Raw genomic sequence first — 131,328 nt, 5'->3', positions numbered from 1 at the left:
ACCATTATTATAAGGGTATGGCCTATAGTTATTACTAGAATTGTTCCGATAAGCATTGTTGTTGAAATTATTATTTTTAATGAAGTTTACATCAACATGTTCTTCTTGGGCAACCAATGAAGCTAATGGAACATTATTAGGATCAACATTAGTCCTATCATTCGCAAGCATAGACATAATAGCATCAACCTTATCATTCAAGGAAGAGGATTCTTCAACAGAATTTACCTTCTTACCTTGTGGAGCTCTTTCCGTGTGCCATTCAGAGTAATTAATCATCATATTATCAAGAAGCTTTGTTGCTTCACCAAGAGTGATGGACATAAAGGTACCTCCAAGCAGCTGAATCCAATAAATTCCGCGAAGAAAAATTTAGTCCCGCATAGAAGGTTTGGATGATCATCCAAGTAGTCACTCCATGGGTTGGGCAATTTTTAACCAGAGATTTCATTCTTTCCCAAGCTTGAGCAACATGTTCATTATCCAATTGTTTAAAATTCATTATGCTACTCCTCAAAGATATAATTTTAGCAGGGGGATAATATCTACCAATAAAAGCATCCTTGCATTTAGTCCATGAATCAATACTATTCTTAGGCAGAGATAGCAACCAATCTTTAGCTCTTCCTCTTAATGAGAAAGGAAACAATTTTAATTTTATAATGTCACCATCTACATCTTTATACTTTTGCATTTCACATAGTTCAACAAAATTATTGAGATGGGCAGCAAGCATCATCGTAACTAACACTGCAAAATTGCTCTCGCATAACAAGATTAAGTAAAGCAGATTTAATTTCAAAGAATTCTGATGTAGTAGCAGGTGGAGCAATAGGTGTGCATAAGAAATCATTATTATTTGTGCTAGTGAAGTCACACAACTTAGTATTTTCAGGGTTGGCCATTTTAGCAGTAGTAAATAAAGCAAACTAGATAAAGTAAATGCAAGTATACTAATTTTTTTGTGTTTTTGATATAGCAAACAAGACAGTAAATAAAGTAAAGCTAGCAACTAATTTTTTTGTGTTTTGATATAATGCAGCAAACAAAGTAGTAAATAAAATAAAGCAAGACAAAAACAAAGTAAAGAGATTGAGAAGTGGAGACTCCCTTGCAGCGTGTCTTGATCTCCCTGGCAACGGCGCCGGAAAATATGCTTGATGGCGTGTATTTCACACGTTCGTTGGGCAACCCCAAGAGGAAGGTATGATGCGCACAGCAGCAAGTTTTCTCTCAGAAAGAAACCAAGGTTTATCGAACCAGGAGGAGCCAAGAAGCACGTTGAAGGTTGATGGCTGATACGTCTCCGACGTATCGATAATTTCTTATGTTCTATGCCATATTATTGATGATACCTACATGTTTTATGCACACTTTATGTCATATTCGTGCATTTTCCGGAACTAACCTATTAACAAGATGCCGAAGTGCCGCTGCTCGTTTTCTCGCTGTTTTTGGTTTCAGTAAATCCTAGTAAGGAAATATTCTCGGAATTGGACGAAATCAAAGCCCGTGGGCCTATTTTTCCACGAAGCTTCCAGAAGTCCGAAGACGAGACGAAGAGGGGCCACGGGGTGGCCAAACCCTAGGGCGGCGCGGCCCCACCCCGGCCGCGCCGGCCTATGGTGTGGGCCCCCGTGCCGCCTCTTGACTCTGCCCTTCCGCCTACTTAAAGCCTCCGTGACGAAACCCCCGGCACCGAGAGCCACGATACGGAAAACCTCACCGAGACGCCGCCGCCGCCGATCCCATCTCGGGGATCCAGGAGATCGCTCTCCGGCACCCTCGCCGGAGAGGGGAATCATCTCCCGGAGGACTCTACACCGCCATGGTCGCCTCCGGAGTGATGAGTGAGTAGTTCACCCCCGGACTATGGGTCCATAGCAGTAGCTAGATGGTTGTCTTCTCCTCATTGTGCTTCATTGTTGGATCTTGTGAGCTGCCTAACATGATCAAGATCATCTATCCGTAATTCTATATGTTGTGTTTGTCGGGATCCGATGGATAGAGAATACTATGTCATGTTAATTATCAAGTTATTACACATGTGTTGTTTATGATCTTGCATGCTCTCCGTTTCTAGTAGAGGCTCGGCCAAGTTTTTACTTTTAACTCCAAGAGGGAGTATTTATGCTCGATAGTGGGTTCATGCCTGCATTGACACCTGGGACAGGTGACGTAAAGTTCTAAGGTTGTGTTGTGCTCGTTGCCACTAGGGATAAAACATTGGCGCTATGTCCGAGGATGTAGTTGTTGATTACATTACGCACCATACTTAATGCAATTGTCTCGTTGTTAGCAACTTAATACCGGAGGGGGTTCGGATGATAACCCGAAGGTGGACTTTTTAGGCATAGATGCAGCTTGGATGGCGGTCTATGTACTTTGTCGTAATGCCCAATTAAATCTCACTATACTTATCATGTCATGTATGTGCATTGTTATGCCCTCTCTATTTGTCAATTGCCCGATCGTAATTTGTTCACCCAACATGCTTTTATCTTATGGGAGAGACACCTCTAGTGAACTGTGGACCCCGGTCCATTCTTTAATACTGAAATACAAATCTGCTGCAATACTTGTTTTTACTATTTTTGTGGGGACCCCGGACTAGCTGTCCGAAATACCCTGTTATGTATACAGTTCACGTTCCCATGATCAGTGTGCCGTGAACACATAACCGAACTCATATCAAATTACATCATCCTTTACAAAACGAAAAAGAAAATTACAATAAGGTCACATGACCCATTTTTACAAGATAGCCTCGAAGGGCCTAATCTAATCATCGAAGTAGCGTAATCACTTCAGAGACAGTAGAGCCCAAGTCATCTCGCCTTAACCCTACGAGTAACCGACCGGGAAGACGTTCCTAGCTCGCATAGACGTCGTCAACTCCTTCTTCATCCGTCGAAGTCCTCCGTGTCCGGCCAAGTAAATAGCCAGGGACAAAGCCGTGAGTACATTTGAATTGTACTCGCAAACCATCAAGAAGGTGATAACAATTCTAACTAAAGAAGACAAGAGAGGAAGAATAGTTTCTCTGGTGGATATAGCATGTGGAAGAGAATCAGTTTCTCTTGTGGATATAGTATGTGAAAGAGAATCAGTTTCTCTTGTGGATATAGCATCCTACATCACAGTTGAAGGGGACACTAAGAAAGTCCTATGACATCTCTATATCTTTGTTAAAGAAGAGGTAGCATACCGCCATCTCAATTGATGGGGATACTAGGGAAGTCCTATGACATCTCTATGTCTTTGTTAAAGAAGAGTTCCTCTACATGAAACACTAGGAAGGGTCACCCACTTTTGTTTCATTTTCCTCGACCATCTCCACATGGTCGGCACAACATCTTTCCCGTACCCTTCCGGTACTTCCAACACACATTTCCTTTGGAAATCATTTTCAAAACCAAAACTCGACACAGCTATGTAACGGCCATCCCAACCGTCCATGACCGCGGACGCGGCTATTCGAATAGTTTTGACTCTGCAGAGTTTGCACACTTTCACCACAACTATCCGGATACCTATCGTGTGGGCATCATCCCCGCATAACGACGTATGCCACGACGGATACCCGGACATAACCTTTCGCCCATTCAACTTAACATGAGGTCCTACCCTATGGAGTATGTACCTCCCCGGCACCGTGGCAGCTCACCTCCTTTTGAGCGTGGCTCCACCGCCAAGCCAGGAGACCCATAGTGTCTTCCGGACGGGTCAGCCCCGAAGGCCTCCCGTTATACTATTGTCCCAACCATGACAACCCGGACTCGGGGGTAACACGTACCCTTGTATAGTTGTGCGGTGCCTCATGCTAAGGAGAACAAACGTCAAGTTAAGCCCCGTGCCCACGTTGGAGTAGCTATGGTTGCGCTGTGTAATTGTTCCGGGCGAATACAAAGAACCATGTGTCGTTTTTCTCAAAACCCAAGTCACACACACATTCTTTTTTTCAAACATCTTTGACAAGATCCTTTTTGCCTTCATAAACCATACACTTGGGTAAGGTTATCTTACCCAAGGTTTTCATAAACATTTACAACAAGGTAAACCTTGAGGGGTTCCCAACCTAAAGTTTTATGTAGGAGCTATGATGCATCAATGGCATGATGCTAGCCGTCATACCTCTAAGGAGAGGATAATTGAGGTGTCAAGGGGATTATACATGCTTAGGATAAGCACGCATGGGGACAACATAAGTAGGAGGATTCGACAAAGGGTCATGATGTTGATCATCATACCACTAAGAAGATGGTAAAATGGGTGGTCAAGGGGGCATACATGCTCAGGGTATGCATGCATAAGATCAACAAGGGGTTCAACATACTCGAGAGTAAGTATGCAGAACATCAACAAGGGGTTTAACATACTCGAGAGTAAGTATGCAGAACATCAACAAGGGGTTCAAGAAGGGTGTCAAGAGGTCGACACACACAAGATAAGTGGGCATACCCATCTCATTTAGAGGGTACACCAAGATCATGATGTTGACAACCACCATTCACAAAAAGGGGTTTGTCGGCGAGGTGCCAAAGAGAGTATGCTCACGGTAAGCATGCTCCGACAACAAAAGTAGAAATCACACAAGATAGATCGAGAAACAATAATAATAACAAAGTAACCACAATATGTGATTCAATATTCGGAGATCAAGAGATGGCTTGCCTTGGCTTATTTGTCCCTGGACTTCTTCAACTCCATCAATATAAGAATCCCATCAATATAAATAAAATCCTTGTCTGAACCACTTCTTCTTCTTCTTCCCCGGAATTGTTCGCATCTATCGCCGGAAAATATAAGAGGAACACAATCAACACATTGCACCAACAAAATAAACATGCAACAATAAACAATCAATAGCTAACCACTCCACTAAGGGATAACATACTAAGGACTTATAGTTATTTAAAAAAACAACTTTTAAAAAGGAAACCAATTTATTTTACTTAACAAAGGTATGAGAGTATCAAAAATAAGCAAATGCTTCTATGGGTATTACCAAGGCACAAGTTATATACCCCCTGGTAGATAACACCACCAAGGAGACAAGTGAATCGGTTTTGGCTCAAAAACATCCATCTTTTATTTTCAAACATTTTTGGAAAGACATAAATCATTTTTCCTATTTTATTTTGCTTGCACAAATACTACCCAATACTAGGAAGTAAACAATATGCCACACCATTTTGAAACCTCAAGTAAAAAAAAATGGAACTTGGTTTAATCTCGGAAGGTTTTGTTTGGCAAGAATAAAACATAGGTTGGCTATTTTTAAAACAAAGTGATGGCAAGGTTTTGAATAACTCAAAGGGATTTCAAAACATCATTGCATGTGACACACATACACTTGCAAACAGAGACAAAATTTCATTAAAAGAGACTAACAGTATTTTTCCTAGATGGCCAGTAACAAAACAAGGTCAACACAATTGGATTCATCCAAAAATATTAATCCTACAATTTTTAAAATTACAAACACTAAACAGAATGCAATGATCATGTTTAATGCACTAAAATTCGAACAAACATCCTAAAAATATGAGGCCAGTGACATTGGAAAGGTAATTGAATTTTTGAACTAATGCAATTGGTTTCATTCGATTTGGGTGTGTAGATCTCGAGTTATTTGCATTTGATCATCTCTGGTTTTTAAACAAATTAACAGGTATTCAAATAATTAAAACGGGCGGGAGAATTTTGGGCCGTGCACAGTGGAGTGATGGGCCGGCCCAGGGGGGGATTTCCGGCTGGCGTTTGAAAAAAATAAGAAGAAAAAGAAATAGAAGGGAGGGAGGGCCCCGTGCAGGGCCCATGTGCATGGGCCGACGTGGCCGGTTGGCCATGCACGCCCGATCGCATCGGGGCGTCGTCTCCTTCCTGCGGCACGCACGCACGCGCGGCTCGGGAAAGAAGAAGAGGGCAGCCAGGGGGCTTACCGGCGGTGGCGGCGGTCGTCGGCGGCGGCTGGGCGGGGTGGTGGCGACCTGGGCGGTGCAGGGGAGAGCTCGGCGCGGTCCAGGGGCGCGTCCAGCCCAGCAGCACCTCCTCCCGTCGGTTTTTCTTCCGCCGGCGCTCCCGGACAGACGACGAGGGTGGCGGTCTCCGGCGGACCTGGGCGGCGAAAAAAGGTGGGTGAGGTCGGGCAGAACGTGGGGAAGGAGTTGGAAGGGAAAGGGAGGGGAGAGGACGGCCGGCGGCGTCGTCATCCTTCCGGCCACCCGTGGTGACCGAGGCGGAGCGGCCTTCCTGGCAGGCAGCAGAGAAGGGGAGCGCCTTGGCGCCCCTTTGGTGGTTTCAGGGAGGAGGGGAGGAGTGGTGTGAGGAGGAGAAGTGGTGGGAGTGAGAGGGGAGGGCTGAGACGGAGGGGCTTTTATAGCCGGCGGGAGGTGCGTGGGCGGTGACTGTGGCCAACGGGAGGGCGAGCGGGCGGTGATGCCGGCCAATGGGGAGACGAGGGCTGACGTAGGGGTGGTGCATCGCTGCTGGCGTCAGCAGAGGAGGGTAGGCGCGCGGGAAGCGGGAGGAGATCGAGCGGGGGAAGCTTTCGGCACGATCGTGTCGTGCCTGTGGCTGTTTTTCTTTTTGGGCTCGGTGGCCTGGTGTGATTTTGGAGAGGGAGAGAGGGTCCAGGGTAGGTTTTAGAGAGTTAGGGGTCGGGCCAAGAGGGGTGCACGGGCTGGTGTACAAAGAGGATCATGGCTCGGCCATGTTGAAGAAAGAAGAAGAAGGGAAAGAGAGAGGGGATGGTATGTGCATGTGCAAAAAATTGGCATGGCCGGCCTCCTCTTTTTGTCAAGCTCATGAGGAGATCAAAAGAGCAAATCCAAACCTGCATGTTGACTAAGGATGAGTTCTGTGGATGTTTTGCTAGAATGGTGGCTTGATGATGTCCAAAGTTGAGGTAGGAAGATAGAGGTGAAGGTGGAGATTTATGATGCTATGGATCATGAGTACAAAGGACCACATTTTTATTTTTGGTAAGGACAAGAAAATGAGTGGTAGATGTGTGTTTGATACAAAGAAGATTTCATGCCAAAAGGAATTCATTTGGTAAAGTTTTGGATTACCTAAGAAAAGTATGTCCATAATTGAAGAAACTTTATTAGAACTTGTATTTGAAAATTTTGAAAATATCAAGAAGAAATTTTGAGTTAAGCAGGTTCTAATAGCTAAACTAGGCAGTGTACATTTTTCTCACACTTAAGATAAGACAAAGAAATAGTTTGCATAAGTGCCATAAATAAGCATTTTGTTAAAAGAAAAGGATAGTCAAGAAGATAGTTTTATAGAACCATTTTTGGGTTGAGAAGGGATGGTATGAAGTAAAACACCACCCACATTACACTTTTATAAAGATTTTGAAGAGCTTTGATAAAACTAAGATTAGTTTTGTAGTGAAAAAAAGAGAGGAATCCTAATAGGGTCTTTGGTAAATAAAATATTTTGGGAGAAGTGATCTCAAGGGTAGAGAGAATGGCTACATAATGTAGCTACCATCTTCACCCTTGGTTTTTGTGGAGATTGAAAATTGGAAAAAAAACAAGAGGTAAAACAAGAGGAAGTGATCTAGTGCCGAAATAGCGGATAGGGGAGAAGATCAAGTGAAAGTAAGAATTGTAGAAGTAGATTGGGACATGCAAGACGTGGAAGTTGTAAAGGGTGTTGCATAGATGAGATTCATGCATTGAGGTCACCAATAACAGTTGTGGGTTCTTAAATATCCACTGCCAAAGTTAGAACTTTTTAAGCCTGCCAAAACAGGTTTTTGACTAGGGTATAGGAGAAGGAAGTAATAAAGGGGTAGATGATCCCAAGACTTGAATCAAGGATGGGGTGAGTTGTATTATACCACAAGGAGAAATTTGAAGTGGGCACACTCATGTTGCCATGAGGAGAAAAGTTTGATGTGCTAAAAAAAGAGAACAACCTTTCCTAGGCCACACAAGAGTTTTATTAGGTGAGTTGTTTGTCGACCACTAGAGGTGTTGTGCTTTGGGGTAGCTCAAGACAAAACTCAACAAGCGAATCAAGACAATTTATCTACCAACAGATCAAGGCAATTCATCACAATTAGTCTATAGAAAAAGTTTTTGTTCCCCCTAATTTTTGCAACATGGACAATTAAACAAGGTTGTAAAATTTGGGGTGTGACAGATCTTCCACCCTTAAAATAATCTCGTCCCGAGATTACTAAGCGTAGGACTAGAGGGGTTGTAAAGTTTAACTAAGGTTAGACTCCATTCTTCTGTACACACAAAGTTGTCGAGGAGGTCGTTTCTTCATCTTCTGGGAGATATGATGAATTCCTGCCGGTGGCGAGCTTCATGAAGGGAGGTTGACTACGCCATGCAGGTGTTAGATCTTGTAGCTTCTTAACGATCCTAGAGGGGGTTCATGATTCTAGAAGAGTTAGTGTACTCTAACGATGCTTTAGCAGGGTTGAAAACTTCTTAGAGTTAGCTTTAAATTTTTGTGGAAGACGAAGTCTTCCACCCTTAAAATTGTTCATCGGGGAGGAGTTTTAAAAACTCTAAGCTTCGACCACGGGTCTTGGCGGGCGCTTTTTGGAGAAGTCATTGATCTTTTGTCTTGAGTTGGAAACACCTTCAGGGGGAGATTTGTAGTCCACGGCTTTAAGGGGAGTTAGTGCATCCCAAGTTCACAACGGTATTTTTGGAAAGGTTGAAAATGTTAGGGTTAGCTCCAACTTTTAGTGGAAGACGAAGTCTTCCACCCTTAATAGTTTTGATTGAGGGTTTCGGAAAAAAATAACTCTGAGCTTCTGCTTTCTCGGCGTAGTAGAGATGCTTCAGCTGATCTTGAGAGTAGTTAGCGTAATTGGGGGTTTGGGTTAGTTTTTCTGATGGTTGAAAATCAATTGTTAACGGGTTTAACATGTCAAAAACTATCAGTTAGCATTTTATCAGCGAGGTAGAAGAGAGTGAAAACTTCTAAAGAACGCTTCCTACGCTGGGTTAACACAGAAAGAGTGTTTTTCAGGCCGAAGGACCAAGACAATCATACACACAACAAACAGATAAAAACACTCAAGGCAACACACTTAGGGAACTACAAGCAATCATCAAACCAGACATGGTACTCTAAGTACCCAGAAATTCCTAATGCGCGGGGGTAGCTCAATCAAAGCGATTGAGTTTGTCCTATCCATCCTATAGGTTTGGAGCTGGTCGCATATGTTGACGTCTTCATATCGTCGGCATCGGCTTCAATAAGGACTTTCGAAGCTGTTGGTGGTGAAGTCGGACTGGTGTTGAGTCGCTGATGTCGAGGTGAAGACAAAAACTGCGTAGATCTTCAAGTCTCGATATCCCGGAAACATGAGGTCTTCAGAAAGGTAGCTGTCGAGGTGCTCCCGAAGTCGAGATCTTCTTGTGGCTGGCCTAAAAATTACTAGTCAAGAATTGAGGACTCGATCCCTGACGACTGCAAAAGTGCAAGTCCACGGAGGAACAAGGTCAGCTCCTTGACATACTTTGGTGTCAACCAAAGACATGATCTTATTATTCTTTTATGTGCACACTAGGTCGGCCTCCAATCTTCAATAGCTGTTGTTGAAGATACATGAGTCTTCCCGAGGGATTGATCCATCTGTGAGTTTGAGTCTCCGGCTGAGTTGGGACATCGTCCAGTACGTAGGTTTGAAGTGGATGAGTTAATAGAGTAAGAATTTTTAAGCATTTTTTTTATAAAGCGGAGAAATAAGAATTTAGAAGCTTTGAATAAATAAGGGGAGTAGAAGCTATGCTTCCGACTAAAGAGAGAATTGGTTTTGTAAATAATTTTTCCCAAGTACTTGTTTTCTAACTAACGTCCATGCTAACTAAGGTCTCCTACAGTCAGGATTGCTCTGATACCAGCTCTGTGGGGACCCCGGACTAGCTGTCCGAAATACCCTGTTATGTATACAGTTCACGTTCCCATGATCAGTGTGCCGTGAACACATAACCGAACTCATATCAAATTACATCATCCTTTACAAAACGAAAAAAGAAAATTACAATAAGGTCACATGACCCATTTTTACAAGATAGCCTCGAAGGGCCTAATCTAATCATCAGAGTAGCAGAATCACTTCAGCAGCGTAGAGCCCAAGTCATCTGCCTTAACCCTACAGGCAACTGACTGGGAAGACGTTCCTAGCTCGCATAGACGTCGTCAACTCCTTCTTCATCCGTCGAAGTCCTCCAGGTCTGGCCAAGTAAATAGCCAGGGACAAAGCCGTGAGTACATTTGAATTGTACTCGCAAACCATCAAGAAGGTGATAACAATTCTAACTAAAGAAGACAAGAGAGGAAGAATAGTTTCTCTGGTGGATATAGCATGTGGAAGAGAATCAGTTTCTCTTGTGGATATAGCATGTGGAAGAGAATCGGTTTCTCTTGTGGATATAGCATCCTACATCACAGCTTGAAGGGGACACTAAGAAAGTCCTATGACATCTCTATATCTTTGTTAAAGAAGAGGTAGCATACCGCCATCTCAATTGATGGGGATACTAGGGAAGTCCTATGACATCTCTATGTCTTTGTTAAAGAAGAGTTCCTCTACATGAAACACTAGGAAGGGTCACCCACTTTTGTTTCATTTTCCTCGACCATCTCCACATGGTCGGCACAACATCTTTCCCGTACCCTTCCGGTACTTCCAACACACATTTCCTTTGGAAATCATTTTCAAAACCAAAACTCGACACAGCTCTGTAACGGCCATCCCAACCGTCCATGACCGCGGACGCGGCTATTCGAATAGTTTTGACTCTGCAGAGTTTGCACACTTTCACCACAACTATCCGGATACCTATCGTGTGGGCATCATCCCCGCATAACGACGTATGCCACGACGGATACCCGGACATAACCTTTCGCCCATTCAACTTAACATGAGGTCCTACCCTATGGAGTATGTACCTCCCCGGCACCGTGGCAGCTCACCTCCTTTTGAGCGTGGCTCCACCGCCAAGCCAGGAGACCCATAGTGTCTTCCGGACGGGTCAGCCCCGAAGGCCTCCCGTTATACTATTGTCCCAACCATGACAACCCGGACTCGGGGGTAACCGTACCCTTGTATAGTTGTGCGGTGCCTCATGCTAAGGAGAACAAACGTCAAGTTAAGCCCCGTGCCCACGTTGGAGTAGCTATGGTTGCGCCGTGTAATTGTTCGGGCGAATACAAAGAACCATGTGTCGTTTTTCTCAAAACCCAAGTCACACACACATTCTTTTTTCAAACATCTTTGACAAGATCCTTTTTGCCTTCATAAACCATACACTTGGGTAAGGTTATCTTACCCAAGGTTTTCATAAACATTTACAACAAGGTAAACCTTGAGGGGTTCCCAACCTAAAGTTTTATGTAGGAGCTATGATGCATCAATGGCATGATGCTAGCCGTCATACCTCTAAGGAGAGGATAATTGAGGTGTCAAGGGGATTATACATGCTTAGGATAAGCACGCATGGGGACAACATAAGTAGGAGGATTCGACAAAAGGGTCATGATGTTGATCATCATACCACTAAGAAGATGGTAAAATGGGTGGTCAAGGGGGCATACATGCTCAGGGTATGCATGCATAAGATCAACAAGGGGTTCAACATACTCGAGAGTAAGTATGCAGAACATCAACAAGGGGTTTAACATACTCGAGAGTAAGTATGCAGAACATCAACAAGGGGTTCAAGAAGGGTGTCAAGAGGTCGACACACACAAGATAAGTGGGCATACCCATCTCATTTAGAGGGTACACCAAGATCATGATGTTGACAACCACCATTCACAAAAAGGGGTTTGTCGGCGAGGTGCCAAAGAGAGTATGCTCACGGTAAGCATGCTCCGACAACAAAAGTAGAAATCACACAAGATAGATCGAGAAACAATAATAATAACAAAGTAACCACAATATGTGATTCAATATTCGGAGATCAAGAGATGGCTTGCCTTGGCTTATTTGTCCCTGGACTTCTTCAACTCCATCAATATAAGAATCCCATCAATATAAATAAAATCCTTGTCTGAACCACTTCTTCTTCTTCTTCCCGAATTGTTCGCATCTATCGCCGGAAAATATAAGAGGAACACAATCAACACATTGCACCAACAAAATAAACATGCAACAATAAACAATCAATAGCTAACCACTCCACTAAGGGATAACATACTAAGGACTTATAGTTATTTAAAAAAACAACTTTTAAAAAGGAAACCAATTTATTTTACTTAACAAAGGTATGAGAGTATCAAAAATAAGCAAATGCTTCTATGGGTATTACCAAGGCACAAGTTATATACCCCTGGTAGATAACACCACCAAGGAGACAAGTGAATCGGTTTTGGCTCAAAAACATCCATCTTTTATTTTCAAACATTTTTGGAAAGACATAAATCATTTTTCCTATTTTATTTTGCTTGCACAAATACTACCCAATACTAGGAAGTAAACAATATGCCACACCATTTTGAAACCTCAAGTAAAAAAAAATGGAACTTGGTTTAATCTCGGAAGGTTTTGTTTGGCAAGAATAAAACATAGGTTGGCTATTTTTAAAACAAAGTGATGGCAAGGTTTTGAATAACTCAAAGGGATTTCAAAACATCATTGCATGTGACACACATACACTTGCAAACAGAGACAAAATTTCATTAAAAGAGACTAACAGTATTTTTCCTAGATGGCCAGTAACAAAACAAGGTCAACACAATTGGATTCATCCAAAAATATTAATCCTACAATTTTTAAAATTACAAACACTAAACAGAATGCAGTGATCATGTTTAATGCACTAAAATTCGAACAAACATCCTAAAAATATGAGGCCAGTGACATTGGAAAGGTAATTGAATTTTTGAACTAATGCAATTGGTTTCATTCGATTTGGGTGTGTAGATCTCGAGTTATTTGCATTTGATCATCTCTCGGTTTTTAAACAAATTAACAGTATTCAAATAATTAAAACGGGCGGGAGAATTTTGGGCCGTGCACGGTGGAGTGATGGGCCGGCCCAGGGGGGATTTCCGGGTCGGCGTTTGAAAAAAATAAGAAGAAAAAGAAATAGAAGGGAGGGAGGGCCCCGTGCGGGCCCATGTGCATGGGCCGACGTGGCCGGTTGGCCATGCACGCCCGGATCGCATCGGGGCGTCGTCTCCTTCTCGCGCACGCACGCACGCGCGGCTCGGGAAAGAAGAAGAGGGCAGCCGGGGGGCTCACCGGCGGTGGCGGCGGTCGTCCGCGGCGGCCGGGCGGGGTGGTGGCGACCTGGGCGGTGCGAGGGAGAGCTCGGCGCGGTCCGGGGCGCGTCCGGCCCAGCGAGCACCTCCTCCCGTCGGTTTTCTTCCGCCGGCGCTCCCGGACGGACGACGAGGGTGGCGGTCTCCGGCGGACCTCGGGCGGCGAAAAAGGTGGGTGAGGTCGGGCAGAACGTGGGGAAGGAGTTGGAAGGGAAAGGGAGGGAGAGGACGGCCGGCGGCGTCGTCATCCTTCCGGCCACCCGTGGTGACCGAGGCGGAGCGGCCTTCTGGCGAGGCAGCGAGAGAAGGGGAGCGCCTTGGCGCCCTTGCGTGGTTTCAGGGAGGAGGGGAGGAGTGGTGTGAGGAGGAGAAGTGGTGGGAGTGAGAGGGGAGGGCTGAGACGGAGGGGCTTTTATAGCCGGCGGGAGGTGCGTGGGCGGTGACTGTGGCCAACGGGAGGGCGAGCGGGCGGTGATGCCGGCCAATGGGGAGACGAGGGCTGACGTAGGGGTGGTGCATCGCTGCTGGCGTCAGCAGAGGAGGGTAGGTGCGCGGGAAGCGGGAGGAGATCGAGCGGGGAAGCTTTCGGCACGATCGTGTCGTGCTCTCGTGGCTGTTTTTCTTTTGGGGCTCGGTGTGGCTCGGTGTGATTTTGGAGAGGGAGAGAGGGTCCAGGGTAGGTTTTAGAGAGTTAGGGGTCGGGCCAAGAGGGGTGCACGGGCTGGTGTACAAAGAGGATCATGGCTCGGCCATGTTGAAGAAAGAAGAAGAAGGGAAAGAGAGAGGGGATGGTATGTGCATGTGCAAAAAATTGGCATGGCCGGCCTCCTCTTTTTGTCAAGCTCATGAGGAGATCAAAAGAGCAAATCCAAACCTGCATGTTGACTAAGGATGAGTTCTGTGGATGTTTTGCTAGAATGGTGGCTTGATGATGTCCAAAGTTGAGGTAGGAAGATAGAGGTGAAGGTGGAGATTTATGATGCTATGGATCATGAGTACAAAGGACCACATTTTTATTTTTGGTAAGGACAAGAAAATGAGTGGTAGATGTGTGTTTGATACAAAGAAGATTTCATGCCAAAAGGAATTCATTTGGTAAAGTTTTGGATTACCTAAGAAAAGTATGTCCATAATTGAAGAAACTTTATTAGAACTTGTATTTGAAAATTTTGAAAATATCAAGAAGAAATTTTGAGTTAAGCAGGTTCTAATAGCTAAACTAGTCAGTGTACATTTTTCTCACACTTAAGATAAGACAAAGAAATAGTTTGCATAAGTGCCATAAATAAGCATTTTGTTAAAAGAAAAGGATAGTCAAGAAGATAGTTTTATAGAACCATTTTTGGGTTGAGAAGGGATGGTATGAAGTAAAACACCACCCACATTACACTTTTATAAAGATTTTTGAAGAGCTTTGATAAAACTAAGATTAGTTTTGTAGTGAAAATAGAGAGGAATCCTAATAGGGTTTTTGGTAAATAAAATATTATGGGAGAAGTGATCTCAAGGGTAGAGAATGGCTACATAATGTAGCTACCATCTTCACTCTTGGTTTTTGTGAAGATTGAAAATTGGATTAAAATAAAAATAAGAGGTAAAACAAGAGGAAGTGATCTAGTGCCGAAATAGCGGATAGGGGAGAAGATCAAGTGAAAGTAAGAATTGTAGAAGTAGATTGGGACATGCAAGACGTGGAAGTTGTAAAGGGTGTTGCATAGATGAGGTTCATGCATTGAGGTCACCAATAACAGCTTGTGGGTTCTTAAATATCCACTGCCAAAGTTAGAACTTTTTAAGCCTCGCCAAAACAGGTTTTTGACTAGGGTATAGGAGAAGGAAGTAATAAAGGGGTAGATGATCCCAAGACTTGAATCAAGGATGGGGTGAGTTGTATTATACCACAAGGAGAAATTTGAAGTGGGCACACTCATGTTGCCATGAGGAGAAAAGTTTGATGTGCTAAAAAAAGAGAACAACCTTTCCTAGGCCACACAAGAGTTTTATTAGGTGAGTTGTTTGTCTGACCACTAGAGGTGTTGTGCTTTGGGGTAGCTCAAGACAAAACTCAACAAGCGAATCAAGACAATTTATCTACCAACAGATCAAGGCAATTCATCACAATTAGTCTATAGAAAAAGTTTTTGTTCCCCCTAATTTTTGCAACATGGACAATTAAACAAGGTTGTAAAATTTGGGGTGTGACAATTTTCTCTGCAAACAATCATCTTCCACACAATACGGTTAATCCTTTGTTACAGCAAGCCGGTGAGATTGACAACCTCACTGTTTCGTTGGGGCAAAGTACTTTGGTTGTGTTGTGCAGGTTCCACGTTGGCGCCGAATCTCCGGTGTTGCGCCGCACTACATCCCGCCGCCATCAACCTTCAACGTGCTTCTTGGCTCCTCCCGGTTCGATAAACCTTGGTTTCTTTCCGAGGGAAAACTTGCCGCCGTGCGCATCATACCTTCCTCTTGGGGTTGCCCAACGAACGTGTGAAATACACGCCATCAAGCATATTTTCCGGCGCCGTTGCCGGGGAGATCAAGACACGCCGCAAGGGGAGTCTCCACTTCTCAATCTCTTTACTTTGTTTTTGTCTTGCTTTATTTTATTTACTACTTTGTTTGCTGCACTTATATCAAAACACAAAAAAATTAGTTGCTAGTTTTACTTTATTTACTCGTCTTGTTTGCTATATCAAAAACACAAAAAAATTAGTTTACTTGCATTTACTTTATCTAGTTTGCTTTATTTACTATTGCTAAAATGGCCAACCCCGAAAATACTAAGTTGTGTGACTTCACTAGCACAAATAATAATGATTTCTTATGCACACCTATTGCTCCACCTCGCTACTACAGCAGAATTCTTTGAAATTAAACCTCGCTTTACTTAATCTTGTTATGCGAGAGCAATTTTCTCGGTGTTAGTTCCGATGATGCTCGCTGCCCATCTCAATAATTTTGTTGAACTATGTGAAATGCAAAAGTATAAAGATGTAGATGGTGACATTATAAAATTAAAATTGTTCCCTTTCTCATTAAGAGGAAGAGCTAAAGATTGGTTGCTATCTCTCGCCTAAGAATAGTATTGATTCATGGACTAAATGCAAGGATGCTTTTATTGGTAGATATTATCCCCCTGCTAAAATTATATCTTTGAGGAGTAGCATAATGAATTTTAAACAATTAGATAATGAACATGTTGCTCAAGCTTGGGAAAGAATGAAATCTCTCAGTTAAAAATTGCCCAACCCATGGACTCGACTACTTGGATGATCATCCAAACCTTCTATGCAGACTAAATTTTTCTTCGCGGAATTTATTGGATTCAGCTGCTGGAGGTACCTTTATGTCCATCACTCTTGGTGAAGCAACAAAGCTTCTTGATAATATGATGGTTAATTACTCTGAATGGCACACTGAAAGAGCTCCACAAGGTAAGAAGGTAAATTCCGTTGAAGAATCCTCTTCCTTGAATGATAAGGTTGATGCTATTATGTCTATGCTTGCGAATGATAGGACTAATGTTGATCCTAATAATGTTCCATTAGCTTCATTGGTTGCCCAAGAAGAACATGTTGATGTAAACTTCATTAAAAATAATAATTTCAACAACAATGCTTATCTAACAATTCTAGTAATAACTATAGGCCATATCCTTATAATAATGGTAACGGTTATGCTAATTCTTATGGGAATTCTTACAACAATAATAGGAATACACCCCCTGGACTTGAGGCCATGCTTAAAGAATTTATTAGTACACAAACCGCCTTTAACAAATCTGTTGAGGAAAAGCTCAATAAAATTGATATTCTTGTTTCTAGAGTTGATAGTCTTGCCTCCGATGTTGATCTTTTGAAATCGAAAGTTATGCCTAATAGGGATATTGAAAATAAAATTGTTACTACAGCAAATGCCATCCAAGTTAGAATTAATGAGAATATAAGATTAATGGCTGAACTGCGTGCTAGGTGGGATAGAGAAGAAAATGAAAAACTAGCTAAAAAGGAAAATGTAGCTAAAGTTTGGACTATTACCACCACTAGCAATGCTAATGATTCATATGTTGCTGCACCTCCTACTATCAATGGTAAAATAATTGGTGTTGGCAATGCTTCTACTCCTAGTGCAAAGCGCGCAAAATTACCCGAAACCGCTAAAACCGTCGAAACCGCTTGTGATAAAACCGCTGAAATTTTTTCCAACCTTGGGGATGATAATCCCATTGCTTTAGATTGTAATGATTTAGATTTTGATGATTGCCATATCTCTGAAGTTATAAAGTTCTTGCAAAAACTTGCTAAGAGTCCCAATGCTAGCGCTATAAATTTGGCTTTCACAAAACATATTACAAATGCTCTCATAAAAGCTAGAGAAGAGAAACTAAAACTTGAAACTTCTATTCCTAGAAAGCTAGAGGATGGTTGGGAGCCCATCATTAAAATGAGAGTCAAAGATTTTGATTGTAATGCTTTATGTGATCTTGGTGCAAGTATTTCCGTTATGCCTAAAAAAGTCTATGATATGCTTGACTTGCCACCATTGAAAAATTGTTATTTGGATGTTAATCTCGCCGATAATGCTAAAAAGAAACCTTTGGGGAAAGTTGATAATGTTCATATTATGGTTAACAATAACCTTGTCCCCGTTGATTTTGTTGTCTTGGATATTGAATGCAATGCATCTTGCCCCATTATATTGGGAAGACCTTTTCTTCGAACCGTTGGTGCTACTATTGATATGAAGGAAGGTAATATTAAATATCAATTTCCTCTCAAGAAAGGTATGGAACACTTCCCTAGAAAGAGAATGAAGGTACCTTATGATTCTATTATTAGAACAAATTATGATGTTGATGCTTCATCTCTCGATGTTACTTGAGTTACACTTTCGCGCCTAGCCGAAAGGCGTTAAAGAAAAGCGCTTATGGGAGACAACCCATGTTTTTACTCCAGTATTTTTGTTTTATATTTGTGTCTTGGAAGTTGTTTACTACTGTAGCAACCTCTCCTTATCTTAGTTTTATGTTTTGTTGTGCCAAGTAAAGTCTTTGATAGAAAAGTAAGTACTAGATTTGGATTACTCGCGCAGTTCCAGCATTTCTTTGCCGTCACGAATCTGGGTCTATCTCCCCGTAGGTAGCTCAGAAAATTACGCCAATTTACGAGCATGATCCTCAGATATGTACGCAACTTTCATTCAATTTGAGCATTTTCGTTTGAGCAAGTCTGGTGGCCTAATAAAATCCATCTTTACGGACTGTTCTGTTTTGACAGATTCTGTCTTTTATTTCGCATTGCCTCTTTTGCTATGTTGGATGAATTTCTTTGATCCATTAATGTCCAAGTAGCTTTATGCAATGTCCAGAAGTGTTAAGAATGATTGTGTCACCTCTGAACATGTGAATTTTTATTATGCACTAACCCTCTAATGAGTTGTTTCGAGTTTGGTGTGGAGGAAGTTTTCAAGGATCAAGAGAGGAGTATGATGCAATATGATCAAGGAGAGTGAAAGCTCTAAGCTTGGGGATGCCCCGGTGGTTCACCCCCGCATATATTAAGAAGACTCAAGCTGTCTAAGCTTGGGGATGCCCAAGGCATCCCCTTCTTCATCGACAACATTATCAGGTTCCTCCCCCGAAACTATATTTTTATTCGGCCACATCTTATGTACTTTGCTTGGAGCGTCGGTTTGTTTTTGTTTTTTGTTTTGTTTGAATAAAATGGATCCTAGCATTCACTTTATGGGAGAGAGACACGCTCCGCTGTTGCATATGGACAAATATGTCCTTAGGCTCTACTCATAGTATTCATGGCGAAGTTTCTTCTTCGTTAAATTGTTATATGGTTGGAATTGGAAAATGCTACATGTAGTAACTCTAAAATGTCTTGGATAATTTGATACTTGGCAATTGTTGTGCTCATGTTTAAGCTCTTGCATCATATACTTTGCACCCATTAATGAAGAAATACTTAGAGCTTGCTAATTTGGTTTGCATATTTGGTTTCTCTAGAGTCTAGATAACATCTAGTATTGAGTTTTGAACAACAAGGAAGACGGTATGGAGTCTTATAATGTTTACCATATGTCTTTTATGTGAGTTTTGTCTGTACTGTTCATCCTTGTGTTTGTTTCAAATAACCTTGCTAGCCTAAACCTTGTATCGAGAGGGAATACTTCTCATGCATCCAAAATACTTGAGCCAACCACTATGCCATTTGTGTCCACCATACCTACCTACTACATGGTATTTATCCGCCATTCCAAAGTAAATTGCTTGAGTGCTACCTTTTAAAATTCCATCATTCACCTTTGCAATATATAGCTCATGGGACAAATAGCTTAAAAACTATTGTGGTATTGAATATGTACTTATGCACTTTATCTCTTATTAAGTTGCTTGTTGAGCGATAACCATGTTTCTGGGGACGCCATCAACTATTCTTTGTTGGATATCATGTGAGTTGCTATGCATGTCCGTCTTGTCTGAAGCAAGAGAGATCTACCACCTTCATGGTTGGAGCATGCATATTGTTAGAGAAGAACTTTGGGCCGCTAACTAAAGCCATGATTCATGGTGGAAGTTTCAGCTTTGGACATATATCCTCAATCTCATATGAGAATAATAATTGTTGCCACATGCTTATGCATTAAAGAGGAGTCCATTATCTCGTTGTCCATGTTGTCCCTGTATGGATGTCTAAGTTGAGAATAATCAAAAGCGAGAAATCCAAAATGCGAGCTTTCTCCTTAGACCTTTGTACAAGCGGCATGGAGGTACCCCATTGTGACACTTGGTCAAAACATGTGCATTGCAAAGATCCGGTAGTCCAAGTTAATTAGGACAAGGTGCGGGCACTATTAGTATACTATGCATGAGACTTGCAACTTGTAAGATATAATGTACATAACTCATATGCTTTATTACTACCGTTGACAAAATTGTTTCATGTTTTCAAAATAAAAGCTCTAGCACAAATATAGCAATCGATGCTTTCCTCTTTGAAGGACCATTCTCTTTACTTTTATGTTGAGTCAGCTCACCTATCTCTCTCCACCTCAAGAAGCAAACACTTGTGTGAACCGTGCATTGATTCCTACATACTTGCATATTGTACTTGTTATATTACTCTATGTTGACTATTATCCATGAGATATACATGTTACAAGTTGAAAGCAACCGCTGAAACTTAATCTTCCTTTGTGTTGCTTCAATACCTTTACTTTGATTTATTGCTTTATGAGTTAACTCTTATGCAAGACTTATTAATACTTGTCTTGAAGTACTATTCATGAAAAGTCTTTGCTTTATGATTCACTTGTTTACTCATGTCATCACCATTGTTTTGATCGCCGCATCCACTACATATGTTTACAAATAGTATGATCAAGGTTATGATGGCATATCACTTCGTAAATTATCTTTGTTATCGTTTTACCTCGCTCGGGACGAGCAGTAACTAAGCTTGGGGATGCTTGATACGTCTCCGACGTATCGATAATTTCTTATGTTCTATGCCATATTATTGATGATACCTACATGTTTTATGCACACTTTATGTCATATTCGTGCATTTTCTCGGAACTAACCTATTAACAAGATGCCGAAGTGCCGCTGCTCGTTTTCTCGCTGTTTTTGGTTTCGTAAATCCTAGTAACGAAATATTCTCGGAATTGGACGAAATCAAAGACCCAGGGGCCTATTTTTCCACGAAGCTTCCGAAGACCGAAGAACAGACGAAGAGGGGCCACGAGGTGGCCACACCACTAGGCGGCGCGGCCCCGCGCGGGGCCGCGCCGCCCTGTGGTGTGGGCCCCCGTGCCGCCTCCGACTCTGCCCTTCCGCCTACTTAAAGCCTCCGTCGACGAAACCCCCGACGCGAAAACCACGATACGGAAAACCTCACCGAGACGCCGCCGCCGCCGATCCCATCTCGGGGATCTCAGAGATCTCCTCCCGCACCCCGCCGGAGAGGGGATTCATCTCCCGGAGGACTCTACACCGCCATGGTCGCCTCCGGAGTGATGAGTGAGTAGTTCACCCCCGGACTATGGGTCCATAGCAGTAGCTAGATGGTTGTCTTCTCCTCATTGTGCTTCATTGTTGGATCTTGTGAGCTGCCTAACATGATCAAGATCATCTATCCGTAATTCTATATGTTGTGTTTGTCGGGATCCGATGGATAGAGAATACTATGTCATGTTAATTATCAAGTTATTACACATGTGTTGTTTATGATCTTGCATGCTCTCCGTTTCTAGTAGAGGCTCTGGCCAAGTTTTTACTTTTAACTCCAAGAGGGAGTATTTATGCTCGATAGTGGGTTCATGCCTGCCATTGACACTCGGGACAAGTGACGTAAAGTTCTAAGGTTGTGTTGTGCCGTTGCCACTAGGGATAAAACATTGGCGCTATGTCCGAGGATGTAGTTGTTGATTACATTACGCACCATACTTAATGCAATTGTCTCGTTGCTTAGCAACTTAATACCGGAGGGGGTTCGGATGATAACCTCGAAGGTGGACTTTTTAGGCATAGATGCAGCTTGGATGGCGGTCTATGTACTTTGTCGTAATGCCCAATTAAATCTCACTATACTTATCATGTCATGTATGTGCATTGTTATGCCCTCTCTATTTGTCAATTGCCCGACCGTAATTTGTTCACCCAACATGCTTTTATCTTATGGGAGAGACACCTCTAGTGAACCGTGGACCCCGGTCCATTCTTTAATACCGAAATACAAATCTGCCGCAATACTTGTTTTTACTATTTTCTCTCGCAAACAATCATCTTCCACACAATACGGTTAATCCTTTGTTACAAGCAAGCCTGGTGAGATTGACAACCTCACCGTTTCGTTGGGGCAAAGTACTTTGGTTGTGTTGTGCAGGTTCCACGTTGGCGCCGGAATCTCCGGTGTTGCGCCGCACTACATCCCGCCGCCATCAACCTTCAACGTGCTTCTTGGCTCCTCCTGGTTCGATAAACCTTGGTTTCTTTCTGAGGGAAAACTTGCTGCTGTGCGCATCATACCTTCCTCTTGGGGTTGCCCAACGAACGTGTGAAATACACGCCATCAATGGCGGCGGGATGTAGTGCGGCGCAACACCAGGGATTCCGGCGCCAACGTGGAACCTGCACAACACAACCAAAGTACTTTGCCCCAACGAAACAGTGAGGTTGTCAATCTCACCGGCTTGCTGTAACAAAGGATTAACCGTATTGTGTGGAAGATGATTTGTATTTCAGTATTAAAAGAATGGACCGGGGTCCACAGTTCACTAGAGGTGTCTCTCCCATAAGATAAAAGCATGTTGGGTGAACAAATTACAGTCAGGCAATTGACAAATAGAGAGGGCATAACAATGCACATACATGTCATGATAAGTATAGTGAGATTTAATTGGGCATTACGACAAAGTACATAGACCGCCATCCAACTGCATCTATGCCTAAAAAGTCCACCTTCAGAGTTATCGTCCGAACCCCTCCAAGCATTAAGTTGCTAACAACATGTACAATTGCATTAAGTATGGTGCGTAATGTAATCAATAACTACATCCTCGGACATAGCATCAATGTTTTATCCCTAGTGGCAACAAAGACAACACAACCTTAGAACTTTCTCGTCACCGTCCTGGTGTCAATGCGGCATGAACCCACTATCGAGCATAAATACTCCCTCTTGGAGTTACTAGCATCAACTTGGCCAGAGCCTCTACTAATAACGGAGAGCATGCAAGATCATAAACAACACATATGCAATAACTTGATAATTAACATAACATGGTATTCTCTATCCATCGGATCCCGACAAACACAACATAGAGTATTACAGTATAGATGATCTTGATCATGTTAGGCAGCTCACAAGATCCAACAATGAAGCACAATGAGGAGAAGACAACCATCTAGCTACTGCTATGGACCCATAGTCCAGGGGTGAACTACTCACTCATCACTCCGGAGGCGACCATGGCGGCGTAGAGTCCTCCGGGAGATGAATCCTCTCTCCGGCAGGGTGCCGGAGGAGATCTCCCGAATCCCCCGAGATGGGATTGGCGGCGGCGGCGTCTCGCAAGGTTTTCCGTATCGTGGTTTTTCGCATCGTGGGTTTCGCGACGGAGGCTTTAAGTAGGCGGAAGGGCGAGTCGGAGGGCCGACGAGGGGCCCACACCACGGGCGGCGCGGGCCCCCCTTGGCCGCGCCGCCTTGTGGTTTGGCCACCTCGTGGCCCCACTTCGTATGCTCTTCGGTCTCTCGGAAGGTTCGTGGCGAAATAGGCCCCTGGGTCTTGATTTCGTCCAATTCCGAGAATATTTCGTTACTAGGATTTCTGAAACCAAAAACAGCAGAAAACAGCAACTGGCACTTCGGCATCTTGTTAATAGGTTAGTTCCAGAAAATGCACGAATATGATATAAAGTGTGCATAAAACATGTAGGTATCATCAATAATATGGCATGAATCATAAGAAATTATCGATACGTCGGAGACGTATCAAAGCACATAGGAGAGAGATGAACCACATAGCTACCGGTACAGCCCCGAGCCTCGATGGAGAACTACTCCCTCCTCATGGGAGCAGCAGCGGTGATGAAGATGGCGGTGGAGATGGCAGCGGTGTCGATGGAGAAGCCTTCCGGGGGCACTTCCCCGCTCCGGCAGGGTGCCGGAACGGAGACTCTTGTCCCCCAGATCTTGGCTTCGCGATGGCGGCGGCTCTGGAAGGTTTTCCGTATCGTGGTTCTTCGTATTAGGGTTTTCGCGACGGAGGCTTTAAATAGGCGGAAGGGCAGCCTCGGAGGGGGCCTGAGGGGCCCACACCATAGGGCGGCGCGGCCCCCCCTCTGGCCGCGCCAGGGTGTGGTGTGGGGCCCCCAGGGCTTCCCTCTGGCGGCTCTCGGGTGTTCTGGAAGGCTCCGGGAAAAATAGGGACCTGGGTCTTGATTTCGTCCAATTCGAGAATATTTCTTTACTAGGATTTCCGGAACCAAAAACAGCAGAAAACAGAGAACTGGCTCTTCGGCATCTTGTTAATAGGTTAGTTCCAGAAAATGCACGAATATGACATAAAGTGTGCATAAAACATGTAGGTATCATCAATAATATGGCATGGAACATAAGAAATTATCGATACGTCGGAGGCGTATCAGAGTGCACCAGCACGGACGTGATCCACCTCTGCGATCTCGGCCTTGTCGTCATCATCCTTGCCTGTCACCAGTTGCTTGTTCAAGGCACGTATCTCTGCCAAGTCAGTTTTTAGTTCAGCCTTGAGGCCTTCTGCTTCCCGTTGGGAGCGAGCAATGGAAGCTTCCTTGTCACAGATGAGCTCTTTGGTGACCCGCACCTTTTCTTCGAGATCCTTCAGCTCCTTTCGCAAGATCTCAAGCTCAGCCAAGGCTCGACGAGAGGTGTCAGTCTTGGCATCCAAAGCTGCCTTTTTCTCGTTAAGCCGTTGACATTTGTCTACAATATCGGCTTTCAGCGGGAGTTGGGTGTGGCGTAAGTCGATTCTCTGACGAGCCAACTGCACCCTGGACCTGAAGGCAGACAACGTCACGACTGGCCAGAGCTTCAATCAGCGCGCGTCACCGGGACGTGAGGTTGGATTTCTTCAAGAATGTTCTTCACCTCCTCAGAGTTTTCGACTAATGTCTCAATGGGTGAAGAAAGCAGAGCTTTGAGGCGTTGGAGTTGGTCAGCGATGACGCTGGGGCTCGGTCCATCACGTGCTGTGGAGTGGGCCGGCTCGATAGATTCAGGGTCGAACGACAGCAAGCCTGAGAGATCACAGCCCTGACAAACAACAAAAAGCAGCATAAGTCTGCAGATCAGGGTAAGGGCAAGCTCAATAAAGGGAGCATACCTCTCCTATGACCATGGGAACAGCCGATGACGAAGCAATCGTCTGTGGCGTCTCTGCCTGGGGTTTGGCCAAGGTGGCAACTTGGTCGATGTCACCTTTAGAGGTTGTTACCTCCAGAGTTGTGGAGGGCATCAGAACTTCCTCGACATCCCCACTGGAAGTTTTTTCAGTCTGCAGAAAAGATGGTGAGCCGATCTGGGCAGCAAAGCACAAGAACTAAGCTAGGAGGAGTTGGAGAGCCGTTACATTTGAAGCTTCTTGGTTCGAGGAAGGGGTTTGCTGATCCTTCCGAGCCCTCTTGGTGCATTGACTCTTTGTGCGTAAGCTTCCTTGCCCCTGTTTTGATGGGAGCTTGAAGGGCAGCAGGTTCAGGGGCTGACCTTTTCTTGGAAGCCGATGGTGGCACATCTGGCTGTTTTTGCGTGGTGGTGCCCTCAGAGGTGCCCGAGCTTGAGCCTCGTCGGCTGGACTGCGTCTCCTCGCTGGTATTGTCTTCGTAGAGGTCTCGCAAGAGCAGGATTAATGGACACCGACATGCTATAAAAGCCTAGAAGGATGAATGGAACAAGATGGGGTATAGAACAGCTTACATTTAAGCTTTCCGGAGTCGAGCGCAGGGTTTTGCCCTTCAAAGTTTTCCCCGGCAGCTACTTTTCTCACCGCCGTTCTCGCCACGACTAAGGCTCGGGGGCAGCTGGCCCCGAAGAGTCTTTACTCTTGGGAGCCGATTTTTTCGGAATCGGGCTGGCTCCGCATCACAACCTTTTTAAAAGGTGGTGAGTTCTTGCGTAAGAGGACCACTCGGAGCTGGTGGGAGGAATTTGAAGGGGGATCCATCATCATTGACAGGCTCTGGGCCATCTTGTTGCTGCAAAGAAACAGAGCATGATTATAAAGCATCACTGGAAACTATTGCAAGGAAATTTGCGAGCAAGTGGTACCTGTTCTGCAGAAGTATCATCTTCAGCGTCAAGTTGTTTCAGCAACGGTCCTAGGGCTCTCCTGAAGGCATGGGTTTTCCACATTGTCCACCAGATCTCAAAGTCATCAGTCGAAGAGATGAAGGATAGATTGTGAGGGATTGGGATGACTAGAGCATCAAAAAAGGACACTACTAGGAAAAGGCTTATAGCCGCACTTGTTACCACCGGCGAGTCCAGTTAAAAGATGCCGGCGGTAACCTGTTTTTAGGCCACCTCGTATTACCGCCGGCGGATTGGTCTAGGGTTGACAGGGGTAGTGTCGTTATCGCCGGCGGTTACGGAACGAATCCGCCTGGGGTAAGTAGAACTGGACCGGGCCTTTTTTGGACGAATTTAGCGCTGGCCTCCCTATTCCTTCTCGCCGGCGGTAGTTTCAGCTCTTTGGCCCACCATCCCCTTCCCCGTCCCCTTCGGTCCCCAACACACGCACCGTTCCCTTCCCCGTCCCCAACACAGCATCACTCCCATCCCCAACCAAATCCAATCGATCTAGGTTTTCGCCACCGCCGGACCTCCCCCCATCCACCACCTTCCTGTCCGGAGCACCCGCCATTGGTATGCCCTCGGGCTGCAGGAGCACCGGCTGCAACTAGAAGCAGCACCACCGCATGGCGTCCTCGTCCGGGAGGCGGACGGGCCCGGGCGGCGGCGGCGGGAGTGGGGACGCCTCGGCCTCCATGGCCCCCGGCGGCGGCAGGAGGATCCTTCGCACCCAGACCGCGGGGAACCTCGGCGAGTCCCTAGGCCTCGCGCGTTCACCGACGGCGGATCCAGATCACACAACCGCGGCGCCCCGTCGAGTTCGCCTGCCCGCGTCCGTCCGCGCGGAAGCCACGACCACGGTTGCCGGGATGTGGCGAGGACGCATGATGTGGCCGGAAGTCCAACCCTTCTCCTCCGTCGGTGACCTCAGCGACCACCTCCCCGAGCTGCTGGTCGCCGGCGACATCCCCGAGCTGCAGCTGCCCACCACGACTTGATCCTGCTACGGCCGACGACCACAACAACCTGCAACAGCCCGGTGATGCCCCTCTCCTCCTCTATCTATTCTTGCTAAGAAAATCTAGTGCTTGATTCTTGATGCTGTGTCCTTACCAAGTATATGAAATGCCATATTGTTTCAGAGATGGTTCCATGATATGTGGAGTCTTATTTTAGTGGATTTCTATGATATGGCTCTGTTGGTCGATGCCTAGCTATTTTAAATCGCATAACCTGGCAAGTTGGTGTCCCTTAGGGTACCATTTGGCACTCTTCAGGTCAATCAAATGACCTAAAATTTATAAGCCACATGTTTGGAGTAAACCTTAATTAGCCTATTCTTACTTGCGTTAATACCTATTTTGGCATGAAGGATGTTAGTTTAGATATGTGGATTCTTATTTTAGTGGATTTCTATGATTGCTCTTGGAAAGAGTAGGTTTCTTGTGGATCTACCACTCTGTACACATGCTTCGAATGGTTATTAATTCTTTTTTTATAAGTTGCATAATCAAATCGTCACTACTGTCCTTTATCAAATGATTCAGTTTGTTCACTCTGTGCTGCTTTTAAGTTGGAGTTCACTACTGTCCTTTTAAGTTGCATAAGCTAATCACCCTCTATCAGGACTAGCATCGTCTCTCATATACACAATGTTTCAGCTAGTTTTATTTGGTATCTAGCAGATTTACTTGATAACTCCTGTACTTCACTAGTACTACTTGGCATATTATTGTAGGAACACTAGGCAGATTTACCATGCTTACCTTGCATGAAGCCTACCACTAGGCAGATATACCATATGCTTCTTGCTGTAATTTGATGATATCATACACTGCAATCTGCAATCTGTAATCATGTTTCCATCCAATTAACTCTGTTGACAGGAATACTTTGATAAAAATAATTACCATATATATAGTGAGAAGTATAGCATATGAACTTATCTTTATGCAGCACTACGCTTTGTTATGTTGTTATAGGCAGCTGAAAATTATCCCTGCCGTTGATGGGAAAATCTTGGTAGCGTTGAAGACCGCTAGATGTTTATTTGGTGGCATGTAAAAGCATTTGTAGAATCAAGCGTTCCAATTCTTGATGTATATTGTCAGCCCGCATTGCCTAAGGTTCTTGTTACTGTGCCAATTCGTTTATGTATGTTAGTGGTTGGCCTCACTACTTCACCATCTTTATCATTATAGTGACCCCATTGAAATACTAGAGCATCCCGATAATGACTATATTTTACAATAAGATGAGGCTGAGTATCACCATGGAATAGCTACAAGATATAGATATGACAGTGCATCTTTCGCCGAATTTGGTTTACATTAAGTTCTCTTCAGAAGTAATCTTGCACCCTAAGCCTGATACCTACTTTGTATCCCTCCTGCATGCATGTGAGTTCATTGAACAAAATATGAATGTTCATGTACGGTTCGAGTTGTTAAATCACACCATTCCTGTTCCACTTTAAACAATATTATCTAAGCATGTTCCTGTTAAAAATTCTTGGCTATTTCGCTTAAAGAGTGGATTTGCAATGGATAAGTAGAATTGTTGGAAGGCTGACTGCATAATTCAGTAGGGTTTGTAGCCTCTTAAATTGTTTATCTTGAGTTAAGTTGTGTACTGAGTTCATTTGGTTCCATTTTGATTGAGTTTGTTTTGGGTATAGATGAAAGTATGCACAACAATAAGAAATAAAGCTATTTGTACATCTGCAATGTGATGACTGGTTATGCCTTTCTTGAGTAAACATGTACAACACGAAATATGACTGATAAGACAACAATTTGCTGCATTGGACTTTGTTCTCTTAATTACAGGTTATCTATTTCCGTAATCCTTACATACTGCAATAGTGTATCTAATTTGCACACAGCCTCATATTTAGCATCAATCATACTTGAAGCCTTGAAGGTGCATTTCGTTTTATATTCATATGATATTTTATTGCCTCTCCTCTACTGCCCTCCTGTAGATGGACGCCGCTGGGTTCCAGCCGGACCAGCTGCACTGCAACAATTTTCAACAGTACAATGGTTCGCCTACATGTTGATCTTTCCTTTTGGTGACCTCTGGTTTCGAATAGTGCACAGAACAATGTCTACGCGGACATGTTGATCATCGGAAGTGAAGAATCAAAAGATCATCATAAGTGAAGAATCAAGATGCAATCAATACGTGGATTATAGATATGCCTGTGTGTGCAATCAATAGTTAGAGCACTTTTATTTTGTGATTTTTTTTGTGAATTTTGCTGGATGTATTCACATGTGCCCTGATGTATAATTGCAAAGCTAATAAATAGTATATGGACTGGATGGATGGGTTACGTGAATTATCTCCTTTCTTTTTTTTAAATCCTATTTAACTTACCCCTGGCGAAATGGAAAGGTGCTGGTGGTAACACTTACTGCTGGCGAATTTGGGAAAACGCCAGGGGTAACGGCCAGTTACCACTGGCGAATCCGAGAATGCCGGCGGTAAGCACTTACCACCGGCGAGGTTATCGCTGGCGAATTCGAAAGTGCGGCGGTAAGCCTTTTCAGGTCGCCGGCGGTAAGCCTTTTTCTAGTAGTGGGAGTAACATCTTTGACTGGTGATAACATCAGGCAAGTCAGCCCTGCTCTCAGTTAGATGGTGGAGAAAGAGGTGAGGAGACACCTGCCCATGTCCGAATTGCCGTCCTACTACGACCGGCTGGTAAGATTCATAGCCAGGTTTTATGATCCTGTTTGAGGTGCTCATGCCAACTGGGAGGAAGCAGGGACGGATCATGATGGAATATAACTGCCGAGTGCTGTCGTCATCGGCAAAGCTGTCTAACCTGAAGGAGACTGGATTTTCAAAATTTTCAGACTCCTCATAAGGAAAGAAGAGAGGGTCGTCCAGGACGGCCCTGGTAAAAAGTTCTGAACCATCCTGATGCTTCCTTAGGGTTCAGTTTGCTGCCTGGAAGACTGTACAAGGCTTGGCCGTAGCTGGTACAGCGGATTGGCTTCCCGTTGGTGTTTGGAAAGGTGCATGTAGCCAAAGGTGGAAAGTTAGGGATGTGGTTCTGGAAGTACAGTTGAGCCCATAACTGAATAAACCACCAGGGGCCTCCCGTTTTAACTGTCTTTTGGGAGAATAGTTTGACGGACATCGGCTTGGAGGTATCGATAGACTTCTCCCGGAAACAGCCTTGCCAATGCCAAGTTGGGTGCCTTTGGCAAGTTCATAGGCCAAAGAGAGATAGTTCTTGGTGGGAGCAAGGGAAGGACCACGGAATATGAAATGCTCCAACAGAAGTTCAAGAAGGCCGTGTGTTCTTTCTCGGTTACAGGGCCCTTGGTTTTCATGTGGCGTCTAAGATAGGCACCCCAGTTAGTGCACTCTTCCTTAGAGGAGAGTTTGAATGGCACCTTTGGCAGCATGAAAGCAGAGGGGCTGGGGGATGAGATGTCTAGGCCAGTGATCATGGCCACGTCCAGCAAAGGTTGGCGTCATGGGGCCATGGCCAAACATGAAGCAGCTTTAGCGCGTCGACCAAAAGTAGCCGATGGTTTTCAGGAGATTTTCATGTTTCTCAAGGGGAGACAATGACAAAGACAGAGCATCGGCTATTCCTGTGGTTTCCCATTTGGCTTGGTGAGTTTTAGCTACTCTATTGTACCAAGAAACCCAGTCCTCAGAAGGGTTAGGCCAGGCTCGTAAGCAGTCGGCCCAGGAGGTTAGATCCAGGTTTTGGTTCACGAAGGGAATCCTATTGGCCTCGTGGGAAATCAAATTGGATGGATGTTCGGTGGAACGGGGACCAAGGCAAAGGGAATTTGGAAGAGAAGGATGCGGCAGTAGGATGTCTGAAACCTAAAATTAATGATGAGACCAGGCATTAATTCAGGAGTTTTGCCGGTAAATCTAACATTACGCTCAGGTGACTTGGGGCGGTTAAGGATTACCTTCGGTGCCGTAGACCGTGGCGTTGGCGCTCGGATGATTCCGCCATTGGGTTCGCCGTGGAGTTTGGATTTGTGTGTCCAAGATCTAGGGTTCGCGCGACCGCGGTCCGGACCTCGTTCGATTGGAAATTTGGGGATCTGAATTTGAGCAAGGTTTGCAGTGTTACCGTTTGAGGGGGTGACTAAATTGACCTATCTCGTAATTTATCGTGAGGGACCGATGCGTTGCCATCGGCTCATTGAGCATTGACCAAGTTGACAATCGGCAAAGTCAGTATGAGGGGAAATCGGCTAAATTAGCATAAAGGAAATCGGCAAAATCAAATTAAAGGAAATTCTTCATTGATAACGGGATTTCTTACATAAAGAGCTGGTTGCTCTCAAAAGAAAGTACCAGGGGATACATTGCCCCATTTACTACTACTGATCCTATGCTAAGGATCCTATCTATGGGCCGTCGCTGCCCTCGTCGTCGCCGTCGTCGCCGGCCGCCGGCCGCGCTACTCCCGGCCGGCTCATCGTTGCCGCTGCCGCGGCCGCCGGCGTGGCCCTCGTTGTCCTCGTCCTCCTCATCGCCGCCGTCGTCGCTCGTCGAAGTCGCCGAGGTTCCCCGGCCAGGGGCAGAAGCGCTTGGCCGGCGGCTCATCGGAGGAGGTGTCGTCCTCCTCCTTCTCCTCCTCCTCCTCCTCCTCGGAGGAGGTGAAGTCGTCCCAGGAGAAGCGATCGTCATCGCTCTCCTCCTCCGTTTCCCCGTCGGCAAGGAAGCGGAGGTCACTTTCCCCGTCGGTTGAGGACTTGTCGTCCTCAGACCAGACGGAGAAATCGTGACTGGACTCGTCCCCGTCTTCTATGGCGCGGCGAACGTGGGGCTCGTGGGCCTCCTCCGGGTCCCACTCCGGCGTCGGCTCGCGGGAGGGGGAGGACTGGGAAGAAAGACCCGACGAGGCAGAGGAGGAAGAAGACATGGTAGCAGAGGAGGGCTTTTGGAGTGCTAATGCGAAGGGGATGAAGAAGTGAACTGCAGGATGCGGTTAAAATAGAGGCGATATAGTGGAGATGATTCAATGCTGCAGCGGTTCCCGAGGATGTGGTGCCAAAACCGTCAAATCGTGCGGAGAAGTTGAGAAGGCAAGGTATCATGATGAAGGGATACCGTGGCGGTTCTGTTCTGCCCCGATTTGACACGACGAAGAAAAGGAAAAACAGAGTGGTTTTGGAATTACTATTGCCAAAACCAGGGGGGCATGTGTTATCGCCAGAATTTGACCGCATTGGAGTTGGGCCGAGATGAAGATGGGCTTGGAAGATTTATATCTAAGAGGAGTTTCTGAATCGGCCTTGGGGCTAGAATTTGGGCCAGCGTGCCCGTGTATCTGTAAATAATAGTAGTGTACGTGTCGGTTAGGATTAAGAAATAGAGTCTAGCTCGTACACGGTTGGGTTTATGCCACGTTAAACAGTCTACAGACTATAAATATGTATCAGGGTTATTGAGAAAGGAGGACAATCACGTTCACAACAAACACAAACCAGGCGCATCGCCACCCCTTATTTCGAGGGTTTCTTCCGGGTAAGCATCATGCTGCCTAGATCGCATCTTGCGATCTAGGCAGTATACGTTTATTCGTTACCTTGTGTTACTCGTGCTGAAGCGTTGTTGATGGCGAGTAGCACTATTTATCATAGATGTTTTGGGGCTTGCATTGATGCTTTTCTTATGCATATTTGCTTAGCAATGACGTGCTTTGACATCTAGCTGCCCTTACACCTATCTAGGTGTAAGGGCAGCACCTTGCTTGTCCGTTACTTAGTAGATCCGATCTGTTATAGTTGCTCCTTGTTCCAAGGATTAGTTTAATATCTGCATGATTAGGCCTTATGCTGGGGTTGGACGATCCGGTAGTGCGTGAGGTGTTGTTTCACCGTTCCTATAAGGGATGTTCCGGGAATTGACTTAACGTTGGTTTTTAGGCCTCTTTTAGGGATAGTTTTCATCATCTTTCGTATCTGCTAGGCCCAACTACGCGTAGGATGTTCCGATTATGCGGTGAAAACCTTAAACTGTCGTAGATTGGTTTAGCTTTGTTTTGATCAAGCAGTATCCCCATGTCAGCGTAAATCCAACGTGAACCATGGGGCGATCGGCTCTTTGAGCCGATCCACAGGGCAACCTGAGAGCCGATCGGGCTCGTATTTAATGTTTACGTGTCTACCATGCAGGAGACTAGTTGAAGCAATCCAACACCTTCCTGATCAGGTATAGGTCAGGTGGCACGCCCTTGCAACCGCCAGGACGTGTGCTGGAACTTTGCGGGACGACGCGAGGCACCAGGGCCCACTTAGCAGTCTTGGGAGTCTCCCGGCTCTTCGTGTTGCTTAACCACTCGCTCGCCGGTGGGTTTTGGCAGGCAACACTACCACATTTAGTTGATGGTGGCATCTCTATTTTACAATATGCTGATGATACAATATTGTTTATGGAGCCATCTCTATTTTTGTTTCGGTACGGCAAAAGACATTGAACACCAATATATGCAAATTTTTGGGTGTGAGGCTGGGGTGTTACCATTTAAGTACCTAGAAATACCTATTCACCATCGAATTTTGAGAAATGCTGAGTGGAATCCGGTTGAAAGTCGTTTTGCGTCATAGCTCGGTTGCATAAGATGCTTTCTTATGTGGATAGGCTAGTTCTCATTAATTCGGTTTTAACAAGCTTACCAATGTTTATGTTGTATTTTATGGAGATTCCGGTGGGGGTCCGAAAAAGAATAGATTATTATAGATCAAACTTTTTTTGGCAATCGGATGAAAACAAGAGAAAATATAGACTTTCTAAGTGGAACATGCCCGTGTCGACCAAAAGAGCAGGAGGGTCTTGGTATTGAGGTTTTAGAATTAAATAATAAATGTTTGCTTAGTAAATGGCTGTTCAAACTCCTTACTGAAGAGGGTATGTGGCAGGAAATTTTGCATAACAAATATCTTCATTCTAAAACTCTAGCTCAAGTACAAGCAAATCCTACGGATTCGCCCTTTTGGAAAGGTCTTATGAGAGTAAAATCTGAATTTTTCAGTAGGGGTTATTTCAAAGTTGGTGATGGTACCTCGGTACGTTTTTGGGAAGACATTTGGTTAGGGGATGTTCTTCTATCGCTCCGGTATTCCTCTTTGTACAACATTGTTCAACATAAGAATGTCCTGATTTCCACGGTTTTGGCTCAAACTCCGCTAAATATTACTTTTAGGCGAAGTTTAAATGATCACAAATATAACGCATGGTTGCATTTGTGTCAGAGATTTATTGCTGTTGATCTTCATACGGGGCCTGATAAATTTGTATGGAATCTTACTGACTCTGGTTTGTTTACTGTTAAATCTATGTATCTCGATTGTATGAATGGACATGCTAGATTCTTGCGTAAGTATTTGTGGAAACTCAAAATCCCTTTGAAGATTAAAATATTTATGTGGTTTTTTAATAACAAGGTTTTACTTGCTAAGGATAATCTAGCAAAGCGTAGGTGGCCGGGGTCTCAGAAGTGTTATTTTTGTGATGCAAATGAAACTGTCCACCATTTGTTCCTTGCATGTCCTTTTGTTAAGATAATTTGGAGGATGGTTTATTTTGCTTATAACATTACTCCACCTACAAGTATTAATAATATGTTTGGGAACTGGTTAAATAGAGTTCTAAAGAAAGATAAAAATAAAATTCGGATTGGGATCTCTGCCATATGCTGGACAATTTGGAGGACTAGAAATGATATAATTTTTAATAATAAAAAAGGTACTAACTTTTTGCAGGTTATTCATCGAGCTGTGCACTGGATCCAGTTATGGGCTTTCCTGCTCCCGGTGGATCAGCGCAAGGATATGGATACTGGATGCACCCGGCTGCTTGTGGTTACTCAGGACTTCTTTATCCGGGCTACTGGATGGCGACACAGTAATAGGATAGAGTATGGCTAGCCTAGTTTTGTGTCGTCTTTTCCGTTGGTTGATTCATGTTGCAACTATGTCAGATCCATGACTGTATTTTCGTTTTATCCCGCACTTGAACCTTAAATACTTTTGATATATGCAATAAAAATGCCGTGTGCATCAATTGATACGAGGCTGGGGCATTTTTGCTCCCTTGTCGAAAAAGAAGAAGCCAAATCTCCATGACCATCCATTGAAGCTCTTCCACCGCCATAACCACTCAATTCCTCTCCATCTCCATCTCCATAGCTATCTGCCCGTGCTATTGATTCCTCCACAATTGGAGATATTGTAAGAGTCATCTATCAAGGATTTTCAGTATGATGTTTATAACCGTTTATCTAATGGTGTGAGTAATCGTCAAGGACTGAGGGATGGGGCATAGCCTCGCAAAAATGTGCATCTAATTGATATGGGATTGTTTGTGTAATTAACTAATCTAGATCCATCTATTTGTTTCAAGTTTTTGTCTCAATCCTAGGACTTATCAGGTATCCAACACCCTGAAGATCCTGCGAGTGGATATGAACTTAACAGCTCTGCGCAAACTTCGATGATATTTGGGTAGTAGGCTAGCTAGGAAGTGACACTTTAGGGATCAAAGGTGATGTCATAGATCTTAATACTTTGATTTGTTTTCTCTTAATAACAAGTGGAGTCCCCCGCAAGTAGGTTGAGTCACGATCAAGCCATTGAATCCGTAGTGCATACGATTAGTAGACTATGGTGCTATTAAGAGGCATCTCTCAGCTGTATCATGAATTCCCATTTATTCTCTAACACATATAGGTGCTTCATTTTATCTTTTTTACTCCAATTTAAATGTGCACAACTACATGTGAATTATTGGCCCTGCCCTGTTTCTATCTATTTATAAAGTCATCAAAAGATTATTGTAAACAAGTGATTCTACAAAAAAAAATAGAAGTCTCGTTCACAGTGATCTTACACCAACCAACAACTTCCCAAGATTTGATAAAGTTATGTCTCTAGGAAAAAAATAAACTACATCTGTAATCTAGATCGAAGATATCAATCTTTTTTTGGTGTCATTGTTCGAAAGTAATTTTTGCTACCCTGGGAAGGTCATCAAAGATTTTGTTAATTAGTATAATTACTATCTAATTTAATTTATTATTATTGGTTTATATTTTCCTTACTTGGGAAAAAACCTTAGTTTATCTTTTGTTCTTATCTGAAAATCCAAAATTATTAATTTATCTTTTTCTTGTTAGTTTAGTTTATTTGTTCAAGTTTTAAGCAAACAAAACGTATGAAAGACCTCTACTGCATCATTTTCATTTTATATAAAACATATGTACAGAGAGTTTATGAAAACAAATGAAAAAATGTCCACTCATTGTGACATGCCTTCACTGGGGCTAGGTTTGGCTCTATGCCTAACAAGCTCAATCGACTCATTGATGAATCTTAACCAGGTTAATATGCTGTCCATCAATGAAAAAAATGTTCTCCATAAACTCCAGCATCAAACAAGAGCGCCTCGAACACATTGGGCTAGGCATATATTTGAAGCTCGGCATACACCGCGATTTCGGTACACAACGGTCAAAAACCTACGATCAACTATATTGTATACTCCCTCCTGCTCAAAATAGGTCACATATAAAGTTTGTTCAAAGTCAAACTTTGTAAAGTTTAACCATGTATATTGGTAAAAATATAAATATATACAATGAAAAATTAATATTTTTCGAATTTTCATGAATTATATTTTCATATTATATGTATTTAGTATAGTAGATCTTTATATTATTATCTATATTTTTAGTCACATTTTGCAAAATTTAACTTGCACGTAAAATTATGCCATCATAATACGGGCATGAGGGAGTATAAGTTTTTTTTTCTAAAATACCCATGGGAATCCATATTACCGGTTACCTGAAATATAGGAAATACCCTGAATGTACACCACTATTTTCAGTTCCGATGCGAAAACAGAATAAGAAGAACAAAAAAGGTTGTCTTATATGTTTGTGCAATGTACTTGTCGTCGACACCAGTGCATGCTTTGATCGCCGTCGTCGTCACGGCCGGCCGACGCCGGTTGTCATGTCGATCAGTGCCACGACTGTTACGGTCACCGGAGGAGTTTGAGCGCCTTCTCGAGGATGGGCCTGAACCTGGCGATGTCGAGGCGGACGTCCTGCTTGCCGAGGTAGATCTCATCGACGAGCGACCAGCTTTGCTTGTGTATGGGGCCCGGGTCCATGAACACCGGGTGGCTCCTTGGGTACAGCTCCGACAGCGTGCTCTCCTCCGCCGTGATGTTGTACTGCAGGTACCTCATGTTCATGTCCCTCGGCGGCACCCCATACTCGTCCATGGCCAACCCCTCCATCCGCCCCAGCGGTACCACCTGCATCACCACCGCGTTCATCGGCAGGAACACCAGGTTCGTCAGACCGGAACCGTGCACCGCCAGCATTGCGTCGAACGCGTTCACCGTCGCCGACGCCTCCGCCATCCGAGCCTGCCCGCTGTCGTCCTTCACTGTCTCGTCGCCTTGTTTCTTTGCCGGCGTCATCAGGTCCGACGCCGTCACCTCGAACCCGACGTCCTCGGCGGCGGCTATGATCTCCTCCAGGTTCATGAACCGTCGCCGCGACGGTCGCGTGACGACCAGCAGCCGCGGCTTCCTCCTCTCCTCGTCACCCTCCTCCGTCCGGATGGCGTGCTCCCGGGGTAGCCCGTACCGCCACATGAGGAACCGCTTGAAGTCCACCATGGACACGTTGTTGGGCGCGCGGCGCGGGTCAATGCTCAGGTCCTTGTGGCTCCTGAGCCCCACGGTCACGCTCCGGTAGCAGTGCACCCGCGCGTCGGCGTCGAGGTCCACCACCTCGTGCCGCGTCAGCCCGTCCACGATCTCGCCGTACTTGCCGAACCACCACGCCTGCTTGTAGGTCACCAGGAGCTGCACCTCGCGCCCCAGGTGCCGCGTGGTGATGAAGAGAGGGATGATGTTGTCGTTGAAGTCGTGGTAGTAGTTGCCGCAGTACCCGCCGTTGGAGTAGAGCACGGCGGGCACGTCCTCGTGCATCACGTCGCACGCCGGAGCCTCGCTGGCGGAGGCGAGCCGCAGCGTGAACTCGGTGATGCCGTTCATGATGCGTGACTCCCCCTTGCGCGTGTACGGCTTCATCTTCCAGCTCGTCGCGTCGGCGGCGATCCATGTGGCGTTCGCGCCCACGACGTCCCCCGCGGTGGTGCCGCGGCGAGGGGTCACGATGAAGACCTCCGACGTGCTTCCACGGACGCGGATAGCGCCGGCCAGCTCGCAGTAGTCGGACCTCGTGTCGTTGAACTCGCAGCTCACATGTGGCTCAGGGATGAACTCCTCTTCTGCATTGCACAAATTCACATCTCAAATCATGATTTTTTTCCTGGATTAAGGAACTAATCAATCACATTGTATAATGCATGTTGATGATATACACACCTGCCAAATTGAAGAAGCTCCTGCTATCCATCAAGAGTGATGGAAAAGGCTTGCCTGAAGATTAAAACCTCAGCGTCAAATCCACATTTCCATTACAAAAATTGATGAGTATTGGCATGGTACTGATGAGTTCAACCATGAATTAATCAAACATCGTAACCATTTCTCTGACAAACAATGCATTGCGAGAAAGAATTTGCTGATACATACCTATCACCAAGAACTGAACCCCTGCGATGAGCAGCAGCAGGGAAAGACTGCATGAAGGATGTCCCCTGCTTTTCTTTAAGCTCTTGCTCCTCAGAGGCAGAGGCACCTTCATCTCTGCAGCTTTACAACCTCACAAAGCAGACAGAGCTAGCTCCTATGCGACACTACTAATATCCACCATCGACGGAACGAACTCTTGAAGTACATTAGTGGTACGCACGGCAAGCCGATGATTAGTTAACTCGGAGAGGAATTAAAAACAGGTACGATAATGACGGATTATCCTTCTAGCTCCCGCAATGCTTCCCATAAGGTTGCACGATCTTTGTGACTGCTCGGCATTATCAGTGTAGCTAAGAATACTAATATTTTCAGATGGAAACGCTGCAAAAAAAAAACGGTGGAAAAACTTACCTTATCTAATAATAAATAACAGTTTTTGCTAATTAAGTTAGAACTCATTCAACTCAAAAACCATCTGATTTGCATCAGGATTCAGGATGATTTTTTGTTGCAAGTGGTATTAAACGTTGCAAGTGAGTTGCAACTTGCAACTAATATTTTTCAGTTGTAAGTAAAGTTTCAACTAATATTATTCATGTATTCACTAGTACATGTCTCTGATAAAATGTATCATATGGTTGACTACAAAGCCCTTAAAAATAGTATGTACCCTTTTGACTAGCATCTGCTGCCAGACTATCAGTGTGATCGTGATTCCATCGCCATTGGAGAGTTTATACTACTCCCCTCTGACTTTGCAACTTGCGTCGCTCTGGACACTGTGTATATGCATGATCGATTGGTTGATTGCAGGAAGGTAGTATTGCTGGTCACGTCGGTCTCAAGTAGAAAACGTGGGGAACTATTCCTTTGGTCCCTACAAGAAAACGAGAAATACAGTAATATATATCCTCGGTCGCTAGTATAATGCAGGTGTATAACAAAGAATGTTTAGCCAGGTGTATATTATTGGACGATCTGAATTTATTGGTAGGGAGATGTTGGGCTATGATCTAGCCACAGGCTGCAGGCACCGCTAGCTGATAGACAAATGGAAGTGAAGCCTTTTCAGCGAGAGAGGATCCATGATTGGGAATGTAATAGTTCAGTTAGCAACTCGAGAGCATTTGCCTATCTTACTTTTAGCAACTCCAGAGCATTTTAGTATGTAGGGTAAATTTAAACATGCACCTTATGAAGCGTTGTATACTAAGTTGAGTTTGTTTTTTGAATATCAAAATGTAAAGGAAGTCCAATATGTTGCCATTGTGAGTCTCAAACAATCTCTGAATTGAATATAGATGTACACTTGAATAAGGAGAACGAAATGAGTCAAGAGGTTCGCCTAACGTCCCTGGCTCATGACTATGATGCAACTCTCATGTATTACGGATTTCGGATGTTGAGTTATTGCCACACTTCTTGGAGTAGGTCATGATTAGACCATACCCTTCTACACATGTGAAAGACCGTCTACGTCACCTAGCTAGAGGGAGAGTCAATAGGCGATGATCAAAAACACATTCCTCTGCACTATACTCGGCAGTACTAACAGAAAGATAGTTATGTCAAAAACACATTCCTCTGCCAAGTCTCTCAAACATTCATGGATATTGTGAATGAATGCTCATTGGTCCGCATGCACTATACTCAGCAGTACTAACAGAAAGGTAGTTATGTCAAAAACACATTCCTCTGCAAAGTCTCTCAAACTCACATGGTGGGAGGTACCGAGTATGTGTAAAAATATGAGTTGGGGGTTATTTGAGTGGAAGTTGATCAGAAAATTTGTGAAAGTTATGTGGGGGTTCTCTTTTCCTCACGCATTCTCAATTACCCCTCTTCATAGTATGGCATACATGTGACTTGAGAAAACGAAAATACATTTAGTAATAGTTTCAAGGGTCATTAATATGATCCACTTTTGCAATTTCCATGATCACAAAAATGATAGCATGATTAAGTGATCATATCATGATCATTGAGAGCTTAAATTTAGCGAACTTTTACATATTATTACTTCCCACCAATTTCCTTGCCATGGATAATCCAAAACCCCATTTAAGGATATTTCGACGTACATCGACCATACTATAAGAAATCGCAAGGTCGGTGACATTTTTTGATAGCCACTAACATGCTGAATTTGTCATGAGTGGCTATTTGTGACATTTTATGCGATAAAAAAACTCACATCATGGCACATATTGGTATGTGTTGTTTTCTAGAAGCAAACGTCTATTTTCGTCACGAGTTGGGAAGTTTCTCACTGTTCCCTTGAGCACAAAGTCTACCGGCCCAACCTAGGGCCCAGGCTAAAAAAAATCCATGACAATTTTGTCATAAAAAGGGACATGCATGTGGCAATTATTTTTTGTCACGGTTAATAAAGTATAGTTGTGACACATGTGTGTGACATGTAACTTTTCTTACATGTTTGTGACATGGCCGCCATGTGTTATATGACATGCATAGCTACATATGTGACACCTATTTTCATTGGTGGGTTTTAAAGTGGCAGCGATGTGATCCCGTCGAGTCGGTTGGCGTGGCAGTTTTATTAAGGTATTCTTTTTTTTCCATTGTATTATTCATGACATGGATGGCACATGTACCCATCGTGAACCACATCATGGAATTTCCATGATGATTTTCTGCAAGATCTCTAGATAAAGATCGAGCTTATCAAAGGCCCATTTTGGCGCACTCTCGTTGCAATTGCAATTTGTGTTGTGTTCTCCTTCCGTGAGGTTCCTTTTAGGTGTCTCCCGCTCACCAATTGTCGAAAGAAGAAGCATAATCGGGATGAGCGTGCGAGAAAGAGGGTTAAGCGAGTATGGATGACTAACATTTTCCATTTATTTTGATAAATGAAAATTCAGAACAAAATTTCATTTGAGCCGAGCGTCCAAATTATAAGTGGTTTTCACCATTGTAGTCCTCCTATCGAGATCTTTGAAACAAGATCCTATATGAATTATAGTTTTCAGTATTTTTTGTACTTCAAAAGTTAGTATATGTGTATTCCTCTTTCAGCATACGCGTACGGCGCCACGCACCGCCAATTACCCTGCGATGTACTCTCCTTTTAGTGTATGTGTATTTTGCTTTCCAGCGTGGGTGCACTCTGTTTTGATGTATCCCTACTCCGTTTTTAGTGCATACTTGTACGGAAAATCAAATCTGATCCCGGGTGCATATGCACCCGGTATGTATAAAATATATTTCCAAATCGTAAAAAATTTAGGAAAAAAATTTAGCATGTAGAGGGACATGTTCTATGTGTGCACGTAAATTTTCACCTAAAACCAACATTTTTTGTACCCTGTGTAAAAAAGGCAAATAATGCCTCAAAAAATAGACTATTTTAGCACCTAAGATTTGTCTTTTTTGCACAAGGCATGAAACATATCGGTTTTTGCTGAAACAACTTTGTAAGCATGTAACATGTCAAGGTATACACAAAGAATTTTTATTTGTATTTTTCTAACATTTTTAAATATATTTAATATGCGTTTCAAATAAAGGGTGCATATGCACCCGGGTGTAGAAACACCCTGTCCATACTTGTATCGTTTATGACTAAGTGAGAAAAATTTAAATATCAGTATGAAATTTGAATTCATAAGGAAAGATTGTGTGGAGAACCCTGATCTAAATTAACAAGAAATTATGAAGAAATAAAAAAGGAAAAAATATACAGAAAAAGGATATTCACTAGTCAAAAAGAAGAAATTAGTTCTGACGTTGCATATCAGCATGCTCGTCAGTGTTACTAAATGGATCAGCTGGACCTACAAAGCTACAAGGCCTACCAGCCGGGGACAATCACATACCAAAAGGCCAACACTCTTTTGGGCCGAGATTCCCTGAGGAACTCGGAGACGGACTGGACTGGAACATCAGTTCCAACCCAGGGTTCACCTCCGCCTTCATAATATGGAGGCACAAGCAACTCCACCGGCACCTCCCCAAACAGAAGCTAGGGTTCCAAACCGGAAATCTCCCAAGTCTCGTGTCGAGGAGATCGGATCGAGCGACCGACGGTCTGTGTGAGGAGTGCTCTTCAAAGGAGGTATGGCGAGGACGGAGGTATCCATGACAGCCAAGTTGGTCCTGAAGGGAAATTTTGCCTCCTCAGACTGTTTTCCCATTTCTGATGGAGATGATCTTTCCCAACCAGCTCTTCGCATTTGTCTGAGTGATCGACCTTGGAACTCCTTGCCCAACCTCTCTTTCTCTAGAGTTGCTGAGATCTGCGTCATGTCAGAAAGGGGTAGAGGTCGAGGGAAGAACAGAGGGGGAAGAGGTGGTAGAGGAGGAAATTGGCAACAACAGCAAAACCCTCCTCAACAGATGCCGCCGCCAGCTCCTTACAGCATTGGGTTCCAACCTCAGATGGTTCCCCCCCAAGGTTTTGCTGGAAGCTTCCCCCCTTACCAATTCCCTCCTCAATGGCAGCAGTTCCCTGGTGTTTTTCCTCCTCAGCAGGTTTTCCCCAATCAATTCCCTGGTGCTTGGCAGCCCCCTGGCATGCCACCTGTACCTTGGCCTCAGCAGCAACAACAGCAGCAGGCCCCTCTGAAACAGAGCAAGGAAAACAAAGCTCAGAAAAATCAGCAAAAGGATAAAGAGGTAGTCAAAGCTGCAGGATTTGATGGAAAATCTCAAGATGGAGCCTCTGTTACTTCCAATGGTTCTGGTTCCACTGCTACTGGAAAACTGGATCAATATGCTGAAGTCATCTGCTATAATTGTGGAGAACCTGGACATCACAAAACTGCCTGTCTTGCTCCCAAATCTTGTTTCATCTGTGGATCTCTGGAGCATGAGGTGGATGTCTGTCCTGTGAAGAAACAACCTCAGCAACTGGCCAAGTTTGTGGGGAGTGCTGCCTCAGGCCTGGGATTCTACCACATTGAGTTGCCATTCCAGACCACAATCAGTCCTGCTCCTGTTCATCACAACATAGCTTTGGTTTATGATACGTCTCCGACGTATCGATAATTTCTTATGTTCTATGCCATATTATTGATGATACCTACATGTTTTATGCACACTTTATGTCATATTCGTGCATTTTCTGGAACTAACCTATTAACAAGATGCCGAAGTGCCGGCTCTCGTTTTCCGCTGTTTTTGGTTTCAGTAAATCCTAGTAACGAAATATTCTCGGAATTGGACGAAACGAAGACCCGGGGGCCTATTTTTCCACGGAGCTTCCAGAAGACCGAAGAGCATACGAAGTGGGGCCACGAGGTGGCGACACCACATGGCGGCGCGGCCAAGGGGGGCCCGCGCCGCCCTATGGTGTGGGCCCCTCGTCAGGCCCCCGACTCCGCCCTTCCGCCTACTTAAAGCCCCCGTCGCGAAACCCCTTATGCGAAAAACCACGATACGGAAAACCTTACTGAGACGCCGCCGCCGCCGATCCCATCTCGGGGGATTCTGGAGATCTCCTTCGGCACCCTGCTGGAGAGGGGATTCATCTCCCAGAGGACTCTACACCGCCATGGTCGCCTCCGGAGTGATGAGTGAGTAGTTCACCCCTGGACTATGGGTCCATAGCAGTAGCTAGATGGTTGTCTTCTCCTCATTGTGCTTCATTGTTGGATCTTGTGAGCTGCCTAACATGATCAAGATCATCTATCCGTAATACTCTATGTTGTGTTTGTCGGGATCCGATGGATAGAGAATACCATGTCATGTTAATTATCAAGTTATTACATATGTGTTGTTTATGATCTTGCATGCTCTCCGTTACTAGTAGAGGCTCTGGCCAAGTTTTTGCTTTTAACTCCAAGAGGGAGTATTTATGCTCGATAGTGGGTTCATGCCTCGCATTGACACATGGGACAAGGACTGAAAGTTCTAAGGTTGTGTTGTGCCGTTGCCACTAGGGATAAAACATTGGCGCTATGTCCGAGGATGTAGTTGTTGATTACATTACGCACCATACTTAATGCAATTGTCTCGTTGTTAGCAACTTAATACCGGAGGGGTTCGGATGATAACCTCGAAGGTGGACTTTTTAGGCATAGATGCAGCTTGGATGGCGGTCTATGTACTTTGTCGTAATGCCCAATTAAATCTCACTATACTTATCATGTCATGTATGTGCATTGTTATGCCCTCTCTATTTGTCAATTGCCCGACTGTAATTTGTTCACCCAACATGCTTTTATCTTATGGGAGAGACACCTCTAGTGAACTGTGGACCCCGGTCCATTCTTTTAATACCGAAATACAAATCTGCTCGCAATACTTGTTTTACTATTTTCTCTCGCAAACAATCATCTTCCACACAATACGGTTAATCCTTTGTTACAGCAAGCCGGTGAGATTGACAACCTCACTGTTTCGTTGGGGCAAAGTACTTTGGTTGTGTTGTGCGGGTTCCACGTTGGCGCCGGAATCTCCGGTGTTGCGCCGCACTACATCCCGCCGCCATCAACCTTCAACGTGCTTCTTGACTCCTACTGGTTTGATTAAACCTTGGTTTCTTACTGAGGGAAACTTGCCGCTGTGCGCATCACACCTTCCTCTTGGGGTTCCCAACGGACGTGTCAACTACACGCATCAGTTTACATTGACCAAGGAGAAGTGACCAAAGAGGAGCTTTACCAGGGGCTTGCAAAAATCTATAGGACAAATTGGCCTTGGCAGATCAGAATGCTTGATGAGTGGAACTACCTTGTGAAGTTTCCCCCACATCTCAATGTTGAAGAAATTGCTGGATACCCAAGTTTTGGTCTTCCCAAGGAAAATGTCTTTGTCAAGGTACATGTCTGGAGTGGGGTTATGGACTATTATGCTGACTTGGAAGAAGTTTGGCTCCAAATCAGAGGTCTTAACCAAGATTGGTGTAAATGGCCTACCCTCATGCAATTTGTAACTGCTTTTGGTATTATGGTTGATGTTGATTGGCTTGGCATGTTCAAAACCTTCTATGAAGTTGTCAGAGTTAAGATTAAATGCAGAGACCATAGCAAGATCCCTTCCTCCAGGATCTTTGAAGTGCAAGGAGTTCTTTTCCAGATAAGATTTGATGTGGAAGGGCCAACTAGTGTGGTGAACCTTGAGAAAGATGAAGATAACATCCACCCCCCTCACCCTGACCCTGATGAAGATAGGGATCAAGAGAATGAGGAGGGGCATCTGAAGGAGAATGATGTTATGGACACTGGGAATCATTCAACCCCTTCTGCAGGCCAACCTTCTACTGGAGGCTCACGTGCTAACCTTGGTGCTCCAGTTACTGATAAGCAGAAAAACACTGCTGCTCTGTCTGAGAAAGTTCGTGAGGTGGCTCACTTTTACTTGAAGCAAAAAGGAGATGCCTCACCCAATCTAAGCAAGCTCAGTCCTATTCCTGACATGGTTACTGTGGATGACAAAGTGGCAAATTGGATAAATCAAACAACTCAGATTGATAACACCTGTATTAATCTGCTTCAAGACATGGAGCTTGGACAAGAGGAAGATGACTTTTATGAAAGCCAAATTCATGATGTGACTCAGGAGGAGCTCTCTGCACATCTTGACCCTGTGCCTCTTTCCAAACAAAACAAGAGATGGGGGCCTGTAGCTGGTACAAGACAAAGTTCAAGGCTCTCTGGCAATGAAGGGAAGTCTATGTTGCAGCTAGCTCAAGATCTGGCTCAGAAGAAAAACCTGGAGAAGATAGTTCCAGCTAGCTCAAGAGTGACAGGTACTTCCTCCTCTAATCCTTTTGAAGTCATTTCACCATATAAATTCATAGACATTGCCAATACTGTTGGTGTTGACACCTCTATGGCCATTAAAAATTCTGCTTTACATGTTGATGATGATCTTATGTCTGCAAAAAGTTCTAGCCCTGATAACCTGAAGGGTTCTAGCTATGATGAAGATTTTCCTGATGCTCTAGGATGGTCTAGCATCAAGAAAAAAACTAGGCGGGGCAAGCACCCCATGACATATAGTTTTAAATGATTATTTGTTGTTGGAACTCTAGGGGGATTCAGGCCCCAGGAAGGAAAAGTTCTTTACTTGATCTCTTTCAAAAGTATAAACCTAGCATTGTAGGGTTCCAAGAAACAAAAAAAGAAATCATCTCTGACAATTATCTTAACTCCTTAGTGGGTAATAGAATGTTTTCTTGGAACTCGCTTCCAGCCATTGGCTCTGCAGGAGGCATTTGTGTTGGAGTAGATTCTGATTTATTTGATGTTATTAGCTGGGATGTTAGATGTTTTTCTGTAGCAGTTGTTCTCAAAAATAAAGCTTCTGGTATTATCTTTAGAGTTGTTACAGTTTATGGTTCCTCTTATGAGGACAAAAAAGAGGCTTTTATATCTGAATTACATAGCCTCTGTTTAGATTTTACTGGGCACTCTATCATTGGTGGTGACTTCAACCTGGTTAGATTCCAGGGAGATAAGAGCAATGGATTCATTGATCACAGATGGAGTGATAAGTTCAATGCTTGGGTAGAGATTTGGAGTTTGATGGAAGTTAAGTTAGGTAATAGAAAATTTACCTGGGCTAATAATCAGGAAAATCTGATCATGTCCAATATAGATAGAGTTTTTTGTAATCCTGAGCTTGATCAGATTTTCCCTTTAGCTTCCATTAGAGCCCTCCCAAGAATGGGGAGTGATCATACACCAATTCTATGGGAATCTGGTGATGGTAATGCCCCAAGACCCACCATTTACAGATTTGAGAAATGGTGGCTCATGAGGGATGAGTTTAAATCTCTTGCTAGACAAAATTGGACCCTTCCTGTTAAAGGTAAAACTGCTATTGAAATCTGGCAAGAAAAAGTTAGAAGGTTTAGGAAGTGGTCTAAGGGTTGGAGCAAGAATATAGAATCTGAGCTCAGAAACCTGAAAAAAGATCTGATGGAAGAATATGACTTCCTAGACATTAAATCTGAAACTGAGGAACTGTCTCCTGATGAGCTTTTTAGATTAAAAAGTATCTATACTGAAATGCATAACCTTTGGTTGAAAGAAGAAGTTAAAGCTAAACAAAGATCTAGAGATAGAGATATCAAAGAAGGAGATAGGAATACAACTTATTTTCATACTGTTGCCAACCAAAGGAGGAGGAAAATGTTAGTTCATTCCCTGGATGGTCCTGATGGGCCCATCACAGAGGAGGCAGAGATGCTTGAACTAGCTACTTCCTTTTACAAAGAGCTGTTCAAAAAAGAAGTGCCTTCTGGTTATAGATTAGCGGAGGATTTTTACTCCTCTGATGAATGTGTTACTGATGAACAGAATAGGAATCTAGAGGCTCCTTTTACAGAGGAAGAAATCAAGAAAGCTGTCTTTGATTCATACTCTGATGGTGCTCCTGGTCCAGATGGTTTACCTTTTGTTTTCTATCAACATTTTTGGGACATGCTGAAGGATGATCTCATGGCTATGTTTAAAGATTTCCATGAGGGCAAGTTAGATTTATTTAGGCTGAATTTTGCTATTTTAACTTTGATTCCCAAAGAGCCTGAGGCTAGTAGCATGAAAAAGTTTAGGCCCATTAGTCTTTTGAATTGCTGTTTTAAAATCTTTACTAAGGTATTAACTAATAGACTTGCTATTATCATGGGGGTCATTACTTCCATTAACCAATCAGCTTTCATCAAAGGCAGGTTTATCCTGGAAAGTGTAGTGACTGCACATGAAGTCCTTCATTCTATAGTTCATGAGAAAAAAGAAGGCCTTGTCCTCAAACTAGACTATGAAAAAGCTTTTGATAAAGTTGACATTGACTTTCTTTTAGATGTCCTTTCTAAGAGAGGTTTCTATCCTAAAATACTTGCTTGGATTAAAGCTATTACTACTCAAGGCTCTGTTGGAGTCAAGCTAAATAATGCCATTGGAAATTACTTTATTACAGGCAAAGGGTTGAGGCAGGGGGATCCCTTGTCTCCCCTTCTCTTTAATCTAGTGGTAGATGTCTTAACTAGGATGTTGATTAAAGCATCTAATGCTAACCTCATCAGAGGTCTTTGTTCAAATCTCTGCCCTGGAGGAATCATTTGCCTCCAATATGCAGACGATACTATTCTTTTCTCTGAGAAAGATCCTATCCTTGCATCAAACCTTAAGGTGGTGCTCACTTGTTTTGAACAAGTATCAGGGATGAGAATAAACTATGAGAAGAGTGAACTGATCCCTCCAGGGGTTAATGATGAAGAAGTTAACTCATACATTAACATCCTGGGATGTGCCTTGGGTAAATTCCCTATCAAGTACCTAGGTATACCTTTACATTATAGTGAACTTAGAAGAGAGGATATCCAGCCACTTTTAGATAAAATCGTAAAAAGGATTGCTGGCTGGAGAGGGAAATTACTTTCTTATGCTGCTAGATTAACTCTTATTAAGGCTTGTCTAGCTAGCATTCCCATTTACCTGCTCTCCTTTTTTAAATTTCCCAAATGGGCCCTGGATCTTATTAATGGGATTTCTATTTTCGTGCCCTCGGGTCCTTAGTTGTGCTCAGTTTTCCCCAGCTCCTTAGTTTTTCCTCAGTTTTACCCAAGCGTTTGTCTGAAACCATCACACGTGATGTAACGGCCGGTTGCCCGACGGTTGACCGTTATCTTCCGACTAGTGGGGCCACGTAGAGCCCGCAAAGACACGTCGTACCATCCATCTTTGTTTGACCGTAAGCATCGCCGTATCCCCGACCAAAACGCGAACGAGTGGGGCTTCGGTATATCAAATGACAAGTGGGGCCATGACGCCGATACAAGGGGCAATACACGGGTAGGATTAGATTTTTGAACGGAGCTCTACAGCGATGGCACGGAGGAGGTGGCATGCGGGGTGCCGAGATGAGATCGACGTCCACAAAGAACCGCATGAGGCGAGACCGGACGCATTAGATAGATATGAACTAGACGCGTTTAACCATGCAAAGAAGAGAAGAAATGGTCGACGACATCGACGACCACCTCAAAACTTTGACTCGACCGTGTCGGACACGAACGCGAGCAATGTAGAGAAAACTAGTGTCTCTCCTTTCTGGCGTGTATAGGTGGGTGCTAGGAGAGTGTGGTGGCGAAGGGAAAGACCTCGCGGCGGTCTGTGGCGTCCAACATAGCGGGTCGGCGTGGCCGTGCCCACAGCGGCGTGCATGCATGATCGGCATTGGCATCAGCATGTATGTTCGGCATTGGCCTCGGCGGTATCTCTCGGTGTGTCGTTGATCGAATGAGGGGACGGGATTGAGGGTGCATCCCGACGTTGACCTAGCAGTGGCGGCGAGCATAGCCGTTCTGACCATGCCGATATCGGCATTGGCATCGTTTGGAGGCTGTGGTGCTCGAATCAAGTTGGGATTTGTTTCTTGTAGGCCAAAATGAATTTGAAACAAGTTTCATGTTGAAGGTTAGGTAACGAAAGTTTGTAACTATCCCAAAATTATACTAGCGCCATGGTGAGGTTCTTTTTGATAGAGCTATACGGTTGGGCAAACTTTTTGACACTTTTTAGATAGGGTTCCTTGTTGTTACACGTATGTCATCATGTATGGAAAATTTGGGGGCATTTGGAGATGTTCGAAAAAATCACTTTGCTTAAACGCATGCCGTTTCGTCTCACTGAAACCAGCTTTTCTAACAAGGTGATTTTTTCTACCTTCTCTAAATAACCTCAAATTTCATACAGACTGATCTTCTATACATAGATAGATAGATTGTTTCGTTTTTACATTTTTCGAACTTTTTATTTCCCTTTACAATACCCAATTGATTTTCAGGTCAAAACCTCGAAAAACAAGCATCATGTATGGCATCATTTTCACCCTAAATTTTCTCGAAACTTTCCCTTTTAGATATTCCTTGTTGTTATAGGTATGCCATCATGTATGCCAAACTTGGTTAGGTCTCACTGAAACCAGCTTTTGTAACAAATTAGGTTTTTTCTGCGTGAAAAGTAATGGCTACAACAAATTGTTGATGGTTTATCATTTTTTGCGTGAAAAGTAATGGCAACAACAAATCGGTGATGGTTTATCATTTTTTGCGTGAAAAGTAATGGCTACAACAAATTGTTGATGGTTTATCATTTTTTGCGTGAAAAGTAATGGCTACAACAAATTGTTGATGGTTTATCATTTTTTGCGTGAAAAGTAATGGCAACAACAAATCGGTGATGGTTTATCATATTTTTTGCGTGAAAAGTAATGGCAACAACAAATTGTTGATGGTTTATCATTTTTTGCGTGAAAAGTAATGGCTACAACAAATTGTTGATGGTTTATCATTTTTTGCGTGAAAAGTAATGGCAACAACAAATCGGTGATGGTTTATCATTTTTTTTGCGTGAAAAGTAATGGCTACAACAAATTGTTGATGGTTTATCATTTTTTTGCGTGAAAAGTAATGGCAACAACAAATCGGTGATGGTTTATCATTTTTTTGCGTGAAAAGTAATGGTAACAACAAATCGGTGATGGTTTATCATTTTTTGCGTGAAAAATAACGCCTAAAACAGTTTATAATTTTTAGCGCGTGAAAAATAATACAGAAAACCGCCCTTCAAAGATACTTAGAGGGTGGAAGCTAATTAACCGCCAACAGAGAGAGAGAGGGGTTATCCTGCCCGTTCCCTATATCATACGATCAACGGTCGGTGGGCACGATCCGCGTGACATGGGCTAGACCAATCAGAGCGATGATGCACGTCTGCGAGAATTTGTGAAGAGAGAGGGCAAAACTTAGTACTATCAAGAAACCAAGGGCACCTGAGTAGTAAATAGACTAAGGGATTCAGATATGAGATTTAAAAAATGGAAAATGCGTGTTTTGTACAATGAAACCCATCTTGGCCTACCTCAAACTATTTGCAATACCAATATACATCAGGTGTGAGAATTGTGGCCTCATTTAGACAAAGTATGATTTGGGGGAAGCTGTTTTGGGAAGGGCTTATTGTGGAAAACCATGCACCTTCATAGCTACTAGGTGATTTGAGAAGTGGCAATTTGTGGTAAAACTTGATTTATCTATGATTTATCTATGATTTGAGAAGTGTCAATTTGTGGTAAAGACTCCATGAGTAAGTGCCACTCTTTTTAGGATTTTTTTGCACATTAAATGACTCATTTAACTAGTTAATCCCATTTGTTGACTCTCTATTGACCAGCCACTTGAGGGTAAAACTGAGTATATTGCACTAGCCAGTATTAGCACTCGAGGGGAAAATTGAGCACACAAAAAATGCTAGTATAAGACTCGAGGGTATACCTGAGTATATCTAAATTTCCAGGGTTAGACTCGAGGACACGTGCAATTGTTGACGCGTAGACGCGGGTCACGGTGGAGAAGTCGAGACGTGCAATCGTGGACGCGTGTCGCGTTGCGAAGTCCAAGACGTGCGGACGTGCACCCGTGCACGCGTAGGACGCGGGTCGCATTAACCACCCCTCGCCTTTATAGACGCTTCCTCGCACCGTCTCTCGTCACTCTCACTCGCTCACGCATCGCCAACTCTCTCCCACGTCCCATCATCTTCTCCAAAGCAAAAACCCTCTCCCTCTCCCTCTTCCTCTTCCTCCGTCGGAGAGATGGACAAGGAGAATGCCAATCCCATCGTCGAGGTTGGCTCGAAGCGCGACGCCTCCATCTTCGGCCCCGTCCCTCGACGGACGACGCCGCCGCCGCCGCCGTCGCCGGTGCATCGGAGGCTGCTGCCGCCTCGTGGCGGTCGGATCCCGGCGGGATGGGACCCCTACGACCCCGTGCCGTACGTCCCGCCCCCGAACCCCTACGACACCTCCCTGGAGGACCCATGGAACGAGGTAACTACGGTTTGCTTCCTTTTTGTTCCCCATTCCTTTTTGAACCCTATTTTTGCTGGTGTAGATGGATCTGTAGATGGATGAGTATTGGGCTAATATTTGCGCCGATTTTATTCCATTTTGTTTTGATCACTTCTTGATTTCGTTTAAGATTTGGGGTTCGGCTGTTCGGTTAATTTATGCAAGTAATATTGGATCTCAATCAGTTAATTTATGCAAGTAATCATGGGATCTCAATCAGTTATTTTATGCACTAATCAAAAGATATCAACCGTTTAATTTTGCAAATAATCTCGAATGTGTTCAAATTCAGATCTAGTTCAGATCTAGAATCTGTTTCTTTGCCTATGATGAATGGTTGGGCACAAATTTTTACAGGGAGGGTTCAGCGAACCATTGCTGTGTACAAATCTGTTGTGCATGAGCTTTAGTTCGCTTACACCTTCCCTGTAGATATATAATCATGTCCACTCTAACCGAGGCTGACTCGTTTTTCTTAACTTTGTTATCATGTACGTTAGTCATCGTTGCAACTCATTCACTAGTTTCTGTTTGATATGGATCAGATGTTCGGTAGCGACGTCGGCAGCGACGAAGAGCAGGGAGGACGTCAAGACTCGCCGAGTGCTCGCGGAGGCTGCAGGTCGGCCAGCACATCTCCTACTTCGCCAAGGAGGTGTACGAGTGCCCCTTCTCGCACCGGGAGACTCGGCGCCACGGACTTCAACTCGCCTCGTCACGCATGCTGAGAACATCAGCAACACCTTCCCCAAGGTCGGCACGACGGTGAACGTCCACTCCTTCCGCGCCAAGCACAGGGCGCTCGGCATGCACCTCCGCGGCTTGCGGCGGGTGGAGATCTCCGCCGGGCGCATGCCTCCGCTCAAGCCCAAGGCTCCCAAGGGGAGCAAGAGCAACAAGTGGAGGGAGAGCCAGATGGGGTAGGCGGAGTCCCGGACGTGTGCTGCCGCTCGCTGCTCGCCTCCTAGTTTGTTGTTGGGATCCCTTTGTTGTTAGCTAGGGATCCCTTGTTGTTATGTTAGTATGATGGTGCCTGTGAAGAACCTCGTTACTATGTTGGCTGCCGTGTATGCAGCCTATTATCTATCCATATTATCTAGGGATTATCTATCCCTAGTCTACTATATTTTGTTGGCCGTACTTAGTTTTCTTGATTTACTATGACTGTGAATTTATCGTACATTATCCTGGAGATTTGCTTCTAGATTTAACTACATACATATGGACCAGAGGGAGTACTAGATTTGCTGCCATATTTGGCAAACAACGAGGGCCAAAAGGCACAAATAATTGAAGAAAGTCAGAAATGCAAGCTTCTCTAGATTTTATACTAATTTGGTGAAAAGGACAGAGAGAAAGAGGGGAAAAAGGTGCACTTAATAGGGATGCCAATTTGGGGCCGAGAGAGACAGAACCCAGCTCCTGCTCACGTGCAACCAAACGCTTCTCGTCCTGTCCCACGCGGTCCCTTTCTACCAGCCCCACGCGACGCGGGCCCACACGACTCGGCCCCACAAGACGCGGCCCCACACGTGACAGAACGTCAACTAAACGGGAATCCCGCCGTCCGAGCCGCTTCGCGGGTTTCAAACAAGGGCTTGGGGAAAACTGAGGAAAAACTAAGGAGCTGGGGAAAACTGAGTACAACTAAGGACCTGAGGGCACGAAAATAGAAATCCCCTTATTAATACCCAGATGGCAAATTGCCTATGGAATGATTTTGAAGGCCACAGGAAGCTTCATCTAGCTAACTGGAAATTGGTCTGCAAAAAGAAAGAATTTGGAGGATTAGGGATTCCTGACCTAGCCAATGTTAATCTGTGCCTTTTGGGGTCCTGGATTAAAAGATATTCTCTAGATGATGGAAAAATTTGGAAATCTTTAGTAGATGCCAAGTATGACACTCATAACCCCAACATCTTCTGTAGCTTGACATCTGGTATCTCACAATTTTGGAAAGGTGTGATGTGGGCAGCAGAAAGTGTCAAGTTTGGTTACAGGTGGAAAGTGGGGGATGGGACCAAAATCAGGTTCTGGGAAGACACTTGGTTTGGTACCTCTCCTCTGGCTGTGCAATTCTTTGATCTTTATTTAGTTTGCAATGAACAAAATAAAACCATCTCTCAGGTCTGGGATGGAAATACCCTTATGCTAACATTTAGGAGGAATTTCCCTCCTGCTCTAATGCAAAAATGGCAAGAGCTAGAAGAGATTGTTAGGAGTACTTCCCTATCAGATGAATGTGACTCTTTGATCTGGAAGTATGAATCTTCTGGGGTATACTCATCCAGTTCATTATATGCTATTATTAATTTTGGAGGTGTGATGCCAATCTACATTCCTGCTGTTTGGAAATTGTTAGTACCTCCAAGAGTTCAAATTTTCCTGTGGCTCCTTTCCCATAACAAACTTATGACTAGGGATAATTTGCTTAAAAGGAAAATGAACAAACCTGTTTGCTGTGTGTTCTGCTCTGATAATGAAAGCATTGATCATCTCTTTTTCCAATGCATTGTGGCTAAGCAAATTTGGAAATTCATATCCAGTGTTTTCAACATTCATGTTGGACATGACTATCTTTCTATTGCTAGATTCTGGGTGGCAAACAAGAAGCACCCAACCTTGAATTCTATTTGTGCTGCCACTCTTTGGTGCATTCGGAAATTTCGTAATGATATGATCTTTAATGGGCAAACATGGCTTAATTTGCACCAGATTCTTCGGATGATCTTATTGTCAGTCAGACGATGGAAGATCATCTTCAAGGACCACATGCTTCCCCTCGTCGACCACTTCTGCGACCTGACTTTGAAGGAGACACTGGCAAACTTCAGCATCAAGGGTGGCTAGATGATGGCAGTAGTCCACCCCCTCCTTCAGCCAAGAAGAAGGCGTTGCCTGGCACCTGGGTTACCCCTACATCGACCTTGGAGGCGGCCTCATGCATCTCTCCAGAGCTTGCTGAAGCATGAAGTCTGTCGACTGGTGTTCCTTTTGGTGCAGTTTCCTCTAAAAAAGGGAGAACAAAAAGTTGCTATCTAGATGTTAAGTTGTTTCTGTAATCGGGAAGACTAAGTTACTGTCTTTCTTCTCTCTAGTTTTAGATCCTTTTCATTTTGGATCTCCTTTTCTTTTGGACTGTAAGGAACCTCGGGGCCGTTTGTGGTTTCGTTGATTTTATCAATGGAACCGGGGAGGGGTCCTCCCTGTTGATCTAAAAAAAAAAATGACAGCCAAGCTGCCGACACTGGATCCGACCGGCTCCGGCGACGGGAACAAGGAGGCGGTGGACTATCTCCTCACCGTAGAGTACAAGCCTTTCGACCGCCAAGTGCACGACACCTTCAGCCCCGAGCAGATGAAGAAGTATAACGAGGCGGCCGACTTCTTCGACGAGCTGAGGAAGATGCTCGCCGAGTCCCAGAAGGAGCTCCGGGCAGAGCACGGTTACATCGTCGACAACTAGTTTTTACAAATTCAAAGCTTTGGTGTTGCGCTTCCATCAGGCCATCAGGGGCTAGCATGCATGACGACGTCCGCGTCTCGGCGAGTTGCCATTTACTCCGTTGGTCCGTTGCATCTTGATCCATGACTATATTCTGTATATTATTCCGAGTTAATTTAACCGTACGTATTTATCTCATATATAAATTCAGTTATGATGTGCCAGTTGTTAGACTTAATCTTGATTCCATGTATCTTCATGTTTAGTTTTGAGTTTTGCATGTAGTTAAAGTGTTCATGTAGCCTAGTGTAGTCTAGTAAGGTGTACGTGTGTGATACACGTACGAAGCCGACGAGTTTCAGCGAAGGCATGGGAGGCGAGATGCTTGTGGCGTCGTGCGATGCGGCGAATATGGCGAGATGCCGATAGCGGCATGAAGCTGCAATGCCAAGTTCTGAGAACAATACGAGCTGCTACTGAGGTGACATGACCGAGTGATTTGGTCATCTAGTTAGTTAGTAAATGCATGGATCGAGTTTGTTAGCTGCATATGCATGCTGGCCGGGTCGTGTGCTCCTAGAGCGATTCTAGGAAGAGCAGGTCAGCTGTTAGTGGTATGGTACGTGTGTTAGCCGAGTCAGTGCGTGAGTGCATGCATGCCTAGTGGAGTTAGTGGTCAGAGTGTGGAGTCCGGCCCTGCGTGCGTCTATTTAAGGCATTGTACTTTGTTTGTATGGTAAATGAGAAAAGAGGAGAAAAATGTAGCCATTGTATGAGTCAACGAAGAGAGTCACACGGCAAAAGCTTTGTTTCTTCCTCCTTGGCTACTGCGTGCGTGTGTTGTGTGTTTGAGAGAGATACAGAAGTGAGATTGGTAGTGTTAGAGGTAGAAGGAAGATAGGGGCTGAGAGATTCAACCCCAACACCAGTGTTGTGTCAAGACATAATTTGTTAGTCTAACAATGATCATTGGTTTATGATAAGCTTGGGATAAAAAGAAGGATTAGTTATAGGCTTCTTTGGGTTACACACCTCGGTTGCTTCCAGAACTCTGATCTCATATGTGTGTTTTCCCTTTCTGGAAAACAAACAATTTGAGATCAATTTGAGCCCCGGCCTTATTATAGGATTCATGCAAGTCTACCTAAGGGACCATCTTGATCAAATGGCTTTCGACATAAAATGAATAAAATGGCAGTACGGAAGGGGCATATAGCATACGAGGAAAAGGGGAAGAGTCGGCTCTTGGGCCCCGGGCCGCTCTACTTTGGGGCGACTCGGGAGGCGACGGACCCCTAGCTGCCCAACACCCTCCCCCACTGCACTTCTTTCATCTCACCACTGAAGGTGCCCGCATGCAACTGGTGTGTGGTGGCAAATGACGGAGGCGCTCACTAGTGCTACATGTGGTCCTCCTCCCCCGCGCAGGCACGAGGGGGTCGTTGGTCGCCCCGACGCCCCCAGTGCAGATCTAAAGGCGATGACCTCGTCCCGCGTTGTTCCCTCCCCTCTAGCCTTAGATCATGGTGTCTCCTCGCTACATCTAGCATAGTCGGGGTGGCTAGGTAGGGGGCTCTAGGCGGGAAAAATCCTGTTGGCCAGCAATGATGGTCACGACGTCAACGATGTTTCGAACACCTTCTCCCTACTTGTAGTCAAGGTTGACGTACATCCCCTGCACCTCATTACTCCGAGCACGGGTGCAATCACCAATCCCCGGAGTGGGCGGCGACGCTGTTCAGGCATCGTTTACTCCTTGGAGGTGTCGTCTGGGGGCTGCGGGAAGGTGGTCACGTTGTGTTTAGTTCGTGGTCTACCTGTGCTGGTGTTTCATGAGGTGTGGTGTTTGCATGCTCGGCCGGAGCTCTTCACAAGTGGTTCTTCTTGCCATTGATTGAAAGCCCCTGAAGTGTGAGTTCTCGCATTTCATGGTGATGTTGCTACCTTCTTCTTGTCGTGTCTTATTTTGGTCACAACGTCCTATAGTTTGTGTCTTGATGGGTGGTTAGTGTTGTGGTCGACATCGTCGTGTAAAGAGGTTTTCGTACTTGTTGTCTCGTTCCTTGGAAAATCGTCCCATGTGTGCATATGTGCTCTAGGGAAAGATGTTGAACCTTCTGACGGTACCGGTGGCGGAGGGTGCCAGCTAAACTAGGAGGGGATAATGTCTCATGTTGGCCAATATTTCTCAACTTTAATGGGCTAAATAACCAAGTTTTACTGCTGGAAGACCGGGCCACAACCTGGGATGGTCTCCAAGACCCTCCGCCAGTGGACGGTACGTCACCCTTCGAATCAGGGTGAGAAGGTACTCATGATCAACCTCCACATGTTGACTAACGCCCTAGCGACGAACTCGCACTTGGCTGCAAACAAATCCCCACACTCATTAGCCCACGCGCTGACGTTATATATCCGGGCTGTCGAGGGACACATCGCTGGGGTCAGAGAGTCTATCTCAGACGTGTCGGCAGGTCCAAGCATCGACCTCAACATCCTGACGCCATCCCCATTCCCTGGAAATTTGAAAACACTTGTCGCCCGACGCCGTCCCTATTCCCCGCAACTCTTTGAAGGTATGCTATCGCGGCCCGACTCGTCAGCCGACCCGATTTGAATCTTTTATTTTGGTTTTTGTAATGGCATATCTCAAGTGAAAATTGGGATGGCATAGATCCAATTAATCCTTAATAAAAACTTGGGCTCATGTTGCCCCTACCATCTAACTATAACATACAGAACCATATCAGTGAACTATCAAGGAATTGACGATTCCAAGGACGTGAATACCGGCTAATGCAAGCCATTGTTGGTTGTAAGGGGCACGATGCAGCAACAAATCACCAAACATACGAAAAACATGAACATGAAAACTAAAAAGAAAACATAAAGCTTTGTTTCCATGTGGTAGAAGTTACCACCCTAGTCGCAAGGGTGTCCTTGCTGGTGAACCCGACTACCTGACATGCGCTTGGTGATTTCGCTTGCTCCGGAAGGTCATGAGAAGTTCAAACTGCCCAAATGGTTGGACTGACCTCCCAAGAAGGCTTCAGGATGCCTTTTCGTAGCGCTCTTGAGCGTGTCAATGTACAAGATGCTTGCCGGGCTTCCACCATTGACAACGATATTCATGGACGTGCAGGCGGCGACGAAGAGGCCAACATCGAAACAACACTACCATTTCATCACATGGCACTCCATATTTATGGGAGTCCAAAGTACATGTGTCTGATACTCTGACTTCCTATGCAAAAACATTGGAGACACATTCCAACAAGTATACTCAAAGACCCATTATTTTTGGTATTTTTAACCCAGAGGTCAGGATAGTGCTATAGGTAGGTCTCTGTGCAATAGTACTACTTAAAAGCTTTTGGTCTAAGTCCTAACCCAACTTAGCCCAACACTACTAAACTGGGCCTTGAAACTCTGCCGTGGCCCATATTTCTCGTCCCCCTTTCACCTGCGCCGCCGCGCCTCACCGCGACAGCAACGGCCAGCGTGCGTCCCCCCTTCCTTCCTTTGAGGTTCGTCAACGGCCAGCTTGTGTGGAAATGGGCGGACGAGGCGACGCGCCGGAAGCCATGGCGCCGTCCTCGCCCCTCCTCTCGCCCCGCGCCTCCACGCCGGCGCGGGACGAGGTGCGGCGGCAGGTGGTGCTCGCTGCGCCTCTGGTCGCCTGCAGCCTGCTGCAGTACAGCCTGCAAGTAGTCTCCGTCATGTTCGCCGGCCACCTCGGCGAGCTCTCCCTCTCCGGCGCCTCCGTCGCCTCCTCCTTCGCCAACGTCACCGGCTTCAGCGTCCTGGTAAGCATCGCCTAGCTAGTGGTACCGCTCCTGATTGCGAAGCATGGACAAACTGTTCGTTCCAGAGCAGAATAGCGAATCGATTGAAAATGCAACGCGGCCACCTAGTAGCTACTACTCGTTTCCAAGCCACTTTTTAGCAAAATCAGCACAAAGTAACAACATCATGTCCTCTTTACAAGCACTTTTTCATAATGCTCTACTAGCTGATGCCTACTACTACAAATTGCAAGTCATAAACTTAATAATAACTGTGCCTGTTTGTTCCATCTCAACGCGCCAGCTGGGAATGGGAAGCGCGCTGGACACACTGTGTGGGCAATCATACGGAGCAAAGCAGTACGACATGCTCGGGACACATGCCCATAGGGCAATCTTCGTTCTCATGCTCGCGAGCGTTCCGCTGGCCTTCGTTTTGGCCTTCACTGGCCAAATCCTCGTTGCTCTTGGTCAAAATCCAGAGATATCATACGAAGCTGGAGCTTACGCCCGGTTGCTGATCCCTGGTCTTTTCGCGTATGGCTTGCTTCAGTGCCTTACAAAGTTCCTGCAAGCCCAAAACATCGTCCACCCGCTGGTAGTCTGTTCTGGAGTGACGTTGGTATTCCACATTCTGCTGTGCTGGTTCCTTGTTCAGAATTCCGGTCTTGCCAGCACAGGTGCGGCTTTGGCGACCTCGATATCGTACTGGTTCAATGTGGTATTGCTGGCGATGTATGTGAAATTCTCTGAAGCTGGCGGAAGGAGCTGGCATGGATGGTCAAGGGCGGAGCTAAAGGATGTCAACATGTATTTAAGTCTGGCCATTCCATCTACATTTATGACCTGGTAATCTTAATAGAACAATGTCTTGCTAATGAGTATTTCGGCAATAAGCATGTCTTTACAATTGGGCGAAAAGTGATGCGTGGTTTACCACCTTCTTTCTTCATGGACGTTGTTTGACTCGCAACATAGTTCAGCTTGGAGTACTCGGGCATTTGAGATGGTGGTTCTCCTTGCAGGTTTTCTACCAAATCCAAAACTCGGAAACTTCAATTTTATCCATCAGGTAAGGAAACTGAACTACAAAAATGCCCTCATGCATTACAGTACTCAGAATTACTAATAAGAAGATGAATTCTGGTAGCTCCAGCATTGTTGCTCTATAACAAGAGTAGTTACCTGTTACACTCAAATCACCTGCCAGCAGCACTATGTTACACACCTTCCCTTTTCTATTTCTCACAATAATCATGAACAATGAAGTTGGCCAGCTTGGCATATTATGCTTTCAGATGCTTGGTTATGTGAACTAACCATAGTTCACTTTTCTAGCCTGAACACAATGTGGATGGTTTATACAATTCCAAGTGGTCTCAGCAGTGCGATAAGGTCAGGAACACAAATTTCAGAGTCGCACCCATTTCCTTTCATTTTCTGAGACACAACTCAAACTTGTACTTAACCAGTTTCAGTTCATGATCAATGTTTCTACGCAGTATTAGAGTGTCCAATGAATTAGGCGCGGGGAATCCACAAGCTGCACGGCTATCGATTCTTATTTCAGGAATTATGTGCCTAGTAGAAGGCCTTCTTGTAGCTATCATCACAATTTGTGTACGAGATGTCTGGGGTTACTTGTACAGCAATGAAGAAGAGGTGGCAAAGTATGTATCCATAATGATGCCAATTCTTGCTACTTCTAACTTCATGGATGGACTACAATGCACGCTATCAGGTATGGCGTAGAAAACACATCCTTTTTGCGTCTACTATACTAATATTAATTTTGTATTAACTGAATATCATATTTCATAGTTGCTTAATATATTTTCTGAAAATGTTAGTGCTGTTTGGTTTGCGCCAAGCTTGTTCCCTTTGAGTAGTAGCCATCAGACTGAACTTAAACTATCAATCAATATTAACTTTCAGACCATAAGTTACTAAGAAGTATTTTGAAATGGGATCCTTTTGAGGATAGGTGGAAGTTCATTTAACTGCATGTAGTATTTCATGAATAATCTCAGATTGTTTTCATATATACACTGATAGTACAAGAAGCATTTTAAAATAATCACGCAAGAAAATTGAAGTTGATATTTCTAGTTTTCCTCAAACTCTCACCAACTAGTAACTTTTTTTTTCTCTTTCTTTTGTCGAAGCCGTAGTTGTCCTAATTTTTATATTAATGTATTGATGTACAAACTCCTAGCACAATCTAAAAAAACATCGGTGAAGTACTCCTAAACATGAATGTCCACACTATACAAACTGGCAGCTGTATTCATACTTGCTTGGACATCTCTTCGATCACCAAAACTCTAGCCCTATTGATTGTAGCAAGGAAAATGCCCACATGCTCTTCTAGCTCTTCGGCCAGTCTCCTAGAGTTACAACAACTCCTCCTCAGCTCCATCACCATCTCATGCACTGGAATCTTCTCACCCACCATCCCCTTGCAATACATTGCCATTGAATTCTCCCGCTCAATACTGTCAGAGAGGCGCACCGCGAGGTGGCTCACCGTGTCGAAGTCCCTACCAAGAACGTATGTGCCCTTCGCAGCAGTATCGAGTTGTTCTTGCAACTGCTGCAAAGACTTTGTCTTGGAGCGTTTCAGCCTTGTGATCCTCTTCTTGAGTGCCATGGGACAGAGCCCCATGATTGCAGACCCAACAAGAAGGCTAAATAACATTAGGTGTGCTGCTGAGCTGATGGCAACCACACCACAGGCCATGATAAGGCAAGTCCTTGAAATCTTCTTGATTGTTTTCACTATCTTGAGATCCTTTGCCACTTTCTTGTGGCTTGATTTGATGGTCTGGAGCACAGAGGAGTACTTGTCATGAACCTGTCTGAAATTGCTTCTGGTGGTGGTGCTGAAAGGGTTGCTTCTAACAGGGAACCTTTCTATTCCAAGGGAAGTACTACTAGTGGCAGTAGTACATCCCAAAATGCTTGCTAGGAAGCTGTCCATTGATTGGTAGTTGCTTTGGGTGTTCTTGATGTTCCTCAGTAGCTGCTTGCAGATCTCTGAAGCCTCAGCACTGGCATCAAAGTAACCAGCCATCGCGAGCTCAATCTCGGTAGATTTTATATTCTGCAGCATGTTGTGAAGCATTGGAAGGATGATATCTTGCTGAAGGGCTTCAATTTCTTCCTTGTTTGTTAAAAAGCGCATGTTAGACTCTGTGCGCAGCATGTTGACATACTTTTCCTCTATGTTCAGGCCATCTTGCACGCCCACAGGCATTTCCATACCTGCTACAGAACACACAAATTTTCAGTTTGCAAACCTTAAATATAACAGAACCGCATGTCATTGATTTGTTTTGGAAAGAGAAACCTCAAAAGCTGCCAACTGAAATATGGTATGCATGGTCTAAGATTCGTTCAAGATTCAAGATTTAAGAATAAAAGTACTACCAGCATGAGCTGTTAAGTGTGGATGAAGAATGAAAAAGAAACATGCATGTACCTAAACTGTAATGATTTGCTATTTACGTAAATTATAAAATAAATCATGTAGTAAAATGATCATAGTTAACGGTGGAAGCATGTACCACTATAATAATTTTTATCAGCGTTCAGTTTAGGAAGTAGATGCTGCTCTGCTGCTCACATGTCTAATATATATTTTACTCTACATGTAAAACTGCTATGCCTCTGTCTGATCTTTTGGCCTGATTGATCTCTTAGGGATGAAGATCAAAGATATCCCAATTGTTGCAAGAAAGAATATTCTAGGCAGTGGTGAAAAATTCTGCCCATAGGTTAAATTCATTTGTTCGGTTCAATTGTGTTGGTGTCTAAACAAAGCACTTCATAGCTCTCATACTTTAGATGAAATTATGTATCCGCAATTGTTCAAATATACATATTTGCTTTAGTTGTGATGAACTACAGGTTGTAATGATATTTGTATTTGCACAATTTGGATATAAAAGAGTTTTTTGGGGGACAATTGTCTTTTCTTTTTTCCTCGAGTCTGTATGGTCAATGTTGCATATGTACGATGTATCATATGTTTGATTTTAATTTCATATCAAACAGTTATTTACAATGTACCCAAGTATTCTCGCAGCAACGCGCGGGTTATCATCTATATTATAACTACATGTCAAGCAAATTTGAAACAAGTGGAACGAAATTTGTGCGCCCATGCATGAAACATATCACGATTACAAGCATAACGATATTTTTGCATTTAGTGGCGCATAATTTTTTGCATCCATACAACAAATGATGACTACAGAATGAATAAAGTTTTTGACTAAGTGAGAAAAATGTAAATATTAGTATGAAATTTGAATTCGTAAGGAAAGATTGTGTGGAGAACCCTGACCTAAATTAACAAGAAATTAATCAAAAAATCAAGAAGAAATAAAAAAGGAAAAATATACAGAAAAAGGAGATTCGGTAGTCAAAAGGAAGAAATTAGTTCTGACGTTGCATATCAGCACGCTCGTTTCTGTTATTATTAAATGGATCAGCTGGACCTACAAGGTTACAAGGCCTACCAGCCGGGGGCAATCACATACCAAAAGGCCCAACACTCTTTTGGGCTGAGTTTCCCTGAGGAACTCGGAGACGGACTGGACTGGAACATCAGTTCCGACCCAGGGTTCACCTCCGCCTTCATAATACGGAGGCACAACTCCACCAGCACCTCCCCAAACAGAAAGCTAGGGTTCCAAACCGGAAATCTCCCAAGTCTCGTGTCGAGGAGATCGGATCGAACGACCGACGGTCTGTGTGAGGAGTGCTTCTTCAAAGGAGGTATGGCGAGGACGGAGGTATCCATGACAGCCAAGCTGCCGACGCTGGATCCGACCGGCTCCGGCGACGGGAACAAGGAGGCGGTGGACTATCTCCTCACCGTCGAGTACAAGCCTTTCGACCGGCAAGTGCACGACACCTTCAGCCCCGAGCAGATGAAGAAGTATAACGAGGCGGCCGACTTCTTCGACGAGCTGAGGAAGATGCTCGCCGAGTCCCAGAAGGAGCTCCGGGCAGAGCACGGCTACATCGTCGACAACTAGAGTTCTTAGACTTCTTACAAATTCAAAGCTTTGGTGTTGCGCTTCCATCAGGCCATCAGGGGGCAGCATGCATGACGACGTCCGCGTCTCAGGCGAGTTGCCATCTAGTTTACTCCGTTGGTCCGTTGCATCTTGATCCATGACTATATTCTGTATATTGTTCCGAGTTGATTTAACCGTACATATTTATCTCATAAATTCAGTTATGATGTGCCAGTGTTGTGTCAAGACATAATTTGTTAGTCTAACAATGATCCTTGGTTTATGATAAGCTTGGGATAAAAAGAAGGATTAGTTATAGGCTTCTTTGGGTTACACACCTCGGTTGCTTCCAGTAACTCGATTCATATGTGTGTTTTCCCTTTCCGGAAAACAAACAATTTGAGATCAATTTGAGCCCCGGCCTTATTTTAGGATTCATGCAAGTCTACCTAAGGGACCATCTTGATCAAATGGCTTTCGACATAAAATGAATAAAATGGGAGTAGGGAAGGGGCATATAGCATACGAGGAAAAGGGGAAGAGTCGGCTCTTGGGCCCCGGGTCGCTCTACTTTGGGGCGACTCGGGAGGCGACGGACCCCTAGCTGCCCAACACCCTCCCCACTGCACTTCTTTCATCTCACCACTGAAGGTGCCCGCATGCAACTGGTGTGTGGTGGCAAATGACGAAGGCGCTCACTAGTGCTACATGTGGTCCTCCTCCCCCGCGCAGGCACGAGGGGGTCATTGGTTGCCCCGACGCCCCCAGTGCAGATCTAAAGGCGATGACCTCGTCCCGCGTTGTTCCCTCCCCTCTAGCCTTAGATCATGGTGTCTCCTCGCTAGATCTAGCATAGTCGGGGTGGCTAGGTAGGGGGCTCTAGGCGGGAAAAATCCTGTTGGCCAGCAATGGCGGTCACGACGTCAACGATGTTTCGAACACCTTCTCCCTACTTGTAGTCAAGGTCGACGTACATCCCCTGCACCTCATTACCCCGAGCACGGGTGAAATCACTAATCCCCGGAGTGGGCGGCGACGCTGTTCAGGCATCGTTTACTCCTTGGAGGTGTCGTCTGGGGACTGCGGGAAGGTGGTCACGTTGTGTTTAGTTCGTGGTCTACCTGTGCTGGTGTTTCATGAGGTGTGGTGTTCACATGCTCGGCCGGAGCTCTTCACAAGTGGTTCTTCTTGCCATTGATTGAAAGCCCTTGAACTGTGAGTTCTCGCATTTCATGGTGATGTTGCTACCTTCTTCTTGTCGTGTCTTATTTTGGTCACAACGTCCTATAGTTTGTGTCTTGCTGGGTGGTTAGTGTTGTGGTCGACATCGTCGTGTAAAGAGGTTTTCGTACTTGTTGTCTCGTTCCTTGGAAAATCGTCCCATGTGTGCATATGTGCTCTAGGGGAAGATGCTGAACCTTCTGACGGTACCAGTGGCGGAGGGTGCCAGCTAAACTAGGAGGGGATAATTGCTCAGCTTGAAGTGTTAGCCTGGGCCGAATAAGCAGTATGTCTCATGTTGGCCAATATTTCTTAACTTTTTTTATGGGCTAAATAACCAAGTTTTAATGCTGGAAGACCGGGCCACAACCTAGGATGGTCTCCAAGACCCTCCGCCAGTGGACGGTACGTCACCCTTCGAATCAGGGTGAGAAGGTACTCATGATCAACCTCCACATGTTGACCAACGCCCTAGCGACGAACTCCCACTTGGCTGCAAACAAATCCCCACACTCATTAGCCCACGCGCTGACGTTATATATCCGGGCTATCGAGGGACACATCGCTGGGGTCAGAGAGTCTATCTCAGACGTGTCGGCAGGTCCAAGCATCGACCTCAACATCCCGACGCCATCCCCATTCCCTGCAAATGTGAAAACACTTGTCGCCCGACGCCGTCCCTATTCCCCGCAACTCTTTAAAGGTATGCTATCGCGGCCCGACTCGTTCAGCCGACCCGATTTAAATCTTTTATTTTGGTTTTTGTAATGGCATATCTCAAGTAAAAATTGGGATGGCATAGATCCAATTAATCCTTAATAAAAACTTGGGCTCATGTTGCCCCTACCATCTAACTATAACATACAGAACCATATCAGTGAACTATCAAGTAATTGGCGATTACAAGGACGTGAATACCGGCTAATGCAACCCATTGTTGGTTGTAAGGGGCACGATGCAGCAACAAATCACCCAACATACGAAAAACATGAACATGAAAACTAAAAAGAAAACATAAAGCTTTGTTTCCATGTGGTAGAAGTTACAACCCTAGTCGCAAGGGTGTCCTTGTTGGTTAACCCAACTACCCGAGATGCGCTTGGTTATTTCGCTTGCTCCGGAAGGTCATGAGAAGTTCAATCTGCCCAAGTGGTTGGATTGACCTCCCAAGAAGGCTCCATGATGCCTTTTCGTAGCGCTCTTGAGCGTGTCAATGTACAAGATGCTTGCCGGGCTTCCACCATTGACAACGATCTTCATGGACGTGCAGACGGCGACGAAGAGGCCAACATCGAAACAACACTACCATTTCATCACATGGCACTCCATATTTATGGGAGTCCAAAGTACATGTGTGTGATACTCTGACTTCCTATGCAAAAACATTGGAGACACATTCCAACAAGTATACTCAAAGACCCATTATTTTTGGTATTTTTAACCCAGAGGTCAGGATAGTGCTATAGGTAGGCCTCTGTGCAATAGTACTACTTAATAGCTTTTGGGCTAAGTCCAAACCCAATTTAGCCCAACACTACCAAACTGGGCCCATAATTCTCGTTCCCCTTTCACCTGCGCCGCCGCGCCTCACCGCGACACCAACGGCCAGCGTCCCCCCTTCCTTCCTTCCCTTGAGGTTCGTCAACGGCCAGCTTGTGTGGAAATGGGCGGACGAGGCGACGCGCCGGAAGCCATGGCGCCGTCCTCGCCCCTCCTCTCGCCCCGCGCCTCCACGCCGGCGCGGGAACTTTTCAGTGATCGATCTTCTATTCTTCTCCCCGTGCCCGTGCTCTCTCTGAAGAAGGTGCGCGGTCAGTCGGTTCGACGTGCACGTCCGAGTCGAGACGACGTCCGGGTTTATTCTGGTGCCGCTGGCGCTTGCTTTCCGTGTGAACACGTCCCCGCTGGCCCTCCATCGGTCGTTTTGACGCGCGCGTCCGGAGACAGCTGGCGATACCATCGTCCGGAGACAGCCTCGATCGCGCGCCGGAGTAGTACAGCCTCGCGCGCACGCACGTACCACTCTGCTGTCTAATTAATTTGATACATCGTCAAGGTCCAGTGCGAGTTCGGTCGGTCGGTTTCACGCGTTTCAGGTTTGACTGGCTTTGTCTGTCTTCCTATCTCCTTTTTTACCTCCACATCGGCTGGAAGAAGTTCTACCACCGTCTCCAAGCTGGCTTCGTGCTCATGTTCTCCTACTTTGGCGAGAGGGACATGATCGTCAAAGTGTTCGACGAGACGCGTTGCCGCCGCCACTACCACGACGACAGCGCCGAAGAGGACGACGACTGAGTGTTGTTTCTTCGCAACGAATATCGGCACGCATGTTTTTGGATGTTCTTCCTCGGAAGAACCAACAGGGGCACCCTCACCAGCTGTATTTTCCTCGAGTGTTCTTTCTTGGCAGCGAACACACAAAACTTACGATGACCGGCCTAGTTAGATTTAGTTTTTTTTTCACTTTTTTATATTTGTGTCAACCATGGTTCAAACTATGTATTAGTTTGTGGAAAACCATGTTCCGAACTATATCTTCACATAAACCACGTTCCCAATTATGTATTAGTTTATGGAATGGAATGCTTGTTCTCTATATTTCATTTTTATGCATTTATTTGTGTTTTTAATTCAAAATATCTATCGGGACCGCAGGTTTGAGAGCGCCGGTGTGGGAACAGCTCTCCCAAATAGCCTTGCCGGCGTCCTCCAAACGAAGGTGCCGACACCTCTGCCGACGACTATTTGAGGGCCCTCGGTGGAGATGCTCTTACAAGGGACCCAAGAACCCAAGACAAACATTACTACCGTCACCACACACACTGATCTTCCACCGATCCAACCATGCCGACGAGCTGCACGAAAAGCTTCCTTCCTGTTCCTGCCTACATCGATTCCACTGCTTTTTCGAACCAAAGATTATAGATTACAAACCATTCCACATTCTACACTATATGATTACAAGTCCTGATTTCGAACCAACTCAAAGAAACGGGACTTGCAACCTCTGAATATAATATACAAACATACCCCTCCCAGGTCACAGACTCGACGGCAGCATAGCAGGCCGGCAGTGGACCAGCCAGATCCACGCAGACACAAAGCGGAAAATGCAAATAACCAAAGGCTACACAATTATTTACACACCCAGCTCTCAGCAAGCCTCGCCCAAGTTTGACTGTTCCAATGCTCGTCATGGAGAATTTCCAAGATTGGCAACAAGAACTTTCAACCTGCGGCAAAAATAAGACCTTGTCCAAGTTAAATTCAGTGTAACTTCACTTTGACAATAACAAGTTTGAAACTGACGGTAACCATTTGCACCATGCAAGAAAATGACAACACTAGCTGGGTAAGTTTTGTTCAAATTCAGCGTGGCTAAGTAGTGGCCATTAAGTCTTAAAAGCTATATTACTATAACCGTAACTAGAAAATGGGATGAACGGAAACTCAAGCAGATACTACCTTCCCTGCCAACATTACTATAACCGACAAGGTCTTGCTCTTTCACTGGCACTGCTGCCAACATTCCTAATGGCGCTGGCATCAGCGACAAGGTCTTGATCTTTCACTGGCGCCGCTGACACGCAGACCCCAAGCGGCACGGAAGGAGTGAACAAGCAACCACAGAGGTAAATCCCTCGACACAGATGATCACCTGCAGGTAACATATCAGGCTCACCACAAGCAAAATAACTCACAACAGCAGCAAAACAAACAAATGGCACCATAAATCATTCAACACATAAAATATGTGGAATCTGGAGTATTGCTGCACATAAACATGCTAGGATCAATCTGACTGAAAAATAAATTTCAGTTTAGTTAAGCTAACAGACTAAGCTATCCGGTCGGAAAACACATCATTATAGTTAACACCAAAAGATCCATCATTAATATACCATAGCAACTACATCTCCTTTATAAACCAGATGGTGGATTTAACAGGATTATCACAAACCAGATTCCTTGCTTTGACTGAATATACATTCACACCCTTCAGTGTCAAAATTTCAGAAGCGCACGTTGCTACCCAAAGCAGTGATTTTCAGAAAACACATGTAAATTGCCGAGATTCCAAGAAGAGCTGGCTTGAATACCGTGTGTACTGGCATTGTAACAAGCTGCTCTACTAGTATTTACACAAGGAAACGACAGGCATCAGTACATCACCATATGCTCCAGTCCAAAGCTTTTACCCATTACGTGCTTTGAAAATAAACAGCTCTGAATGCTTGCACATAACAAGACTTGAAAAAACCTAGAACTGAGGAATTTACCCCAAGCAAAAGAACAAACATCTCGTAAGCTTCTTCAACTAATGCAGCATCTGCAACTAGTACAAGAGATTCAAGCTGTTCCACAACAAAACTGAGAAACAATGTGCTTCAAATGAGCCTGTGAACAGCAAAGATTCAAACAAAAATGTTAGTATAATTTTCTGGTGGCTGGCAAAAGCATGCTGGATATGCAAGTAAACTAGCACAAACATGTAATATGAACACAGGAAGCAACCTTGGTTATTACTGCAGTTAGGCCGGTGCAGGGGTACATCGTTGGTCATCGATGCCGGGAAGATAGCTGGTCGCCACTCGCTGACAGCTCCTCCCCCTCAGGCTCTCAGTCTCCCACAAAAAGTCAGGCAGTGCAGTTGCTGCCATCACACAGTAGAAATTCACACGCCTCAGTGTTAAGTTTTAATGGCCTTAAGGATCAGTAGAAAATACATATGCAGACTGTATACGTAGTTTCAGATATAGCTTATTTGGGCACTAGGAGTTATTACTACACTGAAGCATAGTAACAGGCTGCTGTGCTAGTACATGCAGATGGTAGATGAATGACACGAGATGTAGGACCTGATCATCTATTCCAAAACAATCTTTGACCCATTACATGCTTTGCAAACAAAACTATCACGAGTTCTGAATGTTGGACCTAGAACCGAAGGACTCAGACAAAGAACGGAGGAATCCATACCACGAAGACATGCCACAACTAGCATCCTTGGGTGGCCCTGCAGCTCGGCCGGAGCATGGGTGCTCGCACGGCACGACGGCGTGGCGGCGGCGCAGGCCGGCGGCGCCGACAAAAGCACGCCGTTCCTCCCCCTGAAGAACCTCTCCGTCTCGCACAACAAATCACACCCGTGCACCTGCTGCTGCCCAAGGACACGAGGTGTCGGTGGATGCCGTCCTATAGAAGGGGAACGGCGAGGAGGAGGACCGGCCGGAGCTGCAGCCAGCCCGGACGCGGTTGCCGACGGTCCAGACCGCCGGCGTCGGTGAGGGCGGCGGGCTTGTTGACCGGCACAATCTGCCCCGCACGGTGCAGCCGGTCAGCCCGCCGTGGCACCACAACGCACTGCCGCGCAGCCGCAGCCGCCATGGATGCCAAAGGTCGAAACTTGAAGTCCTGCTCGTTTGTACAGCCAGGATCTGGGCTAGGGTTTGTGTAGGTGCTGCCATTTGGTGGCTCCACGGCTTGGAATATAGGGAGGGTGGGGAGGGGGGTGCTGGAGCGGTGGTCGGACAGCGCCGGAGTTGGCCGGGATCGGCGGTGCAGGCGAGGGAGGCGGAAAGGGGACTGGGAGAGTAGAGTGAGGGTAGCGAGCGAGGTTTATTTTTCTTGAGGGTGGGTAGCGAGCGAGGTGGTTGGGCTGGTAGAGGGCTCAAATTTGGGCTCAAATTTCCGTCTCGCCCCGCTTGGCCCAAATCGAAATTGTTCGTCGCTAGAAATATTTTGCTCCACATTGCGCCTCGGATTAGTTTTTACCTCAAAAAAAAAAAAAGCTCGGATTAGTTGGGATCGATAGCATCAGCATCGCAGAGGGCATACAGAGTGGGAGTGATCCTCTAACATCAGCAACCAATGACAATGTCCTCGTGAGAGTATGGAACTATGCACTGACAGAATACCAACTGTGTAGGACCGAGGCATGGAGATGGACCAACAGACCCATCTCCATTCAAGATGCTAACTTAACTACTCCCTCCGTCCCAGTTCACAGGGCTCACATGAATTTGCATCGCGACCAAGGCAGCATTTGATTGGATGCTAAAACTATTCTCAGCGATGGGCTCTCTCCAATCAGCTGTACCAGCTAATTAATAGGAAATGCTAAGAGACTCACATGCACCCCAATCTCACATTAAAACTCTCTCAGTTTCCCACCCCTCGTGCATGCACTGGTTGTTTCAGCGTGCTTAAAAAGAAGAAAGAGAAGGTAGTGAGTAATTAGAGGGGTTACTACTTATAATTAAATGCATGCAAGCCTTAGTGAGATGGTATTGTGGGACAAATGTTTTTTTAGATTAAGCCCTGTGAACCGGGACGGAGGGAGTACGTCTAACTTAACTTGTCCGACTTAACGCAATATGAGTTAACACAATCCTCATGTTGCATGACACTTCCAACTCGAAGTACAAGACATACACCCTACATATGATGGTCACTTTATGACTCCTTTATCGGGACCGACTTAGATATCTTGTAAATTCTAGTCCGATAGACCATATAAATCCAAACATTGCACCCCTCTAGGGGCATACTTAGACATATCCAACATGCTTTGAGCAACCTTGTAATGTGTACACGAAACCGCCAAACTCTAGAGAGATCAATAGTACGAACAAGCATGAGTAGTGATTTTCTCCAACGACCGAACCTAGTTAAATCGTGTGGAATATCGCTCTTGGTATTTCGCCGCTCACCTTGTCTCTCTCCTTCAATTAAGCCACCCTGATGGCTATTTCTATGACTTTCCTACAACACCATGACTGGGCCACCATGGATGTGTTCTCAGGCTTGGGATGCACAGTGATCATATTGATCACCACCTCGAGCTCTAGCGATGGCCCACCCCAGCGGCTTTGATATGTACATCTCATCGTCCATTTTCTTCTAAATTTTGCATGCCGATCAATGACAAAGCTAGTTTTAGTTGAAGATGAATAAATGAAGTGGATTTTCTTCGAATCCTAGCTAGTACGCGACGCCGACAGTCGCGGTCGAGAATGGGTTGGATTTGGAGATGATGTAAGCGACGAGATTGTTGATTATTTTTTGACATGTCTCTGCATAGAGCTAGGAAAATTTACGTTGAGGTGACAAGACCTCATATGTACATAGCAAGAAAGAAAGTACATTGGCACAAACCTGCTACTCATTGCGGCGACTAGACCGCTAACGCGGGAACATGTCGGTCAGCTACGAGGACAATGTGGCCACGGATGATGTGACATGGGCATGTACACCAAGGATGGAGATGCCGGTGGCGGTGGTGACATTTCACTTTTTGCAAAGGGAAGATGAGATTGACGATGGTGGTGAGATGCCCCTCCCTTCGACAACGAGAACGAAGAGATCATGGGTTGGTTAGTTTAAGACTCCCTTTTCAACAACGACTTGGACATCTTTAAATTCTAGCCCGTCAAAATTATATAAAGCCAAACATGGCATCCCTCGATAGATAGATTTAGATAAAATTCAACATCCATGCTTGATACGAGAAACCTTGTAACATGTACATGAACCCCTCAACCTCTAGAGAAATCGATAATACAAACAAGCATGAGCATGGATTTTTTTCCATCGACGAGGACCCAAACGTGGTTAAATCATGTGCAATCTCTCTGTCGCTCTCCCTCCCTCTCTTTCGTATTCCGCCGCTTGCCATGGTTCTCTCCTTTACTTAAGCCATCCGATGGCTATTGTTATGACTTGCCCTAGGCTACCATGGATTTGCTCTCATGATTGGACCGCGCGATTATCATGTTGATCACAGCCTCGAGCTCCGGTGAGCTCACCATCGTTGCCGCGAGGAAGTCCATTAGTGACATCGTGGCCCACTCCAACGGCTTTAATGCGTAGATCGTCCATTTCCGATAAATTTTGCAGGCCTACCGGTGACGAAGCGACGACATGCGACATGTCATGGCATGCATCTCAAGGGCAGCTGCTACTCCCAAGCGACGGTTAGCTAAAAATTCTGGAGTACTCGTGAATTTTTAGGGGTGACCTTTCGAAGCCCTATGCATGCACTGGCAATGGCTAGGGAGGCTTTGATTTTAGTGAACAAAGGGAAGAGAAAATGGGATGCTGCACCGGACTGTTGCGCTGACCAAGGCGAGATTTTATCTCTATCTACTAGGTATTTATTATAAACCACGTCCAATCAGGTCGCGTTTAGTGCTCCGAAAAAGTTAATCACGGATTAAAACGATGGTCGCGTTTAGGCCAATTAATTCACTATGAAAACGGATCGCCCAAAACATCTCTTTTGCCTTCAACCTCCCCTTGCCGAATTCGCATCCCCGCGCCTCCAATTGCCCAAGTCCTGCCTGCCGGCGTCGAGGACGACGGGGCCCGGCCTTGGCCCTTGTCGTTGATTCACCGTCCGTGGGAGCCGCTGCTCTTCCACGGCATCAATCTACTTGAGGGCCTCCTCCCCATCCACGGCCGCCTACAAGGTCGCCGCTTCTCCAGCCTCTTCACGGGGGCGACATACGGCAGGGGGCTGCGTGCAGAATCTATGCGCCACGCATCTGAAACCCGGGTCGGGCTCGTCCACGATGTTCAGGAGCTCGCCCCCAATTCCTACCGCCGCCGTTCAGGAGCATCAAGGTCGATTTATTTTCCTTTGCAGGTGCTTGAATCACTTCAATGCTTTGCTATCCCGTTCCCTACCAGAATGATACCGAGTACCAAAGTAACCCAATGTGGAAACACTGGCAGCAAACCGTGCTCTGGCGCACCATCTGCCCGGCAAGTCAAGCTGCTGCTCCTGTCATCACGGGGCAGCTGTCCTGCCCGCTGCTCGCCCCCGGGGGCGGGGGCTAGCTGGAGCTGGCCCAAGAGAGACAGTGATGTTGCTTCAAGGCTGAGTCTTCACTGTGACCTACCTGGGAGAAGCAGGGCATCATCAGACATCCTGTTGCTCATGATGTGGTAAGAACAGAACGGTGGATTACACTTTGCGGTGCATATGTTGAAATAAAAGGAAACTAGATTTAGATGTGCGCCTTGGCGCACAGGCCCGTAAAACTCATGTGTAGATGAAGAACAATAAAAAAAAATATTTTTAGATTTTATAAAACACAGATCACATGTAGGAAATATTTAGGGCTTGGCGCACAACCCCGTGAGACTCGTGTGCAGATGAAGAACAATAAAAAATATTTTTAGGTTTTACAAAACACGGATCATATGTCAGAAATATTTAGGGCTTCAACGAAAATTTGTGAAAACAAAGGTCATTGCGCGCAATTTGTATATTACGCGTTGATGATCGTTCTGTCATTCAGTTGATAACAACCTGGAAAATGCTACATTGGAATTTATACATATCAATGATATGTACAGATCGATGATATTTAGAAGTAGATCAATTAAAGGTGGGTAGTTTGTTGTATCCATAGACATATGAAAAGCATTTGAGGATGATGATACGATTTCTTGTGTATTATAAAACAAAATCGGTAGGAAAAACTTAGGGCAAGAATAACTTAGGATAAAGCACACAACATAACAAATGAAGCAGGAATTTAGAAGTGTGCCTTCGCATAGGATCCATGGAGCTCTTGTCGATGTATATTTTATATAACAACAATAAAATCAAATGGTAACATGATAATACATTTCTCAGGTTTCAGAAAACGATGTCCCTAGGATGGAACAGGGATAAATCACACGTAAGTGACCAAGTCTACCAAATAGGTAGCAATCTCGTGGACATATGCATGGGTAAAACCATTGCATAGTTCGGAAGTTGTAGTAGAAAATAAATATATACGTATACAAATAGATGCAAATACTAATTTAACATCCAACCCGAGAGTTTTTTCCTGCCAATATCACTTTGTGGTAAAAAATGAACAAGCATAGTTTGGAAGTTTTGGCTATTTTTTACCTCCAGCTAAGAGTACTAGCACTGAAGCCACAAGTTACAACACTTGACATCATTGTCATTCACTGATTTGGTAGAGAAGTTGGTACATCTAGCAAAAACCTATCCAGGTCTGCTCTCTCTCCATGTCGACCAAAATCCTCAATCCCTCTTCACGTGCAGCTCCAGCTCTCTCCATATCGACCAAAATCCCCAATCCCAGTTCACGTGCAGCTCCAGCTTCTGTCCTTGGTCCTTGATTCTTTATTCCAAGCAGATTGATAATGAATAGTGGAGATTGGGAGGACGGGAGAAGCTAGCTGGAGGCAGCGCACCGGCCGCATGGCAACTTGCAGCAGCGGCAGAGCTGAGAGCAATGGACGCCTGGGCCTGGTCGCCTCGTCGCCGGCTGCTGCCCAACATGACCGCCGACAGGCCGCCGTCTCAGGCTCTCGTCCAACAGCAGGTCGACTGCAGAATATCGGTGAGGTCCTGTACTTTTCAATCTTGCATTCGTATTGAAGTTGCTGGTATTGTGCGATTTTAGAAATTTCAGTGATTAAAGCAGATTTTTTTTATCTCAAGATTCTATTCTTGTTACAATTTCTCGCTCGAATTATGTACTCCCTCCATCCTACCAAAGTTGTCTGAAATTTATTAAAATTTGGATGTATCTAACCAGTTGCCAAAATTTGTGTGAAACATCTTAGGAAAAGACAGATCCAAAATTCATAAAATAAATGAAACATACCTTGTAATATGGTGAGTCACTATCAGTCACTACCTTGAGGTAATCGATCCAGACTTGCATATCCTTATGTTGCTCAATTGTCAGAATGACACAAGATGGCGAGGCATTCTCAGCTAAACCTGAAGTATGAAGATATCAGCTGTAGCATGACTTAAAACCGTAATAAATAATAATAATACACCCACAACCTAATTTGTACATAGTAGCTGTCTTAAACCTCCATCTATTCAGTCAAAAAAGAGTAAAAAAAAGAAGAGATTTTTTTTGGAAAGGCTACTGCATAAATAGTAAATACTCAAGCCGCGTGAGTACAGAAAAAATGCCAACGGATACAAAACAATCAAAGCATCAAGCCATGCTAATTAGTAAATATATTTGCGTTTTTCAAGCATGCGTAAATAATTTATGCGTCAATACTCAATCCGCCTGAGTACAGAAAAAATGTCAGCAGATACAACAAAATCAAAGCATCAAACCATGTTATTTAGTAAGTATAATTGTTTTTTTGCAAGCGTTCGTAAATAACTTATCGTATATTTCTCTAATAAATGATTAACTTGAAATAGTATCCTAGTGCTACCTTAGAGACACTTGTTTGCTATTTTGTGGTACAAATCATGAAACCAGAGTTTAATAGACAAAAAGATTGTACAGTCATAAATTGTAGGAACCAATGCTTTTCTTGGGAATTAAAATACCATATTTTTGGGGAAAAAAATTAATTACCAAATGTTGGATTTAACCAGGCATGATCCAATCCAAGTTTTCACCGTGCTAATGTTACTGAACTCCTTTGAGTAAAAATAGTGCAAGAAAGGTGAGAATGGTATCATAGGAAGGGTGTGAATTACTCAATACAAAATTGTGAATTACTCGTTATTTAAATCTGCATAGTGAACTACTCAATACAAAATTCTAATTATCCAACTTAACTGTACCTTTTGGGCAGAATAACGGTGACCAAGTAGTGCAAAATTCAATCTCCATTTTGCACTTTCTGCACACAGAAATAATAATACCAGCCATGTTAGCTTCCTATGGTGATGATGCAGTATTGAAGGCCAAATGCAAGCAAGAAAATACAGTAATCATACCCATCAGGTTAGATTGCTTACACATACTATGATAATATATAAAACCCGGTCAGCAAGCACCAAAGCCAGTGATACACAGGATGCTCAACCATATGCATTTATACATGCATCAGTTGCAAAATTTCTAAGAGCATGCATCCAGTGTAACATATATGAGTTTTTATCTTCCATACCACCACCTAAATGGGGCATGAAACTGAATCTAATTCTAGGTAAAACTACGGGTGATGCACCTAAATGCAAGAAAAGCAGAAAAGAAGATCCCTGGTTCAGAATAATGAGAGTGTCTTTTCTACTACACAGATTGCAGGATGCCTACATTTTTCTTAGATAATACAATTTCCAAGTGAGCTCTATGACAATATTATGATACACATACATCCTAGGATTTTCATTCTTATTTAGACAAAAGAAAATAGAAGTCGTTGGTCTCTACTTGCGTCAGTTCTTTCTCACCGCTTAATCATTAGGAAACATGCTCTCAAAAATATTAAAAAACCAGGATTGCTTCAGCATGTTGGGAAACATCTTTAGGCAAATGCAAACATTAACACCTCAATACTAACGAATCAGCAGTTCAAATCACAACACTTTTACTCGGTGTCGTATGGAACCACAGATTTACGGCAAGCTGTACATGAAGAGAACCAATAGCATTGATCAGGGCTAAGTTTTGTGATGGCAACAATACATAATAACTTAGTTTTCTGCAAAGAAATGCCAAGATTAAGCACCCCCGAAGATGATGACAGACAATAGATAGACCATAAATTGTGGACAAACCTCGTGTTCCCAGATTTTCAAGTCAACCAGTTCAGAATTAGTCTTTGTCACAAGATCAACCTGGCATTTATCTCGGTAGAAGATTGTCCCGGGAGTGGAATACTCTAGGCATCAGACTCTGTTTTGTATCCTGTAGACAAAAAGTAGGAACAGTTAGGCTCGATTAGTCCCTGAGCATATATGCATCAATTACGTTGTAAGCAGCTTGTTGATCTCAGGAAGATCCTCATTGATGTACGACCTATGATCAGAAGTAAGAAAAGTCTCTAAAAACGACTAAAAAGAGACATGGATTGTCATGGCACTCTTCTAGAGACAGACACAGTAAATATAGATAAAATAGGAAAATATGATAGAGACCTAAGCATGGATGAATCAGCCAACATACACCTTAATGTACATCCATACATGTATAATCTGAACAGATCACAGAAATCAACAACATGAAACTACAACTACCAAATATAAATACACCTCAGTCGGTCTAAGATAAAGGCAAGTCGAACAATCAACAGTTAGGCAGATAGCAACACAAGGCAATGCACAACACATCAATAATTTTCGCTCTTGATTACTGAATAATATAACACTATCTGCAGGGTAGCAAAGATTCAGTTTCCCAGCACAAACTTCTTTATCTCATAAACATTTCCCTCTTGAAGCCTTTCCATGAACAAATCAACACATTCTCGGGGAGATTTCTCCAGACATGTTGTTTTCCTATAACAGAAAAATAAAGATCTATCAATGAACAAGTCATGTAGCCAATTATGTGTAAAGCCTAGGCAGTAATGTGTGTTGTCCACAAATAACACCACTTCTGTAAAACATGAATAAGAAAGCATCTATTTGACACCGGCAAAAAAGAGGAGTGAAAGCACCATTGTTTCCATCCAATGTTTGAATGTTCTTGCCCGGTACAGATATATGCAGGTAATAAAGTTGTACGTGATGAAGTATGCAATGCATTGCCGCTATACAGATAAAGGTATATTTTGTAAACAACCTTACAGAGTATGCAATGCATTTTGCATCACATTCAACTTACGTGATCAATGAATTGTGCCCCTATTATACATCTCCAAGGTCACCAGCTAGGCCATTTTTTTCTCCTTAAATAGTACAAACAACCATATTAGCTAGGATTTTTATCAAGCACCTTGTAAGCACATAAAAAAGCGGATCTGCACAAACAAAGATGAGATTTTCCCGTATGTTTGAGAGAGAGCCTGGTGATCTTTGAAGAAACTCAGTAGTAGCAAAAAAACGAATATTTGAGCTTGCATAGTTTAATTAGGAGAGTGACATACCAGTTTACTGGAGATGGTCGTAGCAGCCTCCTTTTATCAAATTTAGACTATGGGCTGCTTTCCTAACTATCCCGTGTCTAGCAGCGCCTTATCCATCAAGTTATTACAACCACTTCGTTGACAACCTGTAGTTTCCTAAATAGGGTAAGAACATCACACAAATTATTCCATCAACTTTGCTGAACTAATGCAGATCTGAAGAAAAATACATATCCCAATTAGCTCCATGGTTCAAACCAAAAAGGTCCAAAACCTTTACCAGCGTGAAGGGCAAGATTTTGGCAATACCTTCCACTACTAATGCTAAACTGATTCACAAAGAAAATAAAGATACTGAATATTAAGCATAATTAGGTATTGCTAATAAATTTTGAACTACAGGTCTACATATGTACAATGATAAACAAACTCAATGCGGGAGAGATGAGTTATAGCTGCTTGGTAATGTTACAAACCAATAATACTGAAAATTAAGCATAAATAGGTACTGCTAATAAATTTTGAACTACATATCCAAAATATTAAATCATAATCACAGGTCTACATCTGTACAATGATAAACAAACTCAAAGCGGGAGAGACGAGTATAGCTTCTTGGCAATGTTACAAACCATAACGCCATTGTATTTGGAAATCTCTTCCAGGCCCCAGGAACAAATCACATGCATCATCAATGGCAATGAGAACTAAACCCATGGGTGCAAACCTATTTAGAAAGCTAAGTAAATTTCAGATCATAAAAAAAGCACATGGAGATAAATCAAAGGAAAACACCTATCAGTATTCAGATAGTTTAGTACAAAAGCTTCCTCTCCCTTTGTTTTCTCTCCCCACATACCTTCCATTTCTTCTCATTTCACTCTCCCAAGCAAAAGGACAAGATCCATGTTCCAGGATTTCCCCGTGCTATTTCGACAGTGCTCCATCTCCACCCCAGCTTGGAATAGAGACAAAAATAGAATGCAAAACTAATTTAGAACTCGAAGATCTTTATACAATAGTCTTTTATCTTGCGAGACACCGCCAAAAATCGCGAGTGGGAGAGAAATGAACCATGTGAGGTGACCACATCAAGAATGGTGATGCAACAGCTGGGTCTAAATCAGCTATAAGGCTACACTGTGAGGCGTAGCATGCCAGCGGATGGACATCATAAAAATTATTCACTAAAAAAGAGAGCTCAGTTTTAGATAGTAGGCAGAAATGCTATATAGCAAATAATATTATTTACTCATAATAAATAAAACACCGCTTATAGAAGCTAAATACTGTCATACCACTGGGACCTAGTCCTCATCTCCATCTCACGACCAACGTCCCTGCCCACCTCTGTTTGCTCGCATCTTTTCCTTGCTGGTCGCTGATTTGCTTTGTTCCCGGCTGGCTAATGCCATGAATCGATGTAAACAAATCCCATTTCATTCAATGTGATTTTACAATGAAAATGGCAAGGAACTATTTTTTTCAGAGGAGGATGTCCCAGTTCATTCACTTAACTACATCAGCCTACAGTACCAAACCATTTCCTATGGAAGTTGTCCTAGTCCGTTCACCTAACATTTGGTTTTTTTAGTTGCAAGAGCTTGTTAATTGTTACTTAGAGAACACAGACCCTACTGTAGTCTCTCTAATGCGCAACTATGGTTGGTTTTAAAAATAAACCGCTTGAACATCTGTCTGGTCCTAAATTGATAATACTTCAGGCTATATCAGTGACAAAGCAACGGAGAAACCTTCAAGCAGAAAAAGGCATGAATTACAGTTTAAGGTTGACGCATATCCACATATAAGTATATAGAGATGGAAATTAGAACAAGCGAGTATTAGAATTATCAATACTAAACCATAGCATTAAAAAGAATAGCAGTATCCTAGTATCCTAATAATAGCAGCAGTACCCATGGTGAACAAATGGATTTAGCACAACCAGGGATAACGCCCCATGTAAGGTGACTGTATTATTGATTTTACCAAAAACATGACTAAAATTAGCAAGAGAGGTAAATAGCAGTCATTTATTAGCTTACCCCTGGCACGAAGAGGTTAACATGTCAGTCAGCGTGCAACTTCGCCTCGCTGCTTCGCTAATTAATGGTTTTTTCATGTACTGCAATCTGAAATATACATAGTTACGTGTGTTCGGACCCAAAATATAGGTGGAAAAATATCTGTACCAAATGTGAATAAGAAGCTGGGCAGTAAAAATAGGTAACCAACCAAACAGACCAGGTGACCAGCAAGCAAAAGCATGAAGCGTCTCTAGACTGAAAGAATCGTCTCCTACGATGAAACATGGTCAAGACTGCAGCCAGAATATGATCTATAAGTTGATTTCAGAAACGATATCACAGAACATACAAAACTGGCACCAACATGTGAATTAAATTTGAAAGTGGAAGTCATATAACCAATAGTGACCTTATTTACAGCAAGCATTGGTATAAAAATATCCTGCGGAGAGCAAATATGTTTTTTACTAATACCGTTACAGAACATGAGATGTTTTGCACCTCTTTCAGAATGGCAAAAACAAAAATAGGTTCACGGCAGGGCATAATTTATACCTATATAGAGGCTGTATAATGTATAGGCAAGCTATCTTTGGATGCATGGTAAATTTCATAAAAAAGAAGCTATTGAGTACATTGAACAATACTACATAGATTGATCTTTTGTCCTGCAGCTAGCTTGCTGTTTCTTGAAACACCATTATGTAGAAGCAAATGCACATCGGGGCAAAACAACCCATGATCTAGAAGGAAAATTGTGAACACACACACACACGTTGGAACGAACCAAACAAAGTACGATGCATAATTATTTGGAAGTAGCATAATTGTTTAAAAATCTCTGCCGAATAGAAAATACCAAAAAAAACTACACTTTCAAACTCTTTTTGGATATGAAACTCAACACTATGCCTGAAAGAAAATACTAAAAAACTGACAAAGCTTGAGTTGTTTGAATTTTAAACCATTACCTTACAGATGAGATCAATGATCCATTTTCAGAGCTATTGGCATGTCCATCAGATGCTCTCCATGAACCCTAATCTAAATGACACCAACACTGCAACAATTAGCCATTGCCAGTCAGCTGTCTCCTTCACGGTGGAGCTCCTCCACGCCATTCAGTTAGTGGACGTGACACCGACCCCTCCCATTGCGTCGACAGACAGTCAGCGAGAACGCGCATAACATCGAGCACTTCCCTATTTTACTTTGCTTCAGAAAATGATCAAAGGTGAACTGAGATTGAAACCTGAAATCCGGTAACCAACCGTACACACATGTAAATTTTTTTGTTATCACAACCACACTAATCAAAAGCAATGAGATAATAATTTGTTTCATAATCACTAAAATTTCTCTTGCAAGCAAAACAAATAACAAATGCAGCCTGCATCTGTTGACTGCAGGCCATAGTAGGCATTATGTGGGGAGCCTCCTTTAAGCAAAGTTGAATCATATTTAGGTGGTAGCACTGACTTAAGTCATAATTAGGAAGGAGGAAGCCTCTTTCATGTATATCTTAATAAAACATAGTATTCTGTTTTTATTGATTCCAGGCTTTAATCAACAGCAAAACTAATATGCGAGAAACACCATTATAGATATAAAATTTCTTTACCAAACTGATAAGTAAACTTCATTGTGTTGAACTCAAGCATATTCGTCAGCCACCATCTTGCACACCTAGAAATGAACGCGAGGAAGGTTATCATAGAAAAATCACTGAACATACTAATATTTATGAGCTTTCTAAGTTATAAACAAAATAAATAAATATTAGATCAAAACTGGGAGAAAGTATAAATGGAGTTTGTCTACCTGCGGTATGTACTATAAAAATGTACCCGCATCCTCGTGCCATCATCCTTTCGCACTGTTGTCGAGCTCGCATCCTCGTGCAATCTTCATGTTGCCCCATCTACTCCCGGGTGTAGTAGAAAAGATGAAAAATTACTTTTCAATGGCACATTAGAGAGTAAAGCAGAACACTGGCAATAATGGAAAGTATCAAGAGTGTAATTCACTCCTTTGTTCGAGCAGATATGTGGTCATTCCTTGTGTCCTCTTCCATCTTCTTCACCTTTTCTTCTTCCACTTCCCATCTCCCTCACTAGCAGCAATGAATCAGCCAAACATCTGGGTGCAACAGGGGAAAAAACCAAGAGAACGTCAACGTTCAGCCAGAGGCAGAGAGAGGGGGGGGGAGGGAGCTCGAACCGGTACCATGGAAGCCCTCCTTCTGCCCCAAAAATAGGGTGGAGGGGCAGAGCCCAGACGGCCGCCGCTCGAGGCAGAAAGAAGCCAGGGTGGAGGACCATAGGAGACAACAGTAGCAGTGCCCTATGCTACTCCTTTTGCGCACGAGATGGGGGCGAGCAGGGAGGAGGTTGAGGACAAGGGCGGCGGCACGAACGGATCTGAGCATCCCGATCGCCGAGGATGAGGACACGTGCATCCTCCTCCGCCCCTGTGACTCATGTGTGCCGATGGACGCCCCGGTCTCCGGGGGACGGGGATTGCGCGGTGGCGTCTCCTTACAGCGCGGCGGCGCACACACCTGCTCGAACTTCGCTCCATACCATGGCGTGCTTCTGCTCGAGTGGCGAGGCGGCTGCTGACCGCGACCGTGGCTCGACGATCTCGACAAGAAGATGGGGCGTCCGCGGCTCGACCGAGAAGAGGAGGGAGAGGATAAGGGGCGGCGGCGGCTCATGGAGGTGGAGTGGAGAGGGAGATGATTGGGGAAGGAAGAGAAGGTGGGGATTGGAGAGGGCTGACGTGAGTGGGGATTGGCTGCCCGGTGCCCACGCATAGCACAACCCCACCACGCCCACCGACCCCTATGCCCGCAGCCATGAGTGACCCACACAAAACTGACCCTCGGTGACTGATAAGTGGTCCCAGACGAACATGGGTCCCCCGCGCAGCCGTAGGCGGGTAGACAGTGGCTGTTGCATAACTTGATCTAGGGGCAACGAATGAGAGGTTGGCTGCTGCCCAGATCGAACGGCCAAGATCCAACGTCTGAGACTTGATGACAAGATCCGATGGTCCAGAATCGTTGATCGCTGTGAGACCCCCTATGGGGGGCATCGTTTATACCTTTAGATGTTCAAAGGTGCATTTTTTTGTGTTAACGGTATCATTATCTCGCGACACAATAGCACACTCTTCTTTCTTTGTGGATTTTATTCATTCTCTAGTATATAAAAGCTGAAATATCTTGCATAACGATTCAGTTGGCATGCATGCTGGTGTGATAGATTTAAGATATCTTCATAGATCAGAATGTCACTCTTCCTGTCAAGTCTGAATACCATATCCAGGGATGAGTTGGATGACCACCAGGTAGAATTACTGCATCACATAATTTTCTCTGGGCCCCTAAATGAGGTCAAAGACTTAAGTGTTTGGTTCCCCAAGGCAACCGAGTAAAGTATGTTCTTACAGTTTTCCTGATCTTTTGATCACATAAGGTGTCATTAGGTTCTGGTTATGTATAAAAGTGGAAAGAGATAGACATGTGAATCAAAGAAAATAATTAATATACTGAACAGGAGCCCACATGAACTTAGGGTGCTTGAATAAATAATTATTGATTTATGCTTCTTGCTTTGCATAATTATATGCTTATTATGTGAATGCCGAGTAGCGCAATTTTCCTCTCAAATGAATATGAATTGGATGATTTTCTTTGTCGCATAATACTAAATAAGATAATTTGGATTTACAAAGAGAGTTGGTATGTTGACCAAGATGTCTTCCATAAATGGAAATATTGGTGGCTTAAAATCTATACAATTTGATCAGATATCCTGCACTGCTGTATAACTAAACCTGATTGGGTGATCAAATTCGGTATTGTGGGAGGGTGTAGGGATGTTGTATAAATTTTGCAAGTGCAATCTAGTGGGATGTTGTATTCTATACTTCTTCCATCTGCAAATAAGTGACTTGGATTTGTCTAGATTCACATGTATATCTACACACTAAAATGTGTCTAGACACATGTGAATATAGACAAATCTAAATCACTTATTTCCGGATGGAGGGGTTATAATTTATACTGCTTTCAGTTTGTTAGTTCACTTTTTGTTAGTGAAAGCTACATTTACGCATGGAGTCCCATTAATTTGCGAACTTTGAAATAATAGTCTATACTTTGCTATTTTCCAGTCACACCTGGCAGTGAACACTCAATCTTGTTTTCGTTAGTAGATATTGTACCTTAGTTTGCAAGCTCCAAGCTTTGTTCTTTCTGTAATTTGACCTTTAAATGCTTGCAAGATGTTTGGCAGGAGGACAAATGCCTCCACTCCGTCATCCATAGTTTGGCCGTCGATCTGGGGGTGGAACAAGAGGAGGCGCATGCCGACCCACTGCAGGTACCATTTCTCTTCTCCATTCATCCTTCCCTAGCTTTCACCCATCTTCTTGATTTGGTTTTAACACATGCTATTCTCTCCCATCCAGATGCTAGTCCGCAAGAAATCGCCATTTTCTCTTGGTCTGTTCTTCTTGGAGTTGGAGGACCCAACCTTCTCAAGTGCTTGTTGCGCTTCTTGATATAGTTCTTTTGATCAGAGAACGACCTATGCACTTCTTGGAAGAACGTATGTACAGCTGGGCACCAGATCTAGTTCGTTTCTTTGATTTTAGTCGCCTCTTTTACAGTTTTGCTTAAGTTATCATTTGTTTTAGGGACGTTAAGAAACTATTGTATCTTTCTTTTACTTCCTTCTCTAGTACCACGCGTGTGCTTTCAAGTAGGACTCCTGAAAAGACTAGACTAAAAGAACTTGGTGGTTGTGTTCTTAGTTCTTATTTTTCTCTTGGATGAAATCTGCTCAGCTTATCGTCTACAACAAAGTTTTGTTAAGACCATTCACTAGTACTCCTGTTTTTGACGTGCGTGTGGTGGCCAATGTTGACATGCATTAGCGCAATGTAGAGCTACGGCCCTCTATATTACTATGCACATTCTAGGATCTACTTTTAATTATTACTCCATCCATTCCAAACTAATTGACTCCACTTTATCTCGATATGCTTGTATCTCGATGTGTTTTAGTGTGTAGATACATACGTACATATCTAGACAAAGCTGAGCCAATTAATTTGGAACAGAGGGAGTAGCATTTGTGTTAGTTCCACAAATGACCGTGCTTTTTTCCTTAGGATTTGATGTTGTTACTTCCCTTCTAGTGCTGCTTTAGCATCTATCTAAATCTCTATGGTGCTCCGATTTGACATCCTTCTCTGTTACTTGTTGTAGCCACACTATATCTCCTGTCATGTAGATCTGTTCTTACCTAGTTTATTCCTTCTCATCAATATCGTCCAATCATTTTTGTTGGTGCATTACAATTTTCCCTTTCTTATCGTCTCTACAATGTCGTTGTTTGCTGATATGCTTTGAAAGTAATGATGTTCATGCTATTTCTACATAACAAGTAAAACAAAATATAAATTTGTGCATACATGAGTTCTGCTAGTTGAGTTTTGTACAATCGTACATGGGTATCTGGTTGGAGAAATGATTACTTTTGTCCAAACTATTTTTCCATCCTCTGGTTTTGTTACTAACTTTTAAACTGAACATAACTCATGGAACATGGGAGTTGAGAAGGCAAGGGATAGAAGATCACTCGTCATGAGAAGGGAAGGAGGATTAGCAAGAAGCACCCGTCCGCATCAGATCTACACATCCTCAAGTGATTAAGGTAGTAAATACTCTGCTTGGGGCTACATGAATAAACTTGCTATTGTGTTGTTCTGATGTTGGTATAGAAAATAGGATTACGATGACAATGGAATCATGTCAAACACTTTTTTCAGGCTTCATACTTGACTGGTTGTGTATGTAAATAACACATATTCTGTAAACACATATTCTCAACTTTGGGACTGATGTATCTTTGCGTTGTACGTGTATGCTTGCTTTCTTGCTTACAGATCTAAATCAACCTCATTCTTGTCTGAAACTGAACTGAACTTTGGGAACTTCTTAATTCGGAATTCTTCAACAAGCAAAGAGGCTTGTAGTAGTAGTAGCCCATGTACTGCTGTAGCTTATCTTCAGGTTTAGAAAGCTCATGTACACTGTAGCTTATCTTCAGGTTTAGAAAGCCCATGTACTGATGTAGCTTGTCTTCAGCTTATTTTCGATAAATTTGCTCTATATGTATTGATCATCCGTATATTTTGCATGAAGTGCTCTCTGGTCAAATATAATCAACCTAAATATGTACCATTTCTTATATATTTGCTTTGAAAAAAGCTTAAATCTGTACATGTAACTGTAAGTGAGCCTCTTATTTAACTTTTGCAGGCCTTGAGGTTAATCATAGACAGTCGGCCAAGGTCCCACCTAAAGATGACCACTTCATGCATCTTTCTCAGGTTTGCTTAACTATATGCCCATCCTCTTTTAACAAGCTGTGTACATGTATTTTAATTGAGCCTTATGAGCCATTGAGATGTTTTGTTTCTCTCTGTAGTACGACCTCGGGAAGGCCAAGGACAACAAGGCGACCATGTTTTTGTGAAGGTGGACAACTGAAAGTTCACTGGGACAGACATGTTCCCCCAGTTCTAGTTTGAGATTGTCTTCGAGAAGGAGGTCAAGCTCCAGGACACCTCCCAAGTCATACAGCCTCTTATTCTCTGGGTATAATTTCTTCTAGTCGGCCGACAGTGATGAGATGGATTTGACTCAGATGAAGAATCTGAAGGTATATGCTTACATATCGATGTACTTGTATGTTGTAGTGCTCTTGTGTTGAATGTACCTGTCAAGGATTTAATCGGTGGTCTGTTTTGATTTCAGATGAAGAGGAGGAAGAGAGATTGTTCCAGCCAGCTTCAAAAATGGTACTTGGTCTGCTACCTCCTCTCCAGGACCCTTTGTATGTATATGTGTATGTCTACATGCAAGTGTCTCTTTGTACTGTTCTATCTATTTCTGCTCTTGCTACCATATTTGAAGTATAACATGATCTCACTAAGTCAAAACACCTCACTTGTATTTATAATCCTTGAAACGCTAACATATTGTTCGCCATGAGGTACTCATCCAGAGTTTGGTCGAATTTGAAATGGCACGGCTTTATCAAATTACTCATATTTATTTAGTAAATGTTGTATTTTCATATGTCGTGGTAATTTATCTTTTATCAATATTGTTTCTTACTTTACAGATTTTACATCTCCCTTACCATGAACCGCGGAACCATGTAGTATTTATACTATACATAACTGTTCGAGATTATCAATATAATTTTCCTAGTCATCTTCAAGTTTATAATGTTTATCTCAATTTGCGTTAGTTCTGTACGGAGAAATTTAATTTCACTTGAAGATGAGGTGCGTGTATTTGCTAATAAACTTGTGGCTCTGAATTGAAGCACTTACCCACCAGTTTGTATATGAATTAGAAAGATGACTAGGTACTGAAGTGTTGAATATATCACTCCTTTTGTAGGAAGTAGAGATAAAACTACCTATTAGAGCTTTCCTCAACCTATCTACCAATCATGGTTGCAATACTCATATCTTCTTTAAGGAATGCTATGAACATTATATAGCTCTCAATGTGCTAAACTTTGCAGCTCATACGTAAATGGAATAGGGGCATGGATGCTAAGTGCATACTGCAGAAATCACGATCCAATTTCCAAGATTTAAAGCACGAACTATACGCCATCTTACAAATGCGCCATTATAATTTTCCTTTTACACATGTTTATGCAAAAATATTCAAAGTGGAAATCTGTAGACAGACATGCCACGCTGCACTTTATCCTTCTGCATAGCTAGTGTTTTTATGTACTTACCTAAGTATGAAAGATGTGTAATCAGTAAGTGTGAACTTTCATATTGGGTTTCACTTCTTGCAACATGGCATATCTTATATATTGCGTAATGTGTACTCTATCCATTCTGTTTAAGGTATAATATGGTTTTGACCTCCAGGTTATCTAGAGAGATTTAGTGGGAGGAGCTCATAGGCACTCTTGCTAGTGCAGACGCTACGCCATGCGCCATGTTGGTCATGTATGTATGTTGCCCGAATCAAGAACCAAGAGGAACGCCTTCTCCGACCTTTGTGATGACAAGGTTGTTTATTCAGTGGAAGTTTGCTCCATGAGTTCATGAAGGCTGGAAATCTGGGCGCTTTCTTATACGCTGCCACAATAGATATTCTTAGAGGTACAACATTGCAAAAAAAGAGGCCTTGCAGGCTGAAAGCAACAATTGTTCAGTTTCTCTATTTCATACCCTATTTGTATTGTTCTCATGTAAATTAGATCCGGAGTATTAGTCTTTTTCTTCTCTTTTTTCTTGCACATTTCAAGCACTTCCCTTGGCCTGCACCATTTAATGGCTGACATGACACTTGGTGTTAGTTTCTGAACTCAGTATTTCACATGATTGCTGTCTTGCTAGGTTGGGTCGTTCAGTCTTAACCATGGCTCTTTTTAGAGTATTTGTTAAGTTCTACTTCTTTCTTCCTGTAGAAAGTTCATTATCTAAGTTAAGATGTTCCATTGCTTTTCTTATACCTCCTTTGTCCTTTCTTACAAATAGCCTTGTTTGCCTTTTCTTTTTAAACCAATCTTTGATGGCATGTTGGCATAGTACAATTATATTTCCTCCGTGGGATGATGTATACTCCAGTTCGTTCGAATTCGTTTGCGGCAGTTGATTAACTTTCCTAATGGATTTGGGATTCCCGCCCCTGTTAATTAGGCTTCGAGTAGTGTTCAGTGGCGCACTACTAGCAGCAGACTGACATGAGCATGCAACTGCTATGTATTCTGGAAACGAGTGTTTGGTATCTCGGAACTTAGATCTCTCTTTCGTGAAAATCTGCACGTAGAATTGGTACCTAGATGACCCATGTGCAAAGTAGAATTGAAGCCTTGCATCTTATTAACCATCTCCTTGTTTAGCTACATGTCACGTGATTTGCCCATGTGTGTTGTCAACTGTTATAGTTGCTCATAATAAAGTTGAGCTCCATTTGATTTATGTCCTTTATCGTTTGCATCCACTGCAGGCAAAAAAATTAGCAAACGGTTGAATTGTTGCAGGGGTCAATAGATTGAGTGGGTGGTCGCCACAGCAGTGACGCTGCACACCCTTCTGCTCGGGTCTCCCTATCGCCTGGACCACGGGCCAAGAGGCACCCCTTCACCGACCTAGCTGACAACAAGGTTTTTGATTTTGTGAAAGTTTACTCCATGAGTTCCATTAAAATATGTGTGCTAAAATTGAAGCCTTGCAGTCTTACTAACCATCTTCTTGGTTAGCTACATGTCACTGATTTTCCAATGTGTGCTTTGAACTGTGATAATTGCTCATAAAAAAATACAGGCTAAAAGCATCAGCTTATTTAGTTTCTTTGTTTCATGCTCTATTAGTATTTGTCTCGTGTAAATTACTCGGGATGGATCTGGAGTAGTGGCTTTTTTTTTCTGTCTTTGTGTTCTTGCACATTTCAAGCACTTCCATTTGTCCTGCACCATTTAATGAATGACATGACACTTAGTGTTAATATATGAATTATATATGTTACATGGTTGCATTCTTGCTAGATTGGGTTGTTTGGTCTCAACCATGAGTATTTTGCAGTAGTTGTTAAGTTCTACTACTTTCTTGTTCTTGGTGTAGAAAGTTTTTATGCAAGTTAAGTTGTTTCATTGCTTTCCATATACCCATGTTTGCCTTGTCTTTTCAAACCAATATTTGATGGCATAATGGCGTCATATAATTTATGCAAGTTAAGCTGTTCTATTTCTTTTCCAGAAAAGGTTCGAGCTCTCGCGTCCATGATGGCGGCAGCACAACACAGTGACCAGCTGGACCGCGTGTAGCTGATGTGGTCGGCCAGCAAGCCGTCTCCGGGAACCCTCAGTGACGCCCTCGCTGTCGTGCGGTGTCCTTCATGTTTGACTCTTGTTTAGGTAAATTCTGGTCCTCTCATTTCTCCTCTACGTGATATCATCCCGTGGCTGCACTATCCTTTAGCCAATGAGCTAATGACCCCTTTTTGAACTATTGTGATGGGTTAGTGAGAAATTGACAAGTGGGCCTGGTTATTAGAGCTCATGATGCTAGTATTTAGTCCTGCCAATTGATGGTTTATTGTTATAACCCTGAAATAGTTGTGATATGGCTGTGAATACAATTGGTTGAAATGGTGTGGTCTTGGTATAAAGTAGTGAGGATTTTTATTCTAGTACTGCTTTGAAGTTGTGTGTATATAGGTTGCTGTGATTTTCATCCACTAGTTGGTACATCTTGCATTTCCCTTTTTTATGGCTGCTTGTAAAGCTGTTGCACGCTACATGGTTCTAGATTATCACTTTAGATTTTCGTCTTGTTAGCTGCTGCATCGTGCTGTAATTGTTGATTTTGGTCATTTGCAGGCGACATAGTTTTCTTCACGTCCCCACGGTCCAGAATCTCAAGAATGATGCCTTCCTCACGTCGTGACGTCGGTAGTCTCTTGCCCGAGATGTTGTTGCCAGCGTCCACCCGGAGCTGTGGCCAGCGACCACATCCCTGAGCAATTGGTAGGCATAACTGTAAAAGGTTGATAATGGAAATCTCGAACTCTCTTTAACTTAGTGTCAGTGTGGTGGTTTGATAATTTCCAAGTACTATGTGTGAACAATGGTCACTGTGTTTGGTTTTATTGGCCACTTGGTCTAATTGGTCTACTGGCGTAATTAAGCTAGGTATTGTGTGTCTGGTTAGCTAATTTAGAGAGATGTGCTACTTTGTTTGATATTTTGGTTTGTTTTTGAGATCATCCAATTAATTTTCTAGTGCCCAGTATTGTAGTGGCTCTCTTGTATTTAGATTCCATTGATTTGATCAAGTGCTAATGCTTGTATACTGGGTACATACCAAGTTTATGTTAACTTCTAGATTTCCTGAAATAGTTTCTTGCGTTGTTTTTGGTATATTACAACATGGTAGATCTATCTAATGTATATGTGATGAGCATATTTGTCTTGCCTTTGACGTTTGACCAAGCTTTGTATGTGTGATGTACTGTTGTGTAGTTACTTGCTGATGCCAATGGCGGTTCCCTCTAATATCTAAAAGTGAAGGTACTTTCATTTTTTTGCAGGTCCTGTGTAGTTAATCGATGTAATTTTGTTGTTGTAACAAATGATTCTTGAGATATGCAATTATGTGTAAATTGATTTTTTTAGCTGCAATGGTATCTCTGATGTAGTGCTAGTTCAAATGCTCATCTAGGTTCTATGTGTAAGTACAAAATCGAATGCAAATTATGAGGGTTCTTCTCATGTTATGCCATGCTTCCTTTTTTTTTTTGCTTTCCCTATATTCATGGTTCCATTAATATTAACCCCAGGTTATCTTCGTAATCATTGATAGATTCATCTTGTATTAGTGTTTTTCAGTCTGACAAGCAGAATGTACATTGATCCCTCATGTTATCAATTTTCCTTGGACATATATCTTTTCGCAAAATAATTCATGAGTTCTTCCTGTAGCTTGACATCCCAACTTTATCTCTATTTCCTATTTAGCAAATTGCATAACTAAATAGCGGACAAGTATTGGTAATGCATGGTGCATGAGATATCTATGTCAGCATCCCATGCTTTGAATTATGTCTGATTTGTATTGAGGCAACCAAACTAGTAATACTCTATGCGTGAACAACGGTCATTGTGTTTGGTTTTATTGGCCACTTGGTCTAATTGATCTGCTAGTGATGAAACCTAATTAAGCTAGCTATTGTGTGTTTGGTTAGCTAATTTAGAGTGATGGGCTACTTTGTTTGATTTTTTTAGGTTGTTCTTGAGATTATCCAATTAATTTTAGGTGCTCAGTATTGTAGGGCCTCTCTATTGTATTTAGATTCCACTGATTTGATCAAGTGCTTATGTTTGTATACTGGATACCAAGTGTAGGTTAACTTCTAGATTTCCAGGAACAGTTTCTTGTGTTGTTTTGGGTATATTACAACATGGTAGATCTCTCTAATGTCTATGTAATGATCATATTTGTCTTGCCTTGGACCAAGCTTTGTATATGTGATGTACTCCCGTGTAGTTACTTGCCGATGCTGATGGCGGTTCCCTCCAATATCTAAAGTTAGAGGTCTTGTACTTCCATTTTTTTGCAGGTCCCAGTGTAGTTAATCGATGTAATTTTGTTGTTGTAACAAATGATTCTTGAGATGTGCAATTTCACATCAATTGAATTTGTTAGCTGTAATGGCATCTCTGATCTAGTGCTAGTTTGAATGCTCAGTAGGTTCTATGTGTAAGTACAAAATCAAATGCAAATCATGAGGGTTCTGTTAATGGCATTCTGTGTGATTTTTTTTTAAATGCCCATTCAGGTTCTGAAAAATGTGTTTCTAATGGACATGTTGTTTCTTCTCATGTTATATGCCATGCTTCCTTTTTTTTTTTGCTTCGCCCATATTCATGTTTCCATTAATATTCACACCAGGTTATCTTTGTAATCATTGATAGATTCACCACGTATTAGTGTTTTTCAGTCTTACAAGAAGAATGTACATTAGTCACTCATGTTATCAATTTTCCTTGGACTTGTATCGTTTCATAAAATAAGTCATGAGTTCTTCCTGTAGCTTTACATCCCAACTTTATCTCTACTTTCTGTCTAGCAAATTGCATAACTGAATAACGGACAAGTATTGCTAATGCATGGTGCATGAGATAGCTATGCCAACATCCCATGCTTTGAATTATGTCTGATTTGTATTGAGGCAACCAATCTAGTAATACTCTATTATATACATTTGAACTGATCTGTCTTAAATACGATCCTTGCATTGTTTTAGAAGGATAATTGCAATTTGCTTCATGGTCAATTTTCCTGTTACGGCACCATTTGTGGACTTTGTCATGGTGCTCACATATATGCTGCATTTTGACACGATGTTATGCTAGATGTGAAATTTGGACTATTAATGTTGCTTACATTCATTCTAAAACCGTAGTGCACACTGATGATTATGTGATAACTAGTATGTGATAGATGTACATAAAACTTGACGTGAATATGACTTTCTTCACAATTGCTGGTTACAGATCTAAGGAGGCAATTAATGATAAGGATCAAGGAAGGAACTAGCTATGGAGGTCGACAAAGATGGGCATGGCTGGCTTTGCACAACCCAGGCGATGGTCCTTTTGGCTTGTTGAACCTGTGTGCTTTGTTTAGGATATGTGGTTTCACTAGGATTTATCGAGCTTGGTTTAATGCATTGCAACCAGTCGGCAGATTTTGTTTAGTGTGAACTACTGGCTCAAATTTCTGAGCTCTCAAGACAACAACAGATTAGTTTTGTATCTTGTGTATGTAAATCCAGTTGATACAAAGAGGCGGTACATGTGAGATCCCCTGAATGGATTGTTGTTCTAAGTTTTGAAGTGTTTTGTGCCATCGTTTTATTTGGTTCTGTACAAACTATATACTCTCAGAATATATTCATATTTTTTTAGGCCAAAAGGTTTTCATTCATTCACAACAAAGATATTCATGATTACAATCAAAAGCAATAGCCTTTGCAATCTCATCTGGATACAGACAACTCCAGTCAGCACCTACACCCATACGTCTCACATATGCTGCGGTCTCATGCGCTACATAATTCTGATTTTTTGGCTAAAACACATTTCCAATCTGGCAGGACGGAGGCAAACATCTTAAAATCCTTGAAGATTGTTCCCAAAGATGACAGAGAACTGGAGTCTTTTTGTAGTGCACTAACAACAGTCGCACAATCATCTTCAAAAATGATTGGTGCTCGCAGCTAGACGTGCACCTTCCATGAGCGCGAGAGCCTCAGCTACCTCCGCACTAGTACACTTGTCCAGTACTCTCCCAGCACCAGCAATAGCATATCCACAGTGGTCCCGAATCACCGCGCCAACACTAGCAGAACCTGTACTAGGAACAAAAGATCCATCTACATTAATTTTAAGCCAATTAACAGGTGGTGGGTCCCATCTTACCATGCTTTGCTTTTTAGGTATGATTTGTTTGCTGTTCACGGACATAATGCTTTGGTCCGGAGTTTTTCCTTTTTTGTCGGTAGAACCAGGGCTAGCATCCACATCCAGATCAGAGTCAAGATTGTTGTGATCTGATCTGGTGGCCGGATGCCTGATGCATCTTGCAGTTAGGCTACTTGTTGTATGTAGTAAACTGCAATGTTGTGCTAGCTGTGACATGTAGTTTGTTATTGTAGTAGCTTGTTTTCCTTGAAGCTGTTTGCTCGTGTCTTCAACTTGGATGGCCCGTCCTGCAAGTTGGACACAGGGCACCGTAGAGAGCTTGCTAGCTAGCAAAAGGCCAGACGGGCTGCACTGCGATTTCTGAGAGGCACCGTCATCTTTTAAGGGCTCATGCGTTGTTTTGCCCTCGATAAGTTGTGTTTCGACATCGCCATGTAAGTTGTTGAATGGAGTTGAGACACAACAAGAGCTAGTTGCCGAACGAAATTGAGACACATCAAGAACTAGCTGAGTTAGAAAAATAGAGGTATCAATCAAGCTACTGCTGTACCGTCATCTTTTAGTGACTCATGGGTTGTTTCGCCCTCGGTAAGTCGTGTTTCACCTTCGCCATTTAAGTTGCCGAACGGAGTCGAGACACAGCAAGAGCTACATGTAAGTTGCCAAACAGAGTTGAGACACATCAAGAGCTACACGTTATTGGGTTAGAAAAATAGAGGTATCAATCAAGCTACTGCTGCGCCGTTATCTTTTAAGGACTCATGGGTTGTTTCGCCCTCGGTAAGTCGTGTTTCACCATCGCCATGTAAGTTGCCGAACGGAGTTGAGACATCAAGAGCTACGTTAGAAAAATATACCAATCAATCAAGCTGCTACTTTCTATGGTTAGCTAGCGCTCTGAAAGCTAATAGTTGGGAAACCTAGGCGGTGATTGAGTTGATTACTGGCCTGGCCGCTCGCATGCCTTAAAGCCATCCAATGCCTCGATTTAGGGAGGAGCAAAATTTAATGAGACCATTATGGAGAAAGCAATAGTCATGAGAGCACTAACAATTAACGCATGAGTTGTTTCGGTTGATGGGAATGAGGCAGGTCAGCAATCCGTGTGCTCTGTGCATCTCAACCATCCATCTCATTTTATCATCTCCTTGTTCATTCCCGGCTCAAAGTTTCAAAGTCCACTTCTTCTCTCTTCCTCCAACCTAGCCTCTATAAGTACAAGCTCATCCTCATGGACAGCGTGTGGGTTGCGCGTGTGACTATGACTTAGACTTTGACTTTTACTTGTCGAGGAGAGGAGGGGAGAGACGTGACGATGGATCGTTTGGGCTGTGTGGTGGTGCTCCGGCGAGCGACTCTGGCGTCCGACGGTTCTCAACTGCATATGTATTGCCAGGTTAGTTCCACAGATTCTTTCTTTTCTTTTCAGTTCTGTGCACATAGCTTTGCGGCGAGCGAGCAGGCGGCCGCGACCGAGTGCGTCGGCCACGAATAGTGCAGCGTGCGAGCGCAGCGGCGTCCCACGGAGCTCCTCCAGCAGCTGCTCCTTGCGCGCCCAGCCACGGGAGCTGCTCCTAGTTACCTTTTTTTTTTTTTTTTTTGAGAACTTGCTCCTAGTTACCTTTTTTTTTTTAGAAAATGCTCCTAGTTACCTAGGTCAGGATAGTACTATAGGCCTGTGTGCAATAGTCCTACACCCAACTTAGCCCAACACTACTAAACTGGGCCTTGAAACTCTGCCGTGGCCCATAATTCTCGTCCCCCTTTCACCTGCGCCGCCGCGCCTCACCGCGACAGCAACGGCCAGCGTCCCCCCTTCCTTCCCTTGAGGTTCGTCAACGGCCAGCTTGGGTGGAAATGGCGGCGTCCTCGCCCCTCCTCTCGCCCCGCGCCTCCACGCCGGCGCCACCGACGGCGCGCGACGAGGTGCGGCGGAAGGTGGTGCTCGCTGCGCCTCTGGTCGCCTGCAGCCTGCTGCAGTACAGCCTGCAAGTAGTCTCCGTCATGTTCGCCGGCCACCTCGGCGAGCTCTCCCTCTCCGGCGCCTCCGTCGCCTCCTCCTTCGCCAACGTCACCGGCTTCAGCGTCCTGGTAAGCCTCGTCTCGTGGTACCGCTCCTGATTGCGAAGCATGACCAAATTGTTCGTTCTAGAGCTGAATAGCGAATTGATTCGAAAATGCAACGCGGCCACCTAGTAGCTGCTACTACTCGTTTCCAAGGCACTTTTTAGCAAAATCAGCAGAAAGTAACAACAGCGTGTCGTCTTTAGAAGCACTTTTTCTAATGTTCTGATGCCTACTACAAATTGCAAGTATACTTAACTGTGCCTGTTTGTTCCATCGCAATGCGCCAGCTGGGAATGGGAAGCGCGCTGGACACACTGTGTGGGCAATCATACGGAGCAAAGCAGTACGACATGCTCGGGACACATGCCCAGAGGGCAATCTTCGTCCTCATGCTCGCAAGCGTTCCGCTGGCCTTCGTCTTGGCCTTCACCGGCCAAATCCTCGTTGCTCTCGGTCAGAATCCAGAGATATCATACGAAGCTGGAGCCTACGCCCGGCTGTTGATCCCTGGTCTTTTCGCGTACGGCTTGCTTCAGTGCCTTACAAAGTTCCTGCAGGCCCAAAGCATCGTCAACCCGCTGGTGGTTTGTTCTGGAGTGACATTGGTATTCCACATTCTGCTCTGCTGGTTCCTTGTTCAGAATTCCGGTCTTGCCAGCAGAGGTGCGGCTTTGGCGACCTCGATATCTTATTGGTTCAATGTGGTATTGCTGGGGATGTATGTGAAATTCTCTGAAGCTGGGGGAAGGAGCTGGCATGGATGGTCAAGGGCGGTGCTAAAGGATGTCAACATGTATTTGAGCCTGGCCATTCCATCTACATTTATGACCTGGTAAGCTTAATAGAACAATGTCTTGCTAATGAGTAATTTTCGGCAATAAGCATGCCTTTACAATTGGGCGAAAAGTGATGCGTGGTTTACCACCTTCTTTCTTCATGGACGTTGTTTGACTCGCAACATAGTTCAGCTTGGAGTACTGGGCATTTGAGATGGTGGTTCTCCTTGCAGGTTTTCTACCAAATCCAAAACTGGAAACTTCAATTTTATCCATCAGGTAAGGAAACTGAACTACAAATGCCCTCATGCATTACAGTACCCAGAATTAAAATGAATTATGTTAGCTCCAACATTGTTGCTCTATAACAAGACTAGTTACCTGTTACACTCAAATCACCTGCCAGCAGCACTATGTTACACACCTTCCCTTTTCTATTTCTCACAATAATCATGAACAATGAAGTTGGCCAGCTTGGCATATTATGCTTTCAGATGCTTGGTTATGTGAACTAACCATAGTTCACTTTTCTAGCCTAAACACAATGTGGATGGTTTATACAATTCCAAGTGGTCTCAGCAGTGCGATAAGGTCAGGAACACAAATTTCAGAATCACACCCGTTTCCTTTCATTTTCTGAGACACATCTCAAACTTGTACTTAACCAGTTTCAGTCATGATTAATGTTTCTACGCAGTATTAGAGTGTCCAATGAATTAGGCGCGGGGAATCCACAAGCTGCACGGCTATCGATTCTTATTTCAGGAATTATGTGCCTAGTAGAAGGCCTTCTTGTAGTCATCATCACAATTTGTGTACGTGATGTCTGGGGTTACCTGTACAGCAATGAAGAAGAGGTGGCAAAGTATGTATCCATAATGATGCCAATTCTTGCTACTTCTAACTTCATGGATGGCCTACAATGCACGCTATCAGGTATGGCGTAGAAAACACATCCTAGTATTTTTTTTGGTGTCTACTATACTGTAAGTTTCTCGCCACAGATGTACCGGCAGTTGATGGGCCGGGATCAAGTTGTACCGGCAGAATATGGGCCGCCATATGTTTTGACACTTGCTGGCAATTTGTTTGCCGGTGCTCCTCCATCTGTCCCGGCAGCAAGTCTGCCCTCTCTTACTTGTGCCGGCAGTTATTTTTTCCTGGCAGTTAAATTGCCTGCTTAGGTGGACTTTTACCGGCAGTTCTCTGCCCTCTTGTTTGGTCCATGGTGTAGTGCCAGCAATGGCGGTCACGATGTCAACAATGTTTCGAACACCTTCTGCCTACTTGTAGTCGAGGTCGAGGTACATCCCCTGCACCTCATTCCCCCGAGCATGGGTGAAATCACTAATCCCCGGAGTGGGCGGCGACGCTGTTCGGGCATCGTTTACTCCTTGGAGGTGTCGTCTAGGGACTGCGGGAAGGTGCTCATGTTGTGTTTAGTTCGTGGTCTACCTATGCTGGTGTTTCCCGAGGTGTGGTGTTGGCATGCTCGGCCGGAGCTCTTCCACAAGTGGTTCTTCTTGCCATTGATTCAAAGCCCTTGGACCTGTCACATGTGAGTTCTCGCATTGCATGGCGATGTTGGCACCTTATTATTGTCGTGTCTTATTTTGGTTACCCCGTCCTATCGTTTGTGTCTTGCTAGGTGGTTAGTGTTGTGGTCGACAACATCTTTTAAAGAGGTTTTCGTGCTTGTTATCTCGTTCCTTGGAAAATCGTCCTATGTGTGCATATATGCTCTAGGGAGAGATGTTGAACCTTCCGATGGTATGTCACCCTTCGAATCAGGGTGAGAAGGTACTCATGATCAACCGCCACATGTTGACCAACGCCCTGGTGATGAGCTCGCACTTGCCTGCAAACAAATCCCCGCACTCATTAGCCCACGCGCCGACGCTATATATTCGGGTTGTCGAGGGACACGTCGCCGGAGGTCGGAGAGTCTATCGTATGTGTCGGCAGGTCCAAGCATCGACCTCAACATCCCGACGCCGTCCCCATTACCTGCAAATGTGAAAATACTTGTTGCCCGACGCCGTCCCTATTCCCCGCAACTCATTGAAGGTATGCTGTCGCGGCCCGGCTCGCTGACCGACCCGATTTCGCTTGCTCCGGAAGGTCATGAGAAGTTCAATCTGCCCAAGTGGTTGGATTGACCTCCCAAGAAGGCTCCATGATGCCGTTTCGTAGCGCTCTTGAGCGTGTCAATGTACAAGATGCTTGCCAGGCTTCCACCATTGACAACGATCTTCATGGACGTGCAGACGGCGACGAAGAGGCCAACATCGAAACAACACTACCATTTCATCACATGGCACTCCATATTTATGGGAGTCCAAAGTACATGTGTCCGATACTCTGACTTCCTATGCAAAAACATTGGAGACACATTCCAACAAGTATACTCAAAGACCCATTATTTTTGGTATTTTTAACCCAGAGGTCAGAATAGTGCTATAGGTAGGCCTCTGTGCAATAGTACTACTTAATAGCTTTTGGGCCCATAATTCTCGTTCCCCTTTCACCTGCGCCGCCGCGCCTCACCGCGACAGCAACGGCCAGCGACCCCCTTCCTTCCCTTGAGGTTCGTCAACGGCCAGCTTGTGTGGAAATGGGCGAACGAGGCGACGCGCCGGAAGCCATGGCGCCGTCCTCGCCCCTCCTCTCGCCCCGCGCCTCCACGCCGGCGCCACCGACGGCGCGCGACGAGGTGCGGCGGCAGGTGGTGCTCGCGGCGCCTGCGGTCGCGTGCAGCCTGCTGCGAGTACAGCCTGCGAGTGGTCTCCGTCATGTTCGCCGGCCACCTCGGCGAGCTCTCCCTCTCCGGCGCCTCCGTCGCCTCCTCCTTCGCCAACGTCACCGGCTTCAGCGTCCTGGTAAGCCTCGCGGTGCAGCTGCTGATTGCCAATCATGACCAAATTGTTCGTTCCAGAGCTGAAGAGCCAATTGATCGAAAATGCAACGCGGCCACCTAGGAGCTACTACTACTCGTTTCCAAGGCACTTTTTAGCAAATTCAGCAGAAAGTAACAACAGGGTGTCATCTTCAGAATCACTTTTTCATAATGCTCTACTAACTGTGCCTGTTTGTTCCATTGCAATGCGCCAGCTGGGAATGGGAAGCGCGCTGGACACACTGTGTGGGCAATCATACGGGGCAAAACAGTACCATATGCTGGGGCCACATGCCCAGAGGGCAATCTTCGTTCTCATGCTCGCGAGCGTTCCGCTGGCCTTCGTGTTGGCCTTCACCGGCCAAATCCTCGTTGCTCTCGGTCAAAATCCAGAGATATCGTTCGAGGCTGGAGCTTACGCCCGGCTGTTGATCCCTGGTCTTTTCGCGTACGGCTTGCTCCAGTGCCTTACAAAGTTCCTGCAGGCCCAAAGCATCGTCCACCCGCTGGTAGTCTGTTCTGGAGTGACGTTGATATTCCACATTCTGCTCTGCTGGTTCCTTGTTCAGAATACAGGTCTTGCCAGCAGAGGTGCGGCTTTGGCGACCTCGATATCTTACTGGTTCAATGTGGTACTGCTAGCGATGTATGTGAAGCTCTCTGAAGCTGGCGGAAGGAGCTGGCATGGATGGTCAAGGGCGGTGCTAAAGGACGTCAACATGTATTTAAGTCTGGCCATTCCATCTACATTTATGACCTGGTAATCTTAATAGAACAATGTCTTGCTAATGAGTATTTCGGCAATAAGCATGTCTTTACAATTGGGCGAAAAGTGATGCGTGGTTTACCACCTTCTTTCTTCATGGACGTTGTTTGACTCGCAACATAGTTCAGCTTGGAGTACTGGGCATTTGAGATGGTGGTTCTCCTTGCAGGTTTTCTACCAAATCCAAAAGCTGGAAACTTCAATTTTATCCATCGGGTAAGGAAACTGAACTACAAATGCCCTCATGCATTACAGTACCCAGAATTAAAATGAATTATGTTAGCTCCAACATTGTTGCTCTATAACAAGAGTAGTTACCTGTTACACTCAAATCACCTGCCAGCAGCACTATGTTACACACCTTCCCTTTTCTATTTCTCACAATAATCATGAACAATGAAGTTGGCCAGCTTGGCATATTATGCTTTCAGATGCTTGGTTATGTGAACTAACCATAGTTCACTTTTCTAGCCTGAACACAATGTGGATGGTTTATACAATTCCAAGTGGTCTCAGCAGTGCGATAAGGTCAGGAACACAAATTTCAGAGTCGCACCCATTTCCTTTCATTTTCTGAGACACATCTCAAACTTGTACTTAACCAGTTTCAGTTCATGATTAATGTTTCTACGCAGTATTAGAGTGTCCAATGAATTAGGCGCGGGGAATCCACAAGCGAGCACGGCTATCGATTCTTATTTCAGGAATTATGTGCCTAGTAGAAGGCCTTCTTGTAGGTATCATCACAATTTGTGTACGTGATGTCCGGGGTTACATGTACAGCAATGAAGAAGAGGTGGCAAAGTATGTATCCATAATGATGCCAATTCTTGCTACTTCTAACTTCATGGATGGCCTACAATGCACGCTATCAGGTATGGCGTACAAAACACATCCTAGTATTTTTTTTGGCGTCTACTATACTGTAAGTTTCTCGATCGTGAGCAAGTCATATGTGTAAACAGAATATCATATTCCATAGCTGCTTAACACACTTTCTGTCAATACTAGTGCTGTTTGGTTTGGGCCAAGCATGTTCCCTTTGCGTAGTAGCCATCGGATCGAACTTAAACTATTAATCAATACGGTATTAACTTTCAAACCATAAATTGCTAACAAGTATTTCGAAACGGGCTCCTTTTAAGGATATTTCATGAATAATCTCGGATAGTTTTCATATATACATTGATAATAGAAGAAGCATCTTAAAATAATCACGCAAGAAAATTGCAGTTGATACTTTTAGTTTTGCTCAAACTGTCACCAACTGGTAGTTTTTTTCTCTTTCTTTTGTCGAAGCCGTAATTGTCCTAATTTTTGTATTAATGTATTGATGTGCAAATTCCTAGCACATTCTTAAAAAACATCTGTAAAGTACTCCTAAACATGAATGTCCACACTATACAAAGCTGGCAATTTGTATTTATACTTGCTTGGATATCTCTTCGATCACCAAAACTCTAGCCCTATGGATTGTAGCAAGACACATGCCCACGTGCTCTTCTAGCTCTTTGGCCAGTCTCCTAGAGTTACAACAACTCCTCCTCAGCTCCATCACCATCTCATGCACTGGAAACTTCTCACCCACCATACCCTTGCAATACATCGCCATTGAATTCTCCCGCTCAATACCGTCAGAGAGGCGCACTGCAAGGTGGCTCACCGTGTCAAAGTCCCTACCAAGAACGTAGGTGCCCTTTGCAGCAGTATCGAGTTGCTCCTGCAGCCGCTGCAATGACCGATCTTCAGAACAAATGCAAAGATAACAGCTGAAGGGATACCAACCTGTGTGCTTACTATGCTGTTGGTATCCCTTCAGCTGTTATCTGTGCATTTGTTCCGAAGATCGGTGGCAAGGTTAGTTCTTCTGTCGAAACCGTATTTGTCCTATTTTTTATCTTCATGTATTGATGTACAAATTCCTACTACAATCTAAAAAAAAACATCCGCGAAGTACTCATAAACATGAATGTCTACACTATACAAAATGAAAGCTGTTTTCATGCTTGCTTGGAAATCTCTTCGATCACCAAAACTCTAGCCCTATTGATTGTAGCAAGGCACAGGCCCACGTGCTCTTCTAGCTCCTCAGTCAGTCTCCTAGAGTTACAGGCAACTCCTCCTCGGCTCCATCACCATCTCCTGGACTGGAAACTTCTCATCCACCATCCCCTTGCAATACATCGCCATTGAATTATCCCGCTCAATACCGTCAGAGAGGCGCACTGCTAGGTGGCTCACTGTGTCAAAGTCCCTACCAAGAACGTAGGTGCCCTTTGCAGCAGTATCGAGTTGCTCCCTGCAGCCGTTGCAATGACTTTGTCTTGGAGCGCTTCAGCCTTGTGATCCTCTTCTTGAGTGGCATGGGACGAGAGCCCCATGATTGCGGACCCAACAAGAAGGCTAAATAACATCGAGTGTGCTGCTTGAGCTGATGGCAACCACACCACGAGGCCATGATAAGGCAAGTTCTTGAAAGCTTCTTGATTGTTTTCACTATCTTGAGATTCTTTGCCACTTTCTTGTGGCTTGATTTAATGGTGCTGGAGTACGGAGGAGTACTTGTCATGAACTTGTCCGAAATTGCTTCGGTGGTGGTGCTGAAAGGGTTGCTTCTAACAGGGAATGTTTCCATTCCAAGGGAAGTACTACTAGTGGCAGTATTACATCCCAACATGCTTGCTAGGAAGCTGTCCATTGATTGGTAGTTGCTTTGGGTGTTCTTGATGTTCCTCAGTAGCTGCTTGCAGACCTGCGAAGCCTCGGCACTCGGCATCAAAGTAACCAGTCACCGCGAGCTCAATCTCGGTAGATTTTATTTCCTGCAGCATGTTGTGAAGCATTGGAAGGATGATATCTTGCTTGAGGTTGAAGAAGGGCTTCAATTTCTTCCTTGTTTGATAAAAAGCGCATGTTAGACTCTGTGCGCAGCATGTTGACATACTTTTCCTCTATGTTCAGGCCATCTTGCACGCCCACAAACATTTCCATACCTGCTACAGAACACACAAATTTTCAGTTTGCAAACCTTAAATATAACAGAACCGCATGTCATCGACTTGTTTTGGAAAGAGAAACCTGAAAAGCTGCCACTGCCAATCGAAAACAAGGACATTTAAAAAGTTTGATATTCACCTTTGGATGCAGACGTTGATTCTTCAAGGCCCCCAAATGTAATCATCTTCTTCAAGTTCTTTATCCTTTGAGACAGGCACTGTTTTTCTTTTATCCACACCAATTTGCAATTGCACTACCACCTGCCTTGGCTTAAAATGTACCTCTGCCCAGGCTTAAAAGGGTTGCCCAAACATGTGCAGCTTAAGCCTTAAGTTTGCCACTCCCTGGATATCAGGGCCCTGAGGCTGTGGCAGTTCCACGATGTATTCTTGTATGACCAACCCTTGCACTCCACATAACTGTAGCATTACAACGCGGTATATCTTCATCTCTGTCCTTTACCAGCCGCCATACATACTGGAGCCCTTTAGATTGTGTGCAAGCGTTCTTGGTGTTGTTGCTTGTTGTAAGCTCTTCGAGACACTAGCAGTAATCAATTTGTGCTTCGGATGCTCAAGTTGCACTGAAGTATAGCTTCCTTCATTATGGTTTACTTGCTGCACCAAAACACGGGGTTTTTTCATATGTGTATGCAACATCTTTAGAAAATCCATCCAAGAGGATTAAAAGTGAAAACAAAAGAGTTGGGTACTAGTTGGGCATACCATAACATTTTGGAACATGTACTTTTGCAAAGAAACATTCTGGTGGATTTGAGTTCAGAAAATTTTACCAGATCAAATTTATGTTTTAAAGGAGTAAAAGTAGCAGAGTTAAAGAGGGTGAAGGTATCAGCTTTGCTGTAAACTATTTGGATAAGGATTTAGTGAATATAGTAAAAATGCAAATATAAGAAGGAAAACTAAGGGTTGCTATTTACTTTGCTTTGCTTTGCTGCAACCAATTATATTCCGATCTTTCATTTTTAAATCCTGACGGTTGGCACCTTGCCACATTTGACATGCACTGCTCTTGCTTGCACAGGAGGACGACCTGGCTTTTGTGTCTGATCACATCAATGAACATGGTATCCAGTTCTAAAAAAACAAACCACACACACGGTATCCCAAACACAAAGCTTGTACATGTGGGTGATTATCCCAATCACAAAGCTTGTACATGTGGATCACATCACCTCGCCACATGACATCACACGTATATACGTCATACGCGGCAGCTACGACATGAGCTTTTTTCAGCACATGCAATGCCTGAATAGTGACTTTTGGAATGCGCAAGCATGAAATGTGCTATCACAAATAATAAATTGATCCTCGGGTTTTTCTTTTGCATAAATTGATCCTCATGTAGTAGGGTCTCCTGCACAGTGCACAGTGCACAGTACAAACATGGCCTCTTTCCTCTCAAACATCCGACAGTCTGGGCCTTGAACAGTGCCAGCATGGGCCATGGGCCCCTGTGTAGCTCTTTCCTCCTAAACATTATTAGGTCTGGCCTTTTATAGTATGCTTCAAATGGCAACACTTTAATATTATATTACATGAGAAATTATCTATCCTTGTGGCTCTTTGGAAACATTAGTAGGTTTGGGCTTTTTTTAATATGCTTTAAATGTCCAGCTCTTTAATATTGGATTTTCCTCGTATGAGAAACGATCTATCCTACCAATCCCTGGTAGATTTAGCTGTCTTTATCTGTTTATTAATCTTAAGGTGCTGCTAGAGGGGTTGGCTGGCAGAAAGTATGCTCCTTCATCAACCTGTGTGCTTACTATGCTTGTTGGCATCCCTTCGACTTGTTATCTTTGCATTTGTTACGAAGATCGGTGGCATGGTAAGTTCTACCATCTTTTGTGCGGTTACGGTAGGATATATTGTGCCTGGTTTCTAGTCTGAGTCGCCTTTGTTTGTGGCAGGGGCTTTGGTTGGGGATCATATGTGCAATGGCAGTGCAAATATTAGCTCTGCTTGTGATGATGCTTCGTACCAACTGGGATAGAGAGGTATGTATATTCGTGCTCTCTATTGATTAAATTAGATGGTATATAGATCTGATCTTTTGTTTCTGTTGTAGGCTGAAATAACATGGGCTAGGACTAGAGTTCAGGAATCAGATGGCAGGGTAGCGTTGGTTTGAATGCCATAGTTTCTCGTTATAACGCCAATAAGCTAGGTAGATGCTCTATCTATCTTATACTTTTTCATATCTGTCCGATGTAAATTTGCTATGATCAAGTGATTGATCAGTTTTAGCCCTTTTTTATGCATGGATGATACCATCAACACTTTATTTTTTTGCGAAAAATCCACCGATCTATTCATACTCATCGACGGTAGTACAAGAAAACCTAAAAGTAATATAAATTACAAGTAGGTCCTTGGACCACCTAGCAACGATAACAAGCACTCGAATGAGCCGAAGGCGCCCCACCGTCCTAGCCTCTGCCTCAATGGAGCCTCGTAGTAGAGCTTATTGAAGTAGATTAACGGGAAGTCGCCGTGCTAAGGCCCCAAAAGACAATCACGAGAAAATAATCGTCATCGATGAAGAGAAGCATGTCAAGCTTCATGCACTAGCCAACGCAACCAAAAGTCCGGACTGATGGAAAGGGCTGGGCAATCCACTTAGACGTATCAACACCCCTCCTCACGTATGACGGGAGAAGAGAAGAGAAGGTCAACACGTGGAACTCAGAGGTAGACAAAGGCCTTTCACATGGACGGAGGGGGCACCAGCAATATTTTCGCCACACAGGACTCGAACTCGAGACCTTGCCTCTGATACCATATCAAGCTTCATGCACTAGCCAACGCAATCAAAAGTCCGAACTGGTGGAAACCAAAAGTCCGAAAGTCACCAAAAGTCAACACGTAAGTTGCTGAACAGAGTTGAGACACAGCAAGAGCTAGTTGCCGAACGGAGTTGAGACACATCAATAGCTACACATTATTGGGTTAAAAATAGAGGTATCAATCATGCTGCTACATCATCATCTTTTAAGGGCTCATGGCTTGTTTCGCGCTCGGTAAGTCGTGTTTCACCATCGTCATATATGTTGCCGAACGGAGTCGAGTCGAGACACAGCAAGAGCTACATGTAAGTTGCCGAACGGAGTTGAGACACATCAAGAGCTACACGTTACTGGGGTAAGAGCATGTCTAACATGCCCCTTATAACCCGCCCACCCCGTAAAATTCCGGCGAGATACGGGGCAGGCGCGGTTTGGACCGTCTAGCAGGCCCCGTATTCGGGCCGCCCCGTTTCGGCGGAATACGGGGCCCAGGAAATCGGCCCCTCCGCCCCCTACTTATACCGGGCGCAGGTGCGAGTGAGGGGTTAACCCCTCACTCGCAACCCTAGCTCCGCCGTGCGCCGCCGCCGCCTCCACCCTGCTCCGGCGAGCAATTCCTCCCTCCCCCGCGCCGCATTCCACCCGCCGCCACCTGCATGGACTCCCGCCGCCGTAGTAGCGCCTCGCCGGCGAGCGGATCGAAGCGATCCCGCTCGCCGGACACCGTGGAGGAAGCCTGGCGGCTCAAGTGCAAGCGCTCCGCCGCGGGGAGCCGCCGTGCGGCGTGCCGGTACGCCGGCGCGCTCTACGTGCCGGATGCGCTCCGGGAGTACGCCGCGGGTGGGCGGTGGTACCGGCAAGATCCGCCGCTCAAGCCGATGAGCGGCGAAGCCTTCGAGAAGTGGCTCACCGAGTGGCAGCGTGACCGCGCGGCGAAGGCGGCATGGAGGGCGAAGGCGGTGCGGAGAAAGAGGAGGCGGCGGAGGAGGAGGCGGCCATCCGGCGTGCGGTGGCCGAATCCGAGGCGGATGCCGCCGAGAAAGCTCGGGCGGAGGCAGAGGAGGAGGCGACGGCCATCGCCGCCGTGGCGGAATTCCAGGCGAAAGAGGCTGCCGCCAGGGAGCCTTTCGTGCCATTCATCATCCTCGAGTAGCTAGGATCGCAGTAGATTGCTATGTATATGTATGATCCAGTGTATGATCAATGAAGATGAACTATGGTTTAATTTTCCCGGGGTTTTAATTTTTAAAAATACAGGGCGGAATACGGGGTCTGCTAGACGAAATGGTTCAGCAAGACGCACTTTTAGGATACGGGGCGAGAAACTCGTGTTATACGGGGCAGACAAATAAGGGGCCTGTTAGACCTGCTCTAAGAAAAATAGACCAATCAATCAAGTTGTTGCTCTCTGTGGCTAGCTAGCACTCTCAAAGCTAATAGTTGGGAAACCTAGGCGGTGATTGAGTTGATTACCGGCCTGGCCGCTCGCATGCCTCAAAGCCATCAATGCCTCAATTTAGGGAGGATCGAAATTTGATGAGACCATTATTGGGAAAACAATAGTCATCTTGCACTATCAATTAACACATGAGGAGTTGTTTCCGTTGATGGGAATGAGACAGGTCAGCAATCCGTGTGCTCTGTGCATCTCAGCCAGTAGCACTGTGTGACACACCTTCCCTTTTCCATTTCTCAAAATTATCATGAACAAGTAGTTGGCTAGCTTGGCATATTATGCTTTCAGATGCTTGGTTATGTGAACTAACCATGCTTCACTTTTCTAGCCTAAACACAATGTGGATGGTTTATACAATTCCAAGTGGTCTCAGCAGTGCGATAAGGTCAGGAACACAAATTTCAGAATCACACCCGTTTCCTTTCATTTTCTGAGACACATCTCAAACTTGTACTTAACCAGTTTCAGTCATGATTAATGTTTCTACGCAGTATTAGAGTGTCCAATGAATTAGGCGCGGGGAATCCACAAGCTGCACGGCTATCGATTCTTATTTCAGGAATTATGTGCCTAGTAGAAGGCCTTCTTGTAGTCATCATCACAATTTGTGTACGTGATGTACGGGGTTACCTGTACAGCAATGAAGAAGAGGTGGCAAAGTATGTATCCATAATGATGCCAATTCTTGCTACTTCTAACTTCATGGATGGCCTACAATGCACGCTATCAGGTATGGCGTAGAAAACACATCCTAGTATTTTTTTTTGGTGTCTACTATACTGTAAGTTTCTCGCCACAGATGTACCGGCAGTTGATGGGCCGGGATCAAGTTGTACCGGCAGAATATGGGCCGCCATATGTTTTGACACTTGCTGGCAATTTGTTTGCCGGTGCTCCTCCATCTGTCCCGGCAGCAAGTCTGCCCTCTCTTACTTGTGCCGGCAGTTATTTTTCCTGGCGGTTAAATTGCCTGCTTAGGTGGACTTTTACCGGCAGTTCTCTGCCCTCTTGTTTGGTCCATGGTGTAGTGCCAGCAATGGCGGTCACGATGTCAACAATGTTTCGAACACCTTCTGCCTACTTGTAGTCGAGGTCGAGGTACATCCCCTGCACCTCATTCCCCTGAGCATGGGTGAAATCACTAATCCCCGGAGTGGGCGGCGACGCTGTTCAGGCATCGTTTACTCCTTGGAGGTGTCGTCTAGGGACTGCGGGAAGGTGCTCATGTTGTGTTTAGTTCGTGGTCTACCTATGCTGGTGTTTCCCGAGGTGTGGTGTTGGCATGCTCGGCCGGAGCTCTTCCACAAGTGGTTCTTCTTGCCATTGATTCAAAGCCCTTGGACCTGTCACATGTGAGTTCTCGCATTGCATGGCGATGTTGGCACCTTATTATTGTCGTGTCTTATTTTGGTTACCCCGTCCTATCGTTTGTGTCTTGCTAGGTGGTTAGTGTTGTGGTCGACAACATCTTTTAAAGAGGTTTTCGTGCTTGTTATCTCGTTCCTTGGAAAATCGTCCTATGTGTGCATATATGCTCTAGGGAGAGATGTTGAACCTTCCGATGGTATGTCACCCTTCGAATCAGGGTGAGAAGGTACTCATGATCAACCGCCACATGTTGACCAACGCCCTGGTGACGAGCTCGCACTTGCCTGCAAACAAATCCCCGCACTCATTAGCCCACGCGCCGACGCTATATATTCGGGTTGTCGAGGGACACGTCGCCGGAGGTCGGAGAGTCTATCGTATGTGTCGGCAGGTCCAAGCATCGACCTCAACATCCTGACGCCGTCCCCATTACCTGCAAATGTGAAAATACTTGTTGCCCGACGCCGTCCCTATTCCCCGCAACTCATTGAAGGTATGCTGTCGCGGCCCGGCTCGCTGACCGACCCGATTTCGCTTGCTCCGGAAGGTCATGAGAAGTTCAATCTGCCCAAGTGGTTGGATTGACCTCCCAAGAAGGCTCCATGATGCCTTTTCGTAGCGCTCTTGAGCGTGTCAATGTACAAGATGCATGTCCGGCTTCCACCATTGACAACGATCTTCATGGACGTGCAGGCGGCGACGAAGAGGCCAACATCGAAACAACACTACCATTTCATCACATGGCACTCCATATTTATGGGAGTCCAAAGTACATGTGTCCGATACTCTGACTTCCTATGCGAAAACATTGGAGACACATTCCAACAAGTATACTCCGAGACCCATTATTTTTCGTATTTTTAACCCAGGTAAGGATAGTGCTATAGGTAGGCTTCTGTGCAATAGTACTACTTAAAAGCTTTTGGGCCAAGTCCAAACCCAATTTAGCCCAACACTACCAAACTGGGCCCATAATTTTCGTTCCCCTTTCACCTGCGCCGCCGCGCCTCACCGCGACAGCAACGGCCAGCGTGCGTCCCCCCTTCCTTCCCTTGAGGTTCGTCAACGGCCAGCTTGGGCGGAAATGGGCGAACGAGGCGACGCGCCGGAAGCCATGGCGGCGTCCTCGCCCCTCCTCTCGCCCCGCGCCTCCACGCCGGCGCCACCGACGGCGCGGGACGAGGTGCGGCGGCAGGTGGTGCTCGCTGCGCCTCTGGTCGCGTGCAGCCTGCTGCAGTACAGCCTGCAGGTGGTCTCCGTCATGTTCGCCGGCCACCTCGGCGAGCTCTCCCTCTCCGGCGCCTCCGTCGCCTCCTCCTTCGCCAACGTCACCGGCTTCAGCGTCCTGGTAAGCCTCGCCTCGTGGTACCGCTCCTGATTGCGAAGCATGGACAAATTGTTCGTTCCAGAGCTGAACAGCCAATTGATTCGAAAATGCAACGCGGCCGCCTAGTAGCTACTACTCGTTTCCAAGGCACGTTTTAGCAAAATCAGCAGAAAGTAACAACAGGGTGTCCTCTTTACAAGCACTTTTTTCTAATGCTCTACTACTAGGTGATGCATACTACAAATTGCAAGTAAACTTACTGATAATAACTGTGCCTGTTTGTTCCATCGCAACGCGCCAGCTGGGAATGGGAAGCGCGCTGGACACACTGTGTGGGCAATCATACGGAGCAAAGCAGTACGGTATGCTGGGGACACACGCTCAGAGGGCAATCTTCGTTCTCATGCTCGCGAGCGTTCCGCTGGCCTTCGTGTTGGCCTTCACCGGCCAAATCCTCGTCGCTCTCGGTCAAAATCCAGAGATATCATACGAGGCTGGAGTCTACGCCCGGCTGTTGATCCCTGGTATTTTCGCGTACGGCTTGCTCCAGTGCCTTACAAAGTTCCTGCAGGCCCAAAGCATCGTCCACCCGCTGGTAGTCTGTTCTGGAGTGACGTTCGTATTCCACATTCTGCTGTGCTGGTTCCTTGTTCAGAATTCCGGTCTTGCCAGCAGAGGTGCGGCTTTGGCGACCTCGATATCTTACTGGTTCAATGTGGTACTGCTAGTGATGTATGTGAAATTCTCTGAAGCTGGCGGAAGGAACTGGCATGGATGGTCAAGTGCGGTGCTAAAGGATGTCAACATGTATTTGGGCCTTGCCATTCCATCTACATTTATGACCTGGTAATCTTAATAGAACAATGTCTTGCTAATGAGTATTTCGGCAATAAGCATGTCTTTACAATTGGGCGAAAAGTGATGTGTGGTTTACCACCTTCTTTCTTCATGGACGTTGTTTGACTCGCAACATAGTTCAGCTTGGAGTACTTGGGCATTTGAGATGGTGGTTCTCCTTGCAGGTTTTCTACCAAATCCAAAACTGGAAACTTCAATTTTATCCATCAGGTAAGGAAACTGAACTACAAAAATGCCCTCATGCATTACAGTACTCAGAATTACTAATAAGAAGATGAATTCTGGTAGCTCCAGCATTGTTGCTCTATAACAAGACTAGTTACCTGTTACACTCAAATCACCTGCCAGGTAGCACTATGTGACACACCTTCCCTTTTCTATTTCTCACAATAATCATGAACAATGAAGTTGGCCAGCTTGGCATATTATGCTTTCAGATGCTTGGTTATGTGAACTAACCATAGCTTCACTTTTCTAGCCTGAACACAATGTGGATGGTTTATACAATTCCAAGTGGTCTCGAGCGGTGCGATAAGGTCAGGAACACAAATTTCAGAATCGCACCCGTTTCCTTTCATTTTCTGAGACACATCTCAAACTTGTACTTAACCAGTTTCAGTTCATGATTAATGTTTCTACGCAGTATTAGAGTGTCCAATGAATTAGGCGCGGGGAATCCACAAGCAGCACGGCTATCGATTCTTATTTCAGGAATTATGTGCCTAGTAGAAGGCCTTCTTGTAGGTATCATCACAATTTGTGTACGTGATGTCTGGGGTTACATGTACAGCAATGAAGAAGAGGTGGCAAAGTATGTATCCATAATGATGCCAATTCTTGCTACTTCTAACTTCATGGATGGCCTACAATGCACGCTATCAGGTATGGCGTACAAAACACATCCTAGTATTTTTTTTGGCGTCTACTATACTGTAAGTTTCTCGATCGTGAGCAAGTCATATGTGTAAACAGAATATCATATTCCATAGCTGCTTAACACACTTTCTGTCAATACTAGTGCTGTTTGGTTTGGGCCAAGCATGTTCCCTTTGCGTAGTAGCCATCAGACTGAACTTAAACTATTAATCAATACGGTATTAACTTTCAAACCATAAATTGCTAACAAGTATTTCGAAACGGGCTCCTTTTAAGGATATTTCATGAATAATCTCGGATAGTTTTCATATATACATTGATAATAGAAGAAGCATCTTAAAATAATCACGCAAGAAAATTGCAGTTGATACTTTTAGTTTTGCTCAAACTGTCACCAACTGGTAGTTTTTTTCTCTTTCTTTTGTCGAAGCCGTAATTGTCCTAATTTTTGTATTAATGTATTGATGTGCAAATTCCTAGCACATTCTTAAAAAACATCTGTAAAGTACTCCTAAACATGAATGTCCACACTATACAAACTGGCAGCTGTATTTATACTTGCTTGGATATCTCTTCGATCACCAAAACTCTAGCCCTATGGATTGTAGCAAGACACATGCCCACGTGCTCTTCTAGCTCTTTGGCCAGTCTCCTAGAGTTACAACAACTCCTCCTCAGCTCCATCACCATCTCATGCACTTGGAAACTTCTCACCCACCATACCCTTGCAATACATCGCCATTGAATTCTCCCGCTCAATACCGTCAGAGAGGCGCACTGCAAGGTGGCTCACCGTGTCAAAGTCCCTACCAAGAACGTAGGTGCCCTTTGCAGCAGTATCGAGTTGCTCCTGCAGCCGCTGCAATGACCGATCTTCAGAACAAATGCAAAGATAACAGCTGAAGGGATACCAACCTGTGTGCTTACTATGCTGTTGGTATCCCTTCGGTCGTTATACTGTGCATTTGTTCGAAGATCGGTGGCAAGGTTAGTTCTTACTGTCGAAACCGTATTTGTCCTATTTTTTATCTTCATGTATTGATGTACAAATTCCTACTACAATCTAAAAAAAAACATCCATGAAGTACTCATAAACATGAATGTCTACACTATACAAAATGAAAGCTGTTTTCATGCTTGCTTGGAAATCTCTTCGATCACCAAAACTCTAGCCCTATTGATTGTAGCAAGGCACAGGCCCACGTGCTCTTCTAGCTCCTCAGTCAGTCTCCTAGAGTTACAGCAACTCCTCCTCAGCTCCATCACCATCTCCTGGACTGGAAACTTCTCATCCACCATCCCCTTGCAATACATCGCCATTGAATTATCCCGCTCAATACCGTCAGAGAGGCGCACTGCTAGGTGGCTCACTGTGTCAAAGTCCCTACCAAGAACGTAGGTGCCCTTTGCAGCAGTATCGAGTTGCTCCTGCAGCCGTTGCAATGACTTTGTCTTGGAGCGCTTCAGCCTTGTGATCCTCTTCTTGAGTGGCATGGGACAGAGCCCCATGATTGCAGACCCAACAAGAAGGCTAAATAACATCAGGTGTGCTGCTGAGCTGATGGCAACCACACCACAGGCCATGATAAGGCAAGTTCTTGAAAGCTTCTTGATTGTTTTCACTATCTTGAGATTCTTTGCCACTTTCTTGTGGCTTGATTTAATGGTCTGGAGTACGGAGGAGTACTTGTCATGAACTTGTCTGAAATTGCTTCTGGTGGTGGTGCTGAAAGGGTTGCTTCTAACAGGGAATGTTTCCATTCCAAGGGAAGTACTACTAGTGGCAGTATTACATCCCAACATGCTTGCTAGGAAGCTGTCCATTGATTGGTAGTTGCTTTGGGTGTTCTTGATGTTCCTCAGTAGCTGCTTGCAGACCTCTGAAGCCTCAGCACTGGCATCAAAGTAACCAGTCACCGCGAGCTCAATCTCGGTAGATTTTATTTCCTGCAGCATGTTGTGAAGCATTGGAAGGATGATATCTTGCTGAGGTTGAAGAAGGGCTTCAATTTCTTCCTTGTTTGATAAAAAGCGCATGTTAGACTCTGTGCGCAGCATGTTGACATACTTTTCCTCTATGTTCAGGCCATCTTGCACGCCCACAAACATTTCCATACCTTGCTGAGAACACACAAATTTTCAGTTTGCAAACCTTAAATATAACAGAACCGCATGTCATCGACTTGTTTTGGAAAGAGAAACCTGAAAAGCTGCCACTGCCAATCGAAAACAAGGACATTTAAAAAGTTTGATATTCACCTTTGGATGCAGACGTTGATTCTTCAAGGCCCCCAAATGTAATCATCTTCTTCAAGTTCTTTATCCTTTGAGACGAGCATCTGTTTTCTTTTATCCACACCAATTTGCAATTGCACTACCACCTGCCTTGGCTTAAAATGTACCTCTGCCCGGGCTTAAAAGGGTTGCCCAAACATGTGCAGCTTAAGCCTTAAGTTTGCCACTCCCTGGATATCGGGGCCCACGAGGCTGTGGCAGTTCCACGATGTATTCTTGTATGACCAACCCTTGCACTCCACATAACTGTAGCATTACAACGCGGTATATCTTCATCTCTGTCCTTTACCAGCCGCCATACATACTGGAGCCCTTTAGATTGTGTGCAAGCGTTCTTGGTGTTGTTGCTGTTGTAAGCTACTGAGACACTAGCAGTAATCAATTTGTGCTTCGGATGCTCAAGTTGCCTGAAGTATAGCTTCCTTCATTATGGTTTACTTGCCTGCACCAAAACACAGGGTTTTTTTCATATGTGTATGCAACATCTTTAGAAAATCCATCCAAGAGGATTAAAAGTGAAAACAAAAGAGTTGGGTACTAGTTGGGCATACCATAACATTTTGGAACATGTACTTTTGCAAAGAAACATTCTGGTGGATTTGAGTTCGGAAAATTTTACCAGATCAAATTTATGTTTTAAAGGAGTAAAAGTAGCAGAGTTAAAGAGGGTGAAGGTATCAGCTTTGCTGTAAACTATTTGGATAAGGATTTAGTGAATATAGTAAAAATGCAAATATAAGAAGGAAAACTAAGGGTTGCTATTTACTTTGCTTTGCTTTGCTGCAACCAATTATATTCCAGTCTTTCATTTTTAAATCCTGACGGTTGGCACCTTGCCACATTTGACATGCACTGCTCTTGCTTGCACAGGAGGACGACCTGGCTTTTGTGTCTGATCACATCAATGAACATGGTATCCAGTTCTAAAAAAACAAACCACACACACGGTATCCCAAACACAAAGCTTGTACATGTGGGTGATTATCCCAATCACAAAGCTTGTACATGTGGATCACATCACCTCGCCACATGACATCACACGTATATACGTCATACGCGGCAGCTCTGACATGAGCTTTTTTTCAGCACATGCAATGCCTGAATAGTGACTTTTGGAATCTGCAAGCATGAAATGTGCTATCACAAATAATAAATTGATCCTCGGGTTTTCTTTTGCATAAATTGATCCTCATGTAGTAGGGTCTCCTGCACAGTGCACAGTGCACAGTACAAACATGGCCTCTTTCCTCTCAAACATCCGACAGTCTGGGCCTTGAACAGTGCCAGCATGGGCCATGGGCCCCTGTGTAGCTCTTTCCTCCTAAACATTATTAGGTCTGGCCTTTTATAGTATGCTTCAAATGGCAACACTTTAATATTATATTACATGAGAAATTATCTATCCTTGTGGCTCTTTGGAAACATTAGTAGGTTTGGGCTTTTTTTAATATGCTTTAAATGTCCAGCTCTTTAATATTGGATTTTCCTCGTATGAGAAACGATCTATCCTACCAATCCCTGGTAGATTTAGCTGACTTTATCTGTTTATTAATCTTAAGGTGCTGCTAGAGGGGTTGGCTGGCAGAAAGTATGCTCCTTCATCAACCTGTGTGCTTACTATGCTGTTGGCATCCCTTCAGCTGTTATCTTTGCATTTGTTCTGAAGATCGGTGGCATGGTAAGTTCTACCATCTTTTGTGCAGTTCTGGTAGGATATATTGTGCCTGGTTTCTAGTCTGAGTCGCCTTTGTTTGTGGCAGGGGCTTTGGTTGGGGATCATATGTGCAATGGCAGTGCAAATATTAGCTCTGCTTGTGATGATGCTTCGTACCAACTGGGATAGAGAGGTATGTATATTCGTGCTCTCTATTGATTAAATTAGATGGTATATAGATCTGATCTTTTGTTTCTGTTGTAGGCTGAAATAACATGGGCTAGGACTAGAGTTCAGGAATCAGATGGCAGGGTAGCGTTGGTTTGAATGCCATAGTTTCTCGTTATAACGCCAATAAGCTAGGTAGATGCTCTATCTATCTTATACTTTTTCATATCTCGTCCGATGTAAATTTGCTATGATCAAGTGATTGATCGGTTTTAGCCCTTTTTTATGCATGGATGATACCATCAACACTTTATTTTTTTGCGAAAAATCCACCGATCTATTCATACTCATCGACGGTAGTACAAGAAAACCTAAAAGTAATATAAATTACAAGTAGGTCCTTGGACCACCTAGCAACGATAACAAGCACTCGAATGAGCCGAAGGCGCCCACCGTCCTAGCCTCTCGCCTCAATGGAGCCTCGTAGTAGAGCTTATTGAAGTAGATTAACGGGAAGTCGCCGTGCTAAGGCCCCAAAAGACAATCACGAGAAAATAATCGTCATCGATGAAGAGAAGCATGTCAAGCTTCATGCACTAGCCAACGCAACCAAAAGTCCGGACTGATGGAAAGGGCTGGGCAATCCACTTAGACGTATCAACACCCCTCCTCACGTATGACGGGAGAAGAGAAGAGAAGGTCAACACGTGGAACTCAGAGGTAGACAAAGGCCTTTCACATGGACGGAGGGGGCACCAGCAATATTTTCGCCACACAGGACTCGAACTCGAGACCTTGCCTCTGATACCATATCAAGCTTCATGCACTAGCCAACGCAATCAAAAGTCCGAACTGGTGGAAACCAAAAGTCCGAAAGTCACCAAAAGTCAACACGTCTAGAGTCAGAGGCGGGCTCAATGGGCCTATACGTGCCTATACGAGGACTCCGAGGAGGCAACAACAATTTTAGGATAAATTACGAAAGCCAGGACTCGAACTCGAGACCTCTGATACCATGTCAAGCTTCATGGACGAACTGATGGAAATGGTTATGCAATCTACTTATACACTTCAACAAAGCACAATCAGAAGGAACACCGACAGGAGACGCACGCCCTCCGGCGACTCTAGACGCACCGCCGGGACGGGGTGGACTTTATTCCATCTCCATGGAGTCACCACCGCCACAGCTTTTTTGATTAGGACACAAACCCTAAGGAGACTAAGTAAAGTATCAAATCATGGAGCCCTCCCGTCCACAAGGACCAGGATCCATTGTGCCTCCGTGACCCTAATGTCACAAGAGGCGAGGCAGATCGGTGATGGCCGACGGGAGGCAAGGAAGCCCAAAATTGCATATCTCTGTGAACGAAATATGAAAGCACATTCCCGTACATAGTTTCATCACTTACTGCTCCAGAAGTCCAGTATAAGTACTAGGCGACAAAACGAAACGTGTACAACCTCCGTTCGGAAATAATTTCCATATCGGAGTGAGTATATATATGATAGTGTAGTAGGGAGTAGTAGGTAACTGAAAGTTGCAACGTATCATGCCTGATTATATAGGAGTTGGTATCTGTTAGATGTTGCGGCTGAGCTTTGCCAGACGAGACATGTCACCTATCTAGTATCTACCTACCCCTGTTCATCCTGAATCCCATGCATACATACATGCACACTCGATCGAACACTTGGCCGTGCCTGCGCAGCAAAGCAGACCATGCATCTCGTTGCCAGTTTGTATATTTTTTCCTTGATTTTCTTTCTTTTGTCGAAGCGGTATTTGTTCTATTTTTTTATCTTAATGTATTGATCTACAAATTCCTAGCACAATCTAAAAAAACATCTGTGAAGTACTCCTAAACATGAATGTCTACACTATACAAACTGAGAGCTGCTTTCATGCTTGCTTGGAGATCTCTTCGATCACCAAAACTCTAGCCCTATTGATTGTAGCAAGGCACAGGCCCACGTGCTCTTCTAGCTCCTCAGCCAGTCTCCTAGAGTTACAGCAACTCCTCCTCAGCTCCATCACCATCTCATGCACTTGAAACTTCTCATCCACCATCCCCTTGCAATACATCGCCATTGAATTCTCCCGCTCAATACCATCAGAAAGGCGCACTGCAAGGTGGCTCACCGTGTCGAAGTCCCTACCAAGAACGTACGTGCCTTTCGCGGCAGTATCGAGTTGCTCCTGCAACCGCTGCAAAGACTTTGTCTTGGATCGTTTCAGCCTTGTGATCCTCCTCTTCAGTGCCATAGGGCAGAGCCCCATGAGCGCAGACCCAAAAAGAGGGCTAAAGAACATCAGGTGTGCTGCAGTGGCGATGGCAACCACACCACATGCTATGATAAGGCAAGTCCTTGAAAGTTTCTTGATTGTTTTCACTATCTTGAGCTTCCTTGACACTTTCTTGTGGCTTGATTTGATGGTCTGGAGTACGGAAGAGTACTTGTCATGAATCTGTCTGAAATTGCTTCTTGTGGTTGTGCTGAAAGGGTTGCCTCCAACAGGGAACGTTTCCAGTGCAAGGGAAGTACTACTAGTGGCAGTGGTACATCCCAAAATGCTTGCAAGGAAGCTTTCCATTGATTGGTAGTTGCTTTGGGTGTTCTTGATGTTCCTCAGTAGCTGCTTGCAGATCTTTGAGGCCTCAAGACCGGCATCAAAGTAACCAGCCATTGCAAGCTCAATTTCACTAGATTTTATTTTCTGCATCATATTGTGAAGCATTGGAAGGATGATATCTTGTTGAGGCTGAAGAAGGGCTTCAGTTTCATCCTTGTTAGATAAAAAGAGCATGTTAGACTCTGTGCGCAGCATTTTGGCATACTTTTCATCTATGTTCAGGCCATCTTGCACGCCCACCGGCATTTCCATACCTGCCACAGAACACACAAATTTTCAGTGTGCAAACCCTAAGTTTAACAGAACTGCATGTCATCAATTTGTTTTGGGAAGAGAAACTTTAAAAGCGGCCCAAATGAAATATGGTATTCATGGTCAAAGAGTATAGAAAACAAGGACATTTTAAAAAGTTTGATCTTCACCTTTGGATGCAGACATTGATTCTTCAAGGCTCCCAACTGTCATCATCTCCTTCAAGTTCTTTATCCTTTGAGACAGGCACTATTTTCCTCTTATCCAGGTGCAGCAATTGGCAATTGCACTACCACCTGCCTTGGCTTAAAATGTACTCCCTCCGTTCCTTTTTAATTGACTCGGATTTAGTACAAACTTGTACTAAATTCGAGTCAATTAAAAAAGAACGGAGGGAGTACCTCTTCTCAGGCTTTATATACAAGCACCTTAACTGATAAAATCTTGTGCAGCTTAAGCCTTAAGTTTGCCACTCCCTCACACCTCTGGATACCAGGGCCCATGTCTCCTGATCCTGAGGCCCTGGCGCATTCCACGGTGTGCTCTTCTATGACTAACTCTTGCACTCCACCTCACTGTAGCAGTCCAACGATGTATATCTTCATCTTCTGTCCTTTACCAGCCGCAATACATACTGGAAGCCTTTAGATTGTGTGCAAGCTTTGTTGGTGGTTGCTGATGTAAGCCATAGAGACACTAGCAGCAATCCAGCTGTGCTTCAGGTGCTCAAGTTGCCTGAAGTAGGTCCTGTATGATGGTTATTTGCCTGTACCAAGACACGCCATTTTTTTATTCACAGAAAATTCCATCATGAGGACCAAAAGTAAAAAAAAAACCCAAAGAATTGGGTTCAGTGTGGGCATGACATCTTATCTTAGAACAAACTCGTGGATAAGCAGAATATTTTACTTGATCAAATGAATATTTTCGAGTAGTAAAAGCTGCAAGGCTGAAGCCTGAAAGGAATGAAGGTAACAGCTTGCTGTCAACTATTGGGACAACAATGCAGTGAATTTAACAAAAATGGAAAGAGAGGAAGGAAAACTAAGGGTTGCTTTGTACTTTTTCTTTGCTTGCTGCAGCCAATTAGATCCAGTCTATTTTTAGTTTATTTCCTGTATTTGTGTTGGCATTTTGCCACATTAGAAATGCACTGCTCTTGCTTGCACAGGAGGACGACCATGTGTGTCTCTTCTCATCACATCAACGAACACGGTATCTCAAACACAAAGCTTGTACATGTGGATCACATCACATCACCTCACCACATGACATCACATGCATGTACCTCATACGCGGCAGCTCTGACATGAACCATTTTCTTTTCAGCACATGTAATGCCTGAATAGTGACTTTTGCAATCTGCAAGCATGAAATGTGCTAGCACAAATTGATCCTCGGGTTTTTGTTTTGCATAAATTGATCCTTGGGTACTAGGATCCCCCTGCACAGTGTGCAGTGCCAACATGGGCTCTTACCTCTTAAACATCTGACAGTTTTGGGCCTTGAGCAGTACCAACATGGGCCATGGGACCCTGTGTAGCTCTTTCCTCTGAAACATTATTAGGTTTGGTCTTTTATAGTATGCCTCAAAACAGATCGTCAAAAAAAAAAACTAGCATGCCTCCAATGGCGGCACCATTAATATTCTCCCCATGTGAGAAATGATCTATCATTTTAGCTCTTTGGAAACATTCAGTAGATTTGGGCTATTTTTTTAATATGCTATGAATAGCCAGCCCTTCAATACTAGATTTTTCTCCAGTAGTCCAGCGTGAGTAGGGCGACCCTTAAACCCTGAGAAATGAAACTTGTGTGTATGATAGTGTACTTGTAGTACGGAGTAGTAGGTGACTGAAAGTTGCCAGGTACCATATTATAGGAGTTTGGTACGTGAAAAGTTGAGTCTGAACTTGCCGGACGAGACGTGTCACCCTTCCAGTATCTCACCTACCCCCGTTTATCCTATATCCCATGCATACATACATGCACACCGGATCGAACACTTGCCGTGCATGCGCAGCGAGCTGGCCGGCATGGACATCCCGCTCCCACTTCTGCTCTCCACTCTGGCCATCTCTGCTACCATATGCTATGTCTTCTTCCGAGCCGGCAAGAGGCGCCGTGCGCCGCTGCCACCCGGCCCGAGGGGCTGGCCGGTGCTTGGGAACCTCCCGCAGCTGGGCGGCAAGATGCACCAGACCCTGCATGAGATGACCAAGGTGTATGGGCCCGTGCTCCGGCTCCGGTTCGGCAGCTCCGTGGTGGTGGTGGCCGGGTCAGCTGCCGTGGCCGAGCAGTTCCTCCGCACCCACGATGCAAAGTTCAGCAGCCGGCCGCCCAACTCTGGCGGCGAGCACATGGCGTACAACTACCAGGACGTGGTGTTTGCGCCCTACGGCCCCCGGTGGCGCGCCATGCGCAAGGTGTGCGCCGTCAACATCTTCTCGGCTCGTGCGCTCGATGATCTCCGCGGTTTCAGGGAACGGGAGGCCGCGCTCATGGTGCGGTCCCTCGCGGACGCTGCCAAGGCCGGGGCGCTGGTGGCGGTCGGCAAGGCGGCGAACGTGTGCACGACCAACGGCCTGTCTCGGGCGGCGGTGGGGCTTCGGGTGTTCGGAAGCGATGGCGCCAGGGACTTCAAGGAGATTGTGCTGGAGGTGATGGAGGTGGGCGGGGTTCTTAACGTCGGGGACTTTGTGCCGGCCCTCCGGTGGCTCGACCCTCAGGGTGTGGTCGCGAGGCTGAAGAAGCTGCACCGCCGGTTCGACGACGTGATGAACAGGATAATCGCCGAGAGGAGGACCGGAGCCAAGACGACCGTGGTGGAGGAAGGTAAGGGGGACCTGCTGGGCTTGCTGCTTGCGATGGTGCAGGAAGACAAGTCGCTCACTGGCGGCGAGGAGGACAAGATCACCGACACTGACGTCAAGGCGCTTATACTGGTAATAACTTTGATGTTGTCATCAACTAGTACCTTAAATATATGGAACATTACAGGCCGAAAGGGACATACATTATGTGCTTTTTCGGGTTCATCTACGCCTCAGTCTTCTGTTTCGATGGATTCAGAAAAGTGCAACTTCAGTTACTCACTTCTTCATCAGTTTGCATTTTTTTGACTAACCTGAAGTGGCACTTTTAGAACCGATTGAGACTTAAGAGAATCCTAGTCGATTCAGAATTAACAAAACCCAAAATCATTTTTCTAATGATCTTTATCAACTTATATGCAGAACTTGTTTGTGGCGGGAACAGAGACAACGTCGAGTATAGTGGAGTGGGCAGTAGCGGAGCTGATCAGGCACCCAGACATCCTGAACCAGGCCCAGGAGGAGCTAGATGCTGTCGTGGGCCGTGACAGGCTCGTCTCGGAGTCTGACCTGCCACGACTCACGTTTTTCAATGCCATCATCAAGGAGACGTTCCGACTGCATCCGTCGACGCCGCTCTCACTTCCCCGAGTGGCCTCCGAGGAGTGTGAGGTCGCCGGCTATCACATCCCAAGGGGCACTGAGCTACTGGTCAATGTGTGGGGCATCGCCCGTGACCCAGCCCTATGGCCTGACCCGCTGGAGTACCGGCCCGCCCGGTTCCTCCCAGGAGGGTCGCATGAGAATGTCGACCTCAAGGGAGGTGATTTCGGGCTGATACCGTTTGGGGCGGGCCGGAGGATATGTGCGGGCCTAAGCTGGGGCTTGCGGATGGTCACCGTTACAACCGCTACCCTGGTGCACTCGTTTGACTGGGAGCTGCCGGCGGGCCAGATGCCGGATAAGTTGAACATGGAGGAGGCCTTTTCTCTGCTGCTGCAGCGGGCCGTGCCATTGATGGCCCACCCGGTGCCTAGGTTGCTCCCGTCAGCTTACGAAATTGCATAGAAGCTCACGCTTTGCTGCGCTGGAGGGCATGCTCCAGTTATACCATGTACTGCTATTGATGGTTTGTCTCACTGTTTCAACTAAAGTAGTACTTCCGATGTATACTGTTCTGAGAAGTTCAATAAGAGAGAATGACATGAAAGATACATTTCGTCGGATGGCCGATAATAATCTCATCATGTAGGAAACTAGATCACCCACTTTGTTGTCACAAATCAGGGTTTATCTCGCATGAAAGTGACGAGGCAAACCAATATCCTACTTTTGTTCAGGGTTAACCATTGCAAGTTTCTTCATGAAGTTTTTCCTGCATCTCTGAAGGCTCAGCTACACTCCGTTGAAAATGCAATCCATTCTGACAGTGACAGTTAAGATGGCACGTCTGACCAACATAAAGACCTGTATAAATATTGCTTCTGAAGAAGGATATGAAAAATAGGACGGATGTGCTTGAACGTTGGCTGTTGCTGGGAAGACGAGATGTTCAACTTACCCAGCGTCTGGATATGTTGATGGTCCACCCGGTGCCTAGGTTGCTCCCCTCGGCATAGAAATTTCCGTGGGAAGTACAGGGATTGGCACCCTTTGCTGCCAAATGTCCTGAATAATGCGGAACTGAATGTCTCCCAGAAGCTGATGCAGTGCTTGAACTTCAGAGCATGCTTCTTCAGACAATGAGAGATGGAAGACATTATGAAGCTGATCCTGACTCAGATCCTTGCTAATAGAGATAGATACAAGCTAGTTCATGTGAGGGAGTCGGAGTGTCAGTTCACGATCAGACTACTTACCTTCCCACATCATGGTAGGATGTCCATTTGAAACTTGCAACCAGCCATATCCTTAAACCACATGCTCAGCTCTCTAATTGGGGATGCCTTATGCATTTGTCAATTTCCTCAATAATGCCCTTATACATCATGAGAGAGCTGAGGTAGAATGTGAGTGAAATGGAAAGATCCTAAGTGACACCTCTCCAGTTATGGAGTCATATAAAACCATAAACAGTAGCTTGGATGTCATTGTTTCTGATTACGAGATGCTACACAGTTTTCACATATTTGCTCCAGTTAGGAGACAATAAGCCATCAGAAACATGCATTGCAGCCACAAAAAGCATGCCAACTACTATTGGTACTAGTCCTACTACCACATATCTGTAGAGTTTTCCTGCTTCACCCGATCGGATTGCTATGGTTCAAGACAAGCAGGACTATAGTCGTTAAAATGCTATACGGTGCACTGTCTACCACAGCTCGCTTGGCACACCTATGCCATGAGCAAGTCCACGTCCTTGAGGTACCTGTGCACGAGCTTCGGGTCGAGACTCTCCGGCGCTAACACAGCGGCTGTGGCCTGCAGGTAATACTTGTGTGCAACTTAATATAGTTGGTGAAGCAACTAAAGAAACCTAGCTAGACTGACCAGCTAGAAATTTGAGCATGTAGAACAGAAAGCAACTTGATTTCTTTAAGTAGCCAACTTAAGTATGTTGAGCAAGGAAAATCAAATAAACCAGTAGCCAACTTATGCATGTTGTTCAAGGCAAAGAAACCTTGCTAGACTGTAAAACACAACCTGAGTATACTGAGAAAAAAAGAAAGTTAATTACTTTCAGTAGCCAACTTTATCATGTTGAGCAAAGCAATTTAATTAAACCAGTAGCCAACTTATGCATGTTGTTCAAGGAAAAAAGAAACCTAGATAGACTGACTAGCTAGCAATTCGAGCATGTTGAACAGAAAGCAACTTAATTATTTTCCATTTTCCTACGTTGCAGCCTTGTGATGGCCTTTGTTTTCCTGTGTTGCAGCCTTGCAATTGCCTGTTGCATAGGAGTCTCTCGGATTATCATATCATTGGTGGTGGAGGTGAGTAACCCAGAGAGTCTCTGTGGCGGAATTGTTGATGCTGCCCTGTGTCTCGAGGAGGTTGGAAATCTCGTCATCGAAACGGAATGCAGGTTAAGGCAGTCTATCCACCAAAAGGAACAATCACTGTAATTAGCAGTGGACAAGGTTGATTCATAGTAGGCTATCCTGACCAAACGAACCAAAGGATACTACTTCTTATTGAAGAATTTATAAATGTGTTTAGGGAGCATGCATCCATGCATCCATTCTGTACATGCAAGTTATCAATCCCAACCCTCCTAGGCTTACAGACCAAGTTCCAGACTACATGAAGGAGGGTTCTGTTTTGTCAAACCACATGCTCTCTATTGGGGATGCCTTATGCATTTGTCAATTTTCTCAATAATGCCTTATAAATCATGAGAGAGCAGAAGTAGAATGTTTTTGTTTCGAAATGGGAGCTTATAGCCCCAGCCTCTGCATCTAGAAGATGCACACAACCGTTTTATTAAAGCACAATTGTAGAGTATCAGAACATCCAGTAAACTGATATTACACCCCGCTCATGGGTCAATCAAAGTGGCTGTAAAAATCAGCCAAAGAAATAGAGATGAAACCAAAAAAAAGTCTAATTGCCATCTTCAATGCGTCTAGATTGCAACCAGCCACCCTGGCTGAAGATAGCCCGAACGACCGCCATCAAACGATTGCATCCGGTATCCAAAGGTTCCCGCTGCTCCACAGGAAGGAGGTATGATCATAGGTGAATCAACGAAGCCGTCCTATGAATAACCTGTAAGAAATTTGGATTAGCACACTGTTAAAAACGACCTCATTCCGATAATTCCAAATTGTCCAAAGTAAAGCACAAACCCCAATGCGGATTCGTTCCTTTGTTTTTTTTATCAATCTGATTTAACCAATTACCAAACAAATTAGTTATATTCATGGGTGGAGGTATATTAAAAGTAAAATGCACTACTCTCCAAACTAAACGGGAAAAATGGCAAGCAATGAAAAGGTGATCTATTGTTTCTCTTTGACCACAAAAGACACAATCAGTACACCCATTCCATCTTCGTTTTGCAGGTTATCTTTTGTTAGAATAACCTTGTTGTAAAGGAACCACATAAACATCCTAATCTTGAGTGGTACCTTCATCTCCCACAAGTATTTTTTCAAGAAAACAGTATGTCCATTCAAATAATCAGCATACAAAGATTTAACTGAGAAAACCAGTGGAAGAGAGTTTCCATACATAACTATCTGGTTCATTTGTTAAGTGGACAGCCATCAACCTTCCACTAAAGAGATCCAAGTATCCCATCTATCTCCAGTTAACATCCTATTAAATCTTATATTTAGTGGTACATTACCCAGGACGTCGGCGACTAAGACATTTTTAGTTGTGGCCGCATTATATAAACTAGCATATTGGATATTCAGGGGCGTGTCACCTAAGCAGGTGTCTTCCCAAAACCTGGTCTTCATACCGTCTCTTACAGTAAAGGAACCCCGCTTAAAAACATCATCTTTAGCCTTCATAATCCCCTTCCAAAAGAGGGAATCTGTAGGCTTAGACTGGGCTTGAGACAGAGATTTACTCCCAAGATACTTGTTTGTCATCAACTCTTGCCAAACACCTTCCTCTGTCAGCATTTTGAATAACCATTTCCTAAGTAAGTATTTGTTCTTAATATCAGGCACCTCAATGCCAAGACCCCCCTGTTCTTTAGGTTGCCAGAAAAATCTAGACCTATAAAAATCAAGTCTTTTCCTTACCCCCTTAGGTATTTCAAAGAATGAGAGTAGAAACATTGGTAGACTAGACAAGACCGAGTTTATTAGAACGAGCCTATCCCCATAAGATAGCAATTTGTCCACCCATGCAGCAAGCTTTCGCTCAAAATGATCTTCTATCGGCTTCCATTTCTTATTTCTAAGTTTCCGAAAATGAATAGGAATTCCGAGATATTTGAAATGAAGTGAGCCAATCTCACATCCAAAAATACTCCTATACTCGTCTTTTTCATCTTTGGCCTTGCCAAAACAAAAAAGTTCACTCTTATGAAAGTTTATTTTCAAACCAGATAGTTGTTCAAAAAGAGAAAGAATTAATTTCATGTTTACAGCTTTTGCCAAATCATGCTCCATAAACAAGATGGTATCGTCTGCATATTGTAGAATCGATATACCCCATCCACCAAATGAGGAACTAAACTACCAACTTGCCCATCCTCCTTTGCTCTTGCAATGAGAATAGCAAGCATATCCGCGACGATGTTAAAAATAATAGGTGAAAGTGGATCTCCTTGTCTAAGACCCTTTAGTGTTTGGAAATAATGTCCAATATCATCATTGACTTTAATTCCGATACTACCTCCCTGAATGAAGCGTGCTATCCAATGACACCACTCAGGTGGGAACCCTTTCATTCTAAGAGCTTGTTGTAAGAAGGACCATTTCACCTTATCGTAAGCCTTTTCAAAATCAATTTCGAAGAGAACCCCATCCATCTTCTTCCTATGCAGCTCATGGATGGTCTCATGTAAAACAACAACCCCTTCTAGGATGTTTCTACCAGGGATAAAAGCAGATTGAGTTGGACGAATAACCTTATGTGCAATAACTGTTGCACGATTGGTACCAACCTTTGTGAAAACTTTGAAGCTGACATTGAGTAGACAAATTGGACGATATTGTTCTATTCTGCTCGCATCCTCTTTCTTAGGCAAGAGAGAAACGAGACCAAAATTAAGTTTATATAATGGTATATCCCCCTCTTGTAACTGGGCGAACATTGCCATCATATCAGACTTAATGACAGGCCAGAACTTCTGATAAAACTCAGCAGTCAACTCATCCGGCCCTGGAGCTTTATTATGTTCCATATTAGAGATAGCCTCAAACACCTCCTCTTCTGTAAAAGGAGATGTGAGAATGGTTTTTTCCGTTTCAGAAAGTTGAGTAATATCATGAGTGACTTCTTCTCTCATGGTGAAAAAATTCATTTCAGGAGCTCCAAAAAGCTTCTTATAATACTCAGTTATGAATACTTTCAGATTTTGTTGACCCACAATCCCTCATCTTGCTCAAGTTGGAAAATCCATTTTTTCCTATGTTTACCATTCGCAATAAGTGGAAATATTTGGTATTATTACCTCCTTCTTGTATGTGCTTAACTTTTGCGCGTTGAGCCCAGTTGATCTCTTCATCACGCCGAAGCTTAGCAATGGCAATATCAGCCTCCCTTTTCTGAGCCCTCTAGAATGTGACTATGTGAGTGAAAGGGAAAGATCCTAACTGGCAGCTTATTTGCTCCAGTTATGGAGTCGTATAACAAAGATAACAAGTAGCTCTGAATGTCATCATTTCGATTATGATATGGTACACAGTTTCACATATCTGCTCCAGTCATGCGGCACTAAGCCATCAGAAACATACATTGAAGACACAGAGGCATGCCGGCTATTGGTACTAGTCCTAGTACCACATATGTGTAGAGTTTCCCTGCTTCACCGGACCGGATCGCCACGGCTCAAGACAAGCAGGACTATTACCATTAATTTGCCATACGATGCACTGCTCTACCTAATTTCTTTCCTTGAGCTACTGAAAGCTAGTGTAGCGTACATCTGGGGAAAAAAGCCTTGCAAGTATCCGATGTTCACCTGAATGTGCTTCAATTGTTGGGTACGGCCCCTTGGCTATACATACATAATTCTTGTGGCGGTGGAGAAAAAGCGTAGATAGCGCGACAGAAACGGAGATGGTGAAAGGATCGTATGCCGCACCTAGAGGGGGGGGGGGGTGAATAGGTGCTAACCAATTTTTAATTCTTTTTCAATTTGACTTGACACAAAGGTAAATTCTCTAGATATGCAACTAAGTGAATTTACCTATATGACAAGGTTACCAACTAAGCAAGATATAGCTACGCAATATATAGGAGATAGAATAGGATAGAGGTCACCGAGAGTGGAGCACGCGATGACACGGAGATGATTCACATAGTTACCTTCCTTTGCAAGAAGGTCCGTCTACGTTTGGAGGAGTGTGGTTGCTATGAAAGCCAAACCAACAGCCACGAAGGCTTCACTCAGATCTCTTGTGAGCAACGCCACGAAGGCCTAGCCCACTTCCACTAAGGGATTTCCTCGAGGCGGAAACCGGGCCTTTACAAGGTTCTTGGGGCACACATTCACAACCAAATTGGAGGCTCCCAAATCTGTAACAACACAACAATCAACAACAATACATCAACATAAATCAACTAGGGATCCAAAGAGGAACACTAGCAAGAGGGCCCTCAAACAAATGAGGGGGAAATGTAAATCGCTTCGGTGAGGATGTAGATCGGTGTCTTCTCCTTCGAATCTCCAAAGATCAAGAGCTTTGGTTGGGGGAGGAACGAGATCTTGCAAATCTTGAGTTCTTGAGGTGGCTCTAATGGTGGTGAAGCTTGGCAGATTTTTGTGCAATAATTGAGCAACTTGTCCCATTGGAGAAG

At 44.4% G+C, this 131,328-nt stretch overlaps 7 protein-coding genes, 1 long non-coding RNA gene and 4 pseudogenes across 18 annotated transcripts; 7 read left to right on the top strand and 5 right to left on the bottom strand.

Annotated features, from left to right (window-relative positions):
• Window positions 1-37,135: 37,135 nt before the first annotated feature.
• LOC124684082 lies at window positions 37,136-38,819 on the bottom strand (annotated as a pseudogene).
• A 20,824-nt stretch (window positions 38,820-59,643) lies between these two features.
• On the top strand, window positions 59,644-61,510 carry LOC124661067 (annotated as a pseudogene).
• Window positions 61,511-62,045: 535 nt separating this feature from the next.
• Window positions 62,046-63,020, bottom strand: LOC124661056 (UPF0496 protein At1g20180-like). The gene has a single exon (XM_047198921.1). The coding sequence runs from the start codon at window positions 63,018-63,020 to the stop codon at window positions 62,046-62,048; it is 975 nt and encodes a 324-aa protein (XP_047054877.1).
• Window positions 63,021-73,204: 10,184 nt separating this feature from the next.
• Window positions 73,205-87,451, top strand: LOC124661047. Its single transcript, XM_047198910.1, has 5 exons — window positions 73,205-73,334; window positions 74,244-74,631; window positions 74,743-74,955; window positions 86,141-86,227; window positions 86,316-87,451. The coding sequence occupies exons 1-5, from the start codon at window positions 73,205-73,207 to the stop codon at window positions 86,320-86,322; spliced, it is 825 nt and encodes a 274-aa protein (XP_047054866.1). The 3' UTR covers window positions 86,323-87,451.
• On the bottom strand, window positions 76,034-76,943 carry LOC124697282. Its single transcript, XM_047229898.1, has 2 exons — window positions 76,644-76,943; window positions 76,034-76,419 (listed from the first exon to the last, which is right to left on the bottom strand). The coding sequence occupies exons 1-2, from the start codon at window positions 76,701-76,703 to the stop codon at window positions 76,117-76,119; spliced, it is 363 nt and encodes a 120-aa protein (XP_047085854.1). The 5' UTR covers window positions 76,704-76,943; the 3' UTR covers window positions 76,034-76,116.
• A 1-nt stretch (window position 87,452) lies between the features above and the next one.
• On the top strand, window positions 87,453-95,266 carry LOC124697293. Of its 11 annotated transcripts, none has more exons than XR_007000778.1 (10): window positions 87,462-87,565; window positions 88,174-88,244; window positions 88,343-88,576; window positions 88,672-88,715; window positions 89,817-90,053; window positions 90,904-91,060; window positions 91,653-91,810; window positions 92,276-92,422; window positions 92,918-92,965; window positions 94,952-94,966. It is a non-coding gene; the product is annotated as an uncharacterized LOC124697293 (long non-coding RNA). The 11 variants fall into 11 exon arrangements; XR_007000775.1 differs by having other exon boundaries at window positions 92,276-92,441; XR_007000767.1 differs by having other exon boundaries at window positions 92,276-92,965; window positions 94,952-95,266.
• A 2,570-nt stretch (window positions 95,267-97,836) lies between these two features.
• On the top strand, window positions 97,837-99,671 carry LOC124661037 (protein DETOXIFICATION 16-like). The gene is made up of 5 exons (XM_047198898.1): window positions 97,837-97,972; window positions 98,236-98,780; window positions 98,917-99,003; window positions 99,259-99,315; window positions 99,422-99,671. Exons 1-5 carry the CDS (start codon window positions 97,886-97,888, stop codon window positions 99,669-99,671), a joined length of 1,026 nt encoding a protein of 341 aa, XP_047054854.1. The 5' UTR covers window positions 97,837-97,885.
• A 1,697-nt stretch (window positions 99,672-101,368) lies between these two features.
• LOC124661026 lies at window positions 101,369-107,655 on the top strand (annotated as a pseudogene).
• Window positions 107,656-112,258: 4,603 nt separating this feature from the next.
• LOC124684080 lies at window positions 112,259-118,422 on the top strand (annotated as a pseudogene).
• LOC124684081 (UPF0496 protein At1g20180-like) lies at window positions 115,212-116,195 on the bottom strand. The gene has a single exon (XM_047218481.1). It carries the CDS (start codon window positions 116,193-116,195, stop codon window positions 115,212-115,214), a length of 984 nt encoding a protein of 327 aa, XP_047074437.1.
• A 1,678-nt stretch (window positions 118,423-120,100) lies between the features above and the next one.
• LOC124684078 (UPF0496 protein At1g20180-like) lies at window positions 120,101-121,084 on the bottom strand. The gene has a single exon (XM_047218480.1). It carries the CDS (start codon window positions 121,082-121,084, stop codon window positions 120,101-120,103), a length of 984 nt encoding a protein of 327 aa, XP_047074436.1.
• Window positions 121,085-123,114: 2,030 nt separating this feature from the next.
• LOC124684077 (flavonoid 3'-monooxygenase CYP75B4-like) lies at window positions 123,115-125,111 on the top strand. The gene is made up of 2 exons (XM_047218479.1): window positions 123,115-124,029; window positions 124,321-125,111. The coding sequence occupies exons 1-2, from the start codon at window positions 123,121-123,123 to the stop codon at window positions 124,963-124,965; spliced, it is 1,554 nt and encodes a 517-aa protein (XP_047074435.1). The 5' UTR covers window positions 123,115-123,120; the 3' UTR covers window positions 124,966-125,111.
• The last annotated feature ends 6,217 nt before the right edge of the window (window positions 125,112-131,328 follow it).

This window comes from Lolium rigidum, chromosome 1 (genome assembly GCF_022539505.1).
Source record: "Lolium rigidum isolate FL_2022 chromosome 1, APGP_CSIRO_Lrig_0.1, whole genome shotgun sequence".
NCBI classification, from domain to species: Eukaryota; Viridiplantae; Streptophyta; class Magnoliopsida; order Poales; family Poaceae; genus Lolium; species Lolium rigidum.
This window is presented reverse-complemented; position numbering and strand designations above follow the sequence as displayed.

Coding starts and splice junctions, on each gene's coding strand:
- LOC124684078 (XM_047218480.1), bottom strand. CDS start 121,084: ATGGAAATGCCGGTGGGCGTGCAAGATGGCCTGAACATAGATGAAAAG.
- LOC124684077 (XM_047218479.1), top strand. CDS start 123,121: ATGGACATCCCGCTCCCACTTCTGCTCTCCACTCTGGCCATCTCTGCT. Junction 124,030..124,320: donor ACGTCAAGGCGCTTATACTG/GTAATAACTTTG, acceptor ACTTATATGCAG/AACTTGTTTGTGGCGGGAAC.
- LOC124661037 (XM_047198898.1), top strand. CDS start 97,886: ATGTTCGCCGGCCACCTCGGCGAGCTCTCCCTCTCCGGCGCCTCCGTC. Junction 98,781..98,916: donor CCATCTACATTTATGACCTG/GTAAGCTTAATA, acceptor AACATAGTTCAG/CTTGGAGTACTGGGCATTTG. Junction 99,316..99,421: donor GGTCTCAGCAGTGCGATAAG/GTCAGGAACACA, acceptor GTTTCTACGCAG/TATTAGAGTGTCCAATGAAT.
- LOC124697282 (XM_047229898.1), bottom strand. CDS start 76,703: ATGCAAGTCTGGATCGATTACCTCAAGGTAGTGACTGATAGTGACTCA. Junction 76,420..76,643: donor GTGACTCACCATATTACAAG/GTATGTTTCATT, acceptor GCACAATACCAG/CAACTTCAATACGAATGCAA.
- LOC124661047 (XM_047198910.1), top strand. CDS start 73,205: ATGTCGGTCAGCTACGAGGACAATGTGGCCACGGATGATGTGACATGG. Junction 73,335..74,243: donor AGATGAGATTGACGATGGTG/GTGAGATGCCCC, acceptor GGTCGCGTTTAG/GCCAATTAATTCACTATGAA. Junction 74,632..74,742: donor CGCCGTTCAGGAGCATCAAG/GTCGATTTATTT, acceptor AAACACTGGCAG/CAAACCGTGCTCTGGCGCAC.
- LOC124684081 (XM_047218481.1), bottom strand. CDS start 116,195: ATGGAAATGTTTGTGGGCGTGCAAGATGGCCTGAACATAGAGGAAAAG.
- LOC124661056 (XM_047198921.1), bottom strand. CDS start 63,020: ATGGAAATGCCTGTGGGCGTGCAAGATGGCCTGAACATAGAGGAAAAG.